The 131,714-nt window shown below is 49.2% G+C and overlaps 5 protein-coding genes across 8 annotated transcripts in view; all 5 read left to right on the top strand.

The window, feature by feature from the left end:
• The window catches only part of lemd3 (LEM domain containing 3), a 19,966-nt gene extending 10,247 nt beyond the window's left edge, over positions 1-9,719 (top strand). The window contains exons 4-13 of the mRNA XM_086201287.1: positions 1,296-1,369; positions 2,402-2,481; positions 2,567-2,712; positions 3,248-3,349; positions 3,431-3,533; positions 6,240-6,418; positions 7,228-7,309; positions 7,393-7,498; positions 7,584-7,662; positions 8,008-9,719. Of these exons, the coding sequence (XP_086057413.1) occupies positions 1,296-1,369; positions 2,402-2,481; positions 2,567-2,712; positions 3,248-3,349; positions 3,431-3,533; positions 6,240-6,418; positions 7,228-7,309; positions 7,393-7,498; positions 7,584-7,662; positions 8,008-8,186 (1,130 nt within the window). The 3' untranslated portion in view covers positions 8,187-9,719. The remainder of the gene's footprint in view (positions 1-1,295; positions 1,370-2,401; positions 2,482-2,566; positions 2,713-3,247; positions 3,350-3,430; positions 3,534-6,239; positions 6,419-7,227; positions 7,310-7,392; positions 7,499-7,583; positions 7,663-8,007) is intronic.
• Positions 9,720-11,106: 1,387 nt separating this feature from the next.
• On the top strand, positions 11,107-19,841 carry msrb3 (methionine sulfoxide reductase B3). 3 transcript variants are annotated; one of them, XM_086201284.1, is made up of 7 exons: positions 11,184-11,352; positions 13,772-13,987; positions 17,939-18,047; positions 18,214-18,291; positions 18,409-18,437; positions 18,750-18,847; positions 19,150-19,841. In XM_086201284.1, exons 2-7 carry the CDS (start codon positions 13,885-13,887, stop codon positions 19,321-19,323), a joined length of 591 nt encoding a protein of 196 aa, XP_086057410.1. In that variant the 5' UTR covers positions 11,184-11,352; positions 13,772-13,884; the 3' UTR covers positions 19,324-19,841. The 3 variants fall into 3 exon arrangements, with proteins under 3 accessions (XP_086057411.1, XP_086057410.1, XP_086057412.1); XM_086201286.1 differs by lacking the exon at positions 13,772-13,987 and adding an exon at positions 15,757-15,899 and having other exon boundaries at positions 11,188-11,352; XM_086201285.1 differs by lacking the exon at positions 13,772-13,987 and having other exon boundaries at positions 11,107-11,352.
• A 14,179-nt stretch (positions 19,842-34,020) lies between these two features.
• On the top strand, positions 34,021-76,968 carry hmga2 (high mobility group AT-hook 2). Of its 2 annotated transcripts, XM_086201283.1 has the most exons (6): positions 34,021-34,503; positions 35,278-35,364; positions 42,490-42,540; positions 66,572-66,604; positions 69,717-69,807; positions 73,004-76,968. In XM_086201283.1, exons 1-5 carry the CDS (start codon positions 34,105-34,107, stop codon positions 69,765-69,767), a joined length of 621 nt encoding a protein of 206 aa, XP_086057409.1. In that variant the 5' UTR covers positions 34,021-34,104; the 3' UTR covers positions 69,768-69,807; positions 73,004-76,968. The 2 variants fall into 2 exon arrangements, with proteins under 2 accessions (XP_086057409.1, XP_086057408.1); XM_086201282.1 differs by having other exon boundaries at positions 69,717-76,968.
• A 2,432-nt stretch (positions 76,969-79,400) lies between these two features.
• On the top strand, positions 79,401-93,850 carry dera (deoxyribose-phosphate aldolase (putative)). The gene is made up of 9 exons (XM_086201280.1): positions 79,401-79,560; positions 80,803-80,900; positions 81,412-81,559; positions 81,673-81,768; positions 81,872-82,006; positions 82,884-83,012; positions 85,251-85,363; positions 87,604-87,753; positions 88,113-93,850. Exons 1-9 carry the CDS (start codon positions 79,530-79,532, stop codon positions 88,167-88,169), a joined length of 957 nt encoding a protein of 318 aa, XP_086057406.1. The 5' UTR covers positions 79,401-79,529; the 3' UTR covers positions 88,170-93,850.
• A 16,429-nt stretch (positions 93,851-110,279) lies between these two features.
• Positions 110,280-112,391, top strand: mgst1.1 (microsomal glutathione S-transferase 1.1). The gene is made up of 4 exons (XM_086202397.1): positions 110,280-110,586; positions 110,802-110,975; positions 111,056-111,147; positions 111,334-112,391. The coding sequence occupies exons 2-4, from the start codon at positions 110,871-110,873 to the stop codon at positions 111,578-111,580; spliced, it is 444 nt and encodes a 147-aa protein (XP_086058523.1). The 5' UTR covers positions 110,280-110,586; positions 110,802-110,870; the 3' UTR covers positions 111,581-112,391.
• The last annotated feature ends 19,323 nt before the right edge of the window (positions 112,392-131,714 follow it).

Genomic DNA, 131,714 nt, shown 5'->3' with positions numbered 1-131,714 from the left:
AATGAGAGCCATCATGTTGCATGAAATTGACCTTATTTTTTTTGGAAGTGTTTTTATTAGTGATCTCGCAGAGAATATCAACACTACCCACAGTCCTCAGTGACGTCTCTGATTGGTGGAGCGTGCTGTTACCATGGAAACGCTCACAGCAGTCGTCCCTGTCTGTCACTTCGAGTTTCACCAGTTTCTCTGATCATTTCAGAGGAACCTGGCTGCAGATGTTGGATGTTTTCATGTTTCCTAGCTTCTTTGCCACCTCTGACAGTTTAGCATCGCTAGAAATGATCGTGGGTGACAACGCGTGCAGTTTGAGTGAGGGGTGGGTCAGAGGTACGCTGTCTTCTACCTTCGCCTCTTCCGGTTTTGCTGTTGTCTTGTGGACCTGAACTGAATATTTAGTGGTCTTGATTCATCAGGCTGGTCGTCTTGGTTGGTAAAACACTTGACTTGAAGAATTTGCTCAAACGTCAGTGGAGGAGTCGGAGGGGAACCACAGCTGCTGCCTCTGTTGAGCTCTTGGAGAAGTGATGGTTTTATGGCACAAGGTACTTCAGCGGCTCTCAAGTCCTTCACCACACAGGCCGCCTCTCCTGGGCGTGTCCTTAAAGAGCTGCTGTTGTTTTTGCTTTCATGGCTCCAGTTGAACTTCGGCCCCGGCGACCGAGCGCCACTCGCCCCAGTTCATCACTTAGTGAAAGCAAATGAGAGGGTTTGTGGGGCAGAAGTTGAGTGATCTGGTGACATGCGGCAAATGTTCGTGGTGACATTTACATGATGTCAGAAAAAGTGCGTTTATTGAGTAAAACTGGACATTAAAACAACAACCTGTCGGTGCTGATGGCTGCTGTGGGAGGTCACGTTGCTCTGCTACCATGCCCACCCCCGCAGCTGCTCGGCTGGGGAAATTGACCCACGTGTGCTCATGTCCAGGCCTGCGATGACTGTGTTAGGCAGATGAAATGTTCGTGTGTTTACTTCAGGAGTGTCTGTGACACACACTCAGACCTCTAGGTCCTCTCAGTGGTCACAAAGGGATCAGCAACACGTTCACACCGTATCCAGGGATCTGACTCACAGCAAATGTTTTTATATATGAAAAGACTGCATTATTCCCACTCGTCGGTCAGCCTGCTGGTGCGGCCGCGATCACAGCCCCAGTGTCTCTTCCTCTGGAAACAGGATCCTGACTTTCTCCTCAGCTGATCAACAGGATTTGAGGGCACATTCTGTGGCTACAAGCGGTCAGCAGAAGCGTGTTCTTTGTCATCGCTGATGGTTTGATGTTGTGATTGCAGGTCAGCACGACTGTGGAAACATGCAGCACCCAAACAGAAGTCTGTCCATGGATGAGGCCTCGGCGTATTTGCTGGTATGACCTGAGACAGCCTGTCGATTCCCTTCATCCATCTTTGCTGCAAGCAGCTTTTTCCCGCCGGGTTTGTGGTGTGTGGTTTACAGCGGCATGGCGTCCTTGGAATTTACATATTAGGATAATCTGGAACCCTGATTCTTTTTCACTCCGCTTCACTTGAAAAGAATAGCACTGATTACATTCTCCAACCTGGCGTAAATGTTCCGTGTCAGGATATGGGAGCGATGCTGGAACAGAGGCGCTGGTGTTTTGGGGTTCTTGTTGGTGGGCAGGAAGCCTCACCCTGATCTCACCAAGGAACCCAGACATGACATTTTGCTCCGTGCGGACCAGTCGTAGGCCATCCTGACCTGAGGTCCTGCTCACATTTGTGTGACTACTATTAATTACACCATCAGCAAGAAGAGAACTGGTAAACCAGCTTTTCATCGCAGGCACCAAAAGTCTGGAATGACCTTCAAGCTACCTTCAGTCTGGAATCCCTGCCACCTCCCAATCCTTTAAAAGCTCTTAACTCAAACCTGCCTGAACAATGCGGCTGTTTTCAACTTGATGCCCTTCTTAGCCTGTAGCTTAGCTTGATGTGAAGTGTCATGTGTGGCGTTCTCATTTGTGGTGTCGTGTGTGGCCTTGTCTTGTCTTTTGTGTATTCTGAAATTTTCTTTTGCCGCCTGTCTTGGCCAGGACCACCCGGGAGAAGAGTTCCTGTGACTCACTGGGACCTTCTCCTGGTTAAAGAAAGGTTAAATAGAAAAACAAAATAAGTGTTCATACCAGCAAAAGCCTCCAATAGGTGACAAACCCCCCACACACTCAAGTCAGGGTCCTCAGGTATGTTCCACACGCAGGTCCTGGTGGAGTCGCCACACATGACGCCTGAGCCGCAACACGGTGTAGCCACGGTTGTTGCTGTTGGTAATCAATTGGAGCAGCTGTGTGTGTGTGTGTGTGTGTGTGTGCGTGTGTGTGCGCGTGTGTGTGTGCACGCGCACGCTTTCCCCTCACTCGTGTCGTGTGTGTGTGTTGTAGGCTCAGAATGAGGACTTTGGAGACTTCATTTTGACGTCTCTGGAGTGGATCATCCGGACAGGCCAGGACGTTGGGATCCGGTAAAGCATGAGAAACCGTTCGTGCTGATGCTGCTCCTCTTGTGTGTGCATGTGTACTGAGTGTGTGTGTGCGTGCTGTGTGCAGGCTCACTGGGCAGGTTGCTGATGACCCTGTGATGGATGTGTCTGAGATCTCTCGGCTGGAGTCCACACACCCTAAGATGCCCTTCACGTGTCGCTTCCGGCGAGCCTTCCTCACCGTCATCAGCAGAGTCTTCCTCATTGCTGCTGGTGAGACGAGCCAGTGTTCGATTTGATGAACAGAAGGTTTATTGTCAATAATATTTGTCAAGGTATTAAAAGGTCAAATGAGACTACAGGTTAGCCGGCTGGTGCTACGCTAGCATAACCCTGTAGAGGACTATGACTAAAGTGTCACAGTGAAACTGAGAAAATGATCGAGTGGTAATTAGTCTGGTATCTGTCGCGGTAAAGAAACCAAGTATTATTTGCCACCACCAGGAGTCCCTAAAGCTGGAAATCCAATCCTGTAGACGTTAAAAGTTTGTTAAAGAAGGAGCCTGCGTAAAGCTGGTGTCCTTGCCCGACTGTAGCACCGTGCCGCTAACGGGAAACTTTAAAGGCGCCAGCTCAAAGTACTGGCCGCCACTTTCATATCCTAACTGTGACACATCAACTCCTGGATCGGTGTCCCACGCAACACTGATGAGCCTGGTTGGAGGTGAAGTGGCTCTCCCGCGAACGTCAGTCACTAAAGTTCAGCTGTGAGCCGCAACAGTGTGTAACAGTGTGTTTCTGTGTGTAGTGGTGGGCTGTGTGTGGGGGGCCGTCTGCTACATGAAGTACCGCTGGAGGAGAGAGGAGGAGGAGACCCGGCAGATGTACGACATGGTGGAGAGGATCATCGGTGAGCAGCACCTCACTGCTGTCGGAGTTCAGGATGGTTTCATGTTCTCCTTGTTCTGTTAACTGTTGTCGATTTGTTCAGATGTGTTGAGGAACCACAGTGAGGCGTGCCAAGAGAACCAGGACCTGCAGCCCTACTTACCCATCCCCCACGTCAGAGACTCCCTGGTCCAGCCTCAGGACCGGTAAGTATCAACACCGCCAGTCGATGATACGGGGAAGTTCACCTGGAATGACATTTCACCTCAGTATTTATCCTCTCCCGTGTCAAACAAAGTTTGGATGAGATTCACAGAAAGGCTGCAGCTTCAGTCGCCCAAAACGATCGAAGTGAATCGTGAGTTCTTCTCAAATGTTAAAAACCCATGCCAGCGTCAACGCTCCTGCTCTGCTCAGAGGAGGAACCCAAGCGTTCCGAGCCTGAGGTTCTTTGAGCAAAGTCACTGATGGTGTCTGTTTGGCTGCTGCGGCGCCTTCAATATCAGACGCTGGAGACTGAGCCCTCGCTCTCAGGACGCTGAGTTATGATCAGTGCTGAAACATCCCAGCCCTCTCGCTGATGCTTCCGTCTCTGACTATAAATTTGGAAACGCCTCAACGCCCCACGGAACCGAGTGCGTGTGAATGATTTTGGACAGCTGAAGAATGGTTTCTGAGGTTTTAACCATACATCTTACAACGGAAACATTCCACAGCGGCACTTTTCAAACAGAACCGGACCGTTGCACAAAGAGCTGCGGCGCCTTATTTGGTATCTGGAGCAGCACAGCTGGAGAACAGCAGCGGTCTGGAAGGTTCTGATCTGAAGACGAGTCTCGTCAGCAGTGATGCACCGGCGGCAGGTGTTACCACCGTTAGCCGGTCCAGCCCAGCCCACTTATTACCATGTGACTTGTGATATTAGAGGGGACTGTAGCGTTGGTTTCACTGTGGGAGAGAAGTTGTTCTCGAACCTGATGAGCGGGCAGGACGTCTCCGCAGCAGCACAGCGTTTAACTTAAAATGGCGTTCTGACCCCTGATAAACCCTCAGCGAACCCTGAGCCGTCCTCAGCTGGAGGCTGCAGGAGGCCACGTGGGGGTGTTGATCCATTTCCATTAATTGTGCAGCTCTAATAAACCCTGCAGCCCTGGCAGGTTTGAGCAGCGAGGCCTGGAGCAGCTGGACACGCCCCCGCCGGCTCAGGCAGCAGCTCCCGGTCTCCTCCTACCAAGGAGGAACCGATTGTTGTTCTGACTTTCAGGAATATTACTTTTGTGGAATTTTGACATTGGTTTCCATGAAGTGTGAGTGTGTAAACACACCGAAGTCGCGTTTCTGCACAAACTATGAAGTTGTATGAGGTGATTGATTTGATTCGCTGTCCTGCTCGTCCACTCTCCGGTCTTTGCTGATGACAAAATGTGCTCCATTGTCAAAACAGAAAGTTAGAATGTGCCAAAAAAAAAAGACAAATCAAGTTGGTGTCAAAGGGTTGTGCGGCGTGGATGAAGTATTTGAGAGGCCGTCCAGACGGAGCGCTCTTGGACGGGAGTCTTGGCTGATGATGAATGCAGTTTTTCCTCTCCAGAAGAGCAAAACGCTCAGTGAAAACACTTCTGATGGGCTTATCAGACACGAGGGGAACATCAGGCCTTCAACCTAAACTTGACCCAGAAACCAGGGAGGCTGCTTCCTTCTTAGGACATTTTCAAGTACAGAACGAGTACTTTGTGTGTGTGTGTGTGTGTGTGTGTGTGTGTGTGTGTGTGTGTGTGTGTGGCTACAGTCACGCGATCGTATTACGGTTTGGTCTCAACACAGTTGTAATGAGAGACCTCAGTGAAGGCGGGATCATTTCCCCGCGTTGACCGCCTTATACGCCATTGTTAGCTGATGAACCTCATTTCTTTGATGCCTGGCGACCATCAGAATGTTGCGTACACGCCGGACTGTGTACACGAGCGCCATGACCAGCTGAAACTGCAGTATACTGATCTGTTTCCCAATGAAACATGATAGAAAACAGCACAATGTTGGGATGGAACTGCATCGTTTGGACCCCACAAGTGGGCGTGTCCAGAGCCGGTCTGCAGTAACCCTACCTGACAGCTGCATATGTGAGCCACAAGGTGGCAGCGTAACCCCAAACCAGACCACTCTCACTCCCTGACTTGATAACTCAGCAAATGAAGAGCTTCCCTTTTAGAAATCGTTGAAGCTGAGTCATCCGTCCGTTCCTCTTCTGTTAGTCTTCATTCAGTAAAGTACTGACTGAAATCATCAGTCACGATCACGACTCTTGTGCTTTTTTGATGATGAACCTAACCAGTAACGACAAAATCTGGACAACTTCTCAAAAACCTCATGAAAACACGCTGATTTCTAATTTTCCTGACACAGTCGGTCTTGCTCTGTGTCCAGTAAGCCGTTCCAAACCCGTGACAGCAGAGGGGCCGACTGCTTCTGCTCGTCTCCTACCAGCTGCCTTCCTATGCGGTAACTCGGTTTGCATGGAAACAGCAGTTGGTGCTCTGACCCTTTGATTGGCACCTCATTGTGAGTCATTAAGCTCGTCCAGTAGCCAGGGGAGCCGGCGTAGGTTGGCGGTGCCTCGTGGAGTGATGGCGTGCTGATTAAGAGCGCAGTTGTGCAGCAGATTGTGTTTACGACTGTGATGAAACGGACACTGTCCTATAAATACATCCTCCTGGCGACCGTATTAGCGGCGACCCTCCCAGAGACCTTGTTCACACATGACACTGACGTGTAAATCCATCTGCTCCTACACGGAGGAGGAGGCCGTCAGCACCGTGCGTAGCAGTCACTGTGTTACTGCCCTTAAAACTACCGCAACACAAGAAGGTGTCAGCCAGGTGAGGGCGCCAATGATCACTTCTGCTGCTTTACAGGAAGAAAATGAAGAAGATCTGGGAGCGAGCTGTGAGCTTCCTGTCAGCCAACGAGTCCAGGATTCGAACAGAGAATCAGAGAATCGGTGGAGCGGACTTCCTGGTCTGGAGGTGGATCCAGCCCTCGCTCAGCTGTGACAAGACCTCCTTGATCCCCTCCAAAGTCTGGCAGGGAAAAGGTACGGCACCCCCAGAACTGAACCCTAGTGATCAAAGGTCAAGGTCACCTCTGTTGAGTGTGACATCTCAGGGACGCACGGAGGTCGTCCCCTTCCCGTGTCTGTCCTTTCACGTTAAACCAACACCCAGTCCAACCATAATGGTTCTGGCTTAGTTTTGACGAAGTGCAGCTCCCAGTGGGGTTTCAGCCTGTTCTCCTTTTTCATGACTCATTTGTTTCCCCGGTGACTGAGTCGCGATATGAGAGGATGGCTGAAGACTGGCAGAGGACTGGGGGCAGAGGTCAATGTGAGCTCTGTAACTCTGGTGTTCACATGAATGATGATGACAAAATGTCTCCCAGTCACCTGAGAGCCAGGGACGCCCACGGCTCGTCACCTGTGTCACGACAGTGATTTCAGAGAATCTTGGAGAGGAGGTTTTCTTCTTGGGGGACGGACGGATGAGGTGTGGCATACTTTAAAGAAACGCCACGCAGATCTCGGTGCTTGGCAGCCTAGTGTTTCCTTGTCATGTGACCCTGTGTCCTCCAGGCATGTGAGAGCTGCAACAAAGAACCACGCGAGTTCATAGATAATACAAATGAGGAGGAGGAACAATTAGCAGCAGCGGCTGAACACGTGCCACCATCCAAGTGGACTTGTTTTCACTGACATCGGTTGGCATCCCTGAGGAGTGGGAGTATTCAGAAGGTCAACTTCAGTGTGACATCATAATGTTCCAGAAACATCTCAGTAGCTCCTCAAGTCTGCATCACAACCACGTTATTATGAGCCGCTCATTGAGATTGTGTCCCTCTCCCTCGCAGCTTTCCCTCTGGACCGCAGGAATTCCCCCCCCAACAGCCTGACACCATGTCTGAAGATCAGGAACATGTTTGACCCGGTCATGTGAGTACCCGTGCGTGTGCCGCGCGCTGAGCAAGCGACCGGCAGCTCCTCCCTGCTCAGACCCGGTTTGTGTTTGTCTCCAGGGAGGTTGGAGAGAACTGGGATCTGGCCATCCATGAAGCCATCCTGGAGAAGTGCAGCGACAACAACGGCATCGTCCACATTGCTGTTGACAAGAACTCACGAGAGGTACGCGGGGGCGCGTGGGGGGGAGCACATGTTGAGGTGTGGCCGGCCTTGCAGCGCTGACGCTGTGCCTCTGTTCTCCCTGCAGGGCTGCGTCTACGTGAAGTGCCTGTCTGCAGAGCACTCAGGGAAAGCCTTCAAGGCACTTCACGGCTCCTGGTTTGACGGTAACTGACTCAGTCGCTGACGAGCTTATTCACTACATCAGGCGGAACAAGACTCCAAAAAGTAGAACGTGTGAGAGAGACGACGGCGAGCGTCATAGTGAGAGAACGAAGCCCGTTGGAGGGAAAATGTGCTGCGCTACTTTACGTAGCCGGAGGCTGAAGTACTGAGGCTGGTTAGGACGTCAGAGGAGGGTTGTCTTACTGTGAGGCCTCAGGCGTGCAGCTGCTCTCTCCAGAGGCCACGCGCTCGCAGGAGAGGCTGTGGCTCTGACGTGATCGTAGCTGCAGGGATTGAACGCCGCTGTAGTTGTTGATTTTGACAGATGCTTGGTTTGCATTCTACAGGTAAGCTGGTGACGGTGAAGTACCTGCGCTTGGACCGGTACCACCAGCGCTTCCCGCAGGCCCAGGGCTGCAGCACCCCTCTGAGGGCTTCCAGCCTCCACATGAACACCACAAGCACCACGAACACTACGCCCCGCCTGGCGTCCAGCGGCTCAGCCAACTGCTCAGGCTTCTCATGAGCTCAGCGTGGTCGTGCTGGCGCTCCCAGCACCACAGCACCGGTCTGCTGCTGCTCCGTCGAGGCTCTCTGACGGGGAAGACTTGAGTCTGTGTCACGGGAGAGCTGCCGCTGCCGCCGCCGCCACTGCTGCTGCTTTTTTTTCATTTGTATGTTTTTCTCTTTTCCAAATCTTTTTCCAGAGAAGCTGTCAGTGATGCAGTGTTTGTTTTCTACAATCTTCGTATTAGAAATATCACAGATTTTAACAAAGAGGCAAAGTTCCTGCGGAATATTTAAGATACGAGACTCCACCTCTTCCCGTCTCTTCACTGTCTTACTGATGTATGGAAATGGCTGCATGTATCAGAGTACGCCTCAGCGCGGGTGTTGCTTTCCTGGACATGTCTGATGTACTCCCTGTTATTTTTGATTATTATTTAGTTACATGCGGAAGGCATGAACAGAGCTGTAAATACACGTGAATGATGGCACAAGCTTTATCAAATAATCTGCATTAAAAGGCAACCATAAGCTCATATTTTCCTTGTTCACAGCCGTGTGTATCCAGAGGTGAACAGCTGGGGGGTGGGGGGGGTCTCTGCGTGTCTGACCTGTCCCTTTTTCCTGGGTCGGTGTCCAGCAGTGCTCCTGAACATCTGTGCAGTATAACAGAATTAGTCACCTGAAGCTTTCCTCCTCTGTTATAATCCAGTATATTCACCAGTTATGACGTATTATGTTATTATTTACCTCTGCAAGTCTGGCCACCTTCACCTGGCGCGTCCCAGGCCGGCTCCGCCCCCAACAAGTGGCGTACTGGGAGTTTGGTGTCCGTGCTCCTCCAGGACAAACGTTTCCTGCCACGATGGAACTACCAGTGCTCCCCCTCTCTCCTAATGATCCTACCATTCTTTCTGTCTTTTTTTTTTGGGAGCACTGTAAATATATTGACTGTTTGTAATACAAGATCTCTAAATATTCCAGGAGATTCCTGATTGCGTGCGTGCGTGCGTGCGTGTGTGTTTTGACAGCACTTGCGTGTTCAGAAAACACTAAGAATCCACGAGATGCCAGACATAATTCATCTTTTTTCTAATGCAGTGAATTGAAAGTTGCATTCAGTATTTGCAGTGTGAAGTTGTAAAATGATGCACATTACATTTGTTCAAAAGCGGCTGCAGGAGTTTGCAGCAAGAACCCAACTGTGCCTTAAATTTGTGCTTTTTCAAGACGGGCACTGCATCGCTGGGGAATGTACGGGGTTAAATGTTGGAACGTGGTTTCATGGGCGAGTGAGGCCCGCCATAGATGTAGTTTTGTTAGACTTTGACATCTTCAGATTTGGTATTTTGTAGCAGTTTTCTTTGATATTAAACCAAATGCTCCTCTCTATTTATTATTGTTTTTTAAATCAGCCATGGTGATTTACTATTTAATGTCACTAGACCTGTTACATATGTGTCGTAACTTTTTTTCCTCATCAAGGATCGACCTTACATCCGCTGCCAGACGATTGTCAGGATGTGTAAAACAAAATAAAGTGAACACTTTCAGAAAAAGCCCGTTGTTTTCGCTGTACTTGAGTGCATCTGTTCTTGCTCGCCTCCAGTTGAACGATGCACCTGCAGGGTCTCCCTCACTCACACACACACACACACACACACACACACACACGTGGGAGCTGGGACCCACGGAGACCAGCTGACCGCTAGTTAGCTTAGCACAATGAGTGGTAATGGATGGGACATGTTAGCATACCTCTGCCAAAGTCATCAAATACCCTTTTCTCTCTAACTGCCCCGTGGACATCACTACACTTAACTGAATAATTTAAATTAACCGTTAAACCTCCATTGAACTTCCTGTCAACAAAAGTAGACGGTCATGTGACTGCTGCTCATCATGGCTGACACCCGGATCCTCAGTCAAGCCCAGGCGGTGACTGGCGGCAGGAATGCTCGCAATCCCACCCACGACATTTGCTGTGCTCAGCTAACAGGAAGTCAGCTGGTCTGTGGGGGGGCCGCAGTAATCCTCACCCTCTTACTGTCACGTACTGCATCAAATCACTGCGCTCACAGTATTTTTTAAAGTATTTCACAGCAAATGTGATACACAAGTGTTTCTGTCGAGACCGATTTGGGGGCAAGTGCAAGGACTTCTGTCAGAGCTACGCGACACAGCCCACCCGCTAGCGTTCATTGAGCTAAGCTAACAAGCGGCAGGGCCTCCATCTTCTCGTCTGGCTCTGCAACCGACAGAAGAAGAAATCTTTACATAACTTTTCCTCTGACAGAGCCGAACGTGAACGAGTCCGTCTCCAGACTTGTGCCTGCATCAAATCCTAGAATCTATTTCTTGTACTCTAACGTGTAGCAGTAGTAATAGTACATTGTACTATGTGTTATTATACGCAGCTTTTTCCATCGTGTGTGTTTGATTGATTGCAGGCTTGAGAAGGCTCACACCAAGGAAGTGGAGGTGGAGTCTTGTTTATCATCGCTGATGACCTCACAGACTGCTTCTCCAACTTCTTCATCTGAGTGAGGGGCGAAAATTCTGATTTTTGAGACTTCAGGTGGAGTTCTGCCCACAGGCCGCAGGCCGCCGTGATGTAAACCACCGGGGCAACTGGTCACCAACCAGTCCACAGGGACTGGGATGGTGCTGCTCCAGAGGGTAGACACCTGCTGGGAAGGGGACTTCAAACTCACTTCTGTCTCGAGCTTAAACTGATAAAGTTGGGAAAACCTGGTCCAGGTTGGAAAAAAACAAACCCTTAAATTCCCCTTTAAATTTAAACGTGCGCGCTCCCGCGAGGTGCACGTAACTGAGCGCGCAGACAGAATTCGCTGTAACTCGCGTCTCCTCCGCCGCTTTGTCGCCTCATCATACACCCCCTCCCCCCACCACATATCACGTGTCGGTGCCCGCGAGCCCTAGTCACGTGGTCTAGCAGCTCAACTATATAAGTCGCTCTTATAAATAAAGTTAGTGAGGGAAAAAAACCCGCCGGGGTCGCGGCCATAATAGGAGATCCGCAGGTCCGCTGTCACTCCAGCCGGGAGCCGCGAGCCTCCGCCTGGTCCAGCCGATGTTCCGACCTGACACCGGCAGACCTCCGCCCTCCGGCCGGCACCTCCGCCTGACTGTGACCGCCGCGCTGCTCCTGCTGCTCCCCTCTGGTACGTCGCTCCCTCCATGCAGTGACCGAACCGCGACTTCAGCTTCCTTCATGTTGAGAGTCAAAGTTTCGAGACTGCGACCATAAATCCACCAGCATTTAAAGGTAGTGACGTCACAGATGCGCGTTGCCTCCAGAGTGAGGCGCTTGTGAGCTACAGCGCCATTGAACTCATTGAACGTGTTAATTATTGTTATAATTACTATTCTGGTTATGATTAGCGTTTTACAGTGGAACCGAGTCGCTGGCGGACTCCCTCGGAGGTCCGCGCTCGCGCCGCTGCTGTTGTCAACATGGCGTCCCGGAGCGGCTCGCGCACCCACGAACAAACCACGTCCCCAGGCCGGTCGGAATCGAACGTTTCTCCTGGTTCCGCTCTCATGGGTCTGGTTCTGGTCGTGTTGGGTCGTCAGTGAGTTAATGAGTGTTGGAGGGCTCACACGTCACTGACGCGTCCGGCGACGCAGATTCGCCGTGAGAGCTCAAACTTGAGCATCGGTTATCGAGCGAGAAACACCAATAAGTGATCGATAAGTGCGTCACATGTCCAACGAGCGTACGACTCGATGTGTTCGTCGGTGGCAGCTCTTCTCCATGTTTAAGAACCACACAGCCGTCAACTTTTCTCACTTGGATTCCTTTATTTTTATGTAATTGTAAGAAAATCATGAATGATGGCTGCGTTCCATTTAGCTGCCTTTGTTTATTTTGGGAGGGGGCGGGGCTTGTCCCGCTGCTCTGCCTGCTGACTCATTGTCTTCATGCCGGAACAGTGGAGCCTCTGTTAATGGATCACCTGTGCTGGTTCTGCCGGGACCAGGTTTGGTCCAGGCCACCTGGAGCTCAACAGGAAGCTTCCAGAAGGTTAATTTAGCGAGTTGGTTGTCAGCCAGAACGACCACGAGTCAGCAGGCTGCATCCGCACCCTCAGAAACCTCCATTTCATGACTACCAAATTTATGTGAGACAAACAGGAATTATTAGCGACATTAGGGATTACTACGCTACCCATAAGTCTAAGCGTCAGCTATGTCTCATGACAATATTAACTGAACTCGCCACTCCGTCATTTTGAGTTTCCTGATCAAGTGGGAGGAGCCAGGCAGCAGAAACATGATTGGCGACAGCAACAATCTGGACCTCGCCACTGGCATCGCTTTCAAGTTGCATGAAACAACAAAGTGGTCAACACACACGTGACCCGCAACTTTTAATTCCACAGCAAACCGGAGTCCCACGCAGCGCACGGAAACCTTCACATCAGGATTCGCCGAAAAGTCAGCGGAGGAAATGAAACCGAGCTCTGCGGCCGTTCAAGTCATTTTTTGATGAAACACTCGTCCCACATGATTCATCCCATGATCTCATTTTTCCTGTTTCTTTTTCGTGGTTCGGGTGAATAGTTCTAAAATAATGTCGGTTCTCAATGAGAGGCGTGGCCGGTCCCCGTGTGCCTTGGGGCTCCGGCGCTGGTCCTGCTGATGTGTCCTGTGGTGGAATTCTGCTGCTGAAGGGCGATTTTAGTCCCAGAGATGGAAACAGGACCATATAAGGTCATGAGGGTGGATGTGTTTACCTCAGAGCCTCAGAGAGCTGTGCCTCCCGGCTTCATCCGTCCGCCTTCAAATGTGTCAAGCCTGGATGAATAGAAGTATGTCAGCCGCCCCACTTCCGAAACTTGGAATTCCGTTCATTTTTGCTGTAGAAATGGAACCCAACTCAGTGTCGGCGCTCTTCTGCAGCTGGAATCACTTCTGAAGCTCGTTATTCCACCTCTACAGGCTGCGAGCGTCAGACTTCAGGGGATCAGACGAGCCGTCACCACTAAGACGGTTTGGCTTCGGGACCTCAGGTGGACGCTGCTGATTCAACAGCGCCTGTTAGGCTACAGTTAGCAAACACAAGTTGCAGCGTTTTGTGCCATAAAGCAGAGGAATTTGCTGCAGCTCTGATTTGAGTCCCCTGACTAGCATCTCCATAGCAACAGCAGCCCCTACCCTCTCGGAGTTCACCTCGGCCATCACGCAAAACGTCCGTGGACAAAGATGCAGAACTTAATTCCGAACTCTTGACACTTTCCTTCTTCCTGAAGCCGATCTGAGACACGGCCGGGTTCTCCCCGCCTCAGCAGGGTTCCGGGTAGGCGGCTACACTCAGGGCTAACGTTAGCTGTTGATCTGCAGCCATCTTGTAGTTCTGAGGCACTGCAGCCTCGCCGGCGCCGAGGTTCAGAGCAAACCTGGTATTACCTGCAGCTTTGTGTCGGTAACAAGCCCCAGAACTGAACCGGTTCTGTAGTTAACATGCACCTGAAGCCACCTGGGACTCTGGGAGGTTGGAACGTTCACCTGGGTAGTTCGCGCTCGCTCGCTCGTTCTGATGTCATCCCAGTTCTAACCACTCTATCCACCTTTGAGCAGATCACCAACGTGCATGACGCTACCTGGGCTGCAGTGACATCATCAGTCGCAGGAGTGGACCGCGTGAGGGTCCAGAATAATCCAGCTGCTGTGCTCCTGTGTGACCGTGTGTCATGGCTGTCCTCCTCAGACGGGGGCTCTCGGCGGTCCTGCATCACGCCGTCGGGCAAGGCAGCGTCTCAGCCTGCCGCCCGGTGCTGCCGGCCACTCTGCTAGGTAGAGTCCCGCCACTGAGATGCACATCCACGTTAGCCAGCAAAGGCCTGCCTGTTAGCGCTGTTCAGAACAGGGTGGTCACACGGACGCCGGCTGTAGCGTAGACCTGTGATCAGCCAATAGCAGCTCATAGTTGGAGCTGCGCCTCCTTCCTCGCGTCCAGTAAGACGCCAGTGTTCTCCTCGGGTTCTCAGTCACAGTTGCTTCAGAAAGTAACTTTATTCTGAACAATGGATGTGGTAGCAGACGCTGGGAAGCTTTGGTGGGTCCCCGCAGGATCAGCTGGAGCTCAGCTGAACGCCGCTGAGGATGCTGGAAACGCCGCAGGCATCTGTGGCTTCAGTGTAGGGTTTTCGTTCTACGTTTTTAATTTTGTGAACAGAAAAACGACTACAGACGCATGAATGGAAGGTTTTGATGTAATGTTTCATTTGTAGTGACGACCTCCCGTCACTGCTTCGTTAGCTTCTCTCAGCTAGCGAGGGAAGCACAGCAGAGCAGGTGAAGGCCGGGCTCCTGCTCGGAACGTTTGTTCATGAAATGACAAGAACGCATAGAAAAGAAGAAGCAAGACATGCTAAACTTCCTTAGCACGAGCTTCGGATGAAACATCTGTTCACCATGTAACTGATATCCCGACACGCAGCCAGGCTGGCGAGCTCCGGGTCGCCGGGCGAGTGGCGTGGCCTTCGGGCGGCTGCAGAGTCGCAGCGTTGTTCTACGTCAGCAGGTTCTGGAAAAGCTGCTTGAAACTAAATAAGCCAGAAACCGTTGTTATGGGAGAGGTTCTCCTCCTCAAAGCACATTGCTGCTCATTAATGTGAGTTCTTGATTAATGAACGCAAACGACGCAGAGGCTCGACACCTTCGAGCTTCCTGCACTTCAGTCACAAAAACTCAGCAGTTTCACCGCAAAATGTTGGAATTTTTTTGTTGGCGGTGGAGCCGACATTTTCCGGAAGTGAATCCGTGATGCGTCTGTCCTTGTCGGCGCAGTCATGTGTCAACAATATGAAAGTTCAGCAACTAGCAGTTTTGTTCCTGTTTCTGCGTAAAACAAAAAATCCGTCAGATTTGTTCAAAAATTTCAAGAAACTCTAACTGGGAGTTGTCTGACCGCGTCAGCCACAACGCCCAGGGTGGCAGCGGCTCATGAATGGCGTGTGCGTTGCCGTCCACGCAGACACACGGGGCTTTTTAACGATTCTGTCTTCATATTCCCGCCCTGGTGTGATGTCACTAACATCCTACGTCTGTGTATTTCTGGATTATGATGATGATCATCATTAATATTAACCAGCTGTGGTCGCAGCTCCTTACTGAGGTTTTCTCATGATTACATGGACGTTTGCCCAGCTCTCTCTCTCTCTCTCACGCTCACACACTCACACACACACTCAGATCTCCACCAGCTCGGCCTCCCACGTCTCCGGCGATGTTTGTTCATGTGTTTTTTTGGTCACAAAGGGAAACGGAAGCTTACGTTTCCAGCTCAGGTTCCTTCTGTGTCGCTCAACCTTGGATCAGAGACGTCAGAGCTCATCGGGATTTGTGGCCATCAGCAGCTGCACGCGTGTCGTCCCTCATCTAGAACCGGTTCTAATGCAGTTTGTTGTTCTAGGTGTGTGTTCCTCATTCTGCATGACTCGGAGCGGCGGCGGTGACGAGTGCTTGTGTTCTCCATCTGGCGTCTGGTGGTGTTCGGTATCTTGACCTGTGCTGTCTTGTGTTGTCTCTCTCTCTCTCTCTGTCTGCTCCTCCTCATGCAGCCCGGTCCTGGTTGTAGCCCTGCAGAGGGGCGGTTCTGGTTTGGTTCTAGGTTCTCCTCCAGCAGCCATGTCGGGCTTCAATCTGCTGCACCTAATAAGCAAGAGTCAGCCTGTGGCTCTGAGGTCCTGCAGTCTTCCCTCAGGTCCACTGACTGGGTGCTGTGTGCCTGCTGTGCTCTGCCTCTCTAACACCTGGCTGGTGTGTCAGCATGTCCTTACTGTCCCGTCTGTCCCTGCGTGTCCTCACAGTCACCAGCTGCTTCCTGTCCTCTGTCAATTGTCTCTCTCTGGGGACGGACGCTTAGCCCCCCATCATCAGCGCTCTGTGACCAGAGCAGTGATCAGTGTTTGTCCCGGCGAGTTCCCAACCTGTCAGGTACACCTGGTCCCAAACCTGGATCCTCTTCATGTTTGTGCAGTATGAAAATCAGTCGACAGACGCCAGTCATCTGAGTTTTATAATCCAGAGACAAAAGGGTTGTTCCTCCCCTGACAGTGAGTTTTAAGAACGTGTCGAGAACCAAAATACGCTTAGATGAGAACCACTGCTAACGGCGGTGCTGCATTGAGAACTTTTACTGACATCAGCAGCATTTCACCTTCATTTGGTCAGAAATGACGGGAGCTGGCCGACTGTCTCAGAGCTTTTGTTACTTCCAGTGTTGGAATTATTCCACAGTCGTCGTCGTCACGCCTGATCTCGTTCTCGTGAAGTCGAAGAACATTCAAGGATACAAATCCGGTTTTGTGGCAGAGAAGCTTCAGTGAGAGTCGTCAAGGGAGAAAGGAAGGAACGTAGTCTTTACTGCTGCGTTTTACTCCGTAGACCAAAACTTTACAGTATTTTCAGCTCCTGGGTGGAGGGAACTGGACCTCCAGCACTGACACCTGGACCGGTTCCTTTGTGGTTCTGTTGGTCGTCTGCTTCCACTGACTGCTCAGAGTGGCGTAAAGGAGGTGGAGCGCAGCGCTCGTCTGTGCCCAGACGACCGCCAGAGCCAATCAAAGTTCACAAATGTCCACGCAGGCCGATGAAGTCCTGACGCGCTGAGCTCTACTTCCCTGCGTGGCCTGCTGGATTTCACCCTCCACCGTCTTCAGAAAACCAGGACTCGATGTCAGACTGCGGCTGCGGACCTGGTCACAGCTGCGGCATCATCAGTTTTCTCTGAGGTTTAGTCGTCAGGGTTGGTTTGGGGAGTTTGAGACAAAGACAGAAGCCGTCTGAAGAATACGTGATGTCACTGGAGGTCCCCTTTACAGGCTAGAACTGATCCATGTGGTCAGGGGGCCTGACGGGACCGACAAAAGGAGCGTTCAACCCCGCTAGCTTCCTCCCGGGTTTAGGATCTCTCTGGTGCTACGCCTCTCCGGTTTATTGGAAGGTGGTTCAGATGGTGTTGGAACTTCCTGGTTGACCGTTCGTAACCATGGCAGCACCCTCGGCGATCTCAGCAGCTCCTTCGTCAGGGTGGCGGCAACTGATTTGCATACTGTACAGAAAGAATACACAGTAGAACCTGTGAACCACGCGAAGCCTGGAACCTTGGCTATGAAAGAGGAGACCCTCAAATGAAGAACCAGAGAGAAACTGGCGCCCTCTCTCTCTCTCTCTCTGTCTGTGTCTCTCTGTCTCCCCCCCCCCCCCCCCCCTTCAGGACTCATCTTGTGGTCTAGAGTTTCTGTCCTTCTTGGCTGTTTGTTCCGTCTGCTGGACATTCAGGCGCTAACAGATTAACCTGACGGCTCACTGCTTGGCTTCTGCACGCACCGAGTGGGTTGTGGAACTAATCCCCCCCCCCTCGACGGCGGGTCTTACTTCTCCTCACCCCCCACGAGCGATGTCCTGTTAGAGCAAACCAATCATCAGCGAGGCTTCTCTCAGGAGGGGGTTGGTAGTGGAGCTGTGGAGCTCCGACCTCACATCCACACATCGTTCAGCAAGAAGGACTTATTACAACTAGTTTGTCCACTTTGTTCTGAACAGCTGGCAGGAACACACACACACACACACACACACACACGCTACTGTCTAACTAAAGCATGTTGAATTTCATGCTCCTCTTTAAAGTTGTGTAGAGAGTGAGGCTGTACACCGGAGGGAGGTTTGGCTTGCTAGTGTGGTGCTCAGCAGCGCTGGAGTGCCTGGAGAGTTCATGTCCGTTGTCCTCCTGGTCCTCAGGAGCACGCCGGACCAAGAAGACATGGCCGGTGAGCTTCCCCGAGGAGGAGATGAGGAAACGCCTCACGCCGCTGCAGTACCACGTCACCCAGGAGAGAGGAACTGAGGGGTGGGAGGACATCACCACCCATACACAACCTGCCGTAGTCAGCTCTGTGCCTGTGTTACTACACAGCAGTGTGTGATGGAGGCAGTGAGACTGTTGTGTGACACGTGTGTAGTTGTGAGTATTCACGTTATTATTAGACTGTCTCTCTAACAGCCTCTCTGCTCAGGGCCTTCACCGGAGAGTTCACCCATCACAAGGAGGACGGCACCTACACTTGTGTTGTCTGTGGGGCCCCCCTGTTCAGGTGTGTGTGTGTGTGTGAGAACATGGATTCAGTCCACGTTTCTGAACCGTATTTACTTCGGACCCGATGTTTCACCACTTTCACAGTTTTCTAACAGACTTTATTTTGTTTCCACAGCTCAAAGACTAAATTTGACTCGGGGTCAGGTGAGTTCTGGAGCCGCTGTGACGCAGCGCCGCAGGACGCTGCCTCCTGTAAACTTGATTCAGGCTGGACTCTTAATTCCATTAGCAGCTGATTTCTTCAGTGCTGCTGGTAGCTCTGTTTGATTTTGGAACGACGTCCTTGTGGCGTTTGTCCAGGAGGGCGCGCTGTGCTGTGTTGCTTTCGACACTCAAACCAAATCTTGGCTGGTTGATCTGTAGACTGAAACGTGGCTTTATTTTATTGATAGCAGCAGTAGATGAACAGAAATACTGGGTCATGTGACATACCTGCTGACGCCCTCATGTGCTCAGGCTGGCCGTCCTTCTTTGACCTGCTGAGAGACAAGTCCGTGGACCTGACAGATGACTTCTCCTACGGGATGCACAGGGTGGAGACCACCTGCAGCCAGGTAGGAAGAACACACGCAGACGTCTCAGCTGAGAATCGGCACGACGGAGGCACAAATGCTGCCGAATGGAATGAAGGAGATAATCTCTCTTGCCGCGTCTGTATTTTGATATTTGGTTCAAACCAAACAGTCTGAGTCCTGAGAGAAGACTGATGAGCTGCTGAGGCAGGAGGAAAGAGAGACCTCCTGCGGCCACTAGGGGGAGCTCTTGACCCTTGGTGGCCCAGGAGCCAGAAGGGTGTCAGTGAGGCTCTGGTCATGTAGAACCTGCACCTTTGCTTCACCTGGCTGTTGTGTTTCAGTGCGGCGCTCACCTGGGACACCTGTTTGATGACGGCCCGCGACCTACAGGGAAGCGCTACTGCATCAACTCGGCCTCGCTGGCCTTCCGGCACAAGGACGCCGCCCCGTCCAGCTCGGCTGCTGAGGGCGCCGCTGCCGGCAGCTCGGCGAGCGAGGGGAAGACGGAGCTTTGATACGGCAGTGAGACTGACAGCTGTGTGTCCTGAGTGCCGCTACCACCGATACGCTCGCTGAAAGTTCTGGGAAGCAAAGGCCTCAGAAACTGACCACCAGAGAACACGCACGCTTCTGAAGAGCCACGCTGCAAAACCCACCGCACCTGCGGGAGGCACCGTGTCAGCTGACCACCTCAGCGGGAGCTTCCGTGTTTGTCAGCCTGAGTGTTCATCAGCTGAGTCTCTGACGGAGGTCGTGACCCTGAAAACAAACACACACGTTCACAACAGCAGGATTTTCTCTTATTCACCCTTTAATATTCGTGGTTGCAGTGTTTAGGCGACACACAATCGCACACCTACGAGTGTGTATAGAATCTATTTTTGAAGTGGTTTGTGATGCTGAGGTTTTCTCCAAACAATCAACTATGCAAGTGTTGTCACAGACGACAAGCCGTTCGTTCCCTTGTCTTGACCTGTTAAACTCTGCATCGTGGAATACTTTTGTTCACAGCTTGAAATAAATCGCACAACGAACAAAATATGAACGGATGAATTGTTTTTGTTCCCCCCCCAAAAAAGAATGTGGCAGAACTTCAGCTTAGTTTTGAAGTACTTTTACTTCCATCTGATGATAAGTTACTTGAACCCTGACAGGAGAGTTAGCGGTGTGCTGCTGTCCAGTGAGCTGACGGAGGTCTGCAGCAGCAGTGGCGTCAGGCGCCTGAGGGGCCGTGGGGTCGTGAGGAGGCTTCTGCTCTGGAGTGGAAGAGGACAGTCGTGCTCCATGCGCTGCTGATGCGTAGGCGCCTGACGCCATGTTGGAGTTGATGTGATGAGATTCTGCTGACGAGCCTTCGCTCCCCTCAGAGCTCATTTCAATTCCAAATCCATGTAAAAATCCCTAAACTGGAAATCCAGGGAGACGCTAACCAGGGTCAGGAAGGCACAGTGGCCCTCTGCAAGTTCTCTCTCTCTCTCTCTCTCTGCCTCTCTCTCTCTCTCTCTGCCTCTCTCTCTCTCTCTCTCTCTCTCTCTCTCTCTCTGCCAGTTAGGGCTCATCTTGCTCGACCCCTGGAGGATTAATCCTCAGCTTGTATTGATGGTAGCTGACCAGACGCTAGTGACACGAGCTACACACGCGTCCTCGTACCAGTCGCAGCTGGAACTGGAGCATTCCACCCAGGAAGACCGGACCAGAACGTGGCCCGGGTGTAACTGACCGGATGTGAGGTGTGTTGGTGCCCTGTGTAGTGGGACAGTCAGACCACCAAGGACAGCCAGAGGAGACATACCAGCAGCACCCCCACTCTCATCAGCAGGCCTGAAATAGCATCTGTATGTGTTTGCTGATAGCCCCCCCCCATTATGCTGGTTAATCAGTGCTGAGGCTCCAGCCCGACAGCACCGACAGTAATTAGGAGGTAATAAGTTACCAGGGTGTTCTGCTCCAACAGTGGAACGACGCCAAGGCCGGTTCTTCTACTGCTCATTACTAGATGACGTTCTGGTTCGTACCTCAGAGGTTCTGCTGGGTTCCTCCAACATGAGAACCCAAACATCTTTGTACTGTTAAACTCTAAAACCATTTGGTGAGGTCCACTTGAAAAGTTTAAATCCGTGTCCATTCAGCTGGTGTCAGTTTATTTGGTAGCTGGACTGAAATTATGACATCAGCCTTAAAGATCGCAGCAGACTCCTCCCACCAGTCCCAGCAGAACCCGGCGATGATGACAAACGCACCGGAATCCACGTCTCCCCGTTTCAGCTTTCGGATCCAAACGTTCCGAATATCTGGCAGAATTTGGTGGTGACTCTCCAGCTCTGCACGCTCATCCAGTGGTGGGAGCATGTAACTAGATAAACGAGTGAAGAAGAAGATGAACAAGAGGGACCATACAAGAGATGTGACACGTCCACACTTGTGCAACACAAACGACATCACCCAGAGGGGTCGGAGGACGTAGACACTTATCTATTGCTAATTATCATCAGAAACTCCTGGAATGAAATCCTGAACGTGGACTGAGCAGCTTTGATAACTGCGCATAACTACAACTATGCATTTACTGAAATATGTCAAATATTCAATGAATTACTCCTAAAACAAAGCATTTCATGTAAACGTCTCCATGTCTGCAGCGGGGGGGGGGGGGGGGGGGGGGACCTGCTGGTACTGGCTCCGTCCCTGCTGGTACCGGCTCCGTCCTCCTGTCGTCACGGTAACACACGGTACTCATTCATGTCTGAGTCAGCAGCAAACGCTGACGCAGAGCTGCTGCCTCAACGTGAGGAGCGCTCCCTTTCTTCATCACCTCTTGTCATTCCTTCATTATCTATATTCTTGACGCTCTACTCAGAATATTACAGTTTTAACCATCTATTACTTATTTAGTGACGAGACGAACCGCAGACTTAAAGGGACGCACCTGCTTACGTCAGTTGTCTCCAGATGACGGACGTCCCTCCTCTGTGTAGCACGGGGCTAGTTAGCTTAGCACAGAGGATGGGGTGGACGGGGAGCGTTAGCATCAGTCACCAAATCTTCATACTATTTACACCACGCAGCTTCACTCCATTTACAAAAGAACATGTTGAGTGGGAGCTGAGAAGTGAGATTACAAACAGGGGAAAGATACAGCAGCACAACGCAAATTCAATGAAGAAAAAAGAAAGAGAGGAATGTGAAGTTCCAGCCACAAAACCACATCAGCTCCTGCGAAACCCTGAATCACAAGGATCAAGGGTTGAGTTTTCCTTTGTCACCAGAGTTTCCTCTCCCCTCAGATGTGGTAAATGAGGGCTCATTTAAATGTTCACTATCTGAACAGTCTTCATGAGGAACAAGCATACCAACTCGGACAAAACTTCACCAGCTGGTTCAACCCATAAATGCGCGCCCACGTCCGCAGCAGCGGTTCCCATCTCATCCTCTGGCTCGGGGTTTAGGAGAATCAGTCATGTGTCTTCGGTTTGGGGGAAAACGAGGCTTGTCAGGACAGTTGAGCAGCTCATGTACGATTTACATGTTTTCATTTCCATACATAAACACCTCAAATGACAAGAGGAAGCCAGTCTGTTTTCTCACTGTTGTTGTGAGGAACTTCTCCAACCATGTAGCAATTCCACCTATTTCCTATAAGACTACTTGCCAAACACATAAAGCCGCAGCAGCAGCGTGCAGTAAACCACAAGCTTGTGAGTTTTTCCTCGAAGGCGAGTGTTTTTCCAAGAGGAGAAATATTTCCAGCAAGACTGAGACGTTCCTATCATGCTTTCACACAAGTGTTCTCTCTCTGTGTCACACACAAGCTCTCACAGTTGATCATAAATCAACATTCAGCAGAGAAGTCCACTCTGTTGCTCCACCGAGCCTCCGTCGCTGAGCAGCACGCCGAGCCGCACCAGCCCCTCTCTCATGGAATTGTCCACGAGGGTCTGAAGGCTTGTTGCACATTCCTCAGCACCCCCAGCCCCTCCAGCCTGCCCTGGACGCCAGCGGTGGAAAATACACCTCCAGTTAAAGGGACGCTCCCGGGAGGGAAAAATTGCCACAGGACAAATTTCCTGTTTTCCGATCACTGGACATCATCACAAAAGAGCCGAGTACCAAAAACACACCGCCACGCACCTTCGGGACTCCCGCTTGTGACAACGTGAGTGTGAAGTCAAGGATTCAGGAATGTAAAAGGTGTTTAAAACCACAAGCTTCTCTTCCTCGTCTCTATGATGGAGTGCTGGTCATAATATGCTAAACTGGTTCCTGTTCAGGTTCTCACAAAAAAGTGTCAACCCCCCCCCCCGGTTCTCAGGTTCTGACCCATGAGCTGACTTGATCGACAGTCTAGTCTAGTCTAGTCTAGGTCCATGTAGCTCGGAGCAGAGCTACGTCCATGTAGCACGGCAGCACTCACTCGTTCAAGATGTTTTCCTATTTACAGTGTTTGATGGTTTCCGTCACTCAGAGCAGCTCCTCTCCCAGCGCTGTCACCTGGCCGTCTTCTGCCTGACTCAAGCAAGTTAGCTGGCTAAGTGATAAATGCTAGTCTGTCTACGTAGCTGCAGGGGGGAAGCTAGCAGGCTTCAGACTAGCGTGTTGCAAGAGTTGCAGGTTCCCTCCTGTCTGGTTGTGAGTCTTTGGTGTAAACTGGGGTTCAAACATCGTAGCCAACCCTCAGTTCAGGATCTGCTCCATCGGCTAACGTGCAGAGGAGGCCCTACTGAGCGCTGAGTAACTGTAGCACATGCTAGCTCTTATGGACGGTTATGCTAAAGGGCTGCTAACTTACCATCTTGGTATAAAGTGTGTGAGGATGGAAAAGCACAACCGGACCAGGAGTGAATTTGCTGTTAACTAACTAGAACCAATAATGAGGAGGTAGCGTGTTCCACAGCACCGGCCTGTGGGTGAGACCCAAACACCAGGCTGCGGTGGAGGTCTGCTGGTCCGGGTCACCGGCTCAAATCCACACACAGCGGCTAATGTCTTCAGAGGACACTCGTGTGGTAGTTAGAGGAATGAACGCAGTCCTGGAGGGTTCTTACAAGTGCAGGAGAACCAGCATGTGTGTGTGTGTGTGTGTGTGTATGTGGGAATGAGGCGAAGATGTCATACCAATGACATGAACGCTCTTAATGTGGATTAGTGAAACTTTAAACATCCGCTGGTGGAGACAGGCCTGGAACATGTGAAGAGAGAGACACCTCGTCCTCTGGCTTTGAAGTGAAACTCGTCCAACGAGCTGCTCCTGAATCTTTCCTCCGCCAGGGAGCCACTCTTGCTGCCTTCTTGAGGTCGATGCACCCAGAGGGTGGGTAGCAGGGCACTCAGGGCAATTTTAAAACTTTCTTTGGCAGCTCACAGGATGTAAACTTTGAACAAAACAGAGAAGAAAAACCAGCTAAAACCAGCTGGTTGTGTTTAATTCATCCTCTTTGGCTCTATCATAATGTCAACTGTTATCTCCCACATTTTCTGATACCACACAACCATCTTGAATTCGACTGAACAGCGCCTCCTACTTCTTTTGGAAATACAAGTATTTGCCATCTTCTCTAACACTATGCTAACATTATGCTAACACGTCCCATCCACTACCATTCACTGTGCTAGGAGAAGAAGAGTATGGACAATTATTACCCAAGTATTCCTTTCAAGGTTAGATTTGGCTGCACATTTAAACTGGCTTGTTATTCTTAAAGGAACATGCCAACATGGCAGGACCGCTAGTTAGCTTAGCTGCAATGAATGCTAGCAGTCGCCCATTAGAAAAACATCCTCATTCCTCCACCGTTTTGGAGAAAAGTGTATTTGATGACTTTGAGACGTCACAAACAGAAACACAAATATTTGTCATGAGTTTGATGTGAGGGATCCACCCAGGTAGCACTTGAAGCACCTGATCTGCTGAGATTTTGTCTTGTGAATGCACGGTGATGCTGCAGAGCAAATGTGACGGGCTCTGGAAGCCTGGAGGCCAGTAGATGGAGCCTTCTCCCTGCCGGCAGGGACCCGGCCCAGCTCCAGGAGGTCTGCGGTTGAAACCGCCAGAGGCAGCACATGGGCTGGTCCTGCTCAGCACCTGTTTGAAAAGTTTTGTTTAAAGAGGCGCTGGTTCATGCTTCATCACACATATTTGGAGTTCGTGAATAAATCTCTGTGCAAACAAGAAGGATCCAAACCGGTCCACTGATGAACTGGATCCCTGCTAAATATTCACTTTAGCACCTCCTCAGCGTGCTGATAAAGAGTCTTTAGGAAAAACGTCTGTGTTGCAATGTGACCTCTGACCTCTTGGGGTGTGGTGGCTGGATTCCACTGCAAATCCACTGGAGTTCAACTGCGCTGCTTCAAAGGTCGCTTGGTTTCTCTGCTGTCAACTTCCATGGTGCCTCGTCGGCAGGACTCGGACGCACCAGCTCGTGTGCGTGCGGCGCGCCTGTTTGTCTAAAAATGAGCGCTGCTTGTATTCTTGTCACCTTACTTGGGTGTTTTCACAATGCAAAACACAACATTTTGTGTAAGCAGGCGTACATCAGCCATGGGATCCACGAGCTACACAATAATCTCCTTCTCCTGCAGCCTCGCTCCCACCAGAACGGCTCTCTGGCTCCGGTGCTGTAGGATGCTGTTTAGCCACAGTTCTAAATTGCAGGTCCCAGACAGTTGGTCCTGATCTGGAAGCCTCAAGGTCAGGGGTCAAATCAACAGGACACAACAGGGACTAGTGGATGGTGGGCCAAGTCTTCCCACAGTGTTACGTCATTAAATAGGGTTTGTCCAATAATAAGAAAATACTCACTTTTATGTGGCCGTATTATTGAGGCTCACACGATAATACACATTCAGAAATGTGAAAAACTACAATAATTCAGTCGGTCCTCACTCATTTATCGTCCCACTTGAGTTACCGTACGTTTGACAGGTTGGCACAGTCACATATTAAACATAAAAAGGAATGTTATTAATTATCCAATCTACTGGAAAATAAATTCAGGACCATCTTTTCACAGTTTGAATGTGACATAAAGCATCTTAATCCAGATATATTTTGAAGGGATTAAAAAGCTTGGAGATATTACCGATGTGTTTCTGGAAGTTTAGATCAGAATCTAAAAGTACATCTGGCGTGTTCGCGTGGTTCTACTGACAAATATTGTGCCTCTGAGACTTGGGACCTTCTAAAAGAATCTATGTTTGGTCCTCATCCAGCTGCAAACATTGTGTTGTCAAACAGCGTTTCATATTCACAATGCAGTGTACTGAACGAGGTCATTAATGAGACTGAGATGAGAGACATTTACAGCTGGGTGTCATTAGCTTAGGTAAAATGTGAAACATCATAGGAGCAAGTGATGGGCCCAAGTGGAAGCATGTAAAAGTTAAAAAAACAGAGGTCCAGGAATTGAGCCCTGAGGGACTCCATGTTGAGTGCTGCCACTGTCAGATTCAAACTCAAATGTTACCAGACTAAAGTGAAGGTGGAAACCTGCTGAGAGAGCGAGAAGAGAGTTGTGCATGAGGACTTTCATGAATGAGACCCAATGTTGCTCTGTGTATGGATTTGTCTTGTTTTGTACTTGTGTTAGCTTACAATGGGCTAGCTTGCAAGTATCAGAACATCGCAGTGGAACTTGTAACTGGGGCTGGTGCCCTGTCAGTTATTGTGCTATTTTGGAAATAGTAAAATATTTAGAAAAAATGCATCAAACCGAGCAGAACTGTGCGCATTCGTAAGAACTGTTCTGGACCTGTTCTGTCAATCAGGGGTCCAAAGACCTCCTGTAATTTGCACTCTATTTCACCCCACGCTTTTGTCAGACTGGGCTCACAACGTCAGGAGAGCAATCGCTTGTAGCTTCAATCAAAGCAGTGACGTCATACAACAGGCAACACAGGCCACGATGGAGACAACTCAGGTCAAAGGTCACAGGGAAGTTCAGAAGGGTCAGCTGAGAGTCAGTAGACAGCAGCCAAATGAGAGTAACATGGAAGCAATGAAGGGACGTGAGTGAAAGACGGGTCAAGGAAGGGACTCTAATTGAAGGCGACGTGCACCAAATATACATCTTTGAGGCAGGATTAGCATCATGAGTGTTGCTAGCATAGCTTTATTAAGCTCTCTTACAAGCACAGCAAAATCTGACATCACGTGAGAGCTGGCGCACTGTGTTTCAGGGGCTCGGGACTTGAAGAAGGCCGGGAACCGTCGCAGTCGAGAACACCACCGTTCAAGGTAACAAAAAAAACAGCCTCCAGTCAGACTGGAGCACTCTCCAGATGATCCACGGCGCTTAAATCAGTCATGAAATCCATTTTACTCTGTAATATTGCTCTTCTTCAGCAGTGGCAGCAACCGATGCCAGAAACAACCTTTGAGTTATGAACAGACAAAAAGACACGTTTGCAAAAAAGAAGCACACACCCATTTCCTTGTTTTCATCTCTGTATAAACATTTCATGGTCAACTTCTCAGGCTTGTCGGAGCATATCAACACTTGTCTGACCAACAGGACAGCCCCTAAATCCTCAAAGCTTCCTCCTCTGGTCTTTTTTTTTATTGCTTTAACATTCCAGTTTCCCTAATCTTCATGCATCCTGTCTAGTGTGGAATGTAACATACTAAAGCCACAACATGTATGTGGAGAAAATAGCCAGTTAGCTCCAGGAAGGCCTGGTGGTTAGCACTGTCGCCTCATACCAATAAGAATGTGGGTCTGAAATCTGTCAGTGGCTTGGTGTTTTCCATGTGCCGCTGGTCTGCTCTTCTCATTTCTGTCAGTTTCCTCTCGGTGTTTTGGTTTCCTACCAAAGATCTGCAGGTTAGGTGGACTGCAAATGTCTGAGGGGATCTGCAGGCCGCTGCTCTGGAAGCTGTCTCTTAATTCAGGGTGTAAAGCAACACGAACGCGACGCTGGATCTCAGTTGGAGTCTAAATCTGCAGCAGAGTCAAAGGTTCATCCAGTAATGCCGAAGAAACCGAGGTTTTCAGTCCTGCAGCCAATCAGTCAACATTTCACCAGACTGCAACAGCAACTCCACTCATGATTTAAACCCTTTGAAACCAGCCTGGATCTCATTCTGAAAACTTTCATGTATTTGCTTCGTCTCCGACTGCAGCGGCTTCCTACACCGAGTTCACCCAAACCGTCGGAGGGAAATCAGCAGATAAAATGAACAGTGTTCCAATAATTCAGTGGTCCGGGATTAAACGCCCCTCACTGGCAGGAGGATCAAATATTTTCTCAGGCCCTCCTCATGTTGCAGGGCAGCTCATTTTATATCTGGGCAGTTTTCACCGTGCATCTGCTGGAGTTCGCTGTTCCCCATCCTTGAAATTATCCGCGTCTTAAAATATGCTGGACCCGTTTCAGCTGTCGCAGCCCTTAACGTGTAAGATCGAGCTTCAGTTTAAACTGGGCCACGCTGGAGCGTGGACGGAGCTGCTGATGGACTGAGGACGGTTGGAGTGTCGGCATGCCACTTTAAAAACTGAGTTGACAGCTGAAGCTGCCAAATGTCAATTTAACATTCTTTCATTTACACATTAGGCTTGATGGGCGCGGAGTCCCGGCAGAGGTGGTGCTCTGATGCAGGTCCCAGTCCCACTTTTTGGGGAGCGTAATGTCCTTTTTTAACGGCGAGTCCGGACAAAAGAGCTGGTTTCTTATCTAACAGCGAGGTTGATGTCGGCCCAGCACAACATTCTGATCCCACATTGGAGCTAAAAGCACCACAATATCAACGTTATTCTCCCTCTTCCTCCAACGGCTCTATTCAGAGGCAGACGTGACGACGGACGCCGTTTCTCGGTGCTCGGCTCTGATGGGGTATTTATTACTGCCGTGATTAGATTTCAGATCTCTCTTACAAAGACTGTTAATATGACACCACGTGATAAAAAGACTATAATTACATGAAACATTAAAATCATATGATACAGTAACCATAATAGAATCTGGAGCATAGTCACCAGGAGGCCAATAATAGCACGCTGAGAAACCCCTCGTGAACGGCCTGAGCAGAGCCACGATGAAAGGGCCGTTACCACCTGATGAATGAAAGCGAAGATAAGCTTTGTCAAAGCCCCAGAAAAATGACAGCGCAGAAAATATTATGAGTAATTGGAGGAATATTTTAGAGATATATTGACTGATTTCTAAACATTCCAAGTCGCTGTGTGGATATGCTAGAAATATTATACAGATGTTTTTCTGTGTGTCAGTATATATTTCCATGTTTAATGTAACGTACAGTCTATTCATCACGGCGCAGACATGTTGTATCTACAGCCTTTGGGAAAGAGATTTGACGTGTGTGCTAAAAGTATGTGCAATTTTAATGACTCCTCTCGCCCTCGCGCGCTCACACACACACGCGCGCGCTCACACACACACACGCGCTCACACACGCACGCGCGCGCGGTGTCAGACAACTGGATGGCTTACTTTATCTCCCAGCTTCTATATTTAATTGGTTCATTTCTTCTTGGCGTGCGGTGATGAGACAGCTCAACTCGCACCGAGCGGAGACGGCTGCAGGATCCAAATGTCGTCCTCCAAAGAAGAGAATAAAGAAACTGTGTCCGCTATATTTAATTGGCTTAAGGACACAACTGTGCTGCAACGCTGTGGAAATCTGTTGGAAAATAATGTAATCTGAGAGTCGATAGAAATAGAAATTCTTAAACAGTCTGAAGTGTTTGGCAGATGGCCTCTCAGCGCTGTGCACCATAAATGCATCACATATGTGCCGCTGCTTTGAGAGCGCCTGGGAGGGACATGTCTGGAGGGGAGACCGTTCAAACGGACTTTGGGTGGCGCAGCGGTCAGACCCTGATCTTCTGAGTGTGCTGCGAACACTCTCCTCCTCCTGCCTTGCCAAAAGCACAACAGAGAAAAAAGGAGCAAGAATGTGTTTTGAAATGCAGTCACTATTAGCCCTCCAAGAGGAATGCGACTCTGCAGATGAATTTATGCAAACATACAAACCGCCACATGGGCTAAGCTGCACTTGAACATGTTATTCTAAAATTAAAGGGTAAGTCTACCCCAAACCAGGGGTTTATATATATATGGATATAGACGCACTTGTAAAATATGAATACGGACCATTTGTGACCATGAGATGTGACTGAAATTCGGGGAAAAATCTAGTCAGCGGTGGACCGTGACTTCTTTGAATTCAGGCTTCTTCTCTCAAGGTCAGGAGGAAACCTTTGAGCTCCACATGTGTTCATGAGCTCTGATATTCATAAACACTTTAAATGCACCTGTGAATGATTTGTGCATGTATAAATGTTCAAATGTGTTCAGAGTCACCTCTACCAGGCGAAGTAAGACGGAGTGAGGAGGCAAGAGGGATCTACGCGTGTGCTATTGGTGCAAACGTGGCCAAAATACTACAAGCTGTCCTAGCGTCAACATACGACAGATGTCCTGTAATACGCTGGAATCCACTCAGCCTCGGCGACCCTGCCGGGACCTCTGACGCTTTTACCAAGCATTTCTTTTGCTGAAGATTTCATCCCGAGGGCTGAGCTGGTAAGAGCAAGCTAACAGGCGACGAGCTCCCTTCCAGGCGTTTGCTCTGTCTCACGTGTGACGTGTTCAGGACTTCTGTGGAAATCAGGCGAAAACGCGGCCTGAAAAAAATGGAACGTTAGCTGTAGAGTTCCGCGAGACTGAGGACACGAAGAACGAGTCACCAGGATAGGAGTTAGCGGGCCGAGCTTCCGCACAAGGTGTCGGAAAACAGAACAGAAGGAAGCAGCCTCTCAACCCGACCTCAGCTAGCACTCGAAATGACTGACGCCAGATGTTTTCCTGAAAGTACACACATTCACCACTCAATAGAAGTACTAGTACACGTGAAAAAACCCATCATGCTATGTCTGTTCTTTAGCTTACAGTGATGATAATTCAGTTTCTTTGCAGCGGAGCGCCTTCTTCTTCCTCCTTTAAATGTTTTGTACCAACATGTTTGGGTATCGCCGCCTCCTCCAAGTGAACGATACAATCTCTGGATTGATGTTTCAAAATGTGGGACACGGGACTTTGTATTAATATTCATGCTAATTAGGATTAAAACACTATTGGGGATGAAACAGGAAGAACCGGCGTGGAGAACTTCCTGTGTGACGCTCGTTCAACCACGGGGGTGAAAGGACAGCGCGCGGCTGAGGCCGTTTCACCACAGTCCTCTTGTGTATCCCTGCTGCTGGACTTAATATTCACTCTGTCAAACACACACACACACACACACACACACACACACACACACACACACACACACACACTCCATTTCAGTGCAATAACATCTGTATTTCCTTGTTTAGCCGCGGTGCCTCCGCCGGCTCACACAGAGCTGCGTGCCCGGCAGATGTGAGCGTGAAACCACCCTGTAGGTAATGGAGCTGTGCAGCCATTGATTGTATTGGTTTGATGCTGACGCCACTCTGTCTGTAGGGGAGGGGTCTGCACAGAAAACCCCTTCTTTGGGGGTCTGAGGGCTGTTTTTTTATGAATGAAGTGAATACCAGCTACAAATTAAGCATGCACGCTCTCTCAGTGAGCTGATTGTCTCGGTGGGAGGAAGTTACGCGTGCAATGATAACAAGTAAAAATGTACATTTAGGAGATATTGCTGCTGTGTTGAGGGGGTGGGGGTGGGGGCTCTGCCAGCGTTCGGCAGTGAAAGCATACAGAGCAGGCTGCTGGATCGTGGGAAAGGTCCTCCACGTAAGGCACTTTATTCTTTGTGTCTGTTGTTCTTGTGTAATTGATCTCACTCCACGTCCATGGCGGAGCGCTTCAAAGACCCACACTTTTTATGGCTGCGCCGTTCCATCAAGTGGATGTATTCTAAATGTCCTGTCCGCATACTTTCATACACTTTCCCCAACATAGTTGGTGTCTTTGGAAACTTGGAGCTCCGCAAGAATTGGAAATACATTTCTGTGGGTTTGAACAATGTAAGATGAGTTCAGCGCGGAGGAGCTCTGACACAGCTCCCTGTGTTCTAGCGAGGGTTACAGAAGCATTAGCAGTCAGGAACCTGGTGGGAATATCGCAGGAATGTTACATGTTTGCTGGGAATACTCTGGAGTCTTCCTTCACGGACATGTCAGAAAAAGTTCACGGCTCTGGTTCTACTTTAAAAAATCCTCCATTTGCATTGCATTTGTAACATAGCAGGAACTGCGGAGGAAGTTTAAACAAACTGAGTAAGAAACACGTCCGCGACTTTTTACCTGGACTTTCTACTTTGTGGTGCAACGTCAGAGCGAATGACTCTTTAAATGGCAGAGAGTAAAATTTGTATTACAGTTGCAACACGTCATGGTGTTTAGTTTTATCACAATTAAAGATTCAAGTGGCACAAATTTGAAGAAAACAAGTAATTAAACATCCATAAAGCTTTTAAAAGGTCTAAATATGAGAACATATTAAAGTGGGGAAATAATCATTAAAATTTTATCAGGTCCAAAATATTGCTAATATTAACATTATAAGTAGTTGAGGATCTCTGAGCCAGAGGCGTGAGCAGGCTGGTGTCAGGTGTACCAGGTGTGTCAGCGTCCAGGAGCTCTGGAGCTGCAGGTGCCGATTAACCAGAGCAACATCAGAGAAACGTGAGGCTTCGTTCCGTTATCGTCTCAAAGACTGTCGGACCGACAAAGCAGCAGGACGAGGATCAGTACTGGTTCAGCAGCTCTAGGCTGGTCTGAGCTGGTGGACCAGAAGGGCTGAACAGCCTCCGTTCTGCTGGACAAGCTAAGCTAACGTTCGCTAACGAACAATATGCAGCTCAAGTTGGCAGCTTTCGTCTTTGACAGGTTTGTGTTAACGTTGGTGTGTGAGGAGATCGACCATTTGTCTGTCTTACTACCGCTACTCTGACCAGGCGTGGTGAGTTGAGTCAACCTGGTAACCAGGAGATTCCATTAGTACAGCAGGAGGTGGGGAGACACCTGCTGGCCAGGAGGGGGAAGTGTTAGCCATCACACCTTTAATAGGTATCAAGTCCACATGTAAAAAAAAAAAAAAAATCAATGAAACAAAGTAGTAAAACCCTAAAAGTAAAATTAAGGGGGAGATCAGGGACGGTAGTATGGACATCCTGGACTCGTCCAGTCAGGAACAGGCGACCTAACTGGCGTTTAGCAGGTTACTCACACTTGAAATGCCTACAAAAACGCTGTCCTGAGTGGAAAAGGCTGTTAATTTGTCTTTGTGCCAATCAAATGAACCTCACCGCAAAAGTGTTTTTAGGAATAAAAGATAATTTTCAACACTGTTCTTGCATCAAATGTCTGATCCCTTTTGATTACAACAGAAATGGCACATGTGGCTGGTGGCACTGGTGGCACTGGTGACACTGGGTTGGTTTTAACAGCTTCATCTTTATTTCCAGTGCCGGTCCGATGCTGACCGTAAACAAAACGGTTCCAATAATGAGGTAAACATGTGTAACAGTTTTCCCAGTGACAGAAAATTACACTCAGACTGGTAGTCCGTGAACTTCGGACGGAACCTCCATGATCTCTGGTGTGTTTGCGGCGGAACACCAGTATAACACCAGTATGTTGGATGAACTGAGCTTCTGCTGTCAGTTTCCAGTTGAGTTTTAGCAAAAAGAAAACAACTGAGCTGAAGGACCATGTATCTGCTGCCAGCTGACGACATTTTACACATTTAGACGAATAAATGATTTGATAAGTCACTGAATTGCAATATAATTGTTTAATCTATTCAGAAATTTCTTCTCAACCCGATTAATAATTTAGGTTTTACACGTCATGAACACTGAAACCACTGGAGTTTAATTGAGTCAATCTTAAACCTGGTCCTGTTGACTCAGGAATCGATGTTATTGATTGATCGGGGCTGTCGGAGGTGTTCCACCTGTCCCCGGTGCCCCCTACTGCCGGTGTTATTCTTACTCATGTAGAATGTCGTGATTAGCGGCGGGAGCCTGGTTCCCGGTGCCGGGCACCGAGCTGAGAAGATCCCGCAACACTGAGCGTGAACTCAGTGGGTGAACTCTGCTCGGCGGCGGCGGCGAATTCCATTCAAACGTGTGAAAATGTGAATTTAATTCATAAACGCGGCCTGTCACGTCTGGCCCGGGGCCAGGATTCCGTCTCCTCTCTGTTTTCTCTGGCCCCCGTCCAGACCCCCCTCCCCCGCCCGTGCAGTCCACCCACGGGAGAGGTGATTTCTCTCCTTTTCCCTTCTCTCTCTTTTCCAGCCCTCATCCTCGCTGAGCGGACCCTGGTTCGTGGAGGCGGCCGTGGATGCGGTTATTATGCCCGCGCTCCTCAGACGATCCGCGCCGCTGCCGCACGGTCCTGCCCGGTGCCGCGGTGCCTTGTAGCCGAGTTAGAGTCGCAGCTGCTCGGCGCCTCGGACTCCTCTCTCCCGGTGCTCCGAGCTTTCAGCAGCCTGTTTCATTAGCCGCCGCCAGCGCTCCTTCCTGTGGGACACCTACAAGTGGACAACCTACCTGGAAAAGCGCTATTTTCATCCTCTGTTTTGAGTTATTTGCTGTTCACCGGGAGAACGGAGGAACCGCAGCACCGGGAACCATGAGCGGACGCGGGGAAGAGGCCGGGGAGAGCTCTGGCTCCCAAGAGCCCGCGGGGGCCGCGGAGCCCCAGAAGAGGAGGCCGGGGAGACCCAGGAAGCCCCAGAAAGTCAGTCTGAGTTTGTGTCTGAAAGTGCAGAAATACTTTGGCTGCGCGGGTTCGAATCCAGGCCGTAGCTGCACATTTTACACACTTTTGCTTCCGCAGCTCAAAGTTTAGAAATGATTACAAACTGGTCACGTGTCTGGCGAGTCTGATGCCCTGTTGTGTGAATCCAGGACTGTAAACGAGCGTATGCGCGTAAAGCTCAAGTCCAGCCCGCGGGCTTTAGTGCGTAAAGAGGCGCCACTCGCTCGATTCTGGTTCTGGTTCTGGTTCTGAGTAGATGAGGAGGAATGCGCCTGTTTCCAGTCCGGCCGAGTTAATTGACAACATGAGTAAAAGAAAAAAGTGGAGATCTTCCGCGAGTTGAGTCAGAGACGCCATGAGGCTGCGGGCCAGTGAGTGAGTGTGATTCACTGGTGAGTCACTTTCCCACCAAAAACTCACAACAAAATCATGCTCTCTTTGACACCACGAGACCGGGTGACAGAAACACACACACACACACACACACACACACACACACACACACACACACACACACACACACACACACACACACACACACACACTCGCTCACTCGGTCTTGACCCATGAAACAATGACCAAACAGGAGACCACCAGTAAATGAGCACAGAGTTGAAAGGAACACACTCAGACAGGGGGTAGCCCACAGTGTGTGTGTGTGTGTGTGTGTGTGTGTGTGTGTGTGTGTGTGTGAAAGCTTTGTTTCCTGTCCTCCACACCCATGTCATATCCCCCGCTCCCTCTCCCCTACAGGAGCCCAGTGGAGAGCCTGTCCCCAAGCGACCGAGGGGCCGCCCCAAAGGAAGTAAGAACAAGGGCCCCTCGAAGGCAGCACAGAAGGTGAGGAGTCCCAGCACCTGAGTGACACACACACACACACACACACACACACACGTGCTGCTCACACTTATTGACCGAAGCATGTGTGTATGAACGTTCTGATATGATCACCTGACACTACGATCATGAGAGGAACTGGGTTCTCATGAGGGTCGAAGGAGCGTTCGTATCCACGCAGCATCTAAGTACAGCAGCCCGGAGTGGACAAACAGCGCCTCGCAGCGCCCGTCCCTCCAAACCCAGAGGCCCCCCGAGGCCAGTATGACGGCTCCACCATGCACCTGCCACCGGGGCAATACACTACTGCTACTACTACTAATACTACTACTAATAATGACAATAATAATAACAATAATAATTATTATTATGATAATAATAATAATGATAATACATGCAGCCGACTTGTGCAGAAGCAGGTTGTAGGTCTTTTTGCAGTGCGATGAGGGACTGAGGATATTTGCTGGGTGTTGCTGTGAGCGACCTGTGGTGCGTTCACTGTCCCTGTGCTGAGCCAGGACGGGAACATCCATCTTCAGGTGCTAGCTTTGATTTATCTGACAGGTTCTGATGCTGATTCAAAGAAAACCTCCCAGCGGCTGAAATGTACCTGCTGCGTCCAGCGCTGGTCCCTGTGAGGGCCTTTACAATAACAGACAAGTAAAAATACTCACACACAACAAAGTAAAACTGCGTGGTACATTTTGCTGACCTTATCAAATTGCAGTGCAACTTGCCAAAGCACACAGACGCTGGATATACATACACATGTTTTGGAGGGGTGAGTTTGACCATCGTCCTGCTGCTGGGGCTCGATGACATACTTCCAGGCCCGCGGGACGAATGTCAGGATCTGGAGTCCAGCGCCGCGGTGATGTAAGCGAGCCCTTCGCTTCCTGCAGCTCGCTGCTTTATCTGGATGTTTACTACTGGTTTAATACAATGAAGTTGGTCGGCGAATGAATGGATCTGCTCAGCGGCTCCATTGTTTACGCCAGCTGTTGGGGAAGCTGGCTGTCATGGCGATGGATTTACACAGAGAGAGAGGGCGCACGCGGAGGGCCGGTCGAGGGCTGAACCAAACTCCATTCAGAAAAGAAGCATTTTAAGGTTGTTACTTCGTGGTCTTGTGTTATTTTTTATCAGTTAATTCCAACTAAACAACAGAGACACAGATCCCAGGCGTGGGCTGTGCCCCTGACAGGTAAATGTCAACGTGTCCTCACAGGCGCATCGGCGCCACCTCCTCTTCTACCCTCTGGACCAGAAGGGTTCATGACTTCCTGGAGTTCTCTCTCCAGTGCTGGTGCTGGCTAACCAGTTTGTGTTTGTGAACCCAAACTTTAGAAGTTGTGTAACCCGCGTTGATGACGGCAGGAGGCCCGTATTTCACCATCCAGATCAGCAGCTTTAAGTTCCGATCGAGAGCTCAACTCGGGTTCCTTGTCGCTGGCGTCTCCAGGGCTTTAGAACATTCACGGCATGTTTGCAGCGAGTCAGAACACAGTGTGACAGCTGGGCCGTTCATCGAGGGTTGTGAGTTTGGTTTTGGTGAAGGAATCGCATCAAATCCAATTTTGCAACAAAGGTGGGAAACGTCTCGAGTTTCCTCCTTCACAACTGTCAGGTGTTCTCCTCGAGGATGAGTTTAGGCTTTAAACCTGGCTTAGATCTCAAAGCTGTTTATTCGTATGAAAATGATAATGAAGCTTTTAATCAATGTGACAGTAATATCCATTTCTTTACAAGACGATGGGTTCACGGTCCGCACATTCACACGATCCCCCATCTGTGAATGACGTCAGCTGATCTGTGAATAATGGGCCTCATTCATGAAATGTACAGACTTCAGGACTTTTTAAGCCCTTAATTTAGTCTTGCAGACAGGAAGCATGGCCTGATGGCAGCTGTGACTCCATCCTCGCGATATCTATTGAAACCTTGCAACTTTAAAGTCTCTGCAAGCCTGGTTGAAGCACACAATAGATGTCAGGACCAAGGAGTTACAGATAGCCATCAGGCTTTGCTTCCTGTCTGCAAGACTAAACTGAGGGCTAAAAGGTCCCTAAAGTTCCAGAACAAACCTTTGCGTTGGAACATTTCCTGAATGAGGCTCACTGTCAGTACCTGATATTCCTGATCGCATCTCTGACTTCCATCAATTAAACTGGAACGTAGTTTTCAATCTGTGTTGATGGTAACCTGCTGTTGTAACTTCATCATAGATTCACTCACACACACACACACACACACACACACTCTATCCACATTTTGTGCGTTTGGTGTTCTTTGGTAACAGCATAATATGCAAAACAACCTCAGATTCCTAAAAACCTTTTTTTGCGCTTCCTTGAGGTTGTTTTTTTTTTTGTGTGTCTTTTTTTAAAAAAAGCGTCCGTGTTAAATGAGCAAGAGACACCGACTGAATCTTTAGGTCACGTGACTGACCAGCTCTTTCCGTCGTCTTCCTGGTTGTTCTCAAACTTTGTCAGAATCTCCAGGAGAAGCAGTGCTTCCTCCAGACCTCCCTCCATCTTTAGTCTGTAGACCAAAACAAAACCTGTCGTGTTTCCTGGTTTTCTTCTTCTATGCTGCCTGTTTATTCTAAGGTTGCCTGTGCCGCCGTCTTGTGACGGAAACACGCACGTATAACCTGGTTTATTTACTTAAAACTTCTTCATAGAAACAGCTGCTTTTCCTCTTTTGATATTTTATGGAAACATGGCTGGTGATGGTTTATAAATGATAAAAGATGAACGTGGCAAAGAAAACCAGCTTTGGTGTTTCACAGCAATGCCCCTCCCAGCATTGGGGCCTTGATGGCGCCCATTGGAGCGCGGCCGGGGCAAGTCCCTGTGTCGTCATACGTGAGGGAGATGAAGGTGTGTTAGGCTCCTGATGACAGCAGCCTTAGTGCTCCCTTGCCACCGTCAACCACTGTAAACATTCCCAGCACTTCTTTGAAAAGCGAACCGCTCTGCTCTCGCCATAATCCCGCCTCATCTGGCCTCGTTACGATAAACAGTGACGATATCAATCTTTCCAGATGAAAGCAGCACACCTTCAACCTACACTCAGTAAAAGTCTGGCTCCCCTCCCGTATCCATCACTTCCACTATCTCTGACAAACATCATCACAGTTTAGAAAAGAAACAAACCAACCACCTCTGGAAACCCGATCTTGTGATTCTCAGAATCGGAATCAGCTTGACTCCGGATCCTCTTTGACACATTTTCAGATCAGGAGAATGAGGTGAAAAGGTCAGGAATGGAAGCTGAGTGAAGACTCGTGAGCTGGACCAATGAAGCGAGGGAGATGTGACCCAAGCAGGCCAACACCCACTTTTACTTTTATGTAATTATTTTGGCTGCACGTGTGCATCCTGCGTTGCTAGGAGACGTAGTAAACAAGTTCCTGCTGCTTTACAATTTTGTAGCTAATTTTTGAGATCATGTGCAGCGTCAGTGTAGACGATAAAAGTTGAGCACCAAAGAACTTTTCTGTCCGCTCTTCCCTGCCATTAAAGTGTGTTCGGGGTGACTTGTCAGGCTCGAACCTACAGACGCAGAGGAGGTGAAAGGTGACGTGGAGGCGTGGTTTTAGCATGTAAACAAAGCATTTGGTTCACTTCTTTGGGTCAAGAATTTAACAGCCTGTATTTCACTTCGTACAAGACGGTGAAAACACTTGACCAGACTTGATCGAAGTAGTAATAAATACTCCTTTACGACTGCGCACACGCGTACGCTTGGGTTATTTTAAGCTGTGTAAATTGCTGACGATTATGAGCAGATTATTTCTGGCCCTTTCATGATGAGACGAGGAGTTACCTCGGTTTTTTTGTAGCGCCTGAGTTTGATGCCACATCTTCAGTCACCGCACAGGAAACAGGAGCGTAGCTTGGTGTGTACGACGCTTGGTGTGTACGACGCTTGGTGTGTACGACGCTTGGTGTGTACGACGCTTGGTGTGTGGAGTAAAAGCTGCATGGAGGACAGTGACGGCGTTCCTGCTCCATTCTTTGCTTCAGTCAGTTTTTTTGGCGAGTGAACGACACTGGAGTGTTGCTGCTTGAGCGCAGACGGTTGACTTTGAGTTTGAGATGACATGAAGAAGTGGAGGTGAGGGGAGGAGGTGCTCGGAGCTAGCAAGCGAGTAGCAACCTGCACGCTGAAAATGGCAGGTTTCGATGAGGACTGTACAATAAGTCAGGTCTGTCCGGTTGTTGCAGCCGGGGGTGCCTAGACTGCCTAGACTGTCTCCCCCTGTTTTGTTCTGCACGGACTCTGGTGCTGCAGCCATGATGAGCCATGTGATGCAAACCAGCAGGGGTGGAGACACCGATCTGCTGTCCCCTCTGCAGAGATGTTAGATAAGAAAATGCTCAGAGACCCGTTAGCAGGGCTCGGTGCTGATTCTCCTCTGTAGTGAGCGAATTGTTCTCAGGCTAAAAAGGCTGGAGGGAGGGGAGGTCATCAAGGCTCACCTCCCCGTTCCTCCACACCATCAGAGAGTTGCTTTCTTTAACCATGACTCTGATCTTTCCTTATCTCAACCAAGTCCTTAAACCCTCATAACATGGCCGTTCATCTGCCGCCTGACCCTGACCAAGCCTTGACCGTCAGATGGGCGTGCTTCCTCCTGCTGAGGCTGACGTGAGGTCAGAGAAGACTTCTCCGGGGAATCTGTAGTTCCTCGGGTGGCTGTTGAGTCACGCTTTGTGTCTCTGCTTCAGACGTATAAAACACTCTGATGATTAATTAAATAGAGGCTTGTCTTTCAGACCATTAAATCTCCACATTAAAAATGCAGCGTTCCAAACAGAGAACTGGGATGACAGTAACAGACTGACTTGCCAGCAGTGGGACGCGTCCTCATGGAGAGACAAACCTTGCGAGTCTCGCTGCCAGCAGCATTATTTTGTGCAGTGTTGCATTAACAAAGCAGTGAATGAGGAAGGAGTTTGGCTGTAATTGGAGGTCACTGAGAGCTCGCAGCTAAACCCCGGCGTTTGCCTTGTTAGTGTTCTTTGGTTTGGTGCTGCAGTTTGACGGCAGCGTCCCTGCTTTCTGTCTCCTGATCCTCCACAGTTGTTGTTGGGCGATTCTCAGGAAAATACAACTGCTGAGAAGACCGTGGTCAAGGTTAAGAGAAACTAACAATGAGCGTTGCTAGGAAGCAGTATGTAAACAGTGCTAATTTGGTTTTCCACTGAAATGTAGACAAGTGGAAGCGCATGTAAAGTACTTGTACTCATTGTACGCGCAGCTCTTTGCAGTAGTGTGGATGTGGTCTCAGAACTCTGGTTTTTGACCCTGCTGTTTAGCAGCTGAGGTTTTGAAACGCTCCACCTGCTGCCGTGGGACGAGGCTGTGTGGTTAGTAGGCTGACAAAGAAGCTGGCGGTGTTTACTGAGTCAAATAGTGAGGGAACCACACACACACACACACACACACACACACACACACACACACACACACACCATATCACAGATACCACGTTTTGCTGGTCATCGTCTGCAAAGTTCAGGGTAGCCCAGCAGCTGAACTGAGATCTGATTCGCTCCAACCAGAGACCAAGCCAGGATGCCTCTTAATATCTAATGAGTTATTGGCGCTGCTCCGGCCCGTGGACGGCTGAGGGCTGGGCCTTCTGGCTCTCCCACTTCCCACTTTGCTATCTCAGTTATTCCCTCCCCTCGAGCCAAACACACAGGGACATTCCTGTCAGAGGTATCCATTTCACAGTAAGAGGAAGGCTCTGTAAACATATGCTCTTGCTACTTTGCTAACTCAGACCATGTCTATGCCAATGTGGGTGCATTTTAGAATCCCTCCATCTGCACGAAACTGTGGTTTACTAGTCTGAAAATAGCCTTCAAATACTGTGGAGTGGTACGTAAACGTCAAGGCTGATGGGGACGTAGAGGAGACTTCCACCTCATGTATCAGCAAGATGGAGAGGAGGAGAGCAGAAACCACCCAGGCTGCTGACCCCAGGTTTTCTGCTTCAAAAAGGATGAAGATGGAAGGCAAGAGTGGGCATTTCTTCAGTTGCCAGAAAACAGGGTTTGCTAAGTTTTTCCTTTTGGCTGCTGGAGTAAAGGTTAAGCTCTGGTAAGGGTTAGGCATGAGAACATTTGGTTTGGGTTAGGAAAGCATCTTGGCAGGATGGGACCAAGTGCCACTGGGGAAGGTACTTAAGAAATACTTGTACTGCAAAGTTGATGAGGAGAGTGATGGCACGCTCAGGTGGAGCAGGAGGGCGCAAACCCTGGTTTTATTACAGTTGAGAACATAAAGTTGCATCCATTCAATCGTTAGTGCAAAAATGTGAAGATGAGAAAACAAATGTTAAACCCTCATGTGACGCCTGCAGAGACTCAGGCAGCTTCTCCACGCTGGCTAAACTGCAAGTATGGCGTCAGTCATGTGACAAAACACTGGCCCAAAAAGGAATTGCCCCATAGCCGCACATCACTCAGCTGACTACCGGGGCAGGAACTCATGATAGGACTCATTTATAACATGAATTTTTCCTTCTCAGTTGCTTTTTGAATAGGAGTCTGAATGAATGCGCTCAGAGCCACGGGGTTGATCATGTGACCAGCTGCTGCAACTCACTGAGAAGGAAACCCGCCACTTTCATACTGGGACGTAATATAAAGCCAAATGAAGCTGCACACGCACACACACCTGTATGTAACATTGATCCCCAGCTGCAGGTCTTCAGTGCTTTTATGTACATTTGTATTTTCCTGTCAAGTTTTCTTTCTAATGACATAAAGGTGGTCATTTTGTGCTTTTAGAAGGAGGGTAAAGCCAGTTTTAATGGTCAAGTGTCTCATGGCAGTCTCAGCACAGCGAGGCAGGACTCTTTCTCCACCGCGGCACCAGAGTTCAGACCAGAGGTTGCACATCACCAGAGATGCACACAAGGAGCATCAGCCGCTTGTTTGTGTTCATGTGGTGAAAAAAACACCATCGTATCATCAGCGTAGCAGGAGACCTGTGTGTGTGTGTGTGTGTGTGGGGGGGGGGGGGGCAGGTGTTAGCATCAGCTGGCCTGCTGTGAGTCTGCGTCAGGACAACGACTCACTCCTTCGCTCTGCTCTGGTGTGTTCACAGAAATCTGAGGCAGCCGGGGAGAAAAGACCCAGGGGGCGACCCAGGAAATGGGTGAGTCAGTGGTTCTCTTATCCTTTCTCTGTCGAGCTGGCAAACACACACACACACACACACACACACACACACACACACAAATACAAACACACGCGTGCATACGCACATACACAGTACTAGAAGGGGATAAGATGTTATGGCAGTGGATGACCTCAGTTTGAGGGAGATGGAGGGGTTTGACTCTTTCACACTAGCTTCCTGTCGTTGAAGCATGTTGCAGATGTGTGTGTGTGTGTGTGTGTGTGTGTGTGTGTGAAGCGTGTGGAGATGCACTTGTCTCATTCATGTCTTGTGGTGATCTTTGGTTTTTGGGCTCATGTTGCCTGACTGAATTAAACTTCTCTCTACACTCGTTGTGCTGTGCGCGCGCGTGTGTGTGCATGTGTGTGCACGCGCGTGTGTGTGTGCATGTGTGTGCACGCGCGTGTGTGTGTGCATGCGTGTGTGTGTGCATGTGTGTGCGCGCGCGTGTGTGTGTGTCTGTGTGTTCAAGGAGATCTCCTAAAGGTTCATGTTATCAGTCAAAGAAAATGTTTACTCTTCACTCCAACCACAGGAATACTTAAATTATGCCACTGACAGCTTGAAGGCCTCAGTGTTTATCAGCCCTAAAGTAACAGGCCTGATTGATGGTGCAGGGAGAAGCAGGCAGTGGGGAGAAGTGCCACCAGGAAGGGTGAGGAGAGATGCAGGGAATGTGAATTTTCTCCAGCATATATATCATGTCTGCATTTTTATGTGTCAAAGAGGAGAAAAAAAGAAATGAAAGCCTAGAAGAACAGACTTGGAGTGTTGTGAAGTGTGTTTTATATTTGCTTTCATTTCCTGCAAGCAATGGTGCATTCCAAGAATCCAGTGTTTGCATATTTACTCTGTTCTCTTCCGTCCACACTCGGCTGGTGTGAGCTCTCGCTGGGGCTTATCAGCTCCCTGCGTCTGTCTGAAGAACAGCTTGGAAACAAACTGCTCCGTTCACATGCGTGTGAGCTTCTTCTTTGACATCTCTCAGTAGACGAGGCAGCTTGTGACGCTCCCGTCGGACGTCTCTTCCTAGCAAATGTTCAGATTTTTATGAAGAAACCAATTTGCACTTGGGAACAACAGAGCTGAACCTGAGCTCTTCCGCTGTCGAGTGACTGTAATCTGCCACGGCGGCGAAGGTGCTCCTCAGACTTCTCCTCTCTTAGCTTGTGCTTCGCTCACGAAAATATCCTGTGGTGGAAAACATGCCAGTATTCAGTCAAAATGAGGGGATTCTGTTTTTTAAGCAGTGATGACGTCGCTTTATGAGTATGATCGGACTTGAGATGGTTTCAGTGGAGACGCTCCGCATTTGCTGAGTAAAAGTCTCCGCCGGTGATTGGTGCTGCTTGTTGTTGTGCTGGTGTGTGTGAGTGTGAGTGAGTGTGTGTGTGTGTGAGTGTGTGTGTGTGTGTGTGTGTGTGTCTGTGCTGGTGTGTGTGTGTGTGTGTCTGCGCGCGTGTGTCTGTGCTGGTGTGTGTGTGTGTGTGTGTGTGTGAGTGTCTGCGCGCGTGTGTCTGTGCTGGTGTGTGTGAGTGTGAGTGTGTGTGTGTGTGTGTGTGTGTGTGTGTGTGTGTGTGCTGGTGTGTGTGTGTGAGAGTGTTTGCGCGCGTGTGTCTGTGCTGGTGTGTGTGTGTGAGTGTGTGTGAGTGTCTGCGCGCGTGTGTCTGTGCTGGTGTGTGTGTGTGTGAGTGAGTGTGTGTGAGTGTCTGCGCGCGTGTGTCTGTGCTGGTGTGTGTGAGTGAGTGTGTGTGAGTGTCTGCGCGCGTGTGTCTGTGCTGGTGTGTGTGTGTGTGTGAGTGTGTGTGAGTGTCTGTGCGCGTGTGTCTGTGCTGGTGTGTGTGTGTGTGAGTGAGTGTGTGTGAGTGTCTGCGCGCGTGTGTCTGTGCTGGTGTGTGTGAGTGTGAGTGAGTGTCTGCGCGCGTGTGTCTGTGCTGGTGTGTGTGTGTGTGTGTGTGTGTGAGTGAGTGTGTGTGAGTGGCTGCGCGCGTGTGTCTGTGCTGGTGTGTGTGTGTGAGTGTCTGCGCGCGTGTGTCTGTGCTGGTGTGTGTGTTTGTCTGTGTGTGTGTCCGTCTGTGTGTGTGTGTGTGTGTGTGTGTGTGTGTGTGTGTGTGTGTGTGGTAGAGCATGAACAGTGGCAGGTGTTGACGTGCAGCTCCAGGCTCCTGTGAGTTACAAACTTGCCTCTGAGCTCATTTTTTCTGTTTATAGCAAGAAAACTCTCAGTTACAACATGAGAGGTTCAAATCCAGGTGTTGAACGTCGTGATGTCATGTGGGCGTGTCCTCAGTCATTCGTCAGCCTTTGCTTTGGCATGTAAACAGGAATATTAAAGGAATATTCTACATGACAATGAAACATGAAAATGCCTTCAAGTAACATTGTGCCATTCAGAAGAAGGTCAGTCGAGGGATTAGGCAGGAGGTCACAGCTGCACCGCCATCAAGAAATCCTCGTTTGTCTGACTTGTGATCACTTCGTATGCTGAAGCCCGTCACAAAGATCCCCTCATTTGATCGGTATTTTCACATGGCAACACACAGGCAACGCATCGGTTCTTCTTGTAATTTGAACTCAGAACATGATGATTGTATCTCCCTCACTAGTTTTTACTGTGAATCCTGTGGTTTTATGGCTTCTCTGATTTTTGGAGTTACCAGATTATTCACTGCATTTGCAGAAAAAAGTCAAACTGTGCGAAAACAGCAGTCTCAGTGAATTTCATTGGCTGTGAAGAGAGGAAGTTCATTCTGTCAGAGCAGCAACATCAACAAATCCGTTACCCAACCCGGCTGCAGGCCACCACTGAACCCTTGGACTCAGCTGATAATACGGTCCAGGTTTACAGCTGCGCCTCCTTTGTAGTGCTGCCTGCTGCTTGTCCCAGGTACACACACCTACACACACCCACACAGAGGCCTCCTTCGTTTTATGTCAACCTTTGGGCACAACTACAGACGCGCCGCTCCGCCATCCTGTAGATAGCGTTCTGCTACATACGCTCACGCCCGTACGACATCAAAGGGGCGGCGTTCTGCTGCATCTGCAAAAAACAGCTGAACCAGCACAACAGCCACTGAGATCAGCCGTCCCACGGGAGGATTTTCTCACTGTTTTTTAGGATCATTTGTGTGAGGGGACAGTTTACCGTGGAGAGAAATGAGCGGAGGAGGACGGACATGCACGCAATCACACCTCACCGCAGCGTGAATTAGACTTTCACTGTCCACTGTTTTCTAAATGAATTTACAGTCATTTACGGAGCGTGCACATTACCTGCTGAACCCGCAGTGTCGAGGCAGTGCTGATGTGACAGCGGCGTTGAGAGAGTCAGAGTTACGTCCAAAAATGGCACCAAAAACATGAATACATCAAAGCACTGAAATCAGCACAGAGAGCAGCTTTGCATCAGAGCAGTGATGCGCTTCCGCTGGCGAACGCGCTCGTCAAGACTGCTCTGTGTTCACAGTCTGTCGTGCTCGTTCTTCTTCTACTTTGATGTTTCACAAATCTCCAAATACGGCAGTTCTATGTCTGGTGGGCCCTCTAGTGGAGCCCTCCAGTGACACGCTATCATGGACGCAGTCAGGGGTGAAAGTGCCTTAAAAGTCTTGCCGGAACTGCACGCACGCCCTTTGGGCGCCGCCGCCGCCGAAGTTTTACGGTTTTTTAATTGGTTTTGGGTGATTTTTATGACAGTTTTCGGGTGTCTGTTCCCCACACAACTGCAGCCCTCATCGCCCCACCCTTCCCGCGCTACCCCTGGAAATGCTTTGAAAACTGCTTTGTACAGCAGCTGTACTGTAACACTACAGCGCGGACAACACATGGACACACAGATCATCAATGTCACTCAGTGGTTTCTTCTTCCTCTCACTGGCAGACTCCTCAGACAGTCTGTCCCTGGACTCGCTCTCATCAAGGAGTGGCTCTGAGTCTCAGTCTTCCGTGGGTCTCATTTTGCTAACTTTCTCTCCTGCTTCTTCAACTCTGTCACATTTTCTCTTAAACATGTCACTTCTTTCACGTTGCATTGTGCCAAAGCAGGTCGCCAGCAGCCGAGGTCTTTGATTTTGCCCTCTGTTTTGTTTTCTTTCTCTTTTTCGCAGGGCAGTGTGGTTTTAACCAATCAAAACTAACGATGCTGGTAACGTGACCCACGTGTCCGTCTGTCAGCCAACCAGAAACGCCTCGCGTGCGGAGATGCGCTCATGGGCACGACTCCGTGTCAAGGCGGTTTCACACTGAACGAGCAAGCCGCAGGCTACGCGGGGAAGTCCATTCATTGTGTATGTGGGCGCGCTGTGACGTCACAGGAGCGCAAACCAAGCCCAGCAACTCGGTAGCGCTGTGCGTGCCTGCGCCCCACGCCGCCCCACATCTGCCGCGTTCAGAGTGAAACCGCCTTCAGACGTTGTTTTCTTTATTTAGTATGGGATTTTGACAGCTCCTTTCTTCTCCCTCTTTTAACGGAACTTCGCTCTGGCCGTGAATATTTTACCGGAACGCTCACTTTCACCCCTGGACACAGTTGGTTGGGGACGTATGTCTCCGGTCTACGAGTCTCCAGTCCAGCTAACGTACACATGTTTGTTCCGTGGGAGGACAGCGGAGGGACGGAGGGACGCCACACAGACACGGTCTTGGCTCATCATCCAGTATTCCTGCTGTAGGACAGAGGGCTGATGAGTCCTCCTCCTGTGGGGCTGCAGCTCCTGTCGTCCTGGTGCAGGTGCTGAGATGGACAGTCGTGCCTCTGCCAAGCAGAGCAGCTTCCTCTGCTGGTGCGGGCTGAAGGTGGGCGCCGCGCTCCAATAGGCTGCATTCATCCCTTGTGTTCCTCCCACTCTGCTGCCAAATGGCTGCTGTCCACTGGATCTGATGTGGCGGCTCCTCCATAGACGGGCTTTGTCCTGGTTCTGTCCTTGTTCTGGTGGAGCTGCGGCACCCTAAACATTTGGCAGCATGTCAGGAAACACATAACACAAATACACAGGTTCTGTTATTGAGCTGCAGGCTAACGGAGGAACCAGACCAGAGCTTCAGCAGGTACCTGGATACTTGAGCTGGTTCTCAGAGGCAGTTTTAGTCCCGCCCTTGATTTGTCACATCAGGGAAAACCTCCTTCGGCTTCGGTGAACTTTCTTACTTTTCTCTGTGTAGGTCTGAACCCGCTGAACTCTCCTCCTCTGTATCGATGGTGCAGGCTGGCCTCCCTGACAGGTAGACTCTCCTGCTCGCAGCTCGGATGGAGGCCTGCTGCTCGGCCTGGTCTTTCCCTCGACTTTGATGTTTGTCTTTGAAAAAACTGAGAAAAACATTAGAAAATATGAATCATTTGCACTTTTTTGAAATACTGCGCATCACTGCATCAAAATAAGGTGGAATATTAACAGAGACAGAAACAACATGAAGCAAACTTCTTCCTCTTGAACTCGTTCATGGAAACATGACTAGTAACCAGGTTTGGACTCAGACGGCGTGACAAGCTTACAGAACCTTGTCCTTGTGTCTGGAGACACGCCGAGTTCATCTCATGTACCCCGGTACCATCGCCTGATGTTGGTCCCACTTTGACTTTGAAAATCCATGTAAATGCCACGTTTGTCTGACTGCAGACGAACATGTCTGGATCATGTGATCAGGTGCGTGAAGGATTCAAGCGACCCTAAACTGGTGCTGCCAGGTTTAACAGGGATTCCAACAGCACACAGTCGTTCTGTCAAACTATGATGAAAACAATGGACGATGTCAGTTTTTCTTTTATTTGGGCAGGAATGTATTTTTCCTCTGTTGTTAGTCACCTTTTGTACCTTGGGGACTTCTTGGTGAATCCAGAATTCAGAAAAGCCTGAAACGTGGAGACACAAGTGCCACAACAGCAAAATGACACAAAACATCCGTCCAGAATCTGTCAGACAGATCGACCTTTGCGTGGTGTCCTGAATCCCAGGAATGTCGCTCCTGCTGTACTCGAGTGTGAAGTGGAACAGTTTTTAGCTGAAATCTAAGTGGTTTTGTTTGATTTAATTGTCAAGATGATTTGAAGCGAACTGTGGAAAAATCACAAAACCTGAATGTCGAGAGGCAGAAACTCAGTTTGGGAACGTTTGTGATTTTTTGTCAGTCGGCCTTTTTGAATGCAGCACTTTGATCTTCGCAGATGTAAACTAGAGATGCACCACAACAGTGACACGTCATTGGTATCAGTTTCCAAGTTCAGAGTTTTCTCTGCTCTTCTGGTCGTTTTTGTTGACGATGAAGAACCGATGAGCTTTCAAGGAGGTTTGGGAAAAGGAAAACATGGATTACTCAAATTGGCTTTGTGGTTTTCAGGATGAGCAAAGTGTAAATATCACATAAACTTGTCTTAAAGCGATGGCATCAGCATCAGCCAGTGGGATCTCAGCCAAATCACTTGTTAAATGTCAGACATCAGTAAATAATCCAACATGGGGAGTCCCTGATGGAGACAGGTTATTGAGAGTTCGACTGGTTGGTGCGGTTGAGAGTTTGGATGTGGAGGTTTCGCTCGGTTCAGCTGCTGTTAGTCTCCAGTCTCCAGCAGCTTCAAGTCAAAACTACATAGTGAGGATCTTCTGGCAAGTAATTAAAGGTTGAGGTAATGATTGTTGCTCATAAAGCCTCTCAGCTGGCGGTGGAACGCTGGCAGAGCAGCAGTGTTCTCCTGCTGCCTCCGCCAGGTTCCGCGTGTGCCGTCCGATCATGAATACGTTTGCTGGGGGTCGTCGGTCACCTCGGCCTAAACACACACTCACACCTTCTCTGTGAGAGGACGGCCGTGTCCTTCCCAGCAGGAATTGTACCAGATGTTTTTGTGAGGAAAGGACAAGAAAGAGAAGATAATATTATTCTTCAGCAGTCTTATCTCTTCGTGCGTCGCTTCCCTTTCCACTGGTCAGCTGCTTTCTCTCCGCCAGGATCTGGATGCTAAACTGCTTCCTTCCACACAGCTGCCTCTTTGTCAGGGAATCTCTGCAGTCCCATCTGAAGTAACTCACACCCAGGACACACTCATACCCATCTCCCCTTTCTGCAGCTACACAAACCCTCATTGGTCTTTAATGGAGCCTAGACTAACCCCCCCCTCCCCGCACTTAAATGTGCGGAAATGTCTGGCTGAATGGGAAAGGAAGCACACGGGATGTGTGCATGAGCGTGTGTTCAGGGAGTTGATGGAGTGCAAAGAGGAAAGCTAGTACTCCCATCTAGAGCGAGCTCTGTGCTCTTGGCTGCCGGTCCTGGACTCTGCAGGCAGGTGCCAAGCACTGAGTGCAGTGGAGAAGAAAGTAGGTGAGTTTGGCAGAGGTGATGAGCAGCACGATTAGGAGCCGGCCCAAGAGCTTTGAGAAGGCTTTTGAATATGCGCATGTGTAAGGCAGGGGTAATTGTGCTATTGTGATCGGTGTCAGACATTAAAAAGCTTTTTATAGCCTTGGAATGCCTCAGAGAAAATATTGAACTTGGCGTCCAAGGTTTCTGGGCAACAGATCCTCTGGCAGGGTTGGTCTCCAGACTGAGTCAGTGGCTGATTCAGGACTCTGGTGTTCACGTGCATGTCATTGAAAACACAAGGACAAACCTCAGGGAGGAGCGGTGGGCCCGCGGGGGTCTGACAGTTGTTGTGCTGTTGTTATTGTGCAGTTTGTATTTGTGCAGTGTCCATGTGGGATTTGTCCTGTTTCTGCAAAACTGATGTTCCTACAGGCAGGAATACAGTTGAAATGTTTTGAAGCTCAGATTTACGTTCATTTACTCACTTAAGCTAAAACCCTTCTCTAAAGGGTGCGTTTTCAGGGTAGCTCAGGGTTGAACAGCAGGGCTTTTGCACAACAGCACACTTCAAATATCACATCGTTTATCTGGAGGAGGCTTTGCCATTAACTCAAGAACATAACCTGGACGATCCCTCTCTAGACTCCAGGGCTTCTGGGGAACATCTCTTTTCTGTGCGAGAGCTTCAGTAAATATCCAGAGTGATAGTTGACTGCTAGCTTGTCTCGCTCGCCGCTTGATTTTGATGCGTCTCCCGACAGCTCATTCCCAGTTCCTTTAGTGCGGCGGTTCAGTCACCGCCTGGAGAGTCTGAGCTGAGCTCATGTGGGCGCTTCACTCTTCCTCCTGCGTTCACGTGTTGTAGGTGAAGCTGCACCCACTCGCTCCTCGTGCTCTGGACGGGTGCTCCAGTTATTTTTAGGCCGCTGCTGCGTCCCCGGGTTAGTAAGAGCGAGCGAGACCCCCGAGATCAGAGAGAGGAGTTGGGGGGTGGCCAGTAACTTTGCCTCATTCCCTACATTCTCAACCCCCCACCTCCAGCCTCAGTCTGACAGGCAGAATTCCAGCCACTAGAGGCCTTTGTTCAGACAGGGAGGTTGGCGTTGGGAGTTCTCTGGGACCTTAGCGGATTTCCACAAGTCACCTATGCTGCCGCCGCCCCCCCCCCCCCACCTCTCTTTCCTGGGGCAGCCTCTGGAAGAGTTTAATCATTTCACTCTGAGTCCTCAGCTTCAACAGCAAGGCAGCGAGCTGCTCGATGTGGAATTAAAAACCCCTAAACGGAGCAGTTTCATGCTGCTGTTGTGTTCAAGCGGCTGTTTAGTAGAAGCAGTGAGTCGCTGCTCCATCCAGGAGTGTAGATTTATCACCGACTCCACAAAACACTCGTCCAGCCTCCTGAAAAAACAGAGCCAAGCTTGGTGGTTTGCATGAGCGGAGGGGAACTCCCCCGGGGGGCTTTGAGGTCATGACTATTGTCAGTTTCACACTCGTATCAGACACAATCGCTTCCAGACAACTTGAGTGGCGCGAGGAGGAATTCATCGCAATGTCAACCGTAAAAAAAACAATCAAAAGAAAAACAATCAAACCGGAGCATAAGCTGCTAGATGGGCTACAAAACAGATTTCTCCCTGAAGGTCTGCAGGTAATTTGTAATGAAATGAGCAAACCTGCTTAACAAAATCTAAAAATAAACATTTGTAGAGCATTTACAGAAGGAGAGCACTTAGAGTTCCCCTCGCGCTCTGTTTGTTTTACACAGGAAGCTACGCAGCTGTCTCGGGGTGTCCTGGCTGTTTGCGTAGCGAAGGTTTGGACCTTTCTTTTTCTCCTCTTCCTTTCACAAAGCAGCTCTTTCAAATTCCTTACATAGATATGGACATTTATGTCATTAGAGTATTCCTGCTACCACTATTATGAGGCAGGAAGTGAGCTGTTGCAGGCACGACAGGTTAATTCGCAACATCTGCAGCTCCGTTAAAACAAGGGAGAGCTGAGTGCCATGCACAGAGTCCTTCCTGTTCTAGCATGGCTGCGGAGCTCATGGACATCATATAAGCTAAACCAAACTAAATCAAACAAAAACAATCTCTTTTTTCTTTCTTTCTGTAAATGAAAAATTCAATAAACCAAATAAGGAGCAAAGAAAGATTTGCGAAGTCTAAGCAGACATATTACATTGCCTTTTTTTCTACTTTTCTTCCTCTTTTCCTTTGAGATACTCTGGGAACAGATTTCACTTCAAACAGCGGAGGCTCCTAAATGGAGCCAGTCCAATTTGTCTGCGCCTTTCTTTCCTTCCAGAGCACCCCCTCCTCCCAAAACCTCCCAACAAAAGGCTGCTTGTCTGCTAGGAATTTTCCACATTCCTTGCAACGACAGACAGTTTTCTCCTCTACAAAGGGCCCTTCGGCAAATTCCCCCTAATCGCAGGGTTTAGTTGGGCCCTGATAGGTGCAATTCATAACTCTGGCAGGGCAGTGGCTGGTGGGGGCGGGCCCAGCGGATGGGTGAGCGTGTTCACAGTGGACATGACGGGAGAGGGGCGACTTCCATCAAAGGCCGGCGTGTAAAAAGGAAGATAAGTCAAAGACGACGTCACTTGGCCTCAGTTGATGCAGGAAGAGGCGATAAATGATCGTTCATGACTGCAATGATAAAGCTGACTGTCTTTTTAAAACCGTTGTTACGGGCTGACGCGCTAACTAAGGTCATAAAGACGACGCTCTCCTTGTCACTTGTGACAGAGTCGTGCTGAGAACTACAATTCACCCAAAAGGGTTGTTTTGCCTTTCAGGTACTCATGAATGTTTCTGGAGGTTTTTTTCCCTCCTGCTTCACTTCTTTGTGACTCCAGAATGCAGAAAGAGCCGGCCACGTATGTTTAGCTTGAGGTTCATGGAGACTGACGGCTAACAGTCCAACTGAAGCTTGTGGACTCAGGTGCGTTGACTGGTCCGGTTCACACTTGGAACAGATTTTCGTGCACAGTTTTTCCGTTGTTTTGTTGCTGTAGCTAAATTAAAATAAAGTTAGCCAGCAGTAGCAATTAGCTTCAAGCTAGATAGAAGTGGCTGGCTCTTTCTGCTCTCTGGTGTCATAACGCAGGAGAAGGAAACATCTTTGTCATCTCACGACATTTATACTGGAGTGCTTGGAAGGACTCGGTCTGAGTGGAGTGTGACTTTGACAGTCAGGGTCACAGAGAACATAAATACATGTCGGGTTATTGTGAAGTGTGTTTATAATCAACAATCGGAAACTGAGTTGCGTGAAAGCGCCTGTTTCATCTTTGAATAGGCGCTTCGGCTCTTGTCAGCATCACGAATCTCTCCGACAGATACACGCCGCGGTGCGAGTCTAAGATGGCGTCTAGCTGTCGGTGGGATTTGGGAGGAGGAGGAGCTGCTCAGCCTGAAACGTCTCCACCTATTAAAGGGTGGAACAGGAGCTTTTTTGTATGTGTGACCTTTGACCCTGCTTTTGTGTATGTGGGATTCAGAAGGATGTGCGTAGCTTCTTCCGTGTTATTCTGTAATCATATTTATGCAGCGTGCACACTCATCACCAGCTTGAGAGAATGACGCATCCTGACTTCCAGCACGTGCTGACTCCTGGTCTTTTGTCAGCCCAGATTCTATTCAAGTCTGCATAATTCGTTAAACCGTGTCAGTTTAAACCGAGAGGGAGCTGTGGTCTGAGCCCAGATGAAGGTAGACGTACATGAACGTAGACGTGAAGATTTAGGGTAAAATGTTTTAGATGGACCTCTTACATCATCAGAATGTCAGAAGAAATCCTTAAAAAAGTATGTGACGGGTAAACGACAGGTTATTTGATGCGGCTGTCACTTTAGTTCCGCTCTCTTGTTCCTACTTTCCGTTCTTCTTCTGCAAGCAGGTTCCATGCTGACAGCTAGTTGGTGCATCTGAGAGCTCATCGCTGAAGCGTGGCTATCCATTTATCACTGCTGTTTCCCACCTCAAAGGCCCCTGACGGCGTTTCCGTCCGTCTTTGCTGTGGAGCATGTTAACCTGGCCACCACTGCTAAGTGAGGACGGACACAGCATGAAGGGCTCACCTCCCTCCATGGCTGCGCTGAAATCAAAATGAAAGATGCTTGATTTTTCTTAAAATTGTTACAACATTTTGCTGCGGTAAAATTACAGGAACGGCAAAACTTTATTGAAGAAACGTGCTTCTCTGACAGCTGTGGGGTTCGACAAGTCTCATCTGACGTGACGCGCCATGTCGCATCGCGGCAGTGACGTCAATAGAAAACGGCGGCACCAGCGTCAAAGGAAAATGCAACACAAGTGTGGGAACGTAAGATATGCAAGCCCCCACCTAGTCGGTGGAGTTTGGCTGATTTTGCATATTTTACTGAATTGTGACTTTCGAGAGGGACTGGTAACTAACAGTTAACTAAGCATTAGTTATGTGCCCTCACTGTAACTTGTCCTTTCTTGGGTTGTGCTGCCACTTGACTGCATTTTTTCAGGGGTGGGGGTGTTGATGGTCTGTGTCTCGAGGGGACTTTGGTTTGACTCAAACTTGAGCTCTTCATGTGTGTGTCATATTTGTTTGGAGCTCATTTCCAGCTGTGCAGCAGCAAATGGGCTTCTCCACCAGAGTAGATGTTTAATTAGCTGTTAGCTCGGCTTGCTACTGCATGAACTCAGGCTTCTTAGTGTCCCCTCATGCTGGAGCTCTCGGGGCCGATGTCGTCTCCGGCGGTGTGGGCCTGTGTTCCGCAGGAGGCTCGTTGGCTCCGGTCAACTGCATGCTTTTTGTCTTGCGTTGCTCTTTGTGTTCTCCGGGGTTAAACACCGACTACGTCAACAGAAGCCCCCAGAATTTCTGCTCTAGCACAACGTAATCTCTGCAACACAATGCTATCATCTTCAGAGGAAGACCTCCATGTTTGAACAAGTAGGAGAGCAAGATGTGGAGACAGCAACACGCTGTAATCCGACTCCACAGACGGCGCCTGAGTGACGGCTCAGATGTTGCCCAGTCGCACATCTGATACCAGAACCCTGGTGTTTGTCCTCACTCATGTTTGGGTCAAAGTCTTGGCACCAGATTTGATCCTGGACAAATGAAATATCGAACGATGAGTCAAGTTTAAGCTGGACTGAAAACTGCCCGTGTGGATTCAGTAGTTCTATGTCTTGTGACAATTTCAAAGCTAGGCTGTTGCCATGGTTACAAGTGTCTCTCCGTGTCAGTGGAGAAGGCAGCGTTGCCGTGTTGACACACAGAGTCATGTGACAGTGCTCGGCAGTAATACAACAGAGCAACTCTCCTCAGTAAACTCTGTGTGTTTGAACTGCGGCTTCCTGCTCACCTGCGTCACCACGGTGACCTGATCACTCACCTGTTTACTACCACGCTCTCCTCTGCTCTGGTTGGCTGGAGTGGGAGCGACGCTGGCGGTCAGCGAGTATCAAGAGATGGAACTCTGAACTGATGAAACCTAGAGTTTACTCTTTTAATGGATGTTTGGCGAAAGTAGAGGCACAGACGCACTGAGGGTGGATTGTGATGGGATCAGCCAAGCCTCCTACGGAGCGGAGATGCTACACACACGCACACGCACACACGCACACCCGCGTGCTGCAGTGAGTACAGGAGACGGCTACCTTATGTGGTTAAACTGTGGTGGCTCTTTTGTTCCAAATGCTAGTTACTGGGGTTAAAAAGTTCCAGGCAGAAGGTTGCAAGTGGAAGCGCCATGGCCACTCTGGGGGCGTTCAGGAGGGGACTGCGATGGTATCAACACCAGTTTAAATGCAGATGAGGCGTCTTTGCCTCAGAAACGTGGCTGCATGCTGGCTCGTGTCACGGCTCACGTTGTCTGCAAATTATCAAAGGTTGTAAGAATTAAAGCAAAGTAAATAATCCCACATCATGAGATGGAAATTAGAGTTGAATATGTTCCGATTTATATTTTTACAAATTCTTCTTCTTATTCTCATTTTTTATTTTTCTTCTTCTTATTATTATGGTTGTTAATGATATAAGACAGAAGAGCTCAGGTAGTTGAATCAGGTTCGGTGCACGTGTGTCCAAATTGTGGATCTCTAATTGAAACCAGCGATTAACTCTTTCCCCTCGTATTGTGGATGACAGGCAGTAGAGGGCGCTATTGTGCAGCTTGTGACAGAATACACCAGGTTGAGGTTCAAAAACACACGAACAAGAAACTCCAGCGGTCGCAGTGGACAGGTGGATGTTGCAGTTCTCTGGGGGCCTGTGGTGCTGCACCAGGCCCACAAGAAGCTCTTCAGTGGGAGGAGGAGGAGGAAGAGGAAGAGGATGAGGAGGAGCGGGAGGAGGAGGAGGAAGAGGATGAGGAGGAGCAGGAGGAAGAGGATGAGGAGGAGCAGGAGGAGGAGGAAGAGGATGAGGAGGAGCAGGAAGAGGACGAGGAGGAGCAGGTAGAGGACGAGGAGGAAGAGGATGAGGAAGAGGATGAGGAGCGGGAGGAGGACGAGGAGGAATAGGATGAGGAAGAGGATGAGGAGGAGCAGGAGGAGGAAGAGGATGAGGAGGACGAGGAGGAAGAGGAGGAGCAGGAGGAGGAGGAAGAGGATGAGGAGGGGCAGGAAGAGGACGAGGAGGAGCAGGTAGAGGACGAGGAGGAAGAGGAGGAGGAAGAGGATGAGGAGCGGGAGGAGGACGAGGAGGAATAGGATGAGGAAGAGGATGAGGAGGAGGAGGAAGAGGACGAGGAGGAAGAGGAGGAGGAGGAAGAGGACGAGGAGAATGAGGAGGAGCAGGAGGAAGAGGAGGAGCAGGAGGAGGAGGACGAGGAGGAAGAGGATGAGGAGGAGCAGGAAGAGGAGGAGGAAGAGGATGAGGAGGAGCAGGAAGAGGACGAGGAGGAGCAGGAGGAGGACGAGGAGGAGCAGGATGAGGACGAGGAAGAAGAGGACGAGGAGGAGCAGGAGGAGGACGAGGAGGAAGAGGACCAGGAGGAGCAGGAGGAGGACGAGGAGGAAGAGGACCAGGAGGAGCAGGAGGAGGACGAGGAGGAAGAGGACCAGGAGGAGCAGGATGAGGACGAGGAAGAAGAGGACGAGGAGGAGCAGGATGAGGACGAGGAAGAAGAGGACGAGGAGGAGCAGGAGGAGGACAAGGATGCTCTGGTGGCTCTGGGCTGAGGCTCATCGCTGGTCATTACTTCTGTAGCATGCAGTCTAATTCCTGTTCACTCTGAGGGAGTGAGAAAAGCCCCAAACCAGTAAAACAAAGATGGACTCTTGTGCCTGAACGATGAAGCCGGCGCTGCTCAGGTGGCGATGAAGAATCAGAATCGGTTTGGTTTCTTTTGAATGAAGCTTCTTCAGATACGTTTGATTTTTCATGATCATAGCTTGAAATTTCCTGGGGGTCTGAAAGATGCGTGACAGCACTGAGTGACAGACACCAACCCCTCAGACTTCTGATGTGTGATGTCACACAACAAGCCTTCATGATGGCGATGAGCAGCGAGGAGCTGCCGGTGTCAGAGGAGTCAGGTGGAGGCCGCACGCAGGTGTGTGCGCTGGCGTGCAGGAGTCAGCAGAGGTCGGCTCTCTCTGTCAGCACTCCCCTTTCAAACGTAGCTCAGCCGCCTCCCTCAAGTGTTGGGAGATTCGCACAGCAGTGAGAGCAGCTGACATGGTGGGTGTGTGTGATGGGATCAGAGGGTGTGTGTGATGGGATCTGATGGGTGTGTGTGATGGGATCTGATGGGTGTGTGTGATGGGATCTGATGAGTGTGTGTGATGGGATCTGATGGGTGTGTGTGATGGGATCTGATGGGTGTGTGTGATGGGATCAGAGGGTGTGTGTGATGGGATCAGAGGGTGTGTGTGATGGGATCTGATGGGTGTGTGTGATGGGATCAGAGGGTGTGTGTGATGGGATCTGATGGGTGTGTGTGATGGGATCAGAGGGTGTGTGTGATGGGATCTGATGGGTGTGTGTGATGGGATCTGATGGGTGTGTGTGATGGGATCTGATGGGTGTGTGTGATGGGATCAGAGGGTGTGTGTGATGGGATCTGATGGGTGTGTGTGATGGGATCAGAGGGTGTGTGTGATGGGATCTGATGGGTGTGTGTGATGGGATCAGAGGGTGTGTGTGATGGGATCAGAGGGTGTGTGTGATGGGATCTGATGGGTGTGTGTGATGGGATCTGATGGGTGTGTGTGATGGGATCCGATGGTGTGTGTGTGTGATGGGATCTGATGGGTGTGTGTGATGGGATCAGAGGGTGTGTGTGATGGGATCCGATGGGTGTGTGTGATGGGATCAGAGGGTGTGTGTGATGGGATCCGATGGTGTGTGTGTGTGATGGGATCTGATGGGTGTGTGTGATGGGATCAGAGGGTGTGTGTGATGGGATCCGATGGGTATGTGTGATGGGATCCAAGGGTGTGTGTGATGGGATCCGATGGTGTGTGTGATGGGATCCAAGGGTGCGTGTGTGATGGGATCCAAGGGTGCGTGTGTGATGGGATCCAAGGGTGTGTGTGATGGGATCCGATGGGTGTGTGTGATGGGATCCAAGGGTGTGTGTGTGATGGGATCCAAGGGTGTGTGTGTGATGGGATCCGATGGGTGTGTGTGATGGGATCCAAGGGTGTGTGTGTGTGATGGGATCCAAGGGTGTGTGTGATGGAATCCGATGGGTGTGTGTGATGGGATCCAAGGGTGTGCGTGTGATTGGATCCAAGGGTGTGTGTGATGGGATCCGATGGGTGTGTGTGATGGGATCCAAGGGTGTGCGTGTGATTGGATCCAAGGGTGTGTGTGATGGGATCCGATGGGTGTGTGTGACGGGATCCAAGGGTGTGTGTGACGGGATCCGATGGGTGTGTGTGATGGGATCCAAGGGTGTGTGTGATGGGATCTGATGGGTGTGTGTGATGGGATCCGATGGGTGTGTGTGATGGGATCCAAGGGTGTGTGTGTGATGGGATCCAAGGGTGTGTGTGTGATGGGATCCGATGGGTGTGTGTGATGTGATCCAAGGGTGTGTGATGGGATCCAAGGGTGTGTGTGATGTGATCCAAGGGTGTGTGATGGGATCCAAGGGTGTGTGTGATGTGATCCAAGGGTGTGTGTGATGGGATCCAAGGGTGTGTGTGATGGGATCCAAGGGTGTGTGTGTGATGGGATCCAAGGGTGTGTGTGATGGGATCCGATGGGTGTGTGTGATGGGATCCAAGGGTGTGTGATGGGATCCAAGGGTGTGTGTGATGTGATCCAAGGGTGTGTGATGGGATCCAAGGGTGTGTGTGATGTGATCCAAGGGTGTGTGATGGGATCCAAGGGTGTGTGTGTGATGGGATTCAAGGGTGTGTGTGATGGGATCAGAGGGTGTGTGTGATGGGATCTGATGGGTGTGTGTGATGGGATCAGAGGGTGTGTGTGATGGGATCTGATGTGTGTGTGTGATGGGATCTGATGGGTGTGTGTGATGGGATCCGATGGGTGTGTGTGATGGGATCCAAGGGTGCGTGTGTGATGGGATCCAAGGGTGTGTGTGATGGGATCAGAGGGTGTGTGTGTGTGATGGGATCCAAGGGTGTGTGTGATGGGATCCGATGGGTGTGTGTGATGGGATCCAAGGGTGTGTGTGTGATGGGATCCAAGGGTGTGTGTGATGGGATCCGATGGGTGTGTGTGATGGGATCCAAGGGTGCGTGTGTGATGGGGTCCAAGGGTGTGTGTGATGGGATCAGAGGGTGTGTGTGATGGGATCCAAGGGTGTGTGTGATGGGATCAGAGGGTGTGTGTGATGGGATCCAAGGGTGTGTGAGGAGAAATTGCTCGTAACAACTGTGACATAAATGCTTCCACATGAGTTTGATGGTGAAGAGACAGCTGGTGGTGGCGTCCCTGGAGGAGCGCTGACACCCGTTATTGAAGCGAAGTCCGAATGTCGCGGTGAAGGTTTATGAGCTCGTCACCTGAACTACGACGAGAGGTTTTAGCGTTTTTCTCCTCTGAGCCTGAAACCTCAGCTCCACCAGACATGTCAGTTTCCTTCTTAGTTCATATTCATGTTCCACAGAACTTTGCTTGTGTGATTTATTGATTTTCTTTTTTTTCAATGGCGGAGAAAAAAAAAGATTTATTTGTGGCTGTCAACTGTGTTTTATGATTTCTAGAATGATAAGAAGACATATATTCCCTCAATAAAATCATAAAATCAGTCTCAAATATGGCGACCACGTAGATCAGGATGGCTGCACGGCTTCGTCTCATGATCAGAATGTTGAACAGGAAATGTACTCGACTCTGTCAGTGCTTGATTAAATCAGGCCTTCTTTCCATATTTGAACATTTCAGGGATCTCATGATAGAAAAAACATAGTCTCAACCTTCAAGGTTAATTATGTGGGTGTAGTAATGGTGCGTGGACCACAACGGTGGTTAGATGGATGGAGGTCACCGAAACCTCAGGGTCCAGAAAGAAAAACACTCAGAATAATTAATTCCTAATGTCATTTGTATTATTTCCTCTTTCAACAAGTGAAGCAGAAGTGCTCGCCTCCTGCTCCTCCCTCCAGCAGGAGTTTAGTTTTCCAGGAGTTCTTCAAACCAGCCAGATGAGTAAAATGGTCACCTGCTCAAAGTTGCTCCGATAGGCTGAGTAGTTAACGTTTAACCATTGAAGTGGCGAACATTCCAGCTTGTAACCGCCTGGCCTGCCAGCGTCGTGGCACCGACAGCCGTGCCGGGGCGTGTTTGCGGAGGGGAGGGTGACACCGTGACTCAAAGGATCCGTTTGGCTTCAAAGGTTAGTGGGCTCACTAACGGTTAACTGGAGCAAACAGCCGGGCGGCGCCTGAGTTAACGCGGTGCAGCAGGAACGCCACATGACCGGAGATCCTCCACCACAGGTTTCACATCCCACCTGAGGCCGCTGTGACAGCGTCACCTGATGGTGGAAGGTGCTGAGAGACAGAGAGAGTCTGTCCTCTCATTCTCTTCTTGTATTTCGTTTGAATTCTCATCATTTCCTGCACAGCGGGAACGTTCAGACTTCATTGACCTCAGACAACGATTCTGACCAGCAGCTAGAAAGAGAAGGGAAGTTGTTGAGGATGAAAAGGGAAGCGTGATGCATCAGGACTGTTCTCCAGAGGAACGCGGGAGTGAGTGGAGGTGCCACACTAGTGTTTGGGTCACCACTGGGTCACCACTGGGTCACCACTGGGTCACCACTGCGTGATGACTTGACTTTACTGCAAGTACCACTGCACATGTCGCTGCACAGCTGTAGCTGCTGGCTGCACTACAGTCCACTGCAGACTGAAGTGGAAACCAATTTATTAATCTTGGACACGCTGAGATCCAGTTCAGTCTGTGATGGAGCACTAGATTGAGCTCACTAGTGCCCCCTTGAGGATGAATTTATATCATTCCATGTTCAGGTGATTATCTGCAGAGGAAGAAGCTACTGACCCGCAGTATCGTATCTAAAAACATGTAGAATTGTACGTAAAGAATAACAGTTGATAAATCACATAAAGGAATCAGTAATATGTATATATGTATATACACACATATGTATATATGTATATACACACTCGTATATATGTATATACACACTCGTATATATGTATATACACACTCGTATATATGTATATACATATATATGTATATACTTATATACACACATATGTATATATGTATATACATATGTGTGTATATAAGTACATACATATATGTGTGTATGTATACGTGTGTATATGTATATACACACTCGTATATAAGTATATACATATATATGTATATACTTATATACACACATATGTATATATTTATATACATATGTGTGTATATACATATATACGAGTGTGTATATACATATATAGAGTATGTATATATGTATATACATATGTGTATATAAGTATATACATATATGTGTGTATATACATATATACGAGTGTGTATATAAGTATATACATATATGTGTGTATGTATACGTGTGTATATGTATATACACACTCGTATATAAGTATATACATATATATGTATATACTTATATACACACATATGTATATATTTATATACATATGTGTGTATATACATATATACGAGTGTGTATATACATATATAGAGTATGTATATATGTATATACATATGTGTATATAAGTATATACATATATGTGTGTATATACATATATACGAGTGTGTATATAAGTATATACATATATATGTGTATATATGTATATACATATGTGTGTATATACATATATACATATGTGTGTATATACATATATACATATATGTGTATATACTTATATACGAGTGTGTATATACATATATACGAGTGTGTATATAAGTATATACATATATGTGTGTGTATATACATATATACGAGTGTGTATATATACATATATAGAGTATGTACATATATATATACACACACGTATATAAAGTGTATATATATATGTGTGTGTGGGGGGGGGGGGGCCTGATGCTGAGCCGATGGCTTGACTGTGACAGTTTGGAGGAGCAGTCACATGTGAGGAGTCCGGGCTGAAACGCTCCGACACACTGGAGAGGATGATGGGGATCGGGCCACGCTGGCTTTTGTGAATGGCGGCCTGGGCTGGTCCTGAGTGGCGAGCTCGCCGGCGTTCCCCTCTTTGATCAGGAGGAGACTTGCGGGTGGCGGAGGAGCTGAGAACCCTGAGCCTGACATTCTTGGAGCGGAGCAGGGATTGGGTTTCAGCTGAGCTGGGGTTCCTACCGTACTCCTTTAAGTCATACTTACCTAGAATTCCTTTGAATGCATGAAGCCTCTTATGCGGCCCTCTGCCCCCCCATCACTTGTAAGGCTGAGCAGCTGCTGGGGCCCACAAGTGATTCATAGTGTCAGAACCAGGCAACATCAAAAAGCTGCTTCAGCCTGTGAAAGACAATGCTGCGATTTCCCTTTTGTGTTCCAGAGGGAGAGGGGTCCCGGACGAGCGAGGGGGGGGGGGGGGCCTAATAGCAGGAGGGGCTTCTGTGCTGAAAGGGATGGAGTTTCACTGATGGTTATTTTAAAATACTTTGCACCAGATGCACTGCAGCGGCTGTGATAGCAGGGCTCACCCCCCCAGATTCCTCCAACAGCGAGGAGTGGATTCAGGTTTCTGTAGTGGTGGTGACACTCGGGTCTCCAAACCGACGGCCCGCTGGTGCTGCCGCGTGCCTGCGGACGCCCAGTAGATTGTGGTTTGACTTCTTGTTCCAATGAATCCTCCATGATTTGTTGTGTTTCCATTTCAATGTCAAGTGAAACCACTTAAAACTAGAAATCGCTATTTTCTATCAGAGGAAGGCTGAGGCTGTGAGATAGAGGCCAGAACGTGGTGGTGCAGAGAACGTCACGTGTGCGTGGAACGTCACGCGTGTGCGGCTGCAGGAGAGTAGATGAAGAAGAAGAAGAAGCATCAGTGGTTGGAGTTTCGATGCGATGAAGAGGTCGACCTGGTTCAGGAGCGCAGGATTTATGTTGGGGCATTCGAATGTGAGCTAAACAGTCAAGACACCCAGTAATCAGAGCTCCACTGCTCATTGAGATTAAAAACATCAGGAGGTCTGCAGACGCAGGGGGACAGGCCACTTGGGCATTTATCGTCTTCTCACATCTCAACAACGGCTCTTTTGCCTGTGCGTTTCTTCCTCAAACACATGACGTACCTTCTCATGAAACATGAAAAAGCAGACATCTTCTCCTTCTCGCTGAACACAAAGCACAGTGTCACATTTGAAGGGGAAAAACTTGAGGGACAGAAAAGTGGAGGATTCGAACGTCAGTGTGAAACTGCGTGAGTCAGCAGGTGAGAGACGGCGCAGCTGCAGTTCATGAGGAATGAACAGCATGAGGTTCAGGTGTCAGTGACTTTGTTATTTGTGATCTGACATCATGGATGCTGCAGGATTCTGAACACAGGGATTACTTTGACTGATATTGTAATCCAGCTGTGATTTTACATGGTTATTCTCATTCGTTGAACAGCCGGTGTGAACGATGATGACGTGACGTGACTTGGTGATGTTTTCAGGATGTCGCTCCTGCTGAAGATGACGTTGAGACTCACAATGAGCCTGTGAGGAAGGTGGCACCTTCATGTGAATGTGTCGTGACCGGAGCCCAGATTCTGATGAACCTGGAGGAATTGTGCAGCGCTACACAAAGTACGAAGTCATGTGACTGAGGGGACGCTGCCAGGCTGCGTCTTCCTCTCCGTGTGCATGAGATTCCGAATGCTTCCTTCACTGCTGCTTGCATTCCTCATGCAGGACCATCCGGTGTTGACATGGACTCCATTACTATTTGAGCCTGCTGGCGTTCCAGCCAGAGCTGGCACCGAGCGCACCAGCTGTTTGACCTGGTCCGGGGGGGGGGGGGGGGGGCACGCTGCGCTCTTCTTAGGACCGGCAGCTGGCTGGGCTGACAAGCACCAGGGACGTTCCAGTTTCCTGTGACATTCTCTGAGCCGTTGGCGTACTCAGCTGTCCCGTTTGTGCGGTGTTACTTCCTGTGGAAGCTTATTGAGGATCTCTGTCAGCCCTCAGCAGGAACTGGAATTACCACATCACGCCCGTACACCTCCGCCAACAGTCCAGTTGCACTCTCCAGTTGAACTCATGTTACACCGCACGGATCCTCTGGACGCAGCCAGAAAAGGTTTTTTTCATTTCATGTAGTTATGATGGGACATTGAGTCTGACCTTTGACCTTTCAGATCTAAACTGTCATCACTTCATCGTCTCATATCACTGGACATTGTTGGGGAATTTTGTCGTAGTTATTAGGGTGTGACTTCTAGTCGAATGGCCAAAAATGTTTTTTTGTGCTGTCACGGTGACCTTTGACCTTTACATCATGTCCTTTTTGAGTCCAAATAAAACAATTGCAGCATATTTCCCCTCAAGTCGTTCCTGAGGTGTCAAGTGAGGTGCAGGTGACCTTTGACCTGGAGCCCCGGTGGTTCCTGAGATGTCACGTCATCGTGTGTGGGTTCACACTGACCGACCGCAGGAGACCCTAAACCTCACACGCTCAGCTCACAGCAGTCTCTCCTGGACGAACAGATTCCAAGTACTACGTGTACCTGCACCTCTCAGAGGTAAAGTCATGAAAAGTGAAGTTGCGGCAAGCAGACGTGCGATTGTTGGGTTAGGATTGGCGTGATTAGCGAAACAGCACCTTTGAATTTATGCAGAGGAGCTGGAAATGTATGTAACAGCCGTGTTCGATCAGTCATGACTACCGCTGCGCTGTGCTGCTCTGCCACGGATGAACACCGGGTGATGGAATGGGTGGATTTGTCGAGTGGCCAACAGTCAAACTATTTCATGGTGCCATGGCTGCTCTTCCGGTGAGCAGATTTTAAAAATACTGCGGAGCAACGTTTGACCTTGTGTCGTCTCAGACGTGAAAGTCCTATCGCATCTCTTCATTCAAGCATGGAGCACAGATACAGTTTATCATGCTGGCTCCCCAGAGACTTCCATTTTTAGCATTCATACATAGCGCTTTAGCAAGTATGGCTGTCATCCCAACGAGACATCCATAGAATTCCCAGTGCGCCAAGAAGTGTGAGGGGCAGCTGCGTCCTCTATGCACCGTGACTGCTCCCACTGCTAGAAAGCTCCTGCGGTGCTGCTGCTGCTTCCGTTTGGCTCCCAGCCGACGACCATCAAACTGTTCCATGAGTCCATAACTGAGCAGGCAGGGCGGGACTCGGCCCGGCTCGCCGCTCCTCGCTGTGCAGCACATCCCCCACAACACTGAAGGAAACATTAAGTTCTTGTTGTAACTGCAATAATATCATTTCTACACAGTATCGTGTTCTGGTCCGTTGGGCGACTCTATTACATTTGCAGAGGTCTTGTTGGCACAGAGGTAAAACGCCACGGCTTCCTTTGCTGGGTGTGTGTGTGTGTGTGTGTGTGTGTGTGTGTGTGTGTGTGTGTGTGTGTCTTGTCTACGCTCCTGTTTCCTGTCCAAGTCCAAACATGCATGTTGGGAGAAGTGGAGACTTCCAACCTGCTTCATGAATGTACTCAAGGAGAAGTGTCAGTCCGGTCATCCAGTGGAATCAAAATCCTCTTTATGAGTGACAGAACTGAGGCATGAATTTATAGTGTATTTCCGTAATGGAAATACTTAGAGATTATTGTTTAAATATTCAGAGTATTACTGTAAAACACAGCTTTGTCGTTTGGTGATGCGATGTGCATGCATGGCTCCAGGCCTTCTTGCTGCTAACGCTAGCGGCTGTAGCTCATTCACTGGTTTGTTCTTCTTTTCTCAATCAAAGATCAAGTTTTTAAAATGTTCTCCTGCCTTTACGAGTTATTACAACCTGCCAAGCTAGCGTTCAGCAAGGGAGGGAGCCTGGAGTGGATCTAGAATGTACCGGTTGGGTTCAACCGGGTCAGGCTGTTGGTTTCAAGCAGACATATCGGGACCCTGTTGAGATCTCAAAGTGCAAGTGACACATTGAGGTGCTGATGTCAGATGTCATGTGATCAAGCTCAACCATCATTGTGTTTTCTTACTGGGATTCATTTCCATTCCCACCACGAACCAGCAGGTGAATTCAGACTCTCAGCTGTGTGGCGCTCAGTGTTTGGTTCTTCGGGCTAAGCTAGTAGGTTTGAGCTAACACCGTCTCTCCCCTCTGCTCTCTTGCAGCCACAGCAAGTCGTCCAGAAAAAGCCTGCTCAGGTAAGACGAGTTCCTCACTGTTGGCTACGTCTGCACAAGTGAATCCTCACCGTACAACACCTCCGTCAGTGCCACCTGCTACCAGCTACTCAGGTGTAGAGTAGCGAGATGCTGCTGGGGCTTCCTCTCTTAGCTATTACACTGTCAGGCTAATAGTCCTACTTTTTGTAGCCTGGCTCTGTTTAAACCAGGTTGCTGTGGCAGTGAAAACCGTTCTGGTATCAGTCCGTCACCTCCGGTGACCGGTAACTTCAGGTGTAAAGCAGAAACAACAGCAGGCCAGCAATCAACGCCTTCATTTTCAAATACAAAAACTGATAGAATCCTTAAATTCAGGTCTGGTTCTTGATTTTGGAGTCACATCCCAAGCACTTCCTGTGACCTCATAGGAAACATTTGTGGGGGTGCCAGTGGCCTGGCAGGTGTCCACCGGGTGGCGCCACGTGTTGGCGGTAGACTGGGCAGGAGGAGGTGGAGTGGTCACCTGCACAGGACCCCCTGGCCTCTCTCCTTCTTTGTGCAGGTTAGCTGGTGGATACGTAGCTGAACTGGGTGGCAGTGCTCAGGGGGGTCATGCCTCCTCCACTCTATAATGGGACCAGTTATAGAAGCCTTGTTGGTCTGGCTGGATGAGGTGAATCAGGATGAATGGGGTTGTTCCAGACTTGGAGCAAACATCCACTGGGTCTCGAGGATGAACCGAGAGGATCTTGGTGGTCAAAGGTCACTGTGACAGCGGCAGCTTTTCTAGTTCTGTGCTTTATATTAATTTTGTTGATCCTCCCTGTGATGGATCTTCCTTCTCCGAGACTCAGGACTTCTCCCTCAAGGGTGATGCTGTATTTCCTTCTGATGTGCTGGTTCGGTTGAGGACTGCAGCTAAAGTTGCACCTCTCAAGGTTCTTTGCAGGAGTCGAGCGGAGACACGCTTCTTCTCCGAGTGTCAGGTTCGACTGCTTCTGCTCAGGTGTAGCAGGTATTGAGGAGTTGCTCTGCGCTCCCGGTGTGAACGCGCACAGCCCATGAGAAGAAGAATGAAAGTCGAATGATAATAAGGGAGTGAAACATGACACAAGCCCACCCCCACCCCCAGCATGGCCTCACTATCCAGGAATCCACCAGCCTCCCTGTGTTTGCTGCTACAGGCCACTTTTCGGTGTGAATGCATAACTGGGCTCTGATTTGTGGCTGTGTGGGAACAAGGCTGAGGTAGCTGGGAGTTGCTGGGAGGCCCTGGGAGCTGCACGCCATAAAAGTGTCATTTAGCTCTCCCGCTTTGATAGGCTGCTTTATCTCAGCCCAAACACTGCCAGCCTGTACTCAGCCTCCAACCAGCGCTGGAGGTGTGGAGCGACAGATGAACCACCCAAAACCGGAAGCTTCTGATCTCCAGTGACATCGGCAGAGTTCATGTTTTCAGTTAGATTCCCTTTGGGTTTGGCACCTAAAGTACATTTTCTTACCACGTTGGCAGATTATTTCACTTTTACAAGCAAAAAGAAAAAAAAGCCAACTATGATAAACTAACGGGCGAGTGTGGTGAAGATGGATGCAAAGCTGAGAAAAGTGTCAGTGTTTTTCTGCTGAGGTGTAAAAAACAGTTCCAGAAGTCTTTAGGAAGCTCTTAGCTGGATCGGTGCGGCAGCAAATGCCTCTCAGGGTGGAATACACCGGCTGTAGGCATGGACACCTTTGCCTATTTAAATATGATTAAAGCCTCTTTTGTTGCCCCCACCCCCCAGCAGCACCACCCTTTTCTCTCCTGCTCTCATTTGCCCCTGTCACACATGGTAGCGTTTAGCAGGCCCTCCAAGGCTGGAGTCTGAGAGCACTAATGAATGGAGCTGGAGCTGCAGACAGCAGACAGGCTTTGGCCGCTGAATGGGTGCACCGCCACGGCCTGGGAAAGGAAGAAGGTTATAAATTGTGCCAGTTAGCCACTCCGTATAAAATGAAGCCATGTGGAAAATGAAATCCATTTCATCTGAGAAGGGAGAGAGGAGCTTCTCTTTGCTCGCACCAGGTGATCGCCGTACGTTCTTCACTTGTTCTGGGAAATGATTTGCCGTCACTGCCGCACCGGGGCTCGTCACACCCACCGCTCTGACAGTCAGCTTGAGGAAACCTGATAGAAAACGTCAAATACACCGCAAAGATAAATGTGGCAGAGATTCGATGTTGAGTGAATCGGAAGGGAACCATGCGAGTGTTTGTGCCCCCGCCACGTCTGCAAGTCACTTCAGTTAGCGAATAAAGAGACGTTGGAAAATGCTGCATCGGTACATGTAGCCCTTGGGAACCGTGCGAGGGGAAGCATGTGGGAGGGGCTAACTGTGGTTGGGGCGCAGCGTGGACCAATGTCGTTGCACCTCAACACCTGAACCAGGAACATTTTTTCGCCTTTCTGTCAACAGCCTCACAGTTTGGAACGCTTGTTTATGGGGACGTCGGTCTCTTGTGTCCCTGCTTCCATGAGTATTTATGACAAACTTGAGTGAAGCACAACCACGTAAAGACTCAGCGTTGCATGTGATGGAACAGCAGCATTTTTCTCCAGGCAAAGCCCATTAATCATAGATTTATGAGCACATGAACGGCCATTAGTGGCCGTCAGTTAACGCTTCATTATTTCCAAGTGCTGAGTCAGCATCACTTCCTTTGATCAAAGCTGGGAACTCGAATCCGAACTTGAAGGCCCCAAACCTCCACATGTTTGGGTCAAGTTAACACGAAGACCCTGAGGAAATGATTAGGAGACTTATTAACAGTTAACCAAGCATTAATTAACCACATGTTATAAAGTGGACCATACTGGGCTGAAGCGAATGCTGCCCGTCTCACTGGTGCCGGTTTATAACAAATGAACCGGCGTGTGATGATGTGCTGGTGTGGCGGTGCATCCTGGCCCTCCGGCCGCTCACGCTGGGACCACGTTGAATGTGTTTGCTCGGGTAACCACTTCATTAACCTTTTCAACGAGCGGCAGAGCACCTCCGATTGTGGTCGTCCTCATCAATCACCGAGACGGCGAGTTGCTCAAGTATGAAATAGAGCTTCTTTAACAGAGCTGAAAGACTTTAAGAGACATGAGCCATCTTGTTTTTCTCTGCAGGAAGGAGAGGAGGAGGAAGAAGAGGCCGGCGAGTCCCCAGAGGAGGATTAAGCTTCACCACCGTGAAACCTCTACCTCATTCAGCTGTCAGGTCTTTCAAAGGGAAAAGACTACCTTGACCACTTACTTTTAACCTTTCCCACATGTCGTTTTACTCGGGTTAAATTCAGTTGGAGGACATCCATGTCCAGTTCCTCAGTTTGTCATTAGACCAACACGGATGCAACCACATAGAAAAGACACACACAAAGGCAAAATGTCTGGACCTGAAGTCTGTGTTTGTCATCAACAGATCTGGCAGGGATCCACGCTGGCGTTTGTCACTCACTCATGCAGGGCTGCTGTTCCACCAGCCTGCCCCTCGCTTCACCTGGTGTCAGACCACCAAGGGCAGGGAGACACCGACGTCCTTCCTCAGGACAGTTATTTATTCTTCATGTTGACTTAAAGCCATTCAGAATTTAAAGGGACGGTTCTGAGATTTTGAAGTTTGACCCTGTTTGCTCCTGACCAGTGGTGAACGTCTGCTCAGAACCGTCGTTCCTGGTTATAGCTCTGGAACCTTGGACCAAAGCGCCAGGCGGGGTCACCGGGGTCACGTTCACGTATGTGCCAGCTGACTGAAATCTACTGTGTGTTCATTGTGGAGGAAATTTCAGTGAGCCTCAGTCAGCTGGCACATACCGGAGCGAGACCCGGTGACCCCGGTGACCCCGCATGGCGCCTTTGTCCAACGTTCCAGAGCTATTACCAGGAACATGGTTATAGCTCTGGTTCTGAGCAAGAACTCTGCGTAGGTGAGTAGCTAATTGGGCTCAACTTCAGATAATCTGAACCATCCCTTTAAAGAGAAACGCTGGCGGTGTGGAGCGTGAGCTCAGAGCTAGCAGCCGACGCCAGAGCCCCGCATAGAGTTTTTTCAAAAAGGCCTGCCACTGTCGTCCCTGCCGGTCTGGAAAGATCTCGTTAAGTCTGCATTTTCATTTCAAGGGTTAGTGGAGGGTGAGTCTCTCGAGTCCACAATGGAACCCAAACTCGACTCACAAGGATGACCGGAATTATTGATGGCAACAATAATCAGTTATTGAAGTGTCTGATGACATTTTGGAGACGATCCCAGCAGAGATTAACACAGAGGGACAGCTGAGGTCAGCCCCTCCACTTTTGGTCCAAAAAGTGCTTTGTGGAGTCCCCCCCCCCCCCCCCCCCCGCCCCCAGGCCATGTATATTTTTGAGAACTGTTAAGCTGATAATGTTAAAATATTAATCAGGTTATTTAAGTCTGCTGTATTTCCCTGAAAATTAAACCCACATACTAGTGGGAGGGATGAGGGGGGCAAAGATCCGATCAGGATTCTGGTTCAGCTTCATGTGGAAGGTTCCAGGTCCATCCCACCCTGGATGTTCTTTGACATCAACGTGGCCTCTGCTTTCGTCTCCCTCCTCTTGGTGGCAGAACACACGCCTCTTAAGTTGTTCCAGTAAATGAAACAACGTCGATACACGATGTCGTTACTCCACAACCAAACGGTTTGACGTTGCATCAGACTACTGCGCCATTTCTCCAGAGAGCTTCATTTGTTTGCGTATGTGCAGCATAGCTTTAAAACCTTGATGTCACACTGCAAAGAAACCCTCAGACTTGGTCTGCCTTGCAAAAAACAAACAAAAAACCTCATGAACAAAAACCACAAGAACAAACACATTACCTCAAAACACACTTGATACCTGGATCCAGTAGCAGCGTGACATCGTACGACTCATCTCACACTGTAACTCCAGGAGCCTAGCATGTAGGGACACCTGATGTATGCCGGTGCTTTCTGGTCACTGAAATGCAATATCTTCTCTCATGATTTCAAACTACCTCTGACTCAGCACAACCAGCTCATGAAATGCACGCTGTTGCTTAGTACACACAACCAATGCACAGGAAGGCAGTGTGCGTTCAGATATTTGATGATGTGTTGTAACTTACTTAATACTGTATATTAAAGCGAGGTCATGCTTGGTGTTGTCTTGTCACGGGGGAACGGCATTTTGTCTGCAACTGTTTTGTTTGATTCGGTCAGGTGACCCCTGATCGACCCACGAAGATGCAGAGGTCAGATACGACAGAGCCGCGTGCGTCAGCTCTTCGCTCCGGTTGTAGCCGAGTGCTTCTGCGTTGCTGTCAGGAGGCCAACAACAACAAAGGGCTGGTCATCCTCAGCCAGCGAGTTACCAGCTCCCCACAAACCGACGACCATCATTGGTCACCTCGAGGTGATCTCGGCCTCGTCCGTGTGCCGCGCCGTGCTATTAGAGGATAGGTTTCAAAAACATATTTAAATAAATACAACAGACTTCGAGTTTTAACGTCTAACAGAACTCCTCCACGCGTCACATGACAGTTTTGAAGCGTAACAAGTTGTGTGTTTCAGCTTGAACCGCATCTGTGACCTGCGAGCTGGTGTCATTCACCTGTGTCGGCATTTGCGTTCATATTCTCCCGCGGACAGGGCTTTGAAAACCCGCCGCCGGTGGAGGTACTTGGGATGATCTAAGAGCAGCACCATTACTTCATTGTTCCCAGTAGAGGGCGCTCCAACTGGATTGTTTAGATCCTGCTAACGGTTGAAATGAAAAACTAGCGCAAACATGAAAATGACTAACGTAAGGAGCCACGTGTTGTGGGGGGCTCATCCACCCTGATAAATGAAGGAAACTGGCCAGTATATCCAGGACTGAATTTTTATATTTCCTGTGTCAACACTGACCCCAAATTGCCAGAATCGGCTCGAGAGTCCCAGTGTGCGCCGTGGTACCGTACGACCCAGTCAATACCAAAGTCATCATAACGCTGAAAGAGCAACTTGCTGTGTACAAGCTGGACTATTGATACATTGCTGTATTGATTAAGTTGCACGGCTCCGGCATGGAGGAGGCTTCAGAAACCCGAGAGAAGCTGAATTGTAAGTCGCGAGTCCTGACGAGCGCTTGGTTCGATGGCGGTCCAATCAGAAACATTTCTACTTCGTCATTTGCGTTATTTGGTCGTTCGTTTGTCTCAAACTGAGACAAGTGGCGCCTGTCGATTGTCTCATCACCGTTCAAGTATTTGACCCCAAACCAGTCTGTCAGAAATGTCATGAGCAGGAGTGTTTGAGCGCCCTCTGCTGGACAAACAGTGCGACGACTCACTCGCTCAATTACCCCCAGCATCTATTTCATATTCTAGTCATAACCGTTGATATGTCGGCTCATAAAATCCACCCGATACGTAATCAATATCTATCTTTTATCAGGACTACATTGAAACGTGAGTCGAGGCGAACCTCCAGCCGCGGCTGCGCTTGGCACTGACCTACCTGACGTCTGCTTCTTTAGAGAATCCCGCAGGAGCCTCGATTCAGTGGTCAGGTTTCACACTTAACACACAAAAGCAGCTCCCATATTAAGTGCTGTTTTTCCAATTTACCTTCATGTTAGTTTGTATCTAAACTTTGTAATGGAACATATTTTTCATTATCTGCAAACTGGGTCCTCTCTTTGACAAACTGTTAACTTGAATTTGTTTTGTACTGATTTACACGCTGGTTTCATAAGGATCATGTCTTTGTATCACACTTCATCGTAACACAACCAATGTTTTTTTCTGTTCATATTTTTGGCTTTTGATTTTTCCCTGAGTTATGTACTACCTATACACGTACAGTACCTCAAACGACTGATAAAAATGGACTAATCAATTGACAATTACCTACCTCCAGTTTTGAAAAGGAATGATTTTGCCGGTTTACTTTCAGTATGAGTTCTATTAACGTATGATATTATTCTACATCAGGACTGCAGAAGCTCCTTACTCAAAGTAATGTGTCGGATCATTCAAGCTTCTAATCTCATTTGGGTTCTCACCTTCAACGTGACTTTCAGGTTTGAAACAGATTTGTTGGATTTTGTATATTGTATTCATGTTTTCTTGTTTTTAATTAGTAGACATTGATATACTTGATTAGCTGTCTCGTGTACTTCACACAAATGTGATTTTCTTTTCTTGTTATATGGTTAAACCAGATGTATATGGAATTGCTTTTTACGTAGTGATAGATTCTACCATATTTCACCTGTCACCATGGCAACCTTTGATAAGTTAACATGGTATTTTGAACTGGGCCAGAGGTAGAGCCTCAGAGGAGCTACACTGATCATTGAACCTGCCTTCATCAGCAGCTTTATGCAACCGTGGCAACTACCTGTTTAACAGAGGTCCTGTAAACTCTCACCGACCTGCGACCTGCACGGCGCTCCGGCCGTTTCAGTGCCTTCGATTTGAATGCAAACGAGATGTTCACTCATTGGTCGCTGGTTCCTGTCCTGTTGGTTCGGTCCGTGTCACCAGCAGCTGCTTTTATAGTTGGACAAATGTTAGCCGGAGCGCTTCACTGGCTAACTGTGAACATTACCAGTGTTTCACCACAATCGCACCAGTTCCTTGAAGCGAAACGCTCCACCTTGCTTCAATGAACTGGGAACCTGTCCGTCAAAAATTCAGACTTCAAGTCTTAAAGCGTTGCGCGTGGCTTCAGGGGCACATGACCACAAACATGGTGGACGGATCCCCGTGCAGCCATCTTGCCTGCTGTGTTCTCATCGTTAAAAGATTTATAAAGTCAATAAATCATCTTTATATACTTAGATTTTCACTTTTTTCTCTCAGTGTTTCCCTGAACACGCTTGTTGCAATGGAAGAAAAAGTTCCAATATTGTTTCCAATCACAGCGGCGACACGCTGGCGTCGATGTTCAGACGTGTTTTATCATGTGACCGATGTGGTCAGTGCATGTCATCCAGGCTAATATTCCTCAAGCTCAAACTAAACTGCAGTTCATGCCGTGTTTCCCTGCCGGGGCCTCATTGAGGAACACTGACTCCCTGTGAGGTTTCCATGGTGAGGAAGTGGGAACGCCACGTATGATTCCTGTCCTGTTAGCGCAGACGCAGCCAGCTAGCATGGTAGCTGGAGGAAGGTTAGCTCTTAGCCAGTTCAGCTGTGTTTTTGGGGCGTGTGCCCACTCATGGCGGTTTGGAAGTGGTTGTGATTGTGGAACATCCCACTTCTTAGCTAAAGATGCCGCTGGGAAGGATGAAGCTCGTCAGTACCTCAGCACATCTCAGCTCGTCACAGTGTTGACGTTAATTAGCTGACCGGAAGGGAGCACATTTCCAGTGTTGCAGCTCTGCAGCTGCTGTGAGAGCCTCCAACTGTCCTAAAGCTTCCTCATGGAGCAGCGCTGGTTGTTTTCTCACTTGGTTTGCTCAGCCCCCCCGACTGAGCTCTAAAACTCGGACCATGTTTTTCTGGGCCTGAGCAGCCACAGAGTGATATCTGGAAACAGAGGAACACTCTGACTGTGATAACAGCCAGTCGGAGGAACAATGCCTGCAGGAGCGCAGAGAAAACAAATGAACGCCGTTGTTGTCTGGTGCCTTCAAGTTGGCGTTTGCTGCTCAAGCTGAAGTATTTGCAGATGTCACAAATGGCTTCACTTCATTCTGACGTGATCTGTCTTCACCACGCGCTGCTGCTTTGAAATTCGCGGCAAATTCAGTCTGAAAACATGTTTTTAGTGTAAATCTGTTCGAAGATGTTGGAGGAGCGCTGATGTCAGCGGTAGCGTGAATAACGGCTGGATTCCATCCAACTGTGCAGGCCGGCTCTCAGGACGCTCGAGCATGGCTGTCTTCATCCTCTTAAATATCTGCGGAGAAGCAAAAGTGCTCATTCATCAGTTCTGCAATCTTAGAAAACTTCTTTGGTTTGCTCGGGGAACCCAGGCGTCCACCTGACCAGCACAGATCAAAGGTGTGCTTTCCTCCGCCGTCTCCCGACTGAAAATGTGCTTTCTATCAATCGTGAGATGTTGAGAACATCTGGAACTACGTGCGTGATGACAAGTGAGTGAAAGATCTCAGTTGCATTCAGTGACTAACATACGTGGGCCGGACGCTGCACGGGTCCTCTGATCAGAGAATCAACCCAAACCGAGAGACTCAGGCTGCTGTTAAGCGAGCGAATCCAGAAGTACTGTATGAACGGCGGACTTGAAGCAGGCTGATCAGTAGCTTTAAACCAACGGCTTTGAAACAGACGGGCTTCAGCATTTGAAGAACACACCTTCCTTCTGCCAGAGAGACCCGCATGTAGACCTGGCACCGACACGGGCACCACTCTAGAGGTCTGATCTGGAAGTGCAGGATGAGAATGTGATCCAGGTGGAGCGTGACTCAGGTGACAGCAGCAGGTGTGGGTGGGGTCCACAGCTTCGTCTACACAGGAGGTTTCATCTCATGGAACAAATTTGCTTAGAAACAAACTGCGTGACGGTTTGTGTTTCACTTGAACTTTATATTCGAACCAGACCTGAAGCGCATTTTAATGTTTTCTATTTTCTGACATCACTGCAGCGGACCAGGTGTCCCACCCTCCTTGCTGTGCCTGAACACATCACATGCAGGCAGAGAGGGATGCTGAGGCTGCTGTGTGGCTGTGCTTCCTGTGTAGACGCTGTCGGCCGCACGGAGCTCACGCGCTCCCACGCCGTCTGTCGTCTCCCTGGGAGTTGTTCAGTCGAGTTTAAAACCCGAGCTCCAGTTCTGTGGAGGTGAAGCTCCTCGCTGACAGGCAGAATGATTGTTGAAGCCACTGTTTATTAGCTTTCAGCTCTGGGAGTCTTAATGAAGCGGATCTTATCTCTTCATAATATCATGTACTAGTACAATCGAATACACACTACTACCTCTCGAAAGGCCTACTTTTACCTCGTTATCAAACATAAATACTGTTAAAAATTCAGGTGTCCGAGAGCGTAGGGAGAACATCTTAAAATTTTATAAATATGCAGTTTATTTTTGTGGGGGATACATTTTATAAGACTGTTTTTCTCTGCTTCTCAGTATTAGGTGAGACTGAACATGTAAAGGAATTTTCTGACATTATGCAAATGTTGTGTAGTTGAAGCTGTGAGGGAAGTGGCGCCAGCTCTCTGCCTTGTTCTGTCCTTCCAGGTCCTCTCCAGTATCTAACCTGTATTGCTTTCTCTATCCACTTAGTATCACTGTCTTGGGTGACAGTGCGATTTTGCTTTTGCTTGCTAAAAAAAAAAAAAGTCTTTACATAGATATTCACTGCGTTTTATTCAGCACAATAAAAAGTATGGCATCCATAACCTTCGTGTGTGGTCTTGAGTTCTGCTCGCAGTTCAGTCTTAATCATGTGACTTTGGCTGATTCGATCCATTTTGATCTAATAATCAAAATGAAATGAATCAATGAGATCAATAAAGAAGATAAAGGGAAAACAACCAAGTTCTTTAACGTGATATGGAAGCAGCGTTCTGCTGGTTAGCTTGCAAAACTGAACGTTTCAAACCGATGTTTTGAGGGATTACTTTGAGCTTTCGAGTAATTATACGAGGATTTTTACAGACTTTACTAGAAAAAAATCTAGCAGGTAAATATGTATGTTTTTTGGTGTGTGTGTGTGTGTGTGTAGACATTGAGATATAATAATATATCACTATGAAGTCAACTGATGATCATCACTGAGTAGCAGAGGATTAAATAAACTTGTGCTTCTTACTATTCAGTTTCCAACTTGTTAAATAAATTTTGTTTTGTATTATTGGGCGGCCCGGTGGAGCAGTGGTCCTCACTGTGGCCCCCCAGCAAGAAGGTTGTGGGTGGAGCAGTGGTCCTCACTGTGGCCCCCATCAAGAAGGTTGTGGGTGGAGCAGTGGTCCTCACTGTGGCCCCCCATCAAGAAGGTTGTGGGTGGAGCAGTGGTCCTCACTGTGGCCCCCAGCAAGAAGGTTGTGGGTGGAGCCCCGGCTGCAGCACGTGGTCTTTCTGGGTGAGTCTCCATGTTCTCCCTGTTCCTGCTGGGTTCTCTCTGGTACTCCAGCTTCCTCCACAGTCCAAAGACATCAAGAGGGACCAGGTTATCCAGGTGAATGGTAGTGAATGGGCTGTGTAGCATACCTCCAGCTTCAGCTAACAAAACCTGGCTTGTTTTGCCGGCTGAGGTTTTGTCAGGAGAGCAGTTCCAGCTATTGATTCTAAAAATGACGACATTTTTATTTGTGGATAACGATTACACACAGCTGCAGTTCTGCTGATGTGGGTAAAGACCTGTGCTGGTTTCTGTCTGAGTTGCAGCTTTCCTGGCATTACCGCGGCTCTCCACTGGGTGGTGCTGTTGCTCAGACTTACTGATGATTGGAGCTACTGACATCCTGGCACCGCTGAATGTTGTACTCAGTCTCAGCTTTGATTAGGCCTGTGTTTCACGTTCTCTGGCACTTCATTGAACAGAGCAAATCACAACCAAAGTTCTCATGACACTCTAGAGCAGCAGATGCCCTCTAGAACCGGACAGTGGCGGCAGAAAACCTCCTTCTAACAGGTAGGAACCTCCAGCTGACCCGGGCGCTGCGGGGGCGGCCATCTGCCTCAACCGCTTGATGGGAATGAGAGCAGGAAAATTTTGCTGTAACAGCAGAAAGAGGGATAGATCCTGATCAGAGAGAACTCCCAGATTCCTCACCCTGGTGCTGGAGGTCAAGGTCATGCTGGAGGTCAAGGTCATTAGAGAAGAGCTTGGAAACACAGGACAGTTTGGCTGTGATTTAGTTGCAGTAGTGGTCGTTAGCTGCCAGTAGCTTCCCGCTAAATGCAGGTCGCTGGCTCTTTCTCCATTCTGAAGTCACAGAGAACAAAAGCAGGCTAAAAAAAAGACATCTTTGAGAGCCAAGATTCATTTGCGAGTGTTTCAAAGGCAAACTACACTGTTTGAGAGAGGGGAACTTTGGTGAAGGGCGGCACAAAAACACAAACAACGAAACAGCGTATTTACCAAGTGCTTGTCGTGCTTCGTGTTGTTGAGCTGCTTTGTCTTTGACACTCCTGTTCAAGGGTGAAGCTTCTGAGGCCAAACTCTGGTGGATCTTGTTGAGGACTCAACAGATCAGACAGAGTTTTTGACAGCCGGGAACTTGAGGAGCGTCCAGAATGGTTCCCTGGAGGTCGATGGGGTCCTCAGAGGCTTTCGATTGGATCCAAGAAAGTCACTTCAGAATCTCTGATTTTGGGTCTGAGATTCACCTCATCGATTGTTGTCGCAGAAACTCCAACACGCCACTGCAAATACTGCTGCATTTCCTGTTACATTTTTGTATTTAAACAAAAAACATGCTTCTCACCTCATAAATCTATAATTTCAGACAAAATTGATCAGAATGATTGGTTGAGATTATCTATAAATTATTATCTATATGTACTGTCCCTTGAACATAAACATTTTTAATTCTTTTAAAATATGACACACATGACAAAATCTACCCATATCACAAATATAAATAAATATATTGGAATACTTAAACATTTCAGTCTCATTATCAAGCAGATATTTTTGACATCGTTCAGCCATTTTAGTTTTCACCCTTAAAGCTTTTTCTTTTCCCGCGATGACCAAAATACAATCATCAGTGTTTTATTGTTGTTGGACGATTTCTAATAAAGTTAATTGTAAAAAAAAAAAAAAAAAGAATGGAGCGGAAAGGAAGTGTTGTACGTCATTGGTGAGGATCCTTTCCTCATTCGTGGAGGAAGGTCATGTGCTCCTTGTGCTCAAACCTCATTGGCTCTCAGGACACGGAAGGAGCGTGCGGGTGGAGGCGTCTGTCGGCCGCCCGTGGAAACACCGCCAGCAGAAGTTTGTCGAACAGTTCGTTTCTTAGAGTTTAATCCAACAGTGACTTCCGGCTGTCCGCGAACATGTCTGCGAGGAACCCAGGCACGCAGCTCGGTGAGTGTTAGCCGGTGGCTAAAGCTACTTCCTGTGCTCGGTCTCTGTTGTGGCTGCAGGTCACCTCGCTGTCAAGCGCGTGTTGCTGTGTGACCACACCTGCCTCACCTTTTCACTCGACCACCATGATTTAACCTGAGGTGATTAACGGCCTGTTTTGCTGCTCGTCCACTTTACTGCCTATGCTGACGTATGCTGACGTACGTAGGTATGAGAGTTAATCAGCAACAGCGGAGAGGGGACTGACCCGCTGGTCATGGAAATGGAACTTAACTGACACACACACACACACACACACACACACACACACTGTCATCTCAGAGAAACACTGGGGGGTTATTTCACACCACGTTCACTTTCACATGCAGCCTGCACTCAGACGTGACCTCTAGGTCACATGAGCCGGACTCAATCATGTGGGCGTATCCAAGGAGGCATGACTGAGGCCGACCAGGGAAGACCTGCTGCTGGTCGCTTCCTCTTCATCTCCAGAGTGCAGGCCGATAGAAGCGAGGCTCGCCGGCGTGCAGGACAGCAACCCAGTGATACAAACACGCTCAGAGGGCGTGAACAGCCGCCTCACGCCTGAGGGGCCAGGAGATCAGAGTTTGTGTTTTAACTTCTAAACACATCAACTTGTTGTTTTATTAGGATGTCACGTTCGTCTCTCAGTATTTGTTTCTGGATGTTGCTTGAGGAGCCACTGAAGCCTCCTGCACGCCAGGCTGCAGCCCGCCAGCGCGCACACGTCGTACCTTTAACACGCCACCGAGATCCCGGGATCATGACTTCCATATGTCAGCGTTTGGATAGTTGACTAACAGTTTAACGCATTTCACGGACGGTGTGGATGGGGTGGGACGGTGTGGGTGGAGCGGCGTGGGTGGGGCAGCGCCTTTCTGCTGGAGCAGGTTAACAGATCGTCTGCACCTGCTAACTTGACCTGCTGACCCTAAATGAAGAGCATCAGTAGCAGTGATCCAGGGAGGGAGACGTTTCCACGTGAGCGTACTTTAGTGCTTCACTGATGGAAGAGCGGTCTGAGACACCTGTTACAGGTATCACAGGTGTCTCCGCCCTCCCAGACTGAGCGAAAACCTGACAGATCCTGGATGTGACAGCAAAGAGGAACCTGCTACAGGGTCACGAACCCTGACCTGTGAGCTCACGCGTCCCCAAACCCTTCCAGACAAGAAGGTTGAGAGTTGAGTGCTGACATGCGTCTCCTTCGCTGATCGCCAGACCTGCAGTGGATATCCAGGGTGAGGGTGAACACTCCGGCGGTGCTGAGGAGAGCTCAGTCCATCCAAGGACAGAAGGTCCCCAGGAGGGAGTATCAGGTAGGTGTGTGTGTGTGTGTGTGTGTGTGTGTGTGTGTGTTTCATTGTCGATGCTGAAGAACAAATGTGCCTGGAACGACAACGAATCTCCAGTTTACATTCTGACCCTCAGACACAAGCGACTGAAGTGACTCTGGTGGGCTGAGCTCGACCTTCAAGACAGACAGAAGGGCTCAGAGTAGAAATACTAGTATCAGCACCATGTATGTACAGTATCAGAATATTACTGCAGTAATATCAGCGCTGTGTACCACTTCCTTCTGTCAGGCAGATGGCCGAGGTCTGTTAACACATAAAAAGCAGAGTATTCTATTCATGCTGATGACACGTGGGGCTCAGGCCAGCCCAAGACAAATACCCAGAGAGCAGCACGGTTCCGGTGCTCAGAAGGTTCCTGTGTTTAGCTTTGTTCTTTCTGGCTCTGTTTTTAACTTTTATCATAGCTGTTATGACAGTGAGGTCTAGTTCTCATAACTGAAGGCCACCCAGATGAAGCTGTCGCGCTCTGCAGGCTGCCTGGCTGCTGCGCGCCGTCACCTGCATCGACCTGACCACGCTGGCCGGAGACGACACGCCGTCCAACGTCCACCGGCTGTGCATGAAGGCCATCCAGCCCGTCCAGCACGAGCTGCTCGAGCCCCTGGACATGCACGACAAAGGTGTGCAGCGCCAACGTTCACCTTCACAGCTGTGGGGCTGTTGTGACTGAGTTCCACCTGCAGAGGGCGACACAGACCAGTTTACTGCTGTTGGACTTCTGTTGTGTGTTCAGGTGTGACTACGGCTGCTGTGTGTGTGTATCCGTCTCGTGTGGCTGACGCCGTCAAATCACTCAGAGCAGCAAATTCCAGCCTTCCAGTGGCATCAGGCAAGTCAAGTAGACTCTGAGTGTGTTTGTGTGTGTGTGTGTGTGTGTGTGTGTGTGTGTTTGTAGATAATTAATAATAATAATCATCTGGATCCTCTCCCAGTGGCTACTGGTTTCCCAGCTGGTCAAACACCACTGGAGACCCGCCTGCAGGAAGTCCGCATGGCTGTCGCCGACGGTGCAAGCGAAATCGACATCGTCATCAACAGGACGCTCGCCCTCACCGGACAGTGGGAAGGTAGGCCGAGGTCACGGGAGGCGAGCAGGAGACGAGTGGAAATGAGCCTCCTTAGAGGAAGCATGATTACATGATGCTGCACTTGAGCAACCGCCGCTGTGGCACGCCGCCTCTGGCACGCCGCCCTCTGGCACGCCGCCCTCTGGCACGCCGCCTCTGACACGCACTCGTGATTAAAGACCATTTTTACTGCATAAAGAGATACACAATGTATTTTTACATTTTTCTGTTTCTTTTTGTAATTATTCTTTAGTTTTATGTATTGTTCTTTACGTCTTGCAGGCTGAATCAAACCTTAGCCAGAGCATCTCTGGTCGACAGCAGAGGGCGCTGAAGCCCAGCAGAATGAGCTGCTATCAGTGGGAGAATCCAACAAAATAGCAATTCATCACTAACAGAAGACGGTTCTGGGAAATTATTCTTTCATGCATCAGCGGTCAGGTGTACCGATAGCAAACGGACATCTGTGGAGGAAATGGTCCAGACATTGAAGTGTGCTTTGACAACCAGTGAAGGATCAATGCTAATGTTGTGATTCCTAGTAATCAGACGTTGATAAACCAGAGACCGTGGCGTGACTCTTGGACGTAGCAGTGCTGTTTTGTTCAACAGGCGTTTGTTTAGTGCGCGGGGAAGAAATATTCGTCTTAAAGTGGGTGTTCACCTCTTTGCTACTGCGTGGAGCTCGAGGCAGCAGCGTTCTTCTCCCGCCGTTGTTAGCGAGTGAAGCAGCTTTTCTATCTATGTGAACGTTCCGAGGGAATTCCTCCGGAGGTTCGTCCACCAGTCGTAGTTGCGTCACGCGGTCAATGCTGTCATCAGTTCTTTGAACATTGATACAGAAGCTCTAGTAGAATCTCGCTGTCACCGTCCACAGCCTTGTACGATGAGATCCGTCAGTTTCGGGAGGCCTGTGGCGACGCCCACATGAAGACCATCCTGGCTACAGGGGAGCTGGGCACCTTCGCCATGGTCTACAAGGCCAGCCTGGTGGCCATGATGGCCGGTGAGTCTCACAAACACTCAACAACAGCAACTCTGGTTTTCAACATTTGAAAAGACAAGTCAATCGTGGCGAAAGCAGGGCAAGAAATGTATCTTTGTTTCTAGGTTTTAAGACGTATTCCATAACTTTTGGATCCCCCGCTGTGACCAACATGTTTTCTCTCTCTCTCCCTCCATTTATTGATTTTTTTCCTCTTTTCCAACAAATTCTAGTGAGGCAATACAACAGTTGCCTGACAGGATCGCAGAGCCTCAGTGCTTCATCTTTCATTAACCTCCTCCAGCTCGGACCAAAGGCCTGATGCCTGTCAGGCTGTGTGTGAGGGAGCGGATCAATTCACTCTGTGTGGCTCAATTAATACGATTTTACTCATTTTAACATAAAAAATAGAAAATCAATATGAGTGTTGATATTGTGGCAGAGAAGCACAAATAAATAAATTTAGATGCGTGTCGTCCGTCTCAGCTGAGAGGAGGGAAGAGTGGAAGCTGGGATGTAGAACAATCATCAGAAGAACGTCTCGACTGCTGTTAGCGGGTGAGGGGCTAACGGTGAGGTGCTAACGGTGAGGTCCTCCTCTGCCGACCTGAAGAAGCCACAGTTGCAACGTCACCCGACTGATGGCAGTCTGATTTTTATGTCCCACAAAGGTTTTTAAGAAGTCTAAATTAAAGATTGTGTGTGTGTGTAGTTTGCCTGTTCAAAGGGCAAAAGGAATTACACACACACACACACACACACACACGGTCTGCTTAACTAGCCATCACATAATAAGCTGATTACAGAACCAAATTGTCAGGGGCTCTGATAGAGATCATTATTAAAATGCATTGCTTTTGTCGCCACGCTCACTCCTTAATCTCCCCTTGTTCCTATGAATTGCGTATGAGATTCCTGAAATTGAATGATAATTTCACCTATTAATCTCTGACGCAGGCTATTTTACTCTGCTGTTCCCCGCCAGTATCCCCCTGCCCACGCAAATGAATTGAGCTTCATTACCGCCACCCGTATTTAATAACCGTTATCCATTATCTGGTAATTAAGACTCCCCATAACGAATCTTAAGGATTATGCCAGTTTGAGGAAGAGGGGAGAAATGCTGAAAAAAAGACCTGACTGGAAAAATACATAGAACATGTCTTTAATGAACTGGAAAATGTTCATCTTGTTCTGTTCGGTAATGAACAGTCATTATACACCAGGGAGACAGAAGGGCTGATTTTTTTTCCCCCTTCCTCCAGTCCGCAGTTTGTGGGTAATCTATTAAAAGAGCGTCATTTCATCTTCTATTTTTATCAGGAAAGCTGATAAAACATAATTGCCTGTGAAGGAAGGGAAGGAAAAATGAAGGTTTTTATTGATGAGCGTACATCTGCCCTCTGTTAGCCACCAGCAGCAGCATATGCTCTCGTCTGGACCGGCCAGAACCTTCATCCGGTGTCGGCACCGCGTCAGGCTCTGCAGCACCTGAGGAGCATGATAGAGAGGGCATATCGGACCGGGAATATCGTAATACACTGCTGAGACGGACATTTACAGACCTGCCGGCTGAAACGCGTGCTTTTGTAGATAATCTGAGATTTTAGACTGACAGAATGAGGCGGCGCCGGAGGAGCCAGACCAGGCTAATTGTGCAGAATCACTTCCATGCTGTTAATCTGAAATTAGATCTTAGAAAACAACACAAGTTTAAAACTAGATTGATCCACTTTGAGTCCCACAATGCACCTGGGCCTCAGCAGGCCAGAGTGAGCCCCCCCACAGATGCAGTGTTGGAATGATGATCCAGACTCAACCCCAGCGGCGTGGCCGATCCAAACGTACAGCTGGGTCCCTGTTGACGGGTGCTTTTCATTTGATGTTTGTGGTGTTGTGCTGTGGTTTGATGGCCTCGTGCAACCTACAGATGCCAACTATTGCAACTTTCTGTTCTCATAGTTTAGAGAACTCAGTCTGGTATCCGAATGGGAACCAGCAGATGTGAACGGGATCAGATTGGACCTCTGCTACTCCCATGAAAACCTGGAAAAGTCATGGAATGTTAGAATATTGATCTTCAAGGCCTGGAAAAGTAAATGGATGAAGCCAGAAAATGTTTGAAAATGTTTTCCAGGTCCCTGCGTCTGAACGCCGTGGAGGCTCAGGCGAGTGCGGCTGCTTCGTTTCCTGTCCTTTTCCTGTGTAAACACACGTCAGGTGTGTGTGAGCTCTGACGCCTCTGATAAATCCCAACAGGCTCGGACTTCATAAAGACCTCCACAGGGAAGGAAGCCGTCAATGCCACCTACCCCGTCGCCATAGTGATGGCGAGGGCCATACGTGAATACTTCCTGGCTACTGGCTACAAGGTACGGCGCTGCCCCGGCGGCAGGAGTGTGTGTGTGACCTCCAAGCTGCAGTTTTGTCCTCCGGCTGTTGGAGTTCATTCTCCAGCTGCATAAAACGCTTAAAGACCAAAGGAAAACTGCAATTTTCTTTCTGCCAAACACTTGAATTCAAATCATTTATTCATTTGTGGTAAAACTTGATTGTACAAACTGTATTGAAGGTATTTGACCAGCGACCCAGGTCAACCATTAGGGGGCGCCGCTATCAAACAACCTGCTCCTCACTTACGTTCTCCTGTTCCTCCTATCAGCCACTAGAACGTCCTCGCTGTTTACTTCAGAATCAGCGGCTCAGGTTTGATGTGAGGGAAGCCAAAGTAGAACAGACATGAAAACACGTCCATAAAAATGAAAAATGCTCTAAAGGTCGATGAGCATGTACATGGAATATTACTTCATTTCATCAAATACTTTCACCTCTGTGCCTGTAAGAAGCATCATTATTATTATTATCATCATCATTATTATTACTGTTATTATTTTCATTATCATCATCATTATTATCATCATTATTATATCATTATTACTGTTATCATCATCATTATTATCATTATTACTGTTATTATCATTATTATCATTATTACTGTTATTATCATTATTATCATTATTACTGTTATTATCATATTATCATTATTACTGTTATCATCATTATTATTATTATTATTATTATCATCATTATTATTATTATTATCATCATTATTATTATTATTATCATCATCATTATTATTATCATCATCATCATTATTATCATTATTACTGTTATTATCATTATTATCATTATTACTGTTATTATCATTATTATCATTATTACTGTTATCATCATTATTATCATTATTACTGTTATTATCATTATTATCATTATTACTGTTATCATCATTATTATTATTATTATTATTATTATTATCATCATTATTATTATTATCATCATTATTATTATTATCATCATTATTATTACTGTTATCATCATTATTATTATTATTATTATCATCATTATTATTATTATTATCATCATCATCATTATTATCATTATTACTGTTATCGTCATCATTATTATTATTATCGTCATTGTTATCATTATTATTATTATCATTACTGTTATTATATCATCATTATTAATATTATTGTTATTATCATTATTACTGTTATTATCATCATTATTGTTATTATTGTTGTTATTATTATTATTACTGTTATTATCATCATTATTATTATTATTGTTGTTATTATTGTTGTTATTATTATTATTACTGTTATTATCGTCATCATTTTATGAAACGCAGGTGAACAACAGACAAGCTAACAGGATTTGATGAAAATGAAAAAAAATCAGACCAAAAACAATGAAGTTTCCAGGATAATCAAGGAGGGACTGTTTTATGAAAGTCAGATTCAAGGAACAAGTGAGTGGAGTCGCCTCATTGCTGTTCTGATGTCGTGGACACTTCCCAAAGTAAACCAGCTGATGCAGAAAAGCAGAACAGAGACTTTGGTTGTGTTTCTGCCTCAATAATCCAGCACTGTGATGGACGTAACTGTCAATCAAAGCTGGACTCGTGGTGAAACGACGTGGGCCACAATCACAAAGACGGGCAGCAGGCCTCATGTTGTGGTGTTGGTCAGATGTTCCTGTCGTGAGAGCTTTAATGACATCAGAAGGGTGGATGGGCCCAAGGGTTCAGGAGAAAATCAGTACAAGAGAACCTGACGTCAGACGAGGGGGGGCTCCTCATGTCCCCAAGAACAACAAATCTGTGCACGTTGGTGTTTAAAAAACTCTTGGGTCCTCCACCAAGGCAGACGCTCTCTCGCTCTCTCTCTCTCTCTGTCTCTCCCCCCTCTCTCTTGCTCTCCCTCTCGCTCTCTCTCTCTCTCTGTCTCTCCCCCCTCTCTCTTGCTCTCCCTCTCGCTCTCTTTCTCTCTCTGTCTCTCCCCCCTCTCTCTTGCTCTCCCTCTCGCTCTCTCTCTCTCTCTCCCCCCTTCTCTCTCTCTCTCTCTTGCGCTCGCTCTCTCACCCACTCTCTCTCTCTGCCCCCCCCCCCCCCCATGTTCTCTGCTCTGGTGTCAGGAAGTCAGTGATGATGTTCCAAAAGGATGTAGCAGTTAAACAAAGCCCTTAAAGTTTAGAGTGTAATCGAGCTTTAAGTGGTGTGTGTGTGTGTGTGTGTGTGTGTGTGTGTGTGTGTGTGTGTGTTTTCCCTCAGGTGGGCTTTAAGCCTGCGGGGGGGATCCGGACGGCCCGGGAGTCTCTGGTGTGGCTCATTCTGATCAAAGAGGAGCTGGGCGATGACTGGCTCTGCTCTCACTTGTTCCGCCTGGGAGCCAGCAGCCTCCTGGCCGACATCGAGAGACAGGTGGGAAACACACACACACACACACACACACGTGCATTGTATTCCTGAATGGAAAGAACTGAAGTACATATGAAGCCTCCAAGAGCGGCAGCTTCTGCCAGAGCTGCATCCCGTTCACTGTTGTCAGTACTGCTGTCATGCAGAGGTATCAAAAGTAGTACTTGATTAAAAACTGCATCGACTTACTGAAGGATGCGTGGAAAACCTCCTGTCCTCATAGAGGTCCAGCCATGAGGCTGCAGCCGTGAAGGGCTCAGGTGTGTGGAGGCTTCCCCTGCGCTGAGGGGTCTTCTTCACCGATCGTGGAAGCCTCTGTCTGAAGCTTCTGAGCGTAAACACGTGTGTTGTTGTTTGTCCAGATTTACCATCATGTGACAGGACAGTATGCAGCCTATCACGACCTGCCTATGGCCTGAAGCTGTGGAGACGCTGTTCTAAGACCAACGAGAACCTCCAGCGTGGCGCCGGCCTGGAAGTGCTCCTCGGAACAGCGGCTCCTCGAATGTTTGAATCCCGTTCAGAGAGCTGCAGCTCACGTCTGACCGCCAGAGAACCAACCTCCTCCTCCACGTCCGTGGCAAGAAGTTCTGTGGAGCCGCACTGCTGCAGCTCGCCGTCGGCGTGCTCATGACGAAACACAAACAGCCGCACATCATTGGTCACAGATGTAATAAAGCCGTCCTTCACGTCTGTCGGTGGGACAATGAGCCGAGGCATTTATGTGAAGCAGTAAACTACAGATTTAAGATCAAAGTCAAGAAAACAAATTCATCAGTTTAGCTTTGATCCTCCATGTGAGCCGATCTTAATAAAAGGTGATCAACACCAGTGCCCCAGGGCGGGGGGAGGGGTGCAGAACAACAATTCAAAACTGTAGTTTTCACTGTTCACAAATGTCCTTCATTATTTGATAGGGTTTTTGTGGTGATCCGTGTCACGAGTGCATGTCACTCCTGTCCAGGCAGAACCCCTAGACCCCAGACCCCAACTGCACCCCCAGGAAAAGGCACATCAAGTACTTTCCAAAGTAGCTGCTGAAGACCCTTCCGCCTCCTAAAACTCCTCCCCAGCAGTGTTGCTGTCACACCGTGTGAAGAGTTCTCGTTTGAGCTGAAAGAGGAGGTTCATTAAAGAAATCATTTCTGAGACCTGAGTGTGAGGGAGCTCGGTCAGAACCGCACGGTCCGCGTGTTCCGGCACAGATGTGTGAGGAGCCTGGGAAGGAGATGATGAAGCCGAGGAAGGCAGATGTCCTGAGAGCCGGGAGCTTACGCCGCATCCACTGGCTGCCGGTTCACACTGCCTTTGTGATGCTTTAGATTCCCGTGGAGGCTCCGACCTGCCCCGGCGATGTGCGCTGAATCTGTGATGGAGGCTTCCTTTGCTCTTAATTTCATTAGCGCGCCGCTCAGCCAGCTGAAGAGTGCTGGGGATTAATCAGGGGTTAAGTGAGTTTAAAAGATCGGAATGAACAGCTCGCAAATTTGAGGCTTCATTTGAAGACAAAAAAACTTTCTTCTCCCTTTTCTTTTTTAATTAAGATATCACAAGACTCGACCTTGACTGGAACAGAGTGAGTGAATTAATTGTGGAGGGGAGGGCATGTGAGCGTTTGGGAGAAATGTAGGATTTAATGAAAAACTCCAGGGAGAAGTTTGGCTTCAGGACAGCGGTGGAAGGCTGGGAATGAGGCCACACTGCGTTGGAGTCGCTGCTGGTGTGGCACCCTCACGCGCAGCTCGTAATGAAGAAATAATGTCAGAATCGGGAATTAATCTACATAATTTTGAATTAAATTCTGCAGAGATGAGCTCGTTGCGATGTGCACTCGCATCAACACGGCTTGTAGGATGAAGTCCCTCCAGGGAACAGACATTAAAGCCTCGCCACCTCCAACCAACGAGGAGCCATAAAAGGGAGACATCTCTGTTCCTCAGAGCGCCGCCCAAACTGGTGCGCGTCTTCCCGGTGGCTCGGGGAAGTGTGGAGGCCAGTTTGAGATGACGGCCACTGAGATGAGAGACTCAGGATGGCTTTGATGTCTGGAGCATGTGATCGGAGATGACAGAGATCAAAGTCAGGTTGTCAGAGGAGGGAGGAGCTCAGGGCATCATGGGAAGTGACCCTCCTCGTCTGGGCCAATGTCTGCAGCTCGCCATCATCGCCATGGTCTCCACTGCTGTTACCACGACAACGTCGTCTGGGTTCAGGGACAAAATGCAGCGAAAACCAAATTAAGAGAGAGAAGTGCACCTGCAGGAGGCTCAGGGTTCAAATCCGTCCCACTTGTGTTCAAGGTCAAATATAAACCTCAGGAGTGAAGCACCTGACTCCGCCCCCGGGCGTCTGTGTGCCGCTCAACACAAAGGACAATATTGTTCAGTCGCTGCACCTCACTGCTGGTTCGGCTCTCGGTCCGGGAGGCTGCGGACCTCTCAGCTGAGTGTGGAACTTTACTTTCCAAATGTCAGTGCTGGATGTGAGTCACACCTGCCAGCAGCACAAGAGCTCCCCCAGGGGAGGTTCTGAGGTTGACGCGCCGGATGACGCCACTCCTGATGTTGGATAAAAGACGCAAACTGTTTGACAACTTAGCTGTCTTGTTTCCTGCGGGGAGGAGGAGCAGAGCTGTGAGGTGGGGTGCAGGAGTGATGGAGTGAGCTCCCGTGGCCCGGCTCCTGATGGATGAGGCCCCCTTGCATAAAGGCATGTAGATCATCTCAAATCTGGACCATCGCTCTGCTCGCCGCCTGTTGATAAGACAGAGGCACGGAGGCTGGAGCTTGATTCTGCTTTATTGATTCCTTGGGCCCCACACACACACACACACACACACACACACAGCTGTTGGACCGTTTAAAGTCTAGTTCTCAGGTGTCTGACGGGGGCTTGGTTTATTCAGGGCTTAGAGTTATTTGAGGGGTTCAGACCAGGTCTCTGTGCTTCAAACACAAGTTGTCTCAATTCAGCGCCATCGCGTCCTCCTGACGCGTGTGCAGGCGGGAGGAACAGCGTTTCCACGCGGTCAACATGGAGGCTTCAAGTTGTTGAGCTTACAACAAATACGGACAGACGCTGAAATCTGGCGTTTGGACACTGGACGACCTCGGAGGGGATCTGTTGATGGACGTTTGGAAAGCCGTAGTTTCTGCTGCGGTTTTAGTCAACACTTTTGTTTCCATCCCCATTTATTCAAATTAAGGTGAGGGAATCTCAGGAACGTCTCCCAGTATAAACCTGATCACAGCCTGGAGAGCAGCCGTTTCAGACTGAACCGTCTCAGGTGGTTTTGATAAGAACTGGTCGTCAGGATCCTCGTGGAGGAGGACTCATCTCAGGGCTCGCCACCCTCAACCCGCCTGTGCTTTGAGTCCTTGGGCCGGTCGATGTGTGTTCATCCCTCACTGTGGTTGAGTTGCAGCCTCAGTTTAATTCATTCATAGTGATTAATTTGTGGGAACAACTTATATCTCATCAATTATTAAATTGAGGGAACAAGTTACACCCTGGTCTCCTCCTCTGACCTGTCGAATGAATGTGTGGCCCCTCGGGCGTAGACGCCGACCTGAGTGAGGTCCTAGTTGTCGTCTGGATCGTTGGATAACACAGAGGTTGGTTGGTGTGTCATTCGACATGGTGCGGGTTTGCCCCCCCCAAGCCACTGTGGTTTGGATGAACCCCCGGCAGCACGGCAGCGATCCGGTCCCTCACACCTGACAAATCGTCTCGCTCAGATTGATTGCTTTCCTGTTGTTTAATTCATCAGTGTTTCTTTAGCCTGCAGCGGCTATGAAAAACGACACTTTCTGAGGCGCCGCCACCCCACACGTGGTTCATGATGAAGAAGAAATGGCCAGGCGGGGGACGGTGTCAGTAATGGCCTGACTATCCATTATGAACGGCACCTCGGATTTGTCATGCTGTTTGTGGCTGCTGAAGAATGTTCAGACTGCGTATACATGCTTTTAATAACATCCCAGGATGCACCTCTGCTGCTGGACTTCAGAGAGCGCGCGCGTGTGTGTGTGTGTGTGTGTGATATCTCTAAAGTGTAGTGGCATAGTTTTGCATTGAGCCATACAGAATGAGAGAACACACCAAAAATATTGATTCAAGGAGCCATGTATCACATTCTGTGTTACAAAGTGGAAGCCTGACGTCATCAGAATCCGTTACCGATTAGTTTTCTTCTCCCTTCATTTTCCCAGCGCATCAATAAATCTTGCTGTTCTGAACAAATGTATATTATATCAGTAGCTATGTAAATCAATGCGACCCGCTCATGATATTCAACTTTAAAATATTCTGGACACAATGGATAAATCATTTTCACAAGAATCAAAAGCTTTAAAGAAACCTTGTGATTAATTTTCCTTGAGGAGGAACAAAGTCAAACCCAGGACAGCAGAGGCGGGAAGAGAGGAGAGGGTGGAGCGGACGCCATCCACCATCTTGTTAGCTTAGCAGCTAGCAGCTCTGGTGACAGCGACGGCTCAGGTAGAGCTCAGCCCTGAGTGGAGGGGTTCTCAATGTGTGGTCCTTGGCAAAGTAAAATCAGTTTACTGAAGAAGCGGAAAATCGTGTCAACCTGCACTTTCCAAACAGACGACACCTGCAGGTGCTCACCTGGGAGCAGGGCGAGCGAGAGAGACGCTGGGTTCATGCTCGGTCTCATGAAAGCCTCCTCAGTTTTCCTGTCTTCTGTAAAACACCTCGTTGCTTTTTTAAGCCGGTCTCTGCTCTTCTGTTCTTGCTCCCTCTTTTATCAAGAGAAATCAAGTGAAGTTGCTTCAAAGTTAATGAGCAAACCAACAAACAAGGACAGGTAACGAAGTGCTACACAAATACTTCAAACTGTCGTAATTTTCCTTGAATTGATTTGCTGGTGGGTCAGAGGAGCAGGACTGAGGCTCGCCTACGTCTGCAGGTCACGTTTTTGAGAAACGTCTCCATGCTTGTGATGTAAGCGCACAGAACGATTCCTCAGAATTACTGTTGTGTCCCAGACGTGTGTGTGTGTGTGTGTGAGAGAGAGAGAGACCGTCTGCGGGCCGGTACCCACCCAGCTTTGATCACAGATGGCTGCTAAGCTCACACAGCCAGTTTGTGCTCAGACGCGTGAGCGTCGCCGACTCAAGGTTGCGGCAGGTGAAACTCAAAGAGAGAATAATTGGCCCTCAGACTGCAATGATATTAATGATACAATTAGAGCGGCCCTTTGGTTTCCTCCGTGGCAGAAACAGGTAGTGATAGGTGATACCGGGGGACTTCACTAGTGTCAGTCCGATCCTTCTGATGCTGTGCTGATCCCACAAAAGCGAGAGGCTGGCACACGCTCGCTCAGGCTCATTTCCCATGGTGCACCCTGCCTTTGAGCGCTGACCTTGGTTGGATGCTCCCTTGTGGTGAGAGAAGAGATGGAATATATGTTTGAAAGATCAAAACAGTCCGGCCTCACCTGTCTCCACAAACACCGGCACGCCGTTTTTACAGCTCACATTCATTATGGAAGTTGATCAGTATTGATTCAGCCCAGCTAGGAGACACACACACACACACACACACACACACACACCGTGGAAGTGACACAGGTGATCTCGGCTGCAGGCGCATGGCTTCTCACTTCATTGGTTTGGCTGCTTCTAACCAAAGCTGCAGTGATTATTTTAATGAGCTGATGATAATTTCAGAACCTTCCACTCGGCTGTCAGCTGCGTCCTGACGCGCCGGTTTTTACTGCCCACAGAGGCAGGAAAGCAACAAACCCTCATTTAGTTTCCTACGTGACAAAAGGCCTTGAACTCACCACTTCAAAAAAAAGAAAAGTGAATTAAAATCAAGAACTTCTGTAAAGGAAATTTGGTTTTTGGAGGTGAAGACGTGACATTAACGTGCAAGACCTTCACAAATTACATCTGACAAATCATAACATGGCAGCCTGGTGGAGCAGTGGTCAGCACTGTGGCCCCCAGCAAGAAGGTTGTGGGTGGAGCCCCGGCTGCAGCACGGGGTCTTTCTGGGTGAGTCTCCATGTTCTCCCTGTTCCTGCTGGGTTCTCTCTGGTACTCCAGCTTCCTCCACAGTCCAAAGACATCAAGAGGGACCAGGTTAATCCAGACTCTAAATTGACCGTAGGCGTGGCTGGGAGAGCCAATGGTTGTCTGTCTCTATGTGGTGGCCCTGCCATGGACTGGTGACCTGTCCAGGGGGAAGGCTGCTGGGATAGGCTCCACCCCCACCACCCTCAACAGGAGGAGAGGGAGAAGATGGAGGGATGGATGATGGATGGAATCATAACTGCTGTCACAAATCACAGGCTGCAAATTTGCTTTCTGCTGTGAAACTTGCAGCAACGCTCCGGCGTCTCAGCCTGAGATCAGCAGTGTTGCTGCAAACGCTGATGCTGTGTTCGTGTCCTGCTACGTCATCATGAGGTGGATGTGTTCAGTGCCTTGGTGTTGTGAGCCGCTCTGACCACTGGGACTGGGACAGAAGTCATGGTTGTAGTTCTCACTCACATCAAACCTGCCAGAAAAAAACGTTGGCGGCGCGACTGAGCAGCAGCTCCGCCTCCTGGGACTCCCCTGTTCGTCCTGTGTGTGCGGCGCAACCGTCGATGAACACGCAGTGAGGAGGTGACACATTTATCATCATTGTTCAAACACAAAAGGGCTCGTGACGCAAACTTACAAACACTTTTTTCAGAGATGACACTTTTGATTTTAGAGATCAGGAATTATTGCAGTTGCACCACTTCTCAGGTCCGACGTTCCCGTCTTAAAGGAAGACACAGCTCAGCCCGGATGAGCGGCGGGTCCCAGCCTCTCAGCCGGGCCTCCTCTCAGGCTTCTTGCAGGATTTGTTCTTCTGCGGTTCCTCAGCTCGCCATCACTCAGGCAGTCGGCTCCCCGCTCCAGGCGGCGTTGGATTCACTTCATTTGCGCTGACTATGAAAATTAACTTGCAAATAAACCCCAGTTTGACATCCATCACTGGAAACGTCGCCTGCTCTTACTGCGCGTCATCACTGACGCCTGCTGATGGCGCGCCTGCCCAGCAGAGGAACTGGAAACCAGCGTCTTAGACGTCGTCGTTTGAGTTTCCTGAGAGAGGGGAAGTGAATTGTTTGTCGTCCTCCTCTCAGGATTCTGTTCATCCAAGCTGAGCGGCTTTAGTTTGGTTTGTGTTGAACGTTGAGGAACAGAGATGGAAGAACTCCAGGATCCATGAGCCAACACCTGGAAACCAGTAAACGAAACTGGGAAGCATCGGCGGCGGAAACAAAGACGTGTAAAAATACACACTTGATTTTTATTAATACCACATTTTCAGTTACGCAATGTTTGAACCGGCGTTTTGCCTCTTCTGTCACTTCTAAAACTCTGACCGTGGTCACATGTCCCTGATGTCACTGGCGACTCGTCAGCTCTTGTGTTCCACTTGTCTGAACGTTACATCATACAAACGTCAAAGTGGGGGGAGTCTGCTCGAGACAGAAGGGGACCGAGTATCTGCAGTACTTCACAGCAGTACTAATAACACGTGGCTTGTATTCACGCAGTACATGAATCCATCTGTACTTCACCAGTACTGAAGTAAACTGCGGTAAAGTTGAAGTGGCGATCACACCAACCCGTCATCCTCCAGCAGCCCGAACCTGGACGCCATGATTTATTCAGCCGTGTTTTCTCAGATTCCTCTTTCCTCCAGGATGTGGCTGCGGCGTCTCCTCTGTGTGTGTGTGTGTGTGTGTGTGGTGGGGGGGGGGGGGGTCTTCGCTGGGGAGGCTTCATAGTTCTGTCCTGTGGCAACAAAGACCCTCTTATCTATTTTGGATGATCCAGCCACACACCATGAAAGCCCCCCCAGCCCAGGTGGATATCTCAGGTCCAGAAGCCAGAGGGGTTGTAGGTTGGGGGGGCCTGCAGAGACACTGAGTTTACACTCACATGAGCCGCCTCCAACCAGCGCAGCCCCCAGAACTCTGAATATGAAGATGCCAAGGAACCCGAGGAGCGCTGGCAGCCTCCAGGTTTCACTCCTGGTTGAACCGCTGTGAATCTGCATTCAGCTGAAGCTGCGGGTCAACAGCGTAACCACGGAAGCACGCCGCACCGCCGAGACACAGCGGTTTGATTCATGGCCTACTAATATAAATCGAGAGAAATCTCTGTCAAAGAACCACGGACAGAATAATTGTTTGCAATGGGAAATCTCAACGGAGTCCTCAGAGCTCATTCGGAGGCTTTTGAAGTGAGCGCTGACATTGGAGAAACTCAAGGGCGGGGAGGGAACAAGGGGCCTTTCAAATGAAGAGAGATGGAGCGGCGTTCACCTTAGAAATTATAAGCAGTGATTTCAAGGCGCCGTCAAGTTTGCGAGAATAAACTGAGGTGCAGGAGGGGGAGGAGGTCCTTAAGCAAAGGAAGACCTGAATCTCTGCACTTGAGATCATTAAAAATGAAACAGGTTGTGCTTGCGAAGCAGCGGCGTGCGCTGGTCTGAACTGCACGCCGCTGCCGAGGACCTTGTCGCTGCATCCAATACGAAACAGTGGCAGAACGAAACTGAGCAGGGAGATGAAGGCAGACGCGTTACGAACAAAACAAACGAGTTAACAACCTTGACTCCGGTCCTTCCACCGAGTGCAGGATGATGCGTGACGTCGAGCGCCATGTTGAGGTGGGGGGGCGCCCGCTCTGGATGCACATGCATGCAGGGAGAAACAGGCGAGAGGCTGGGGAGGAACGTCAGATGACGCCAGCTGAGCGCCAGAGTCCTGAAACCCAGACATCAGTTAGCACCGTAGCTAAACGAGCTAACAGGTTGACGCCACCAAATGCCATCACCCTGGAAACAGAAGCTGGTCGTGGCCACGTTGTAGTTCCTAGCGTTACTGTTACACCTCAAAAAAAAAAAAAAAAAGATTCGGTTGTGAAAATGATTCGTTGAACAGAACGTGTAAATCTTTTCTTTTTTTTTTGCCGTCAAATTCAGTTTAAAAATCCCACTGAAGAAGAACAGAAGGCGCTGAGGAGCAGCAGCGTCAGAGGAGGAACGCATTCATGGCCCCCCAGAAACCGTCACGCCTGTCCGTCACAGCTCAGTCTGGATCAGGCTGATTAGGAATTGCATCATGGACTCACTTCCTTTCCCATGAAATGACAGATTAACCCTTTGATGGCGTGCTTTTAAATATTATTTTTGACTTTGATGAGATTTTGTCGGCGTCTCGTACGGCGGCTCTACGTTCTGACGCCTTTGTGTCTTTCATAGTTTTGGTCCAAACACGCTTGTGATGTCTGGACTCTTTTGTTAGCAACTTCCTGTAAACGCTTTTATTAGAATAAAAGACGAAATATCAGAGCCCAGCCGTTGGTTTGTTTTGAATTTAAAAATCTGATCCAGTTGATGGCTTTGAATGTTTTATTTTTACACAGTGTAATTAGAGGGGGGGGGGCAGCACTGATTGGTCCCCCAGCTCCACCTGATGCTCCTGTGAGCGGAGGTTGGTGTTAGAGGGAGGGAAGCATGAGAGGTAGTCCTTCCTGGTGCGGAGGCGGATGAACAGCAGCCAACCAGGAGATTTACTCTGAAGAAACGTGGCCATCCATCTCATCTCTGCCGCTCCGTCCCAGCCTGAAGTCTGCAGGAGTCAACAAGGGAAGGAGTAAATAAAACATGCTGCTTTACTTCGCCTCCGTCGGTTAATAGGCCGGCCCTGCTGATCAAAAGAACATTAGCTTTGATTAATCAATCAATACCCCGGTGGCCTCCGTCCTGTCCATTGATCTCGCCGCCGTATGGAGGTCAGCGTCGGGCTTGGCAGCATGTGAAATACTCAGCTGTATTTTTCACACTGGCCCGCTCAAACGAAAATCCCCCGTCATTGATTTTCCTTTCATTTCCCTTCTTTGCCTTTTAAAGTGTTCTTGTGTTGTTCCTGCGGAGGAAAGTTGTGGAGCCGAACCGCGGCGGTGGGGGTTCAGGCCCGGCAGAGCCGAGGCCCGTTTACCCAGAACCTTCGAGACGGCGAGGCGCGAGAAGAGGAAATGCAAAAAATTTGATTAGAAAAGAGATTTTAATAGAATGAAAATACATGTATGTGTGTGTGTGCACATATGGGTGCATGTGTGTGTGTGCACATATGGGTGCACGTATGTGTGCGCGCGCGTGTTCCCCGGGTAGCCCCGCCTCTTGCCAGGTGGTACCTGATCCTAGGAGCGGTGAACGGATGGGCAGCTCTACTGGAGCTGTACTTGGTGCAGAAGGGGAAGACGTTGGCCTGAGTTCACTCTGAAGCTGCAGGTCCTAAAGGTTTCGTTAACCACGGCTGTCTGAGGTTTCCCTGAAGCTTCCAGGTGAACGCCGTCCTGGTTAACCTAGAACGGTGAACGTACTGGAGGCTCGAGGTTGACGTGCTTTTCGTTTTGTCTCGGCACACCGACCATGAGACGCAAACGCAGCAGTGGAGGGTGTAGCGTGTGGGAGGATCGACCAGAGGAGGCGCCAGTGGAACGACAGGGACGCTCATCCCCCTGCAGGCGGGCGTTCGGAGGCGATGCAGGAGTCAGGCTGCTGACCTCCGTGTTGGAGGGCAACAGGACGGCTGGCATTCATTCATATTCAAGTTCTTTGTCTCTGGAAAGTGACGGGAACGTTTGATTTTTGTGACGTGTTCACACGCCGGTAATGAGAGCATCTGACAGGAGGTGAAGGGAGAGAACGTGAACCACTGGTCACGCTGCTGGGGAGGGAAACAGATGAAGACAGAACACCAGCAGCCATCTGGAGAACTTCCTCCATCTCCTGAATTACACATTCTTTAAAACCCCTGCAGGGCGATCACCAGACAGCTCATCCCATTGAAGTTCTCCGAGGTTCCATTTCAAAGCTGCGTCGCGTCTCTCCGTGCCCCTCTTGGTGCCATCGTTGTTTTTCATTTGGCCCCATTCTCCCGGAAAATGCAAATGAGTGTAATTTCAAATGACAACGAAAGTAAACTTCTTCTCTGAGTTGTGTGTGCCAGGTTCCCTGTGGGGGACAGGGAGCTGAGAAAAACCCTGCTCTAATTCTGTCATTGTCAAACTTTGACATAAGTGATTGTTCAGTTGCCTTTGTTGAGTGATACAACGGGTAACAGGGTCCCAGCTCCTCCACGTTAATTTTTTAAAAGAAAGCGCAAGACGTGTATTCCTTGAAGAAATGTTTGGCACTGCTTATGCTAAATATTATAACATTCAGGCAGTGATGTCTTTTGTTTTTTTGCTTTTATCTCCTCTTATCCACAGGAGGCCTTTACCTTTGCCACTGAGCCTCATAACAGCATCTCAGAAATAATTTAAGTAGCCCTTTTTAAAAAACACTAAGACAAGTCGGAAGAATTCAGATTCAAGATCAAAGTGTGCCGTTTCTCCGCAGCGAGGGCTGATTTCCTTCAGCTTCCTCCTCCGACGGCGTACGTGATGATCAAGTACGCTGTTTTGTTAAAAGGCTGTCCTGGATTCCAAGATTTGCCCACAACACAAATGTCTGCATATTTACCAGCACGTGTGTGCGCAGCAAATTAAGTGTCAAGTTGAATGATGTCCTCTGATGACAGGAACCACACAATGAGCGTATTATGTTGTGCCACAGCTCCACTGCAGGTTTGTCACGGTGAATAATGTTAATACAGTAGCAACAATGACCATTTGTTTGCCTGTAACCTTGGTTGTAATGTGATGTGTGGGCTTGTCTGGTGGCTGGAGGCCAGGTGAGGTTGAACACACACTCTCACTGCAGGGATTTATGGCGTCAGCCTGTTATAGACGGAAAACTTTCTCAGACTTTCTTTTCTTCTTCCCCGCATAAATCTGGGGATAAATCTGGGCTACAAATTTCACACAGAAGAACTTCTTTAATTTCATCAGCACTCCTGACTGACAAGTATCATTATGGATAAAATTATCTTGGTAATTATCCTGCCAAAAAAAAAGGAGATTTATATCCCTTTGTGAGGGCTGAGAGGGAAAGCATGGGATGTCGAGTGGAGAGCGGTTACGCGGCGCTCTGCGACGAGGGAAGAAAGTGCTTTGTTAAAATAGCGCCCTAATGAGGCGCTGCAGCCCCTCCCGCTGCGCCGCAGCCCAGCCTGGCCTGATCACCCAGAGTGCATTGCTTTTGTTCTGCCAAACCGCGGTGAGGAGTTGCGATACGCCCGCTTCGCCGTTCGCTATTAAAGAGTCAGATTTTTTTCCTATAAATACACATTTCAGTCTCTATTTGTTTTCCGCTGCAACATCTGTCAGAACGTGTTCCTGCTCCAGACAGCGAGATGCTTTTCATGCCGAGCAGCTGCCTTTGTTTTGGAAACTTGATTTTTCATGTTGTCTTGAAAATAAAGACTGGAGATCTGATCACTGAAAATACTTCAAACATGTTGACTTGCAACCACAGAAGTCGTCTGATATAATTGCCTTTTTGTTTGCCGGAGGAAGATAGATTTCAGGACTTAATTATGCATGAAATGACTCTTCAGCAGTGTGTCAGGGTTACCTGATCATTCCTCTCCTGCTGTCTCTGTGCGCTGGTTAGACGCCCTGACATCAGCTGAGATATGAGATTTTTGAGCTCCGTTGAACAAAAGTTTAACCCAGAAGATGCCGAGGAGTCCTGCGACCTGACCGCTGCGCACGTCGTTTGTTCCGACCATTTGATACGGCTCATTTGTGGCAGGATCTGGTCGGTTGTGCCACTCAGATACTGGGTTTGGATTCAGTGAGCACCGTTGTCACGGAAATTAGAATCCAATACAAGTTTCCTGCGTTTCCTCCCCTCTGTCCGTCCGCTCCCTCCACCTCCGTATATAGGAGGTCTTTTACTGACGTCACACTTTGGGGTTGTCATAATTACCTCAGCCAGTAGATGGTGTCAGACACAAGCGTGGTGTTCGTTGTGCTCACCGCTTGTATTTACCACCCGTCTGCTCGTCTGGAGGGGACGCAGGTGCGGATGTAGCAGCCGTTTTGTTGCATTCGTGGCACTGGTTAGGATCATGTGTCAAATACTGATGTTTCACAAAAATATTAGCATAAATTGGAGAAGGACTATGAAGATTCCACCAGCGTCTGATGCAAGACCAAATTCATCCACCAGCACGTCCTTCTGCTCTCTCACAAACTCCCAGCATGCAGCGGGGCTATAAATGCTGAGTGAGAGCTCATTATCAGTCAGAGCCGGCCGGCTGGTCAGCTGACGACCTGAAGTGAACCAGAGGCATTCAGGAGTTGTGGTGACACACAGAGACCCTCAGACGCAGAGCAGGAGGACTCAGGGACATGGAGCTGCTCTACAGGCTCCGATGGGTCCAGCAGCTTCCATCCTTCAGGTTCTGAAGGATATCCATCGATCAGTGATCGATGACGGCGGGCTGGCCTGTGGAGAGGCAGCAGGGACGACTGAGCTTTGATGACTTCATCATGTCAAAGAACGCAGTCATGAAATCCGCGTCCTGATGTCTCTGCAGCATTAACATGCTTGCTCTGAGCCACAACGTCAACCCGCAAGTTAGAACGCTAATGCCTGTAGTTTCAGAAGTTGTGACGTCCTCACTACATGCCCCACCCCTTTTTTGGTTCAAGCATTGAAGGTGCGAGGCCATAGTTTGTGACATCAAAGCTATCCAGTCTTCTGACCATCACAGAGCCATCCGAGCCATTCGGTGTCACCAAACGGGTGGCCAGTAAATGAGAATCGCTCACGCAAATCACATCACAGGTGTGGCTGCTGAGATCGCCGCCAACTTGGTGTTTTGTCAAACTGTTGAATAAACAATTCAGTTCAGCACGAACGTGAACGACAGGAAGGAAAGGAGACGGCAGGGTTGGAGGTCACATGGCCGCAAGAACAGAAGAGAGCAGAGACAGCAAAACAGATGTTTGCGTCATTTATTCATTTGAGCTAAGAGGGCGTGTCTCTGTGTGTTGCTGGCGTGTCTCTGCGTGTTGTTGGCGTGTCTCTTGGTGTAGTTGCTGTGTCTCTGCGGGTTGTTGCCGTGTCTCTGCGGGTTGTTGCCGTGACTCTGCGTGTTGTTGGCGTGTCTCTGCGGGTTGTTGGCATGTCTCAGTGTGTTGTTGGCGTGTCTCTGCGTGTTGTTGGCGTGTCTCTTGGTGTAGTTGTCGTGTCTCTGCAGGTTGTTGCCGTGACTCTGCGTGTTGTTGACATGTCTCTGCGGGTTGTTGCCATGACTCTGCGTGTTGTTGGTGTGTCTCTGCAGGTTGTTGCCGTGACTCTGCATGTTGTTGGCGTGTCTCTGCGTGTTGTTGGCGTGTCTCTGCGTGTTGTTGACATGTCTCTGCGTGTTGTTGACGTGTCTCTGCGTGTTGTTGGTGTGTCTCTGCGTGTTGTTGGTGTGTCTCTGCGTGTTGTCGGTGTGTCTGCGTGTTGTCGGTGTCTCTTCATGCTGTTGCCGTGTCTCTGCGGGTTGTTGCCGTGACTCTGCGGGTTGTTGACATGTCTCTGCGGGTTGTTGCCATGACTCTGCGTGTTGTTGGCTTGTCTCTGCGGGTTGTTGGCATGTCTCTTGGTGTAGTTAGCATGACTCTGCGTGATGTTGGCGTGTCTCTGCGTGTTATTGGCGTGTCTCTTGGTGTAGTTAGCATGACTCTGCGTGTTGTTGCCGTGTCTCTGCAGGTTGTTGCTGTGACTCTGCGTGTTGTTGACGTGTCTCTGCGTGTTGTTGGTGTGTCTCTGCGTGTTGTTGGTGTGTCTCTGCAGGTTGTTGCCGTGACTCTGCATGTTGTTGACGTGTCTCTGCGTGTTGTTGGCGTGTCTCTGCTTGTTGTTGGCGTGTCTCTGCGGGGTGTTGGCATGTCTCTGTGTGTTGTTGGCGTGTCTCTGCGTGTTATTGCCGTGTCTCTGCGTGTTATTGCCGTGTCTCTGCGGGTTGTTGGCATGTCTCTGTGTGTTGTTGGCGTGTCTCTGCGGGTTGTTGGCATGTCTCTGCGTGTTGTTGACATGTCTCTGTGTGTTGTTGCCGTGACTCTGCTTGTTGTTGACATGTCTCTGCTGGTTGTTGGTGTGTCTCTGCGTGTTGTTGGTGCGTCTCTGCATGTTGTTGGTGTGTCTCTGCGTGTTGTCGGTGTGTCTGCGTGTTGTCGGTGTCTCTTCTTGCTGTTGGCATCTCTCTGTGTTGTCAGCATGTATCTCTGTGTTATTGACGTGTCTCTGCGTGTTGTCAGTGTCTCTTCGTGCTGTTGCCGTGTCTCTGCGTGATGTTGGCGTGTGGGATTGATTCCAATTGCAGCTTGCAGCTCTCCAGCGGCATCGGTTGGACGTAAATGGAGCGCAAAAATATTGGAAACACCTCTTAATGAAACGCGTTCCAGTTCAACACCTCTGACGAGGAGCTCAGTGCTGTTCTGGATCACGTGATCTGGGACAAGTGTTCTCAATGGCGTGTCTGATGACTGCAGCACAGTTGCTGATTCAGTCCAGTGTTTGATGGCGAGTGGCGACCACACAGGAGCTTCTAGCTTCACACCTCCAGCCGGCAGTGACGCGGCCTTTAAACGCTGCCAGATGGACCGCGTGGCGCGATCACGCCGCGCTTCAATGATGGCATGCTAAAAAGGTGGACTCATAATGAAGGTGCTGAGCTGCTATCAGTGCTGAGCGAGAAGACAAAGCCTACAGGCCTGAGCCTAATGAGCAGCTGTGTGGCCCTCATTAAGAGAGCAGAGCAACTGCTGATCCTTAATGAGCTTCTTCATTAAGAGCAATTTGCAAGGGGACGGTCTGCAGCAGCCAGGTTCAGCACCCGAGCACCGGCCGGTACCACTAACAGGGGACACCATTACTACAAATACACTCGGAGTACCACTCATCACCTGAGCCTGCTACTTCCTAGCGTCGCATGCTCACATTGACACGACCACATGATGAACGACAAAAAACAAGAGAGTTTGATGGCCCTAACCAAACCAAACGCCTCATTGAGGGCGGAGTCAGAGATGGAAATGTGATTTCTTCAATATACGATTAAAGTCTAATGATTGACAGCTGGAAACTCGAGGTGGAGAAGCCTGAGATGCAGCAGTGGTCAGTGGAGGTCACGAAGAGACCAAACCTCACCCCTCTTTTTCCATCCGAGCCCGAACGCATCCGGGACACTCAGGGAGGCTTCCATTCTACGAGTGTGACAAATATTCCAGATTTCTATCCTGGAATGAGAGTGAAATCTCCTGTCCTGGAATATCAAAAAGCCCACAGATCCTCATCTCCTCCCTCGTTGCCTCACGCCTCCGTCACGCAGATCTGACATCGCTCTGATGATCTTTGGAGGAAACGCTGGGCAGGACAAACGCCGCCGGTGGCTCTCTAAAGCTGACAGCAGATGTGGTTTTCACGTGCAGATCAACGGGTGTTCGACGCCAGCGGAGACGAGGACGGTGAAGACAGAAGGTGACGGGACACGTTGGTGCGGGCAGAGGACGGCCCGGCCGACTTGCCGCTTGGCAGGGTTACAGTGAAACCATTAGGGGGTTCACTAACTTGTGGACACGAGGACTTTTGGGCCTGAGCATCACAGCGCCCCCTGCTGGCAGCTGGAAATGACACTTTTTTTCCCCCTTGCTTTGACGTCGCTGCACGCGCTCTGAATGCAGGGCGATCGAGTCAGGTGTGTTGCAGAGAGGAGAAGTGATATTTGTACACAAACTTTCAATTCCAGCCTTGACGGATTGTGAGGATCGCTAAGAACATCGTGCGACTTTGTTCCTGCCGCCATGTTAGCGTCTGGAAAACAGAGGCTTGTCGCCCCGGTGAGGAAAGTCTCCCTGTGACTTCCAACTGGTGGTAATAGTGAACTAATCCAGCAGCTCAGTATGATGTAATGTGTGTGTGTGTGTGTGTGTGTGTGTTACTCTCAACAAACCCTCCTGATGTGTCCCCTCAGGATCCCCCCCCCCCTTCAAGCGGTCTGGATGTGACAGTTTCATTCTGTTCCAGCTCAACAAATATCAACCAATTACTGATATTGCAGCTTGAACCATTATTCTGCTGTCAGTCCATCAGTTAATATCATTTTTGTGGTTTAGGCTAAAAAATGAGTCCCGACCGTCATCTGTACAGGCTTATCGGCGCGTCGCTCCTGTCGGGCGCGAGGTGATTTTCCTGCCACCCTCGGGGCCACGGAGATGTGAATGGGGGTCAAATGAAACCCAATTGGACGAGTTAATCACATGATATCTATGGTTTATCCCACAGGTTGCAGTGAAAACGCTCTCACTTATCAAGGCTGTCAGCCGGGGTCACCTTCCAAATCCTGATTACATGCTGCCAAATTTATTGTGCGCCGCTGCACCTCTGCAATTGCATGCACTCTGAATTCTGCTTTCATTGATTGGCGGCTGCATGTGACAGTTCTGGAAGTAATGTGGACACCGCGGCTGATCAATAAAAAAATGTATGCGCCCAGAAGCTAGGAGGCATTCTGTAATGAAATCAATAGCTGTGCTTGGCTTCTGGCATTAAGATCATTGGCCAGGTTGTTATTTAGTCATTGTTGTCCTACACCAGCGGCGTAACCTGGCTACCATAAGAAATCAATGGCGGCGCAGCGCAGCCAGCATCCCAATTACTGGCAGGGCTGGCGAGGAATCAATGCAGCTTTTAGCCATTACGCCTCCTTGAGGGAAATCACAGGACATTATTTTTCTTGGGGAATCTGCGGCACAGAGGTTGACGCCCGGCTGCTGATATTTAAGATCCATCGGAGGAACTCGGAATCCTGCAGCCCAGCATAAATAAAAGAGGGAGAAAAGGAACGTGTCGCTGGCAGGGAAACTGAACCCTCACTGACGCACAAATAGTGAACGAAGAGTGGCGACATGGGACGTTACTGACAGAAACCTTTAGAACACGGACCTCACACACACTCACACACACACTCACACACACACACTCATCTATCTATCTATATATATATCTATCTATATATATCTATATGCATACATTTTTTTTTAATTGAGAAAAATTAAAATAATTAGTTTGCGCTGAACTTCAAAGGTAAATTGGGTGGAGTTGAACATGTCAGGTTAAATTAAATGAATTATCAAGTCAACAAAGCTTTTATTTAATTTGTTACAATGTAAAATAATTGGTTTCCTCCACTTTAAAAAAACAGTTCCCTCAATTTTAAAAAAATGTAGGTTGAAGGAAATCATGAACGTATTTCTATTTTTTGGGTTCATCCAATGTTTCTGAAACTAAAATGCAATAAAAGATTTTATCTTGTGGCCTCAAAGCAACATAAAAGAGTGTGAAACATTTTGTGTGTCCAAGTGACCACCGGGAGAATTCTCCTGGTTCTGCCCTCACAGAGATCCTGGTAGTGTCTCTGTTCTTGGTGGTGCTTCTATCAGACCTGGTCCAGTTCTAGTCCAGGACCTAGTGAGGGATTCAGGGGTGTTTCTGTGGACGGGGTCATTGCTGCCATGCTGTTATCAACTGTCTCATCATGGGAATGTTTCCTTTGCTTCATCACTGATGACTCAGACATGGTACCGGTATCAGAGTCACTGGGAGAATATTCCTGGGCTCTCACTGGTCCAGAGAGTCCTGGATCAGGTACACACACCTGATGGTTGCTGAGCTGGCCTGGATTTGTTTTGGGGGTGAACCTAAACTCCAGAACCGCTCACAGGCTGCGGGGTGTTTGTGTATCATGTTCCTCCTTATTGTGTGTCTGATTTTAGCGTTGGAGGTTCTGAGGGGCACTTTGCTCCTCCAGAGCGGCGCGGTGACGCCAGCCTCGCGTGTGCGGAGCAGAGAGGAGAAACCAACACCGCCTGTGAGCGCGTCGCCTGTTATTAGCTTCATGCTTCCACATGTATCAGCATGTCAAATCACGGAAAACACGCCTTGGGCCAAATAGACACATTATCAACATTCTGTTTCTCTCCGGCAGACACAACTTCCCCTAACAGGCCTCCAAACTGGCAGCTACCCTCCCAACAAAGTGAATGTACTGGGCGTACTGGTGTGTGACAGGGAGTGCGGCGGTGAACTGGGAGAAATAACAAGATTGTTCTCTTTATCAGGTGTTTTGCACTCACTTTTCAAAGCAGCTCACGCTGGCAAGACATGGCTCTTTGTTCAAGCTGGGAGTGTTTCAAGCACCTGGCTCACAAACACGCCACATGACACATGTTTGATTAAAGAGAAATGACAGGAGCTGCAGACAAAACTGATTCTGACTCCACGCAGCTCCAGTCTAGCCACAAGCTGGAGACGGCGTGTTGACGCAGGTTTGATGGAAAGATGAAGAGCAGGGAGGAGAGACGGGAGTGCGGGATCCAGGAGGAGGAAATAACAGGGCCCTTTCGTTTCCAGGAGGAGTCGTTTACTTCCTGACATCTTACACGCATCTTTAGCCTGCAGGCCTGAAATGGTCATGACCTCAATAGCAACATCCACGAGTGAGTGAAGGGCGTCTCACCGGATGGCGTCGTTTCTTTAGGAGGGAGTGAACCATGTTATGGCGTCACCGTGTTCACGGCCCCTAAACTCTCCTGGCACCTCGATCGACTTTATTGATCCAGTTTTTACTGACAGGAAGATGGCGCGGGGGGGGGGGGGGGGGTGATGCCGTTAGTCGTCTGTCCCTCCCTTGTTACCACAGCAACATGGGGGGGTGGGGTTCCCTTCAACATTTGCCGCAAAATCTCACTGGGACACAAAGATGAGCTGAAAAGATTACTGGGGTCAAAGGTCAAGTGCTATGATACGTAGGCCTGTGTGCTCGCCACACGTCCACCTCCACACACGCGGCAAAAACAACAAAGCGTCACACAACTGGAGCAGAGACGCATTGTACAATAACAAAAGACGCGTATGAGCAGGCGTCGAAGCCAGCGGCCGCGTTCATGACGATCAGACCCGGCGTGGCAGCGACGAGTCAGCAGCCTCAGACTCTGAATGCAGGGTTGAACACCAAAGTCTCCTCCCCTCAGAACGCCGCCGAGACGCCGGCTAGCAAACGGAACGTAGAACCTCATGGTGCAGAGGAAGAAGAACCTGCTCCTCCTGAGCCATCAGTCCAAGATGGAGGAATGAACGCCTTCATGACGTCACCACGCTGAAACTGACGTTTTTCTCTTTGTGCTTGTCAGTATTTTTGAGGTTTTTAGAGAAGTTGGTCCCGTGTCCTGAGGGAGAAGAGGGAGACCTGCTGCGGAGCCTCCCGGGATAAACCCATTTATATGTTTGTGTAATCTGGAATATTTCATGAGGGAGAAGCTTAACTGGAATGTTGAAGATGTTAACGTGGTCGTTGTGGACCGGCGCGTCAGATGGCGTGGGATCTCACCGCTGCCTGGACGAGGAGCTCACTGAGCCCCGGATCCTGGCGTCCCTGCGTGAGTGGTTCAGGCAGCTGCAGCGACTCTGGTTCATGTCCTGATTCCAGTTTTCTCAGCGACACCATCAGGCTGTGACGGTGTCGCTCTGGTCGTCAGACTCACACCTGGAGCCCTGAACTGAGCTCCTGACCTGGACTATGCTGACCATGTGACGCATCTCCATCGTAATGAATGACTTTGGTACTCAGGAGTGAGCAAAGGCTGAGTGTTCTCTTAGCCAGGGGCTCAGCCAGCAACCTTGTGTTGTGAAACTATGCCAGCCAGCTCTTTGGCTCTCATCAGATCTGAGCACCTGTATTTTCACTTAAAACTTGTTAAACCACCTCAGAAAAATGAGTTGAGAATATGAAGGTGCGCAGTTACGGAAGCAAATATATAGTATCCCTGAAACACGTTTCCATAGATACAAATATTGGCTGAGTAGAGAGAAAAGTGATGGTAAAGTATATGACACGAGCTGACCCTCAGGAGGAGCGTGGCGCCACCCCCTCAGCTACTAGGTGAGGGGTGAGACGGTTGCCAGGCAGCAGATCCAGCTTGTTCTGGTGCAGCAGACCCGCAGCAGGGAGGCTCCCCTCCGGCAGCGCTTGGACGCCTGCAACTCAACATTTGGATGTTTGGTTTGAAGGGAACTTCCAGCAGCTTTTGCAGGTAAACATTCCAGCCCCTGGACGTCTCCTGAGAGCAGCCGCCCTCACGCAGGCGACCACAGGAATCCACAGGTGCTCTGATGGGCGTGAAGTCTTGCTGTTTCATTCTTGTGTTATTTTAAACTGTTCAGAGGACACAATCTGGACAGAGACTCTGAGAAGTCCCGAAACTGAAATCTCTTTGCTGAATCTCTCCAGAGTTCAGCTGAGAAGCGGACGAGACGCCGGGGGCTTTCACCACTTGCGCCGCTGCCGGCATCGTGAAGCTGATGGGACCCTTGACTGCATGCTGCCGCTCCGTGGACAGGTATGGGTCAGCGGCGGGGCCTCCACGCCTGCCCCCCTTACATAAGCCTCCAGGACACTGACACAGATGTTTTTGTAGAAAATGCTGCCTAACAAGCTCTTCAATCCTGGGTGAAAGGGGGAGCCCCGTCCCTGAGCCCCTCCCTCCGCCCTGGAGGCCCTCATCCCTTCATCAGGGAGGAAGATGTGGACGAGGCTGCTGAGAGCTGCAAGTCTCAGTCGGGTTTTTTTGTTTTGTTTTTTAAATGTTTTTCGTTTTCGCACGTTGTAACACACATTTGAAACCACCAGATGTCTCCAAAAAGCTCCGAGCAGCTTGTTTTTCTAAAATGTAAGGAAAAGGAAACACAATGTCGTGAATGGTTGTTCGTCTCTGTGTGTTGGCCCTGCGATGGACTGGCAGCCTGTCCAGGGTGAACCCCGCCTCTCGCCCCTAGATGCTGGGATAGGCTCCACCCCCGCACCCCTAATAGGAATAAACGGAAGACAATGGATGGATTGAAACACAATGTTTGCCAACAGGCTCAGATTATAAAAACGGCATCATGACATCACAAGTGATGACATCACACAGCTGATGGACAAGAGACGGGTGAAGAGACTCCGTTTGTTTGTCGCTTTGTGTTCTTGCCACAGTAAATTGTGATCAGACAGTTCCTGTTGTATTACATGCAGAACGTCATATTCTGCATGTTTCATCTGCTGGCTACTGGTCACGCCCTCCCTGGCGTAGCCGCTTCTCAGTACAGTTCTGGTCCTCTAGACCCGGACCCCCCAGCAGAACCCCACTGCTCCGTGACGTCTCCTCCGTTCCAGGCAGCGTGTGATTGTGTGTCCTGGGGCCCGCTGTCATTATTGTTGTGTATCAATAAGACATTTTGGAACAATGGAACATTCACAAAACTAGCCAGCGTGCTATGAACGCAGATCAACAGGAAACAGATGACCAGCGGCGTGGGCTCAGGAGTTGGGGGGGGGAGGGGTCCATGAGGCTCCTTCTCAATAAGGTGCAGGAACTGCACTGACACCTGAGACATTGCAACTCTGCTGCGGAAGCTGAGGAATGTTTGCTCCGCCCCCGTGTTGCTGTCACGCTGCTGCAAGTGGGTCAGGTTACAGAATGAAGCGTCGCTCACCGGTGGGCGGGCCAGTGAAGCTCACAGCTGCACGTTCAAAACCACGACTCTATATCATGTCCAGATGAAAGGCTTTGACCGGCCGAGTCCCTGTTCTCACGCCCTCACGTTCTCTGCGAAGGAACCACAGCTGTGATTATTACCAACGCACACTGACTACGGATCCTTCAGCCTCACCTTGATTCAACTTGGCTGCTGTTTCCATCGCTGTTATCACTGGAAGTACGAGCAGAGGTCGTGGCTCCTCCCACATGTTACACAAGCGCTGGAGGGGCGCCAGGCGGAACTGATCCTTGGACTCCATCGACGCTTCTGTGCTGCTCGCACGGTGCACGAGAGGTAAGCGCCACATTCTGCACTTGTACATAGTTTGTGAGTTCATCTTGGTCTTAATGAGAACGTTCTAACGCCACAGCCGTGGCGTGGAAAGCTGAACAGAACCGGTGGGGCTGGTGTGGGTCGGCGCTGCAGCTGTCGGCTCCTAACTGAAACATTGGCCGCGCGTTGATGATGTAATGTTCCTGTGATGTGATGATGTTCTGACATCTGTGCAGCATTAGATTTGGGTTCCTGCTGTTCTCCAGAGGCCCCTCACAGATAGAACGTCAGCTCCAAGCATCACGATGGACAGTGAGATCCTCTCAGCCTTCTCCACCCACGCCACCATCGTCATCTTGAAGATGATGCTCATGGCGCCTGTGACCACCTACTTTCGCCTGACCAGAAAGGTGCGTCCCCCCTCGAGGCGGCGCGCTGGCGGATGAGTCCAGGAGAGCTCTGACTGACCTGCTCTCTCACGTCTCTGCAGGCTTTTGCAAACCTCGAAGACACCAAATTAATTTCCTCCAGAGAAGACAAGAAGCTCATTTGTGTGGATCCCGATGTGGAACGAGTCCGCAGGTAAACTCACCCACTTCCTGTTTTCTCATGTCCACATCTAAATGCTTCAAACTGGGATTACTGGGAGGTTTGGAGGAGCAACTCCTGCTGGCCGTCTTGATCACGGCTGGAGGATTGGACCTGGTCATGTACGAGGCCTCACCTCGCTCTCCTGATCAGATGTTAGTGTGTGTGGTTCTTGTCCAGGTGTCACCAGAACGACCTGGAGAACATCATTCCCTTCGTGCTGGTGGGTCTGATCTACGCTCTGACTGGACCCCCACTCTCGTCTGCTCTGCTTCACTTCCGCCTCTTCACCGCCTCCCGGATCTGCCACACCGTCACCTACCTGGGGGCTTTTCCTCAGCCCTGCAGGGCTCTGTGCTTCCTGCTGGGGGTGGCGGTCACATTCTCCATGGCCTACCATGTCCTCGCTACAGCCTTCGTCCTTTAGACACGACGATGTGTGAACCCGTTAATTTGTGGGAATTCTTCTTTGTGTTTTTGCTGCAACTTTATTTGATCCATATTTTCTGCAGGCATTCAAGATGGCAGCAGCCTGCATGTCCACCTGTCCGTCTCACTCCCGTCTCATTTCTCCTTCTTGTACACGTGTGTTGTCCAGCTGCATGTATGCGTCTTCTAGTTCATGTAATTTGTTGCACGTGGAGGAGGAGCTGCAGAGAGCAGAACCGGTAAACACGCAACACGGAACGCATGGGGTGGAGTTGAGCGGAGGACTTCTTCATTTGCACTGATAATCGTTCCACGACAGTCGCGCAGCCTTGACTCTGCTGTAAAAGTCGTTTTATGGTCCCTGTTGTTACCGATAGCAACACCCACCTGACCAGAGGGAGGAGGCCATTTTGTCTCCTTCCTGTATGAAGTGTAAGATGAATCTTTCCCCCGGAGCTCAAACCACTAACGACTCGTCTGAGTGTTTTCAGCTCAGAGTCTCTTCTCCGTCCATGCGCTCAAAGGTTCTGGGCTGCAGACGACAGACGACCAACATGAAGGAAACGTCTGGTCTGTGGTCTCGGGTTCAACATTAGCCTGCCATTCAATTCTGAGGGTCGCATTTTTGGCACGACCACCTCACCTGTGGCGCTACGTGGAAACAACGTCCAGGTCTGCTCAGTCCATGTTGCTCACTGTTGCTTTCAATAAACTCATAAAATGTCTGTAAACAAGGAAATCAGCAGAAATAAACCCCCAACCTTCCTGGAGAAAGACGAGGAGTGTGTGACTTTACGAAACGCATCATTCTGTGTTCTTCATTGAAGGGTTTGATGTTGCCATGGTGATCTGGACACCCAGACATCCGCAGCGGTGCATCTGTCAGGCTGGATGAGGATTCTCACGCCAGCTCTCGATCGCATGTAAATCATCAGAGCAAAAATCTTGTGTTTCTGTATCAGACTAGTTGGACAAATCCGTCCTCACACGACTCGCAGGGGGAAACAGGCGAGGATGATGGCGGCGCTTTACCAGCCCTCAGTCAGCACCCGGCGCTGAATCCACGCAGGTCACGTTTATCTGACGGCGCCACAAATATCAGTGATGACAAACTTCACTTCATCTTCCATTCAGAGACAAAAGAAATCACTCAGCACTTCACATCCAAGCACTTCCACTGCACTGCTGCTAGAAATACTTCGGTATTCAGTGTAGTATTTGTGTGAGTTTTTGAAAATACTTTCTATAAAGATAATTACAACGATGAGGAAAGATACAGAAACAGACAGATTTATTTTCATATTTCAACTTCATGAATTCATTGTGACGTTTCAGCCTTCACTTCCTCACTTCCTGTAACGTAGTAAAACTGTGTACTGATACTCTCACTTTGACTGCACTGGTACTGGACACACAGGCCCACGCCACCAGTTCCTCGCTGGCTTGCTCCTGACTTCTGACCTTCTTCATTTCGCCCTGATGATTTCACCTCACGTGGACCTGACAAATAGAGCAAAGACTACCACGCACTGGAAATCGCTTCCATTAGTTTCAGCTCTTGCTTAAATTAGCAGAAATTAACTGAAAATCAACGCATGCGTTGTATTTTATCTGTACATTTTAAATTATATTTTTAAATGATATTTTAACACATATTTTGGTTCATTATTCACTTCCGTTACTGACTGAAACAGATAAAAATAATCACATTTTGATTCCACGAGCAGCTAATGAATGACTCATTTGTAATAATGTGCTGCCAGCTGATAAAACAAACACAAAGAATGAAGCCATTTGAGTAGGAGCTCGAATTTTGGCGATATTGAATGCTTGTGTGCGTAATCCAGTGAGTGGGTTTGAACTTTGGCACACATTTGTATGCAGTTATTCTCTCCCTGGAACTCTGCAGCAGATTGAGGACACAACTCTCCTGGATGTGCCCCTCTGAGGTGCTCCTGCCGTCCACTAGAGGGCGACATTCTAAAAGTCAACGGAGTTGCTCCTCATTAGGAGTCATTTATGGACCAGGTGCAGCTCATAAAAGTGCCTCAGCTCAAGCAATTAACTTCATTAGCTCTGCTGAAAACATTCCTCTGCATATCCCACAATGCTGCTTTCAATTCATTTGCAACCAAGCTGGGTGCACAAACACTGGGCTGAACGGAACCCTCTTATGGAAAGACTGAGCGCTGAATTAAAGCAGCGCGCAGCAGCAGCTTTGGTATCACTTAACCCAATTTGCTAACATTTTTGCAGAGAATAGCTGTCATCATCAGGCTCCCAGGTGTGTTTGCTGTTCGGATGCAATTAGCCTGCTGACTTGTTTAGATATGTCAGCTGCTGATATGATGAATGCGTCGCGCCGCACGTGAAGGTGACTGGCGTCGGCACGGAGCAGTGAAACCCATGGGTGGGCACTGTAAATAGCGGGGTGAAATTACCATGAAGGCTGCTTTGGGCGGCTGCTTGTCTGCATTGTGTCCTGTTCCTGTATAAGTAGTGGAGTTTTATGGGAGCTCATTTGTTCGGGACCCTTGGCCCTCCAGGGTCTCTCATTCCTCAGACAAGCCAGGCATTTCACGGCTGGGGTGGAGGGGGGGGGGTGACCGCCATCTATAACCAACAGCCTCAGACACACCCAGGACGCCTGACTCATGCCGCACACACTCTCACTGTACTCTGCTCTCACGTGGATGCCATCATGTCCTCCCGCGGCAGTTGTGCACTTTTGCCTGATAATATTTGGATGTGACAGCGTTGATGGCGAGCAGCGAGCAGGGCAGCTCACACTCGTGCTGCCTGCCAGTTCTGATCACGTACAGCAGATCCTCAGTGTGTGGTTTTACTTTGACCGATGTTCTGGTAATGTTCAACCGTGTGGGCGGTCCAGGGTCAGACTTGAATGACAACCAGCCGGTCAAAAACAATTATTATTTTTTCATATGACTAATTTATTCATCCGTGTTGGCGTGTCTAGTAACACTTTTCAAGAATTACTAGTCGCCCAGTAGTATGACTTTTACATCACAAAACACTGCATGAGATTTTGCAGACGGACATTTTTGGCCAGTGCTGTTAGCCGTCAGTCGCCGTTAGCTTCGAGCTCACTACACGCGGCTCTTCCTGCTGTCTGGAGCTGCAGAGACCAGACGCAGGAAAATGTGTCCAGGTGCTCATGACACCTGTGAGTGAGGGAAGGGTTAATCCTCACTTTGGAGGTGAAGCGTCACTTTAAGGACATTAGAAAAAGCTGTTTACAGTCTTATTCAGGCTAATGTTGTTGTCCATCATGTTCCACACATGCAGCTTCCAGAGTGTGTGTGTGTGTGCGTGTGTGCGTCTGCTGTACCTCAGGTTCATGTATGACAGCCTGATTAGACACCGTTCTGTTGATGATTTTACCATCTGCTCTCTTTTCTCTGCGCGTGTTTCATTAACTGTCATCCGCGCCCCCGTCCTTATTCAGCTCTTTAACTCTAGAGCTCCTTAATTAGGAACAACTTCAAAGTAACAATCCATCCCGGCACCGAGGTGAACCAGATATTTATATCTTACAACAGCAGCAAAGGTCCTGGAAATTTAATGAACAGGTAGAAGGAATCTGACTCAGGACTGCGAGCCAGGTGGGAAGCACCGGGTGGACGTTTTCAGGCCACACAGTCTTTCCTTCCTTTTTTCTCACCATGGAGACGCCGGTGTGGCAGAGGCACCATCCTCCTGAGCATTCGCAACAATCGAGCCCACCGGCCTTGCCGTCGCAAATTACAGCCGTAAAACCCAGAAAGGCGTTTCCCCTGTAGAACATCCGCACTCATCCGACTGATCCGAGACAGGAAACGGCATCACGCGCGAGTCTGATCATCAATATGGACGTGAATGGCGGCTACGACGAGAATCACGTGTCTCAGCTCCACCTGGTGGGCACAGAGGAGCCAAACAGCCACCAACTCATTTAGAAATGGACAATAAACGGAGCTTAAAGGAACCAGCTGCATTCACAACAGGGCGCCGTGCAGGTGCGACCGTGCGCTGACTCACACACGGGTGGCGACGGCCGCCATGCATCAGCGGGGGACGCGGGTGTGCCGGAGAGGGTCGGTGACGGACTTGTGAGGTTCTGCAGGGTATTGGGCTGAACAGGAAATTACTGGATGTTCCGTCTGTCTCCTCACGCGTACCAGCGGCCACGCCCCTCGCCTCTAATAACCACCCATCAACGATGGCCGTTGATCAACTGAAACACCTGCTGCTGTCTGATGACGGCAAACCTGTAGAAGCTCTTATTTCACTCATCAGAACCAAACCAAACCGGGACAAATCCAGTTCTTGAACCCTGATAACAGATTCAAAGTGAAGTCATTGTTCCGTGATTCGGTTCCTTCAGAACATGGGACTCACTTTTAACATCCAACCACTGCATTTGATGTTCATTTGTTGAAGTGATCGTCCTGAACACAGCATGGGAGGCAGTGGATCATTCGTCTGGTTTATGGGCTGCGAGTAACCACGGGGTCACCGGTTCAAACCCCAGCTGTTGCGGACACCACACTAGAAGTGTCCTTGAGCAAGACGCCAAGCCCCTGGTTGCTCCTGATGCCGTCGCCGTCACTCTGTGAGCGTGAGTGCGTTGGCTCCTTGTCTTGAACCTTTGGCCAACGATCTGTGGCTGCATGAGGAAGTGCTTCGGTTACAATTTGCAGCAAAGCAGGTGAACGCAAACGCCGAGAGGCAGCAAGCAGAGCCGACCGCACCGACTAACCAGGCACGGAGAAGATAAAGGACAGGGAAGAAGAGCCAAACAATCGGCACAAGTGAGCGCCCGGAAAAGGAGGGAAACAGACAGGGAGTAAATAAAGGAAGGTGATTAAAAAAAACAGGATTTGACTCCAATAGGGAGGCGCAGGGAGTGTAAACTTTAAAATATTCAGGGACTGGACAGACTGAAACAGCTTTTAGTGTTTGGTAAACTACAAAAACACGACAGTCTGGTATGTATTTGTTTTATTCACTGAAGAAGTTTGATTCCCAGACAGAAAAACCGTAACCATGGAAGTGGAGATGATCATCTTTGCAGACGACGCCGTCCTTTTTGTCACAAGTAGATATTTAATGGCTCCTATCAAAGAATTGAACTTTCATCTTGTCAGTCACTCAAAATGGCTTCAAACAAATATGCTGTAATTAAATGTCAAAAAAGTCCAATTTTATGTTACAGGAAATAAGAAATGTGACAGGAAACACATCAAACACCATCGATGTTTAAGACCTTTCCAGGAATTCTGATGGACAGAAGAGGTTGGTTTTATTTACAATACGGTTGAAGAATCTGTCGGGATTCCGAGAAAAATAAGAGCACTTCCTGTGGTTTAGTTATCGTGTCACAGTGTTTGGGTTGGATACTGATAAAATATGACTCCTACAGGAACAATTTCTAGTTCAGCAACTTCCTCCTGATCAGTTGTACCACGAACTCGTCTTTTTCTTTTATTAACGAATCGGTCGTTCTTCAGATCCGTTCACTCGTGTTTAAAGTGAGACGTTTCAAGTTTTAGGGATTATTTTGTTCACAATTCTCAATTTCATGATTCCCAACCAGACGGGTGGAGAATCTTCTTCTTCCTTCACATAAATCAGCGCGTGGTCAGTCCTCCATCGGATGACCTGGAGTCATTTTGTGGGATGTAAAAACGTATTTAATCAAATCATTGGTGTCACAAGACAAGACTCTGAAATGCTGCCATGGAAACGAAGAATAACCAAACTCTTCACGTGGAAACGTTCCTGTTCCTATGCATCTGTTTTTCTTTCCCACTTCTCTAAGTAAAAGCCCAGTCTCATGTTGGGGTTTCCTGAACATTAACGTTTACTCTAACATACGTGTACATTTCCTTTAATCTTGACGTGTGAAGCAAAGCACGCTGGCAGAGAGGAAGCACCTGCAACCTGTCAGATTCCACATGATGGGATGGGACAGATGAGAACAATATCATCAACTTCAGTCAGTTTCTACGGGGTTATTTATGTTTTTACAGGATTACATGTGATTTATTTGCTAAATGTACACGCCAGGCGTGACACAGACGTAATGTATTGTAGTTGTGGGTTACTTTTGAGTACTTGAGGACTGCAGAAGTGCAGCTTCCTCCAGAAATGCGAAGAAATGCCTGATCACTTGTTGTTTAGGGCCGACTGAAGGATCTTGAGTGAGGGCCAGCTGTTCCCCATCCCCGCCATCACAGGGCTGTGTGGGCTGGCGGCCCCTGACGAGAGGCAGGTGGGTCAGCCTGATCTCCCAGATCAGGATCAGGTGTGGGGAGGTTATATAAAGCCCCGGGACCCAGGCGTCGGCGCTGACTCACCGGCCCTCTGCCAGAGCTCCAGTGAGCGCCGCGTCTCCCTCAGTGGTCTGAGAGGCTCTCAGGTCTGCGTTCCCTCAACCGGCTCAGCAGCTGCTGGTCCGCTTCCTCCTGGTCCTCAGCTGCTCTCCCGCGGTGGAGGCTTTAGAGTACATTTCCCTGAGCTCCCCTTCACTTGTACCTTCTACTCTGAGATCCAGTTCCTGGGTCACAGTGGGCTCCAAACTTCTGGTCCTCCTGAAACACGCTGGACAAGTTCTGTTTGTTTGTCCAACTTTGAAAAACCCCCAACCATGAACAACTTAAACTGAGAACACGCGTCCACACGCTTGAATGTCACTCGAGATCAAACTTTATTCCGTCACATACGAGGAACATCAATCCATAATTCAGAGTGAAAACAACATGGTTGCAGGAGGCGCTGCGACACACGGCCGTGACATCACACGTCGCATCGCTGACAGGAGACCAGGAGCAGCTCTGACAAACGCCTTCCATGGTGCCGATGATTTCATATGGATAACAGCAACATTGGTGCGGTTGTCGGGCTGCAGCAGGTCCTCACTGAGCGTGAGCGTCCGACTGGGCTCATCTCATTGGCTGCAGTTCCACCAACGGCAGAGCGAAACCTTCTCCCGCATGGTGGCGTTTATCTGTAACTCCAGAGCGTCCCTCCCATGATCCCTGCACTCTGACAGGTTATCAATGAGCGTGATGTGATTGGTCAGTGGGTGGAGCTTATGTTTCAACCTGGTATGGCAGCTCTCTGTGTTGCCATGGTGATAGATTCCACTGATAAGTCGTTCAGAAAATCCCGAGTTGAGCCTGACGTTGCCTCGCTAACTCTGATCCTGCTCCAGGATCTGTACTTGTACTGTGTCGTACTCTCTCACCCCTCATATGTAGTATTAGTATTACAAGAGCTCATTCAGTGAGAATCTCACCGGACCAGGTCGACGTGTTTCTGTCTCATCCACGCCCAGCCTGCGGCGGCCGACTCCTCTACGTTTCAGTCGGGGCCGGCTGGGGTCAGCAGATTGCTGATGCTGATCCCGGTGATCGCCGTGAACGTCATTACCATAAGCAATTTAAATGTTATTGATTTAACCTCTTCCATGCAGTAATTGAACTCAGAGGCCGAGGACGCAACTCCAGCCCTCCGCCTCCGTTTCACGCCTCCTCCTGAGGTTTCTCCTCACCGTCTTTCCACGTATTTCCCAGCTTTTGTCCTTCCAACCTCATCTTTTGTTCCTCTGCGTCGGTCTGGTGGTCAAACAGTAGGACTCGCCGTCAGCCTCCGTCCTCACGCCAGGCGGAGCGCTGGAGGCGCCAGCAGCCCGTCAGCTGACAGGCTGTCATGGAAACAATGGAACTGTTCAATTAAGAACCAGCAGTGGATAATTTACAGTCGCACCATCATTACTCTTCACGTGTGTGTGTGTGTGTGTGTGTGTGTGTGTGTGTGGAAGCTGCACACAAAACAGTTTTTTTTAATTATTTTGTGTTCATAAGAATCATTTTCTGATAATCCCACCCTTCAATAGACCGTCATTACTAATCACCAACTCTAACACAAAAGCCCAATTTCTTACTTAATTACAATTTTGGTGTTTTTAGATAACAAGGACAGTGTGATTGTAAATTACAGAGTGGGAATTGACAAAAAATGATACTGGCAATTCTTTCATTAAAATATTCCCAAATCTGTTTCCTATCTTCTTCATTATACTGAGCCATAATGGAGGACGAGATCCAGCCCTCAGATCAATTAATAAATGTAGAGAACTCCACCTGGGAGACTCTCATGCGTCCTCCATTTTTCACCACGTGCTGCCATCCCTCACAAGGGATCACAATTTCTTGTTTTAATATTTTAGTGCTCTAACTTAAGCTTCAGAATTCTCTCCAGGTAGCGCACTAGATCATCTTGACATTTCAAAGTACTGAAACCTTTGGAATAAAGCGTTTTTTATTAAAATCTATTAACATAATTTATGCTTGTCAGGCACCCCACCTTAGTGGCAGCTGAGTTGGGGCTGCCGAGAGGCTCATCCGCCATATTTCATCCTCTGGTCCCCTTGGATGGGAAACTGGGCTGCTAAGACACATGAGACACGGTGGTGATGATTATTGAATGAGACAAACTGTCCGGCGCCCGGCGTCATCATTCACGTCCTCCTTCAGCGTCGTTTTAACCACAGAAGATGAATACGAGGCTCTTAATTTAGCCGTCGCTTCAACAAAGAACTTAAGAAAGACGCAGAGTTCGCAGATGTTTCAAACATCTTCATTTACATCGGCGAGTTGCGTTGATCCTTGTTCCTGCGTGTCGCCGCAGAGCTTCTGACGCGCCGTCATCGGCCGTCCTGCAGGTTGTGTGACGTGACTCAATCCGGGTGCGCACACTCGTAGAGGAGCCAATCAGATGTGGCCAAACCCTCGACGGGCCAATCGCTGCTGCAGGCAGCCCGGACAAAGTTCCCTCTCAAGTCAACAAGTCACGTGATGACTTCTCATCCGCCAGACGGAAACTTCCGGCTTGAGTGTGATTGACGTGCAGGTTCTGTCTGTTTCCTGTATTTGATCATAAACAAACGCATTCCCGACCAGAGGGTGAGGAGCTCCACCGGGTTGGATCCCAGGTCGGTGTCGCTGATACTTGTTCAATACTACACAAGTTTGTGCGTTTGCTTCATTTAATTATGAGCAAGCTGACAAAGACTCCACCCCCTCACCGGTGTCCTGGCTGCAAATACGGGGAGCCGTTCGCGCTGCAGCAGCGGAGGCTTCTGATCTCCATTCAAATGAAACACTTGAAGCAACGCGCGTGATTTATAACCTGCTCCAACGCCGCTAATGTGGGCATCAACGTGCAGCCTTATGAAGTAAACTGCAACTCGTCCATTCTGGCGGCCTGTTTGGAGTTAATGAGTTCTGGGGGAGAATAATCAATAACCTGGAGGGTGGCTAATTAACTGCTAATCATTTCTCCCCCTTTTTTGGCAAGACACAAACGTTGCCATTACGACTCGCCAAGTTAATAACAGATAAATCTGACAGTTTTTATTAAAGGAATAAAAGCTTGTTTATCAGCCGGCGGGTCGGAGGTTGCTGCAGGGAAGAAGCGTTTAGCCTCCAATGGTCTCCGCCTCCTATGCGGCTGATCACATGACACTCCAGCGGTGGAGGCTCAGGAGAGGAAACGCGCCAGAAGGCAACACTTTCCCAAAGTTTGCTATTATTGGCCTTTGTGAAGAGTTTCTTTCTTTTACTAAAGCATCGATGACTGAATGGCTCCGCCTTACAAGCTCCCGCGTGCAGCTCTACCTGAGGCCAATCAGGGCCTGGTTTATCAGCCGGCCAATCAGGGCCTGGTTTACTTGGCAACTTTGGCCTCTCCAGCAGGACAGAGCCTTGTGGCACACTGAAGACCTTCCTGTCTGTCTGTGACATCTCCATATGTCAGGAATGTCGCTCTCTGATTGGTTACTGGCCGGATTATCGCAGGTTCAGTTGTTTCAGGGAAGACGCTTGTAGGGGAACGTTTCAGACACCTACAAGCGTCGCTCTCCCTCGGATAGAAAACCTCAGAGACGTAAGCAATGGGTGACGCAGTCACGGGAGCTGCCGAGGCTCTGCGCCGCTCTGATGTAACTGACTATTATAGCAGTTTGTGTGTGATCGTTCTTGCGTCTGTCCAGGCCAGGGGGGCGTAGCCAAACCTGCTCCTGGGGGGCAAAGACTGAGTACAGAATGATGTCATGCTGTCAGTAGTGGTGCTAACCCTCTGACAGATCAGATCGTGAGGACGGCGTGTGGGGATCTGTCAAGGCAACATCCCTCATGCACCGCCGAGATGTCAGTGGTGCCGCCGCAGCCAAGAGGGAGGGACTATGAGGCCCCCGCACTCATGGGGGAAAAACCTGAGATGCTGAAGGTTTGAGCCTGCTGGCGAAATTGGAAAAAGCAGCACGAGGGAAGGAAAGATGGAGAAGAGGCCTAAGACAGAGCAAACAGATTTATTTGGCCTGTGCGTGGTGCGCTCCGGCTGCACCCCGTGGCACTCCTGAATCAATAATTGAACAGAGCGAGGATAATAGCTACTACACACCGTACACTCTTGCAGCATGGTGAGGGAAGCGTATTTGCAGGCAAAATAAATTGCTGCTGGTGGTCCAGAGTTGTTCACCTGTCTCCTCGCTGAAGGATGAAGAGTAACGTTGGCTGCTCACACATTAGCATGCATGCTGGGGTCTGTCGATGCTCTACATGTCCTCCGACACGTAAAACACTCATCTGTTTCCTCTCTCGCCTCCGTCACAATAACTCCTAGCACAGATTAGAAGCGCGACCTGTTGAGGGTCTTGGTGACACCCCCTCAGAAGGGTTGGGTCATCCCATAATGACGCTGTAGAATAACGGGGCAGAAATGACTGGGAGTCAGCTGCTTCCTGGAGCTGCGAGTGGATAAAGATGACGATGTAGAAGAGATGCTAAGCTGTTCAGGGATGACAGGCACCAGAGCTGCTGAGCTCAGGGATTTGTCTGCAGGCCCAAAGCAACCACCACTGATGCTGCGGCACACCGAAGCCTCTGTGTCAGCACGCGCGCGTCTCAACGGTTTCACCGCCTCAAACCCGAGAGTCAACCTGACAATGCTGATTCAACGCCGTTTCCAGCAGCTCAGAGTCGCGCCAGCACGACTTGATGAGTCTGGCAGCGGTGGCGTTTGCAGTAGAGTGGATGCTCACCCCCCCACCTCCAGAACCACCAGGAAGAGGAATGACGTGGGCGCAGGACCCTGCAGGACCCTGCAGGACCAACACAAACCCCAGCAGGTTCTCCTGCAAATCCCAGAAACGTAAAGAGGGAGCCCAAAGTTGAAAGAAGGCAAAATCAATGCGACTCTTAATGAGAGGGCATTAATGGTTACAGAGTGGGAGTGGGCGGGCGTGGCTGTAACGCCAATCAGCTGTTCAGAGAACGGGGACCAACCAGCTGGAGGCTCTGTATCAGAGGCCTTTTCTGTTCCCATCACAACAGGACAGGCTGATTGTCAGCAACCTTTTACCTTGCACTTGTATTACGTTAATTACGGCTATTCATTTAAACAAAACAAATTGCGACGCATCCTGATTGTGCTTTGTTGCTGCCGTATAAATCAGGCTTCAGCGGCTGGGAGGAGAAACGCCTGACGTGCCCCAGACTGAGCCACTCCCATGTCTGACGTGAAGAGTGTGTGTGTGTGTGTGTGTGTGTGTGTGTGTGTGTGTGTTAGAAAACAGACTCCAAACCTAATGCTTCAAATCTGTTTCAATAATGGGGATCAATTCTGTTGATTGACGATATGCTGGCTGTCCAACCTTCATCCGCCTTGAAGACTGGGGGGGGGGGGGGCTCGGCAGCTCTGTTCCGGACTCATTCTCAGTGGGTCCAGTAGTTGCCCCCCCCCCCCCCCCCCACTGACCATCGGAACTGTTGTTAAGGTTGCATGTGTTGAGTTTAAACATTGTTAAATCATACGTCACGCGCTTGAATTCCACCTCACCTTCATCCCCCCTCGGCATTCGGTCTTTCTACTTGGTATCTGCTCCGAGCACAGAGGAGGGATGAAGGGAGAGAGGGAAGAGAAACTGTGTGTGTGTGTGTGTGTGTGAGAGAGAGAGAGAATAAAGAAGAGAGGAGCGATGAAGCCACCCACAGGGTGCTAAAAAGTCTTTCCTCTCCATTATTTTGGTCTCTGCTTCTTCTCCTATAGCTTAGGTGCACCTGCATAAAATGCTGATGCGGCCCCCCCCCCCCCCTTCCTCCCCCAGGTCTTTCTTCTCCATCTCTTCCCCGTGGCAATAGATCAGATTTCCTCCAGGGAAATCATTATTTGGCATCATTACCATTCCCAACTCTTTTATCTACTACCCCTTGTTTCCTCACTCCATCGCTTGATTAAGTTTAGGGAGGGGAGGAAAAAAGGGGGGGGGGGCCCTTCAACGGCTGCCCCACTGAATGGGTCTTGGAGGAGTTGTTGTGATTGGGATACTTTAAGAGTGTGGCTGCGTCTGACGGGACAGGTCCTTTTCCAGCCCGGATTCCAACTGAAACCCTGCTATGTGTCCGCGAGCGCCATGACGGCGGTTTATTGGTGACCAGCTGCAGCAGATGTTCCAGGTCAACCTTTATTAGCAATGCTAATGAATTTAGCAGGAGGCTGACGAAGCACAAGATGTTTGTTACAGCTGGACGTAACTTCTGAGCAGGGACTGTTGCTGCTGCTGTGGTACATCGTACTGCAGTCTTTAGTACATACTGGTACAACTGTGGCTGTACTGACTGAAGTAATAGTATAAAGTACACACTAAAGATTACTAAAACTGATCTAAAATGTTTAATTTTTGAACTGCACAAACATGTCAAGAATCCAGACCTCCCCTTAATTTGAGAAGAAAAACCAACCAAGGAAAATGTACATAAGAACAAGACGACAATGTGCCCAGAACAATGGATACACACGGAAAGAAAAAGCCATGAACCAGAATCATGTGATTTCCCTTTAACACTTTATAATCTATAAAAGATTTGAATGGAATGCGGCTACAACGTTGTCGTGCGATAAACGTTGCCACTGTTTACGGCGCCGCCTAGAAGTTTGTGAAGCCTTTAGAATTTTCTTTCTTTCAGCTTAAAAATCTGCTAAAACCTGAGCGGTTTGTCCATGCAGGTCTGAAAGACTCAACGGCAAAAAAAAAAATTCACCTCAACCGGAATTAAACTGCACACACACGCACACGCACGCACACACACACACACACACACACACCTGACAGTAACGCCAGCAGGATCTTCCACAAACATGCATGTTTGCTGGTTAGATTGTTGGTGATTAAATGCTTCAGCTCCTCAAGAACCAGATACACGTTTAGTTTGCTGAAGTGGAAATTCTCATTTCAGTAGGAAGAGCGAGTGAAAAGGAAATGTGCTTATCAGTTCTTCAGCTAAGAGCCCAAACTTCCTCTTTTCTTGGGAACACAACCGAAACTTACCGGTGGGCCACAGGAGAACATTGTGTTGTTAAAGGCTTAAATGGTTCTCTAGTCCCTTAATATTCCCTTTTGAAGTGCTTCCTTTTCATTTCAGGTCAATATTTCCCACAATGTGTGCTGCTGTTGTGTAAGCAACGCCACCGCTCTCCGCTCCCTTAATGGCCTCCAAATGATGAATGAAGTTTTCTGGATCTGAATTTGACTTTATTTGTAAAAAATATAAAAAGGAACACAAATCAACTGCAATTTAAGAACTGAGTCTTAATTTCAGCCATAGAGCTGCCAAATTATATTTTGTGTTTGGCAAACACTCAAACGTCCTGGCCCAACATTTGGCGTGACAGTCAGTCGTGCTGCGGTCGCCATGTAGATGAAATGCTGGGGTCTGAATATCAAATGGTTCCCTGAGTCCAACAGTCAGCACGAGGAAGTATTCTGAGGTGAAGCGTCAGTGGTCCTGGTGGGTCTCCGGCTCCTTGCCTGTGTTGACTCTTTGCTAACATGTCAATCACAGCTGTGACTCACGCGTGCAGCCGTGTCGCCGAGCCCCTAACCTGCTAACCCATGTCCTGTATTCATAATTCATGCTCGCCGTTTTGGTTTCTTTGTTGTCTCTGCAGGACGGCCCAGGTAAGTTAGGAGTGGAGCTGGGAGGCCTCGGGGTAGAGCCTCTGGCCACGGCTTTGGCCCGGCTGCTCTCCAGATACGCTCCAGCTCAACTGGTCTGCTCGCCTTCAAAGACGAATACAATCTCTCTCCCTCCGTCACCGGCTGCTCTCGCTCCCTCTCTCTCTGCCCACATATTCACCCAAAGTTATTAACACCCTGCAAACTCTGTATGCAGGTGTGCTGTTCCAAAATTTTGCGAGGCGGGAGGGGGGGGGGTCAAGTGGTCAAGGATGAGGCGGCCCAAAGAACCCTTTCGTGACTTCTCTGATGCAGACATTGCTACCGTTTTTTGCCAAACAAATGGTAGCAATGAGGCGTGATTTAAGAGAACGGGAAAATAAGTAAAGGCAGCACATAGGTGGTCGTGGGCAGCCATCTGCCACCGTAACTTCCCGATGGCGATGGGAGAAGACGCTAGTACAAGCTAACGGTGCAGTTTCTGGTGCTGGGTTTTCCTTCTCTGATGGCCCCACCTTCCTACTGACTTTAGTCCTGCTTTTTGATGGATTAGGCCTGAAGCGCTCTCAGCCTCGGCAGCCCTCTGCGGACCACCTTGGCCTCTCAGGCTGGGGTGTGCCAGGGTATTAGGGGTGTCAGGTTCCGTGACGGGACGGTGAGCAGTAATTACAGCAATGCCCCGGCCCCCGTCAGCATCCCTTGTGTCAGTTGGACAGTGCTGGATTGGCAGGAGAAGCTCCATCCCCGGAGTCTCCAGAGGACCCATTAGGATGGAGGCCCGGCGTCCTGATCAAGCCAGCCCCTGCGCTCTTCCACGGCACAATTACAGCTCTGTCTGCTCATTTGTGGAGCTCACTGTTATTGTTAGCGTTACCTCAGTCCACAGCCTCCTTAGTAACGCACTCAGTAGTGAGAGCGTGCAGGTCCACAGTCACCAGGGTGAGACGTGCAGGGTGAGTTAATGATGGAAGTTATGTCCATGTGATAGAGATCTGATTGGAGGAGAGCTGACCTTGTGGTGTACTCAACCTATTCCTATTCAGTCTGCAGATTGGGTAACATACTTTCATTCTAATTATGTCTCTTCCTCACTGTGCACGATGCCAACTGGAGCAGTGAGCGCAGTCCTTTTTCCTTGGTGATCACCTTTCCTCAGGTAACTTGACAGTGATGGAACAATATTTGAAACTTCTTCCTGGCAAAAGAGAAAGTCGTTGGAGGAGGCCGAGAAGGTCAAGCGTGACGGCAGATGAAAAACCAGTCCTGAAGAGAGGGGGCGCTGAACTGACCGAGGTGAAGAGTCCAGCAAGCACCACAGCACCATCTGCCCTGCCAGTGCCCTCTGAACACAACCAGAACGCAGATCAAGTCGCCCAGGTGCTGATAGTTGTTCAGCACCTGGGCCTGACGGGTGCTGTCGAGGCCCCAAACCCTGGCAGTAACTATGGAAACGTCTAAAGGTTATCTGGAGGAGGGGCCACCCAGAGGAAAGCAAAACTCTCAACAATCTGAGCATCAGGGTCATAGCTGCTGAGACGGGGACCCCGGACCTTCCCTGCACCTCCAGATGCGCAGGCCGTGTCCTGTTTGTGTTGCCAAAATTTATGATGGAAGACTTGAAAATTGTGAAGTTTTTAAATGAGATGCAGCGTTGTTGGCACTGATAAAAGCGCTGTGAAGGCATGAGGATTGAATGCTCTGAAAAAACAAGCAGCACTTAAAGCATAATGGCCAGTTTAGGTTATAAAAATGACAACGGCTAAAACATGAAATCATACAGAAATGACGTGAAACAAGTGCAGGCGCCATTCAGGGGCCAATCCAAGCGTTAATCTACAGAGGCACTGGGATATTGGTTCTCGGGGCCCCGGTTGCTCTTCTAGTGTGTGGTGTCACATCAAGCCACGGCACCGACAGAACTGCTGGATCAGGTCAGATCTGCAGACGATGGAGAGGTCAGAGGTCAGGAGGAACGAGGCTCAAACAACCACCAGACGACCTCAGTTGGAGTCACGTTTGCTGCCCATTAATATTTCAAAAACAATTTCTAGCAAAACCGACATTGAGGTCACTGAGACAGCAAGAAGAGAAGTCCGGCTCGGCGCTGGACGCAGCAACGCTACCTGCATGGCGACGTCAGGAGGAAACCTCTGCTCGATGTTTCTCTGGTTGGCAAACGTGCAAAATGGCAGCCTGCCTCAGTGACGATGCAAGTTTGTGTTCTGTTGCGAGCGAGCTTGGAGGTTGGTGGCGTTTCATGCGTTAAGGTGGATGGTTCCGTTCCACCAGTTTACCCGTGACAACAGGAGCCGCGCCTGAACCGAAGCAGCTTCACATCACAACACACTGAGAGTGTCCTTAATTGGATCCAACCGACAAAAACACCAGGATGTGCACAGGCCTCCATCATGTCCCACACACACTTGCTTCTCATCGCTGGCTTGTACTCTGAACTGGAAGTTTGTGAGTGTGTTTAGTGTGGAGGCAGGAGGCCTATTGCTTGCAGTATTTTCTAAAACTGCACCTCTGTTTATTGCTGATACACACAGTTCTCCTCAGATCCCCCATCTGCCCTGTTTGATTACACTCATCCTCCAGAGAGAGAGAAGGGAGAGAAAGGAGGGGGGGAGAGAGAGGGAGGGGGTGGAGCGCCTTTGAGTCTCTCCCACCGTTTCCCTCAACAAAATAAGACGTTTCATTGCACAACGCTTCGCTACCAAACGAGCTGGGTGGGTTGGAAACTGAGAGAAAATTGCCTTTTCAATAATCTGCTTCTTGATTTTTTTCTCGTTTTCCCCTCCTGAAAGGTTTTCTGAAGGTTATTGTTGAGAATAAGGCAGCTCCTGCCCCCCGCAGATGACAATCATCTTTCCAATTTGTTTGAGATTAGGTCATATGGAAACAGCGCATCATAAACACACAGGTTCGGCACGCTGGCGAGGGTGGCGTTGTTTCCCTCTGTTCTGGGAGCATCCAGCCTTGATTGCCATGACACTGGCTGTGGGAGAAACCCGGGGAACAAACAAACAAAATCCACAGATCTGTTACTAACTGGGAGAGGGGGGGGAGGGAGGGGGGGAGGGAGGGAGGGAGGACCCCCCCCCCCCCGCCCCCAAAGCAGCGTGACCCCACTGGATGTTTGATTTGCAGCTCGATCAGAAAACTCACTGTGGCTTCGTTTCTTTTGATTCATCATAAATCACATCTGAGCCTCCACTACGGCGGTGCTGACATCACGAGAACACTAACTCCTCCGTACACCCACGTCTTCCGCCGAGGCACCTCAGTGACCCGGCGTGCGCACCTTCCGCTGGTCACTGTGTGTTGTGGGTTGCTGTAATTCTCCTCGCATGGTTGAGCTGGTGGACGCAGGCCTAAACAGGCATCTGGTAGACGTTACCCTCCTACATCAAAGCAGATCTCTGAGACCTCGATGCCGGCAGGATCTTGCAGCCGGACTGCACCCAGATCAGATTTGTGAGCGACTGAAAGTGTAACTGCACAATCAGCAGCATGATTATGTCTCAGAATAGCATCATTTACTGGAGCCGCGACTCCCACGCTGGGCACATGCACCCCTACGTTTGGTTACACCTGCAATCCCTGATCCCGTATCTCAGGATCTTGTGTAATTTCGCTGTTGCGTTCTGCTCAGACCCGCCTCCCTCCTCCTGCGATTGGCTCTGACCCCCGGGCATCTACACGCCTGAAGGCGAAAGGCTGTAGCCAATCAGAGAAGGACGCAGGAAGTTTCTGCTCCTTTCAGAACCCAACCAGGTTCGTGTTCTTTTCCTTTTTTTTTTTTTTTACGTTTAAAAATTGATCACCCATCACTCAGTTGATTGGGAGAATATTGCAGCTTCTTTTCCCGTCAAACGCAGCAGAGGAACTTCCCCTGAGCGTCCGTCAGCATGGCGGGTGATGGGTGAATCGTCCCTTTAACCGTATTGCTGGCAACCACACGCCTGGGCACAGGAACAGGTATGAGCACGATGTCACATCCTGGAGAGACACGTTCTACTCCGTGCACATGCAGTCCCACGTGGGCGTCGACATAAACAGGAAATTGATCAGCTGGAGGCCGATTCTTCAGATGGACTGAAGCTGGCACCGCAGCGGTGATGACACACGGAGTCAAAGCGCTGAGGACTAAAGTCAAACAGTTTAAAGTCCAGTCAGTTTTACACAGCGAACATCTCAACAAACATTTCTTTGTTTTAATGATCCCCCATGGATCAGTCAGAGAAATATTGGCAAGTATCAGATGGGGCCTTTCCGTTCATCGATGGGTGGAAAGACCCGGAGGGGGTGTTTAACTGGAGGTGCCGTGATGACGGACATGAAGCCGATGGTTCCGCAGGCGCGGCTGAGTCTGACAGGAGAAGCGGCGTCTGATACCAGCAGCTGCGTTGCATGGTGTTGTTTCCCAGCTCGCGGGGAGCCGGCTGGCTGCAAGTCTCGATTTAGTGTGAAGGTGGTTATGCCCTCAAGAACAGTTCCGACCAGGTTTAATAGTCCTGCACCGACGGAACGTCTCCGCAATTAGTCATCGCAAACTTACGAGCCAAAACTCCGGCACAAAGAGCCAGAGAACGTTGTCTTACGTTGGTCTTTGTCGTATTCTTTTCATAGAACTTGCATCATCATTTGTTTTGCCTGCACCAGCCTGTGATTGGTGAATCAGAAACGGTGACCACCGTGTTGTGTGCCGTTACCCAGAGCTGACTAATCTTTCAGATGCTTGTTCTCAGATGGGTCTTATACTCAAATCAGAACAAAAATACCAAAGTCCATTATCCCTGCAATAAAGAGCTAATGACCCAACAACAGGAATATATTTGCCAGGGCGCCCATCTCCTTGAAAGGGCCAAAGGATAAGGAGTCATTAAAGCAGTGTTATCTGGTCTAGATAGCATTGGCATGTCTGTAAAGATCATTATTTTTGCCCCTGGAGCCGTTTGGCAGAGGAGAGCAGGACTAACTGCACACCCAGCGCTAACTTCAGGGTCAGCTGTAACACAGGGATGAAGACGCTAACGATACACAGCCTGGCAGCTAATGCTTTTTCTAAATGCTCTTAATGACTGCGGATTCTAATGTGGGAGAGTTCGGGCTCTCTTGTTTTTCTTTGTGCTTGGTCAGCTCGCTGTTGCTGCCAGCGACACGGCCGAGTTGGTGCTTTTTAATTGTCTTTACTTTTCTCAGGGTTCCCACTTCTTTGTCGTGCCGAGGCCTTCGGAGGGGCGAGTGCTCCAAATTTTAAAAGGGGCACACGGAGAAGAGCAGAACCTTCAGAACACGTCATCTCGCACAAAACTGCATTATCCTCTCGCTGTCACGGTAAAACCAGAGTGAATCAAAATCAGGTCAAACGTTGCTCATTACTTCTTTCTTTGTCACAGTGAAAGAACGACCAAAGTTGGATAAGAGGGCCATGAGGCCGGTGAGTTTTTGTTTGCGAGACATTCATCGAACCAGTGGGACAGCTAACGTTATGCTAGCAAGGTGCAGGATTAATCACATGGCGTGCAAATATGAGGTGGCGGTCTGTGTCACCAACTCCTTTAAAGTTTCACGAACAAATCATCAGATCACCTTTTACCTCGAGAGTCGGAGGTTGGAATTTGGCGCGATGTCACACCTGAGTTTGTGTCTCAAAAGTAGAAATTGAGAAGTACAAAACCACACAACTGCATGAAAAAGTCCTCGCAACAGAGAGAAGATGAACAGCTCTGTGTGCACGGCTGATTTAATGGGACACAAGAAGTCAATAATTGATGAAAAAACAGAACAGGCTGTCAAGAGTGTATTGAATGAAGAGGCCAGTGTGTGTGTGTGTGTGTGTGTGTGTGTGTGCGCTCAAAAAACAAACGCTCCTTTATCCCTCTGCGCGTCGTAGTGGTGCAAGTGGCCATCACGTTGTGTTGCATCATCTCTGACGCCAGGCGCCACGCCGCTAATGATGCTACGCTACCAGCTGCAGGATTGAGGGGTTAACTCCTGACTCGGGAGCAGCTGAACCATAATAACACATGACACATGTCTGCCATTAGTGAGAATTCTCCCTATGGTTGCCACGCTTTCTTTTAATTTGACGAGCCTGTAATCTCCA

Source organism: Aulostomus chinensis, chromosome 4 (assembly GCF_037954235.1).
Source record: "Aulostomus chinensis isolate RoL2024-O1b breed Wild chromosome 4, RoL_Achi_v1.0, whole genome shotgun sequence".
NCBI lineage: Eukaryota > Metazoa > Chordata > Actinopteri > Syngnathiformes > Aulostomidae > Aulostomus > Aulostomus chinensis.
The sequence above is the reverse complement of the archived record's forward strand: the minus strand, read 5'-3'. Positions and strand labels throughout refer to the sequence as shown.

Bases quoted from the DNA above. Each gene is read 5' to 3' on its own strand.
- msrb3 (XM_086201284.1), top strand. From the start codon at position 13,885: ATGGCTGTCCTCCTCAGACGGGGGCTCTCGGCGGTCCTGCATCACGCC. The intron at 18,292-18,408 runs GTGTGTGTGTGT...TTGTTTCCACAG, and splicing joins TGTGGGGCCCCCCTGTTCAG to CTCAAAGACTAAATTTGACT. The intron at 18,438-18,749 runs GTGAGTTCTGGA...TCATGTGCTCAG, and splicing joins TAAATTTGACTCGGGGTCAG to GCTGGCCGTCCTTCTTTGAC.
- hmga2 (XM_086201283.1), top strand. From the start codon at position 34,105: ATGCGGTTATTATGCCCGCGCTCCTCAGACGATCCGCGCCGCTGCCGC. The intron at 34,504-35,277 runs GTCAGTCTGAGT...TCTCCCCTACAG, and splicing joins GACCCAGGAAGCCCCAGAAA to GAGCCCAGTGGAGAGCCTGT. The intron at 42,541-66,571 runs GTGAGTCAGTGG...GCTCTCTTGCAG, and splicing joins GGGGGCGACCCAGGAAATGG to CCACAGCAAGTCGTCCAGAA.
- dera (XM_086201280.1), top strand. From the start codon at position 79,530: ATGTCTGCGAGGAACCCAGGCACGCAGCTCG. The intron at 79,561-80,802 runs GTGAGTGTTAGC...GCTGATCGCCAG, and splicing joins GAACCCAGGCACGCAGCTCG to ACCTGCAGTGGATATCCAGG. The intron at 87,754-88,112 runs GTGGGAAACACA...TTGTTTGTCCAG, and splicing joins TGGCCGACATCGAGAGACAG to ATTTACCATCATGTGACAGG.
- mgst1.1 (XM_086202397.1), top strand. From the start codon at position 110,871: ATGGACAGTGAGATCCTCTCAGCCTTCTCCACCCACGCCACCATCGTC. The intron at 110,976-111,055 runs GTGCGTCCCCCC...ACGTCTCTGCAG, and splicing joins ACTTTCGCCTGACCAGAAAG to GCTTTTGCAAACCTCGAAGA. The intron at 111,148-111,333 runs GTAAACTCACCC...GTTCTTGTCCAG, and splicing joins GATGTGGAACGAGTCCGCAG to GTGTCACCAGAACGACCTGG.